Source organism: Amblyomma mixtum, chromosome 9 (genome assembly GCF_055824585.1).
Source record: "Amblyomma mixtum isolate Tamu chromosome 9, ASM5582458v1, whole genome shotgun sequence".
In the NCBI taxonomy this organism is placed as follows: domain Eukaryota; kingdom Metazoa; phylum Arthropoda; class Arachnida; order Ixodida; family Ixodidae; genus Amblyomma; species Amblyomma mixtum.
The window spans coordinates 29359851-29495521 of NC_143020.1; the positions used below are offsets into that span (position 1 = coordinate 29359851).

A 135671-nucleotide genomic window follows, 5' to 3' on the forward strand; every position below is an offset into this window, starting at 1 on the left:
ATTCATCGATTTGGTCATCATGGCTGGATGTAGACGCGTAGGCGTGCACCACCTTCAAATTGTAACTCTTATTAAGCCTAATTACAATTGCTGCCACCCTCTCGTTCATACTACAGGGCTCTTCTATGTTGCCAGCTATATCCTGATTTGCGAGGAATCCCACACGTAGTTCTCATCTGTCCGCCAATGCACGATAGCACAGCACATGCCCTTCCGTTAGTACTGTATACGTCTCATCTGTCCTAACTTCACTAAGTACCATGACACCCCCATTTAATACCCGGTACTTCCTTGAACAGCACTGCATGGCTAGCCTCACTCGAAAAGGTTCTAGGGTTAAACCTTGCGCGTTCAGTTTCTAATGGCAGCCTGTCCGGCGCCAGAGACTCTTAGCACCAATTAGTTTGTTCATAGAAGGTTGCAGCTAAGTACTACACTAGGGTGGACAAATTCTGCTCTAGTGAGCGAGTGGGTTTTTGGTTCTGGTCGCCGAGATCAGGCTGCATCCCCGGCCTGGTTATGCAATTCTGTCGACACGCGGAGTTATTTTTTTAAAACCCGGTGGAGAATTGTCCAGAACAGAGGTTCGAAGCCCGGTACTTTTGCAGGTGAGGCGGATGCTCTTCCTCAACGCCTTCGCTGCAGCAGCTTAAACAATTTCAGAGTTAAAGGTTAGTCTGGAAGCGCCTTCATCGTTTAGGTTGCATTGGAAACAGTGGTGCGAGGTCATGTCATCGCCTACTTCTAACTTTAGATTCAAGATATGAATTTTGCCCCGTGCTACTGCTTCCTAGCTAGACTGAATCGTCGTTCCAGGTTTGATCAGCGGCGCAGCAGTAGCGACTCACAAGGTGCATCTACGAATAGGAGCAGAGACGACAACAACGCTAGACGGTGACGTTGGATGCCAGCGCTCCTTTCACTGCCCGTTTTGTGAAGAACTGTTTCCAGACGCTGCACTTATACTCTTGCTTTTATTTCCATTTCCTGCCCAAATACGCAGCACGCACCATTCAGAACTGCACCGTGCGAGTGCTCCGGCTCTAAGAGCTGTTTACAGCGAGATTCGAGTCAGGAATGCGCCGTTGATGACAGCTGCATTTGCGCTGTATTGTGTGCAGACAGGCGCTCTTTCTTTTCTTGGCGTGAAACGGAAGCTGCGCTATCGCGGACGCGCCATGTGCTCAATTTTAAATCAGTGAATTCGCAAGTAAATTTTAGGACTGTGTGCGCCTAATTGTTACTCTAAAGCAACCCAACGTCTACTGCCGGCCACATTCACGTTGCCCAAGTGGCGCGGTCAACTGATGTGGCACCAGCGCGTCTTGATCACTGTATGGTCCGTCTGCAGTTTAAGGAAGTGTGGATTGCAAATTACTGCTGGAAAAACTCTAGTACTGCAGTCACTGGCTAAATTTGTGAATTCGATATACACAATCGGCGACATAGGACGCATGAATTCTTTGAGCCCAGTAGGCTTACTCTTTGTGAAGTGTGCCGGCATCAACTAAGATTTCACTCTAACAAGTTCTTACCCCTGGCTAGTGTAACCTGCGAACGTGTCGAGTGCAGCAGTCACTTTTGTCGCTGATTCGTCGAAGGGATAAGGCAGAGCGACGGCCAGTTATTGAAGGCCAAAATAGGGCAAAAAGAACCCGAAACACGGACAGGACGACGCAGACAAGCGCGTATCGTAAACTTACGCCAACCCTTCTAACTTTTGTAAGTGCCAGCTCTTTAAGTTGGCAAATAGGAGTGAAGTTTTTGCACTCCAGCTGATCTGTCAGCGTCTTGCGGACTGATCGCCCACCGACCCAGTTTGTCGGCTTCGCTGGCTTGAAGCTCTTTCACACTATAGAGATAACCACCCAACAATACTGTTGGTGTAATTGACCCTCAGATGCGACCCCGGAGGTTTCTCATCACTGTAGGGACCGGTGTTTTGACTAAGGGCGCTCTGCGCAGCCCTCAGATCGTCTACATTGCAGCCTATATGTTACTAATTTTTGAAAGACGGACTCGGCGACAAGTCAAAATGCATCTAGATGGCATTGCATCTAGATGGCATTCTATGCACGTGAGAATGTCCAAACAGCTTATAAGCCAGTATTCAAGGTCAATATTACTTGTTAAACTCTACGCCTTTGACAGACTTCTGTCAGAAGGCACCTCCTTTCACCACGGAAACAAACGGGGTCGCTCATTAGTATTTAAAATTTTGTGTTTCCGTAGCTTTCAGTTCCGTAGCTTTGAAAATAAATGATAGCAGGCATAGCGGTGGTCACAGGACACCTGCACACTTCCTATGCATGGCAACAGGCAGCTACTTTTGTGAGCACTAAAGAGATTGTCATACCTGCATACTTTTCTCTCCCGACTAAATATAGTATTAATAGATCTATACGCGTTACAGCATTCTGTGTTTCACGATATGCGTTGCGATCCGATATTTCATGAGGTAAACCTTCGCGACAATTCCCGGTCTCATCTGCATCATTATCCTAGAAGACAATCGATGTTATCTTGTTTCCCGATTTGTGATTGGAGTTTTTACCGTTGTTGCTTTTTCGGATACTGAAATATGGCTGTGGTGCGTATACTTAGAAATTGTTCAACATGCATCTCTAGATAGAACTCTTGACATTTTTACCTTTTCGTCATGAAGCCAGAACCACCACAAGTTCCGCCTGGACGTTCGCACTTTTTTCCTACCATGCGTACGCAGCGAAGTTCTGAGGAAGAATTCGCATTTAGCGGAAATCTCGAAGAATATGAAGCAAGATAATACGTGGCAAAAACAACTGATAGGACACCAGAACGTTCATGCCATGCTGGTGTTTTTGCACTACACATTGCGCCCGAAGTTTAAAATGTGAGAATAAGATACTGAATGCATTGACCCCTTCAAGTGTTAGGCTCCTATGCTCCTACTTCGAAGGAACGCTTACATCATGCGGAATTCATCTTACACCGCGTAAAAGCATTCTCAACAAATCTGATACCGAAACAATGGCGCTCTTACTTACCCAACGTTGCGATCACTAAGAAGAAAATTGCGCAGCGCGTTGTTCCAAACGCAAGCGGAAGGGTCTGGATCTTTTCGCTTCACTTACTAATGTCTGGGCACATTTTTAAATTCCTAATCATATATTTAAGAAGAAATTTGCAGGTACCTGCCAAAGAAGCACAAAGCCCAAGCTACTTGAATCGTGGAGACAAAGTCCGTGCGGATGTTTGGGAATATATATTTAATGGAGCAAGGGACCATTGTCCGCAGGCCACAAAAATGAGTCGCGGAAGATGACTAGTCAGGTTCTCATCTTTTCGTAGACAGCCGTGGCCGGTCGAGCAGTGCGCATATTGTTGAAAAGCAACATGACACTTAGTGAGTATCAAAAAACCTCCAACATCTCAAATCACACAATTGGCCGGCGCAGTTGCATCCATATCTGATCTTTGCCTAGAGATAAGAAAATGTAAAACAGTGCAAACCTGTCACCCTCAGAAAGGCAAATGTATTATCCGCAGGAACATGTCGTCCTGTGGAAGCGTAGAAAAAACGAAAATCATGAGGCTGCATTGCACACTGTACGCAAATTATTATTCTTCCTTGAGAAGTATGACCTCAAGGCAGTAGTCGTGACCATTTAAAGTTTGTCGACTGTCAAAATACCCAGAATACATAATTTTTCATTTGTGTGTATGTGTGTGTATGCAGGCAGAGTTTTATGAGGGAGTAGGAAGATCTTTACTTGTGCTTAAAAGAGAATTTAGAACAAGATTCGAGGACCTGCACGTGCATTAAAATGAATACAGCTAGAAAGAAATAAAAAAAATTAATAGCAGAAACACTGTAACAAAATTTCCAGAACTTCAAGTGGTTAGCCACTGTCGCAGATAAGCAAGTAATTGTGATTCTGAAATGTCGCAGTCACATAATGTACACATGTGTGAGCAACATTTCACACGAAAAAAATATTTTGAAAGCTGACCCCGACAACCTCAGGCCGATCAGTCCATCGAAGGCGCAGAGGCAAAAGGACCGAGAAAATAGATGAAAGGCTCGTTAAATATAATTCGCCAATCCCATTGGTAGGACATGCTCAAGATGATGAAGCAAAATAGTCAAAAAGGTGCGCTAAACAATTCTGTGTGTATCACTAGTTAAGGCATGCATCCACACGTTTAGCTATTTTTTTAAACGGCGCGCTGGGTATGCTAGCTCCGTTAATGCATCAGTCACCACGTCAACAGCGCTCAGATAAAATCCTGGGATGTAGGAGCTCCACCGAGTGGAAACGTTCGTAAGGGTGCACGGGCGCTTTTAGACTTCTGAACAAATCTGATATTCTTCACTAATTGTGGCTACAAGATGTATAAGCTCTACGACCCTTACAGTAAATGACAGCTGCATGCCTTACTCGTGCCGATTCTGTGACTTCAACGACCGCTGACTTTTCAGAGTGACTTCACTTTTTGTTACACTTGTTTCTCGTTATTTTTTTTATCTCCTCACCCTTTTCTCCCCTGCAGGGTAGCAAAGCGATTTTTCTTCCAGTTAACCTCCCTGCATTTCCTCTTATTCGTCCTCCTCCTTCCACGCGTGCAGATACGGCTTTGGTTTACGGCAACATAATTTGTGAAATAACTTATTTATCTTAGTTCAGCTGCTTAACGCCATTCGGTCCCGATGGTGGTTCGCTAAAATGGATTTTCTAAACGCGTACAAAGTTTATGTCTTGTAGGCAAGTACAGGTTGCGCGGTCATGATTTATAAACAGATTGACAACAGCACTACGGAAGGAGGACAGAAGGAACACGAAAAACACTGGACAGCAACTGTCCTGTGTTTTTCGTGTTCCTTCTGCCCTCGTTCCGTAGCGTTGTTGTGAATTTGTTTATTAAGCATGAACCAACTAGCCCACACCAGAATCCTCTTAGGCCATGATTTCCTGCTGTGTTGAGATCTGTCACCTCAGTAGCCGTTTATAAATAATTAATTAATAACAAGTCAGCCTGACTGTGCGCTTCCCTACAAAATATGTGACGCCCACTGGCGTCGAGTTTCTGTGCGGGCAGGTTTGCTGAATTTTGGCTGCTTTGGTGGATCAGTACTTCATTTCTTTTTGAATATGTAAAAAAAAACGCGCTGCTAGTACCATGAGAATGTTACAAATATAAACCACTGAAAGAGTGCAAATCTGTTGCATGCGTCATGATAGATAAATCAGGGAACTATATTTTCTGTTATACCCAAATTTTACTGTTTCTTAAGAGAAGTTATCGCTAGATATTCATGAAAAAAATTTTAATTGTCACTGTAAGACTGCGAGCACCGCAAAAAGAACCGGTCTGTTTTTAGGAGTGGGTAAGTAGACAGCAGTAAGGCAGCTGAGGCATGGGAAACTGTTAAGCAGCCGGCAAAAGTGTACACCCGACAGCATAAGCGCGACGGTCTTACGTTGCTCCCGCTTGCGGAAGGCAGGACAAGGGTGCAATTTGGAGAGATGGAAATCACTCTTGGCTTTCAAAATTTATTTATAGTCTATAGCGCGCAGTTGAAAATTATTGTTCAAAGAGGGACACACTCATAATCCACATATAATGCACCGGCGCACGGGATGCCGGAAAACGTTTGAGGTAGACGGGTCAGACGACTAGCAGTTCGGGGTACGGGTCTGATGTCGTAAGCCGCTCAGCTGCTTATGTCTTTACCCACGTAGAATGGAGTGTGCGCCTCCAAATACTAAACAAAAATAAATAGCCCGCCAAAACCATCTACGGCATCGAAAGTGCAAAATTAGGGCAGGTATATGTTGAAAGTTTGGGCGACATAAATGTAAATAAAAAGGTAGGGGGGTGAGGTCCCCTGTCTCAATCGCCGCCCGCCAAAAAAAGGCTGAGCGGCGCTTACACCTAGAATGATTACACCTAGAATACAAATTTCAACATCTAGTTTAGGGTTAGTAGCTTTCTTACTTCGATGATGGATATAGTGCAGTAAGCTGTGTCGAAAAAAAAATCCTCATAGTATGAGGTGTCCTGTTATGTAAACGAATTATATAAAATATTATGTATATTTGTATTAGGAGCGGACTATGCCTACTAGCGTGATGACTATTGAAATAAGGGACTATGGCTATATAATTAAAAAACAATTGCGTGACATCCCAGCAATATCATCTGGAGAAAAATTATGCTATTTCTATTGTCTTTAGTTCGGATTCTTAAAAGGTGTGTGACTGGTCTGAGCGCTTGTGCTGACCAAGATAACTGCGAAAAAATGCAACCTGGACATTGTGCAGGTTCCTTACTCTAACCACAATTTTAACCTGGATGACCAGAATTTCAAGCTGCAACAGGGAACTCGAAACGACTCTAAAAAAGAGTTATTTAGGCAGGCGTATCGAGTATTATATTTGCCTACGCTCATCAATATTAATATTGTTCGTATGTGCAATATTGCCCTTTCCGTTCCCCTGCATTTATGCATTGCTGTTCTCCTGTTGCCTTTTTTTTTGGAGGGGGTTAGAAGTATTGCCTGCGTTATATGGCATCATCGAGGCTATATGATTTGCTTACTTTTAACTTTTTTATCGCCGGAGAAAGTTGGGGGATGGATCGTTAACCAGAGGGAGGCTGCTAACCACCTTTTGTGAACTTGTGCTGATGTGTCTGCAATAGTTTGCCAGCTCCTCTTTGTTCGGGCCTACATGCTTCCTAATCATTTATCTTTTCTAACTCGTAGCAACCTTCTAGGGCTTTAACAACAATTGTGAATTCAAAATCTAAACACTCAGGAACGGAAACAATGAGCGATTTCCAACAATTCGTATTGAACGCAAAAAAGTTAAAACCTACAAATATTAGCAGTCGTCTAGCTTTCTTGTGAACGGCGGCTGAGCCTTCAAAATCGACGCATTAACTACTGATGAACTTGATCACAAGCTTGACGTTTTTATTTGGTCGCCATGCACTCTTTCGCAAACTGTTCCTTCATCAATAGCTCCACCGCTCTGAGTCATAGCTTGCCTGTATTTGCGGTTCTCGTGCGTCATTCATTTTTGTTGTAGTGGATTGCCTTCAGTGTCCAACATTATTCAGCTTTACAGTACGCAAAGTTGGCCTAGCACATGGCGTTCCCAACATGTTCAAGATGACTGAACATGGAAGTAAAATCTGAACATTTTTGAGACATGCACCACTGATATTTTATTGTTCAGTTTCGAAAGAGCACCACATAATGGCGCCTTTGTCTCCTGATGATAATGATGTGAGCTTTTGTTTGTTCTTCAAGACCACAGCCTCCCTGTACAGCAGTAGCATCTGAAAATACGTGTACACATTCGGCTGAGCGAACATGGGGGCAGTAAGGTGACGTTTCGAGACAAACAAGAGGAGAACCGTTTTAACTCGACAGCGTTAAGGTCCCCGTGTCGCAGAAAAGCCGGTGTCGTCGTCGGCGGTGTTTACCCAGAGGGAAGAATCCCAGATGCATTAATTAATAAAACCGAGTTGGAAATTGGTCGAGTTGAAGAATCGAACCAGGGCCTCCGGAGTGCGAGGCGAGTACGCTAACCACTCCGCCACGTCAGGGGGGGGGGGGGGGGGGCGCTAGCGTCGGTGACGGGAGCGGTCGCATACCGCGTCGGCTCCGTGACAAATCGCAATCAATTGCGATACACCAACTTTTTCCCCTGCAAGCCTGGTATTATCGTCTATAGGAACCTCAGCGGCACCCGTCTACACCACGTTTGTTAAGGTGGGGCCAATTTTCGACCACTTTTCGGTCATTTGAAGCTTTCGTCACGCCGCGGTGGTGCTAAGCCTAACGGCGCCGGGGCCTGCGATGGCCCCGGTTGGGGATCCCTCGGCTCTGGCGGCTGCAAATCAAGTCACCGGATACGACCCGCAGTCCTTGCAGATCGTAACAATGGATACCCATCAATCCGAGGATACGACTGAAGGCGAAGATCCTCTACCAACGGAGGACGACTACCTACAAGATATGATCCGCGTCTGGCGCGGAAAGAAGAACGCGGCAGCGGCATCGAGGGACGCTGGTGCTGGTGCCACCCAGCAACAGGCACCGGCTAGCTCTGCGAATACGCAGGGCGGGAGTGCGCTGAACGCAGCCTCGAAGAGCTCCAAGCAACTCCGGTGGCGGCCGCAGAACACGCCGCGCATTGAAAAAGATGACATCGTTGTTGTGCTGAAACCAAGAATCACGGTCGACCTCAAGGCAACGTTTGGTCCTGGACAAGCCGGCGCTGCAGTCCGCAGCATCCTCGGGGACGACGCAAATGCTGGACTTGCAGTGTGGCCCGTTTGGGACCAAAACGTCCTTGTATGTGCACTGAAATCAGTCGACGCCGCGGAGAAGCTACTCCGGGATATTGTGCTGCCGGTAGGGGAACGCGAGCTACCGTTCCGGGGACACCCTAAACTCTCCGGTGCGTTCTGTCGAGGCGTAGTGACTGTTTCGCCAGACGAAACGTCTGAAAGCGTTAAAAGAAAACTCAGTGCGGAACAAAATGTCGTGTCTGTGCGCAAGCTAGGGGGAACCCCGGTTGCGGTGATCACCTTCGCGGGGACCAAGGTGCCACGGACGGTGTTGTACAGCTACGAACGGCTCCCTGTTCGCCTGTACAAGAAAACAGTGCCAGCATGCCACCGCTGTGGCACAGTGGGCCATCGGGCCGATGCGTGCCCGCGACCGCAGCCGGGACGCTGCAAACGCTGTGGAGTCCAGGTTCCCGATGCCACTCCTGACGGCCTGGCGGAACATGACTGTGTTCCGAGCTGCCTCATCTGCGGAGGCGGCCACCCTACCGGAGCTCCTGGCTGTGCTGGGCGGTTCCGGAAAGCCATCAAACCGAGCTCCCCATCCGGATCGAAACCGAAGACAAAGACGGGGCCCAAGCAGGCTCCTCCGCCCAAGGCCAAGAAAGCGCCAGCCGATCAGGAAATCAAGGCCAAACACGGCACATCGAAACATGTCAAGTCCGCGACCCAGGCGGTGCCCCCGGTCCTCAACGCCAGGGACTTCCCGCCCTTGGCACCCGTCCAATCACAGGTGAGCAGTTGGAGTAGGGCAGTCTCTGGGCCCCCTACCCGTCCCTCCCCTACCCGTCCCTCCCCTACCGAAACCGCCCTACAGCAGCAGGTAGAGGAGCTCAGGCGCCAGAACCAAATTCTAGCGCGCAAAATTCAGGAATTAGAGGCCAAACAGGCCGGGTCATCCGAACCAATGCAAGAAGCTGAGCCAGATGACGAGGATGACGGATCATCCGTAACATCTTGCCTCACTAGCGTCTCGCGGCAGAGCGGGGACACGGTAGTTGGATCAGCTGGTCGCGTCGCCGGCCTAGAGGCACTGCAGCGCCAAACCGAGCAACTGGAGGAGCAAGTGGCGGCCCTCCCGAATCAAATCATGTCAGCAGTCCGCGAGTCCTTCCAGGACATGTTCAAGGCAGCTTTAACGCAAGCACTTCCCGACCTTATGGCCCAGGTCACTGACTCGGTCCTTAAAGCCGTGCAGCCCTGGGTCAGCACCCAAATTCAGATCGCCACTAGCTCCGATTCCCCTCACCTCAAACGTAAGACAGCCTCCCGCCAGGCAGCGAAGGAACACGGTTCAGGCTCGGCAGCTGTTGGGTCGGTGCGGCCTCTCGCTGGGGTTGCGCTGGCTCCCGGCCAGAGCTAGACCGCTCCCCCGTAATTAAATAGAACAACATGGCTAGTACATCTAATAGGAAAGATAAAAACCTTGAAAAATTCCAAATCATTCAATGGAACTGCAGGGGTTTCAGGGCTTGGAAAAAACGGCCACACCTCCAGCTCTACCTACAGTCCCTAGGTGACATGCCGGCACTCGTTGCCCTGCAGGAGCCCGGCATAGACGCTAAATTATCAGGCTACAGCACCTTTCAGGGGGGCCCCTCTACGTGCATCCTGGTGAATAAGGCTTACACCGGGCTTCAGGTCGACTTAGACTTGAGTACCAAGCAAGAATATACAATGGTCCGGGTACTGCCTCTCAGACGCCGCGACCCGTCAATACATATCCTCAACATATACTGCCCTCCGCATAAGCCGCGCGTAACTTTTAATGAAATCTTCCTTCGCGCGATAAAAATGGCAGCCAAAGAGCCTCTAGTGATCGTTGGAGACTTCAATGCTCCCAGCCTTCATTGGGGCTACCACTTCGAACAGGCAAGAGGACGTAAGCTGGCGGAGCCCATCTCCACCCTCAGCCTCACGTTGCTCACGGACCCGGCGTATCCCACCCGAGTGGGGAATTCGGTAACCCGCGACACGTGTCCAGACCTTTCTCTCGTCAAAAATGCTAGAGCGGCTGCTTGGGAGAACTTAGAGATTCTCTAGGCAGCGATCACCTCCTTCTCCGGATTACACTCATGGCGAAGGCAGCGCGCAAAAAATGGGGTCAGGCCAAGCTGACCGATTGGCACAAATTCCGAAATCACACTATCCCTCCCGTACTATTTTCCGGCGGCTACGCGGAGTGGGCTAACCACATATACAACATTCAGAAACAACACGTCACAACACTACAAACCACCGAAGAGATCCCCGCAGTGGACACCCACCTCCTGCATTTGTGGGAGGCGCGCCGGAGCTTAACTAAACGGTGGAAAAAGCAGAAAACTAATCGCAAATTACGCGACCGCATAGTCAAACTCACAGAGCAAGCTGCAGCGTATGCTGCCGAACTCTCAGATTCAAATTGGATAGCACGCTGCGACGCCGCAGCTCATCAGATGAGCTCGAAGGGAACGTGGCGTCTCTTTCGCAGTCTAATCGACCCCTCTCAAACGAGAGGGGAGACGCAAAAGCAGCTCCGGCGGGCTCTGCAAGGGTATCAAGGTACGACGGCGCAACTTGCGGACACTCTGTGCGACAGATATCTTTGTCGTACGGAGGACCCGCCTGGGCCTGAGTACATGTACTCTGGCAGGCCTAATGAAACACTTGATGCCCCTTTTGAGTTGCACGACCTTAAGGCGGCCTTAGCAAAAATGCGCCGGGGTACGGCTCCGGGACGGGATAACATAACAGTGAACCTGTTGGCGAACCTACCGGACTCAGCCTACCTCCATTTATTAGAATACATCAACCAGATCTGGGACGGGCGTCCACTCCCTCCCGAGTGGAAAACGTCACTTGTGACGTTTATCCCTAAAACAGGTAAGGCCGTGAATACGGACAACCTGAGGCCCATATCACTGACCTCATGTGCGGGCAAGCTTATGGAGACGATGGTTCGGGATCGCCTCTCTCCATACCTGGAGAGTAAGGGCTTCTTTGCAGTTACCATGTTCGGGTTTCGCCCCCACATGTCTGCACAGGATGTCCTTCTCCAGCTGCACAGGGATGTAATACGACCCACAACTATGCAACACAATGACAAAGCCATCCTCGCCCTTGATCTGAAAGGAGCTTTCGACAATGTTAAACACGGAAGCATCCTGGCCAACTAGAGTTCTACCGATTGTGGGGCTAGAGCCTACGCGTATGTAAGAGATTTCTTGACTAATCGCCAGGCCTTTCTTCGGATTGAGGGCGAGGATTACGGCCCTTACATGATGGGAACACGGGGTACCCCTCAGGGAGCGGTGTTATCACCGCTCCTGTTCAACATAGCTATGATGCACCTCCCAAGCCAACTGGCCCGGGTGGAAGGCATTCAACACGCGTTGTATGCAGATGACATTACAATTTGGACCACTGAGGGGAGCCTTGGGGACATGGAGGCCCGCCTTCAGCAGGCCGCTTCCATAGTCGATGCGTATGCCATTGACTGTGGGCTCCAATGTGCTCCAGCGAAATCAGAGCTTTTGCATGTCAGAGCGAACCCAAAGGATAGGACAGCAATTCACATCTCTCTGTCAGGAGGTCCTATTAGAGAGGTGGAGGAGCTCCGTATTCTGGGCCTTTTCATTCACCACAGACTCAGACCGGACTCCACCATTCTGAAACTCAAGAGAGTAGGCGAACAGGTAGGGCGCATGATCCGCCGCGTTTCCAACAAGCGGGGCGGTCTGCGGGGCAGGGACGCGCTTCGGCTCGTCTATGCCTTCGTGAATAGCCGGATCCTCTACGCCGTGCCATATCTCCGCACTACTAAGCAAGACGAGGCGCGAATAGACGCCGTCATCCGCAAGGCAACTAAGCGAGCCCTGGATCTCCCGGTGGCTACCTCTAATGCCAAACTCAAGGCATTGGGGGTGCTAAACTCCTACCAGGAGCTGCGGGAGGCCCACCTCGTGAACCAATACACGCGGCTCATGCAGACGGCCCCTGGGCGCCGCCTGCTAAACCGCTTACACATCCAACACGACTGCACTCCAGAGGAGGCGGAGCGTATCCCAGTACTGTGGCGCCATATGCTCTGGGTCTCCCCGGTCCCCCGTAACATGGACACCGACATGCACGTAAACAGGCGACAAGCGCGGGCTCGGGCTCTTGAGAGACAACACGGCTCGCGACCCGGTGTATATTATGTAGACGTAGCAGGCCCATCGCCCACGGGATTTTACACGGCCGCTGTCGTTCACCAGGAAATGCACGTTGATGGACTCTCTTTTCGAGCCCCGAATTCAATGCGAGCCGAGGAAGTAGCGATAGCGCTTGCTGCCGCCCACGCCAATTCGAGAATCATCATTACGGACTCCCGAAAAGCATGTGATCATTACTTGGCAGGGGAGATCTCCCCCTTAGCTGCCTGCATTCTAAGACGGACTGCCACTGATCCAACACCCAAAAGAATCATTTGGGCTCCTGGCCACCAGGGCTTACGAGGTAATGAGGCCGCTGACGCGGCTGCCCGAGCGCTTACTCACCGGGCTCCTCATCCCAGCTCTTCTGGCTCGGAGACTAACCAGCCGCTGCTGCGATTCAAGGAAATTATAACGCATTATAGCGACATCCACCGCCTTTTCCCGGCCCCTGCAAAGGGGCTGAGTAAGACGGAGGAGCGAACTTTAAGGCGCCTGCAGACAGGTACTCTACTCTGTCCTGCAATCTTAAAGCATTACGATCCTAACACGGATGGGCGATGCCCACACTGTGGGGAGACCTGTGATATCTTCCACATGGTGTGGGCATGTACTCAAAATCCCCACCTCCCCCCTTCCCCTACCCCTTCCAGAGAGGCATGGGAGACTGCCCTTCTCAGCTGCTCCTCGCTTGAGTCCCAAAGGGCTCTGGTGAAACGGGCTAGAGACGGGGCATTGTCATGCGGTGTCCCGGACTAGGGACGCCGACCATGTTGCGTGGCCACTCTGTGGCTCCCAAACTCTATTTCAGAAATTAAAAGTTTTCACCACCACCACCACCACGCCAGCTCGTTGGTTTGGAATTAACAAAAGCGCGTCTAGTGAATGCGGCTGTTGTCTTAGAAGGGTGCTTTAGAGACATGTACTGTGATGTTCATTCCTTTCTGGTGTACATCCAGATATATGAGAGAGGCGTATTTCCTTTCCTTAAAACCAATTTTTGTTTCATTTTCCTTAAGGTCCTCACGGCGCTGTTCGGGAGTCCACCTGTGGGAACATGAGAGGACAGTACTAAAAAATGAAAGACGCTGCCTGCCAGAGCATATTGCGACTCATAAATGCAAAACATGGTAAATAAATTGGTAAATTCGTTTTTGAGAAAAGGAAATGGCGCAGTATCTATCTCACATATCTCGGCGGGCACCTAAACCGCGCCTGAAGGGAAGGGAGGAAGGTAGGAGTGAAAGAAGAAACAAATGAAGAGGTGCCGTAGTGGAGGTCCCCGGAATAATTTCGACCACCTGGGGATCTTTAACGTGCACTGACATCGCACAGCACACGGGCGCCATGGTTCAGACTGGGAGACATTCAGGAAGGACACCAAACTAGCTACATGGGAACAAATAACCAGCTATGAAAATTGGGCGGCTTCCATTCTCGACCTTAAAGAAAAGCTCACAAAGTCCCTCGCCACCACGGAGGACACCCAACTGTTGACAACCACCTCCTACACCTTTGGGAAGCAAGACGTAGTCTTATAAAACGATGGAGAAAACAAAGACACAATCGGAAACTAAGACTACGAATAGCCAAGCTTACTATTCAGGCAGACCAATACGCATGGGACCTCGCTAGCACCGATTGGCTAACGAAGTGCGAATCTCAGAAAGGCCGCCTAGACACCAAGGCTACGTGGAACCTTCTGCGATGCCTAATTGAACCTCCAAAAGCGAAGAGTGAACAACACAGAAATTTGCATCGAGCCCTCCACACCTTCAAAGGCACGGATTACGAACTCGAGGATGAACTCACACGTCGCTATATCTGCACCGCGAGAGACCCACAACCTTACAATAAGTAGTACCGTGGGGAACCGAACGAAGACGTAGACAGAGACTTCACTTCACAGGAAATCATTGCAGCACTAGCAGATATGCGCCGAGGCACAGCCCCGGGACAAGACAAAATCCCGGTCGGACTTGTGGCCGACCTCGGCACGGAGGCTCTGCAGCAACTCACGGATTACATAAACGACTGTTGGCATCCTGGCACCATCCCACAAGGATGGAAAACAACCAATATGCACTTTATCCCCAAACCCGGCAAGAAAACCAGCATCGAAAACCTGCGCCCCATATCCCTCACATCGTGCGCAGGCAAACTCATGGAAAAGGCAGTCCACGCGCGTCTCTGCAATTATCTTGAGGACAATGAGCTACTGCCATACACGATGTTTGGATTCAGGGCACACTTATCCACCCATGATGTGCTTCTGCAACTCAAACGCGAAGCCATTGATCCCGCACGCAGAAACAGTGACCGAGCCCTTTTAACTCTCGACCTCAAAGGAGCGTTTGACAACGTTAAGCACCCACGATCCTAAACAACCTCCACCGCACGGACTGTGGCCAGCGAGTTTACTCATACATCTGCAATTTCGTTACGAACGGAACCGTAAACATCAGCACCGGCACGAAACAGACAACGCAAGTGAAGATGGGCACGAGAGGCACTCCGTAAGGGGCAATACTATCCCCACTTCTCTTCAACATTGCACTCCTAAATCTCCCACCCCTTCTCAGTCAGGTACAGGGCATACGCCACGCCCTGTACGCTGACGATATAACCATCTGGACAACCACGGGAAGTATGGAAATGATTGAAGAAGAACCACAAACAGCGGCAACAATAGTTCAAAAATTATGCACGGGCGGGTGGACTAACCTACTCTCCCGAAAAATCTGAACTCATAGTCTCCCGTTAACGCAATAATCCGGACACCATCAACATCCGCATTGACAACTCGTCCATCAAGGAAGCTCAGGCCCTCAAGATACTAGGTCTGTACTGAAATAACAACGGCAACAACCCCCTAACCCTCTAAAAACTACGGCTCGTGAGCGAGCAAGTCGCCATGATGATCGCCATTATAACAACGCGGAAATCAGGGATGCGAGAAGGAGATCCCCTGCGACTGGTGCAGGCTTTCGTCGTAAGCCGCGTCGTCTACGCAGCACCCTACCTCCGCCTAATGAAGCGTCACATCAGGAACCTAGACGTCATAATCAGAACATCCTACAAGAAGGCACTGGCCTCCCTCTTGCGACATCGACGAACCGGCTCTTGCGACCGGGAGTTCACAACACGATAGACGAGCTAATACAGGTGCACCCCATGGCGCAGGTAGTACGACTCTCCACTAGTCGGACTGGTCGACAAGTCCTCACTGATTTAAACATCAATTGCCCCCGACAGCTAGACTCTAAAAACGACATTCCAGCCTCATAGAGAGGACTATTGAAGGCAGCTCCACTACCCAGGAATATGCACCCCGATTTTCACCAGGCGAGACGACAAGCACGAGCCGAAGCTTTGAAAAGGCACTACGGCGAGTGCTAGGGCGTGTTCTGTGTTGATGCTGCGGGTCCCGAGCAGGCAGTGACGGCCGTAGCGGAAGTGCACCAAAACAAAACAATCGACGGACTAGTACTAGCTAGCCACGACATACTAGCCGTGGAAGAAGTGGCGATTGCTTTAGCTGCAACACACACTAACTCAGAATATGTTCTTGCAGATTCACAAACAGCGTATCGAAATTACCTCAGGGGTAGGATCACACCACTAGCACCTAAAATCCTGCAAGACAGCTACACCTGAGGCTACCAACCAACGCACAAACACTTAATATGGGTACCAGGTCACCAGAGCATCCCAGGGAACGAGAGCACACATGCCTCAACCCGAGTATTTCTTCCCCGGGCACCAGCACGGATGCCGTGGAACCTTCTACCCCACTACTAACTTACAACGACATACTTCAGCACTTAAGATTATCCCGTCGGGTATACCCTCCGACGGCTAAGACACTGAACAAAGGCGAGGAACTACAGCTCCGAAAGCTACAGACCAATACTTACAACAACCCACGAAGACTACACGCAATAGACCCGGAGTCATTTGACTCACATTGCAACTTCTGCGGGGAGAAGGCGGACCTGTACCATATGGTATGGGCATGCCAACGAAATCAGGCGGTCACTGTCAATAACCAGCCAACGCAGGAGGGGTGGGAGGCAGCTCTGACCAGCTCGGACGAAACGAGTCAGAAAGAACTCGTCGAAAGAGCGCGGACAGCAGCCTACACCAATAGGGCTCCGTACTGAGAGCTCCACCCACCGCTACAACCTCCTAAACAATTTCATTAAAATATTTTAACCACCACCTCGATCCTGGCACATGCAAAAACAAAACTTAGGAGAGAAATATTAGAAGCCTTTCATATTACTAACACTGGTGACAAATGCATTAGCACTGCTTCTCTAGTAGTGCTGGAGAAAGAGATAATATTATTAGATGGACACGTGTGAATTCCTTTTCTTGCTTGCCTTACCTTGGTTTTCTTAGTACTTTTCTGTTGGCGAAGCCTTCGATTCATGTTTTTTTTTAAATCAGCCTTTCTCCACAGCCTGAGTCGCTTTGGAACGTCAAACCGCACAAACCAACGAACCGTTTTTGCCTTGTTACTGGCCTTTCGGTTTCTAGTGGTTCTTTACTTTATTGACACTGCTTTTGCTACGATGAGCAAATTTTAGGCGTTGACAACTATATTGTTTTTATTTACTTTCATAATGCTTTTGCTAAGAGTTCTTTTTAAGCTATATTCATCGTTCACCTCATGCATTCAATTATTCCTTTTGTCTTTGTCATGTTCTTTGCTTTTATATGACTATGGTAACGAAGGATATCAATTTTACTCGTATTGCTATCGGGTGGCACACTTGGCGGCGGGATGCTGACATGATCAGTGCGTTTATTTGCCTTATGTTTGCCCTGCGCGTGTATAAATGCATCTGCCATCGACGAAAATAAACTAGTTGGAAGTTGCGCTCCTTACATATCGTCTGTGTTCCTTATGAAATAATAATCAAGCAAAACTTTGATTATTACTTCGAACAATATATACGTATGCATCTGACCCTCTTTGCAAGAAAAATTTGCTTTGTTATTATACACATAAAAACAGCAGCTGCGCAACGAACCAAAAAAAAATTATAATGGTGGTAGAAAACTATTTGCTCATGTTTGCTTCATAACATTTGCTACCATGAGTCTTTACAGATTGATTTTGTGATGCTGCTAAGACGCAAGTTTTCGCGCGCAACAGTAGGTACGAAGTTTCACTTTATTATTTCCCTTACTTAATAAAATTTTGGGTTGCAATGAATATAGCTGTCCTATTCACCACTGTTCTTTATGGGGGTACCACAACCAAAACTCTTAGATGTAGCAAATCGCCGCTCATGAACACCCGGACTCTTGACCAACATGCACTGCTACCAATCCTGTACCGGGAGGTCCCACTACCTTATTCTGGATGTTGTTTGTTCCCAAGACATCATGCTACTAGAACCACATTTCACGCATTGGACGAAAGCATTGTTAACAGAAAGAAATTTCGTACCTCTATATTTACCGAACCTGAATTCGCTAGAATTGTTCAACTGATTTATTGCATCGCCTGTTATGTGGCTATTGTTTTTATTCTATTTTTTTGTTCAATGTTATTGTATTTATTCACTCCCCTTTATAATGCTTCACCCCTGAGGGTATAGATATTATATGCAAATAAATAAATAAGCATGGACTCGAGGAGAGACCACACACGCAAAGAAGCCAGAACTTGTTGCCTTAACACCCTGTCCCCCCCCCCCTCATTCCACTCACAACTGATAAGCAAACCTCTTCACCTCCAAATTTACGATTGCGTCTGTAGGCTTTCGCCACCAGGAAGTGCGTAGTCACAATGGCAGTCATCATTCCCCTGGAGCCTCCTCCAAAAGCCAGCTCTGACGCCATTCTTTACCACCTCACTAAACTAACAGCATCTAAGTGTGAACGGCCACCAGAACGCTGTCTCTTACTTGCCAATGAGCATGCTCTCAGGTCGTATCTGCGGACAGCAGAACACTTAGCAGCATTCCTACTCCCACCTGTACGTTTTTCTCGACTGAGGTCCGCTGACCAAGGAATTGAAACAAACTCATCCACGCGTTCAACAAGCACTATGAAGGGCCAAGCCCCACACTCGGCCTACTTTGATGAACCAGTGACCCGGACATGGGAAGCTTAATGTTTTCTCTCTCTCTCTCTTGGGCAGACAAACAAATCTCCAAATAAAGGTCTCCCCTCTTTCTACCATTTTTGGCTGGAGTTCACTAAATAATGCTGCCATTGGCGTTTTGCTGTAAGCACCCGAACTAGTTAACGCAGCAACCCGTGCTGCAGCTCTAATGGAATTTGTGACTTTTATCAACTTGGCACTTTTTTGGCGACTGAAAGATCCTTGCCGAAATACCAAAAGAGAAAATAGCCGGCTGTGACGTTCAGAAGCTGGGCAGAAACATTATCACCTAATGTTTATACGGGACAGTCGTTTTCTCGAGGTAGTTAGCGTGTGCAGTTCCTGACCACTGGCTGAATACCGTCACAAGGCCAAGGCGGCGTTCATTGGCTATAATGAGGGCAACTTTTATCCAGGTAATCCAGATGCACCTTTTCAATACGACAGTAGCGAAGTCCTGTGGAGTTATTTTAATTATTTTATCAGCAAAGAAGACTGGTGAATGCAGATTATATATATCCCAAATACGAAGTCCTACCTTTGCCGGCAGCAGTGCTGCCGTTCATTTCTACAGATGCAACACTGTGGAAGTGTGCCTTTTAGGAACAATAGACGACAGTATGTAAAGTACGCATACACTGTCCCCGCAGGGGAATCTGATTCATGCAGACGTTGGTGAGTTGCGACACCACGGGTTCATGAGCATCCGCAGGGACATCCCCGCAGGGGGATGATGGTGAGCAGTGCACCACCACGGACCCGAGCACCCGCGCTTGGCCGTGCGCGGCATCGCCGTGTCCGGGGAAAACACCATTACTAGATTACTTTTTCAGTTTGCAAACTACAACACCGCGGATGTCGCGCTTGCCTGTACCGCCGAGCGGGGGCGCTCTCGTCGCTGTTTGACTGCCTTCTCGGCAAGGGTAGCCACGCTGACCACATCAGCGAAGAATATAGCGAAGCGTTTTTGTGTCAGGCGTTTCTTTGTTGGGTTAAACTGTGCTGCAAGTTGATCGCTGCTCCTCTGTGTCCTTGCCAGATTTATATCAGTGCGTTTCGAGCGACGCAGCTCGCGCGGCGTTCGCTCCGGCTGCAACTCAACACAGAAGCGCGACAGCGTCGGTGCACCCGAGCTATGCGTCCGTGAGTCGGTGCGGCCTAGCTGTAGACCTGTGTGCTGCTAAACCAAGAAAAGACCAGCGTTCTACGTAATGTGCGACCGCAATTCACACTGACCATCGCCAAGGCGACAAACATTTTCTTGAAAGTGCTGGAAGAGCTAGCGAAGCGCAGCCTTGCTCGCTTGGGTTGCGCTGAGCACGTGTCGGCATTCACTTGTCAGATACTGAACATTGTTATTGCTATATGAATTCACTTTCTCTCTACATATGTGAATCACCGTGTAGAGAGCAAGGAGAAGGGGGCTGTTGCAAACAAGAAAGCAAGTCTCTTGTAAGTAGCTCCTATTAAGATCTATATGTTTTTTACCTATATGAGTTTAATAAACCGCTTTCAATCTGATCTGTGCTATTACCCTCATTTTTCGCGTTTTATGACCTGAATAACGTTGATGTTTCACAGTGGTATTGCTGCATCTCCATTTAAAAATCACGTATGCACCGTTGACTGTCTTGCTTCAAACCGATGGAACTTGGCCTTAGGTTTCGATATTTTCGGAAACATGCGACTCATCTACCGTTGCGTGGCTCGCCGTAGCAAAGAGTCGTTTAGTTTGTAGGGAAGTAAATGAAACAAAAAAGCTATACCCGACCAAGATCCAGACGTCTCATCGAAATAGCTAATGATTCAGACATCCCGATTGTACCTCTGCCGCCCAGGTCCATTCGTGCAGCCTTAATGCACCTGTACTTGCACATTAAAGGGGTAGAGACATCAAATTCCAAGGTTGTACAAAAGACTGCCATACGTTTCCTTTGTATGTGAGGACCATAAGAGCGAAGTATTAAATTTAAGGGAGGTCTAGAACATATTTTAATTTAATTTTAAAGTTTGTGAAAATGCTCACTCTTGTAGTCTGAGCAATCGCTAGTGCATCAATGTGACGTAGGAACAGAGAAGCAAACACAAGCAAGTATTTCCTACGTCATTGCACAGTTTTCTGACGTACGGGACCAAGTTTTGCGGTTTCGCGGCCTAGCAACCTTGGTTACGATTGCTCACGAGTCTTTTTTTTTCTGCACGCTCGCGAGTGCGACGGTGCTTTACGCCCGGCGTTGCCGCAGGCGATGTCGTTGCCGAAAGATCCACTTTTGCACAGGCATATTGCCGGTGCCCTAATCTAGGAAGCATTCTCTGGTATCATGGATGTTATGTATTTTCTTGTGCGAATGTGAAGTACGCCGATCATGCCGGCCGGCCAGCCTGGATCCCGTCTGCCGGCGTCATAAAAACGAGCCAAAGTGTGTTATTGACGTATATAATAAACCCTGGGATAAGAAATGTGAAAAATGAGTCATTTTTGAGGATCGCTGACCAATACTGAGCTGCTGGCAAAGGTAACGACTGTGATACGAGCAAACTTCTTGCCACAACCGCCTTGCAGCTGCCGCTGGCCCGACGGGGTCCGCTTCGCCTGGCGCCCGCTCGCTTCGCTGCTGAAGGCGTCGCGGAGATTTACCATACTATTATTTTATTGTGAGATGATGCTGTTGACAGTAAAGCGATGTGTAGAGTAGGCCGTTTATTATAGCGCAGGCGACTTCCGAAGCGCCGGCCGCTGCGGCTTCGATGCGGAAGAGGCTATAGGCCTAGCGACGACCACGGCAACCAGGCAGCAGCAGAGCTCGTCGCCCGGAGCGCCCGCGAGCGATGCCGTTGCCGAAAGCTCGAAACATAAGCATGCGTGCTTTGTCGCTGCTCGAGCAGTCTTTATGAGGGACTGCTGTACGGCGGCGAAGTGCGACACCGGTTGCGGGCGGAGCTTGGGTAGAGCGGCGCAGCGATGCTCACCGCTCCGTGTCCCTGCATGCAGTAGGGCGGCAGTTCGCAAGCGACGATCAGTGCGGCGCGTCGGCCAAGTGGCCATACGGCTTGATGAATGTTGCTGCGCGTGCATTATTTGTCTAAATAATGATTGCACTTCGCGCTCTGAGCTCGCTACTTGTTTTTGGTCGGCGAATGTTTTCGCTCGGCCATCGATATGCCCAAGGCACGTCGGCCAACGGGTCTCGTTTTGGTCGGCGGCGTTGTCACACTAGGACGACGCTTGGTCGTTGGGGCGTCGTCGTCGTCGTCGGTGCAGTGTGACTGGTTAGTCGGGGAACGACCAGGTTGGCCGACGCGACCGTCGGCGTCGCTGTCGCGTCGACCTCATGGTCCCGTCGGCCTAGTGTGAACGCGCCTGAACTGCGCGCTGGTCCCAGGCTGCCCTAGTCGTCGCTAGGCCTACGTGGTCTCGCTTCCGCAGTTGACGGCGCTTTGGAAGTCGACTGTGCTATAATAAAAGGCCTACTCTTCACATCGCTTTAGTGCGAACTCGTCCCATAATAGAAGATAAGTTCGATTTCCACGACGCCTTCATCAACGGAGCTAGCAGACGAGCAGCGCGCACGAAGAAGCAGCGTCGAGCTGTCGGGATGGGACAACGTCGGCGTGAGGTCGGCGCTGTTGTCGGCAGAGTGTGACACACGGGTCGGCCGACGGCTGCTATCTCGGCGACGCGACGGCGATGCGCTCGTCAGGCGACGACCGGTGCTCGGTCGGCGTCTGCGCAGTGTGACAGACGCGCCGACGGCACGAAAATCGCTGCCGCCGACCATCGCCAGACTGAAATCGGCCGATCGCCGGCGTAGTGTGAACGCGCCTTTACCATTTGAAGTTGCCTACACGCTCGGCGTTCGCTGGCACAATCTGAGCTGCGTCGGGCCTGACGCCTGCCTCCTCTTCGGAATCGCTGGCCAGCGGATCAAAAATCAAGTGGTTGTCGGGGTTCGAACCGCGGCGTCTTCTTCCTCGTCTGCGTCATCCCGCGATTCCTCGTAATCGGTGTCTTCGCCGAAATAAAACTCTTCTTTCCGACTCGGAGCTGTTCGACTTGCCCTCCGTCCGGCTCTCCGTGTTTACGCGCACCACGTGCGTGTCAAGCAGACGACACGCCTACACGACGTCACGGCTTTCCGGGCCCACGTGACAACGCATTGTCTGGTTTTTGACGTCATGAAAGAGCCTGGCAAAACCTGGCAACTACGAACCGAAACCGAAACTGCTAGGTACGAATAATACGATTATTAATTATATAATGCGAGTTCATGCTTCTAAGATGGTGTTCCATGCTCACTGAATCGTTACGCATTATTTACAACCCAGAGATACAACACAAAAATTTGGTGTCTCTACCCCTTTAAGAATAATATTTGTGCACTATCTTGGCAATATCTCTGTTAAACAGGCATTAGCGGCGTAAAGTGGCGTGAAACACGGCGCGCTCGTCTGATAGCGATAGATCGTGTGACGAGAGACCGGCCGGAGCGGGCTAACAGTGTCGAAAGCGCCACCTCACGAGAGGGAGCCGAATGGGGCCTCGTTTGGCCGCCGAACTGCAGCGGAGTTTGCAAACAGACCAGGTAATCTAGTAACGTTGGGGTAAAAGGGGATCCTGGTGGTTGAGCCGATGCCGAGCGTTTGGACCTTTAAGGCTCCTGGGCGGAGGCAACGCACCACTTTGGCCCCAGCTTCCTGCAGACGGCACCTCCGGCCAGCCCCGACCGGGGAAGTCGGCAGTCGCCTTTACCTCTCCTCTCCTCCCCTCCATCTTTCACTTTCCTATCTCTTTCTTACACTCTCCTGTCACCTCCTCCCTTCTTGGTTTTTCCTTTTCTCCTGGCGGCTAGGGTTAACCTTGTGTGGCGAGCTACCCTGGGTTAGATCATATTTGGTTACAGCAGTGGTGTGCAGCTTGCGTGGGCAGGGCTTCGTTTTCAAGTTCCTGTCCCGTCCCCTTGTTGGACTCCATGGTGGGTGGCTGGCACCATGGCCGCAGAACATATTTTTTTATGGCTTCATCCCTGCTTTCAAATGATATTTTTTTATGGCTTCATGCCATAAAACGCCTGCTTTCAAATGCCTGCTTTCAAATGATCGCCCTCTGAAAACGGTGCGGACCGATGTAACATCTCAGTTCTTCAACAAAAAGAAGTCAACTTTCCGGAAGTACCACATCGTTCAAAGTAAAGAAAAATAAAGAGCAGCCAGACAAATATCCCCGTTCCTTGTTTCAAGAGTTCTTACCTATTCCTTGGGCCCTCAGTACAAAATTCCGAAATTGGCTAGTGGTGCCCTCCTGATCGAACTACTCGACATATCTCAGATATCAAAGCTTGCAAACATTGAAACCTTTGGCCATATTCCTGTTTCTGTCACACCACACATAAAATTAAACACAGTACGTGGTGTCATCTCGGACAACGACTTTCTGCACCTAACAGAAGAAGAAATGATTGAAGGACTGTCTCCTCAAAATGTAACCGGTTTCCATAGAATTACAATCCGCAAAGACAACAAATAAATCTCGACAAAACACCTTGTCCTGACATTTGCCTCCTGCATTCTGCCCGAGTCAATCGACGCTGTGCAAACTGCGACGGCGACCACGCCGCTTACTCAAGATCCTGTCCTGCCTGGAAAAGAGAGAAAAATTGGATGTGGCTTAGCTTGGTTAAGCCTGGTAAATGCGAAGCAATACGTGGTTCTCCTGCCGTTCTTCTCGTTCTTCTGTCTCCGTAGCTCGCTGATGCTTTCTCTTTGCAACCTGCCGAAGCGTAGAGGCTGGAGGCGGCATCTCATGGGCTTGACGAGAAGAGCGCAGTAAGGCCGCAGCCGTGGCTATGCGCCGCGCAAGGCAACGGCACGAGATGGCGCCCCGTTTTTAAGCAGATGGTATGACGTCACATAGCGCACAGCGCCCCTGGTGAGAGGAGTGGCAGTCAGGCCACGGTCGTGGCTATGCGCCGCGCAAGGCGACGGTGTGAGATGGGGCCCCGTTTTTACACAGATGGTATGACGTCACATAGCGCGCAGCGCCCCTGGTGAGAGGAGCGGGAGTCAGGCCGTGACTATGCGCCGCGCAAGGCGACGGCGTGAGATGGGGCCCCGTTTTTACACAGATGGTTTGACGTCCCGTAGCGAGGTCACGCGAAAGGTCAAGCGTGGCTATGCGGCCACGGCACGGCACGGGATGAGGTGGTAGCGAAAGTAGTATTGCTTCGCAATAAAAAGAAATAATTGCAATTAAGACAATAGAAAATATCCCATTTAAAGAGGCGAGAAGGCGTTATGCAACGTCACAAGGCACGTCACCTTCACACCTCCCCCAAACTTCACCGCTGCGGTGCGTGGGCGCGGCGCACCACAGCGGTCTCAGGCACCTGCCCAGCTCACACACAGTGATGCTGAGGCAGGGCCATCCGCGCCTCGGGCAGATGCAGCGAGAGCTGCTATGCCACTCCCGAAAAAGGGCGTGCCGGCCACCAAGTCGGCAGCCCGCAAGGCTTCCCCCATTCGGGAGAAGCCCGCAACCCCTCTTCCCGCGGGTTCTCCTCGGAACTCTACCGCTTCCACTGAGGCGATGGACACAACTCGGAGCTCACCTCCGCCGCTTCGGAGGCGGAGCTCTCTTGATCGCAAAAAAGAAAAAAACCTTAATAACAGGCCCTGAACAAGGACAGACCTAAGGTCTCAGTACATTCTCCCCCGAAATCATCATGGCGTTCCTTATCCACTGGAACTGCCGTGGAATTCTAAATAACTATAGTGATGCCACAGATATCTTAAATTCTCTATCTCCTGTAGCACTGTGTCTGCAGGAGACCAACTTGGGACCTTGTCATAAAAATGTTTTTAAAAGGTATAAAGTCTTTCGCCGTGACCGTGAACAGGCAAACAGGCTCTCTGGAGGTGTTGCTGTTGTAGTTCAGAGTGGTGTTGCAACCCATGAAATAAAGCTCCAGACGAATTATGAATCCGTTGCAGTCACCGTGATTAGCTTTAAACAATTACCATATGCACAGTGTATCTTCAACCACACCTCACAGTAACACTCCATGACCTAGAAGCACTTTTTAATCAGTTACCAAAGCCATATGTGGTAATCGGTGATTTTAATGTGCACTCTCCGTTTTGGGGTAGTGAGCAGACAGACACTAGAGGTCGGGTTTTAGAAGATTTTATCCTATGCAACAACGTTTGCCTGCTCAATACGGGCAAACCCACATATTGCACTCCATCGTCAGGAAAGATAAGTTGTATAGACTTGTCTTTTAGCTCTCCATCGATTTTTACCGATTTTAAGTGGGTTGTTCTTAATAACGCGTACGGAAGTGATTACTTTCCAGTTTTAATTAACGTTTCATCACCACCACCAATTATTCCAACTAAACCACGCCGTTGGAAGCTAGACTTAGCAGACTGGCCAGTATTTCAGGAAGAGGCCTGTCTGGAGAAAATATTTTGTGATAAACTTAGCGTTGACGATTTAGATGAAATTTTTACAACATGTATCATCGCGGCTGCACGTCTAGCTATTCCACAGTCATCAGGAGTAGTGCGCAAAAACCACAAAGTTTGGTACAGCCAATATTGCAGAGAAGCAAAAAAAAACGAAATAAAGCCTGGAGAACTTTGCGAAAATACCCCACACACGACAACCTCATAAATTTTAAAAAGACGAGAGCAATAGCACGGTACATTCGTCGCAATGCTGAAAAAACATCCTGGAGAAACTACTTATCATCTATAAATAGTTCACTTACATCGAAATAAATGTGGGAACAAGACCGCAAACTATATGGAAGCTTTTCAACATTCACAATTTCTTTTTTACTATCACCGGATACACAAACAGGTATTGAGGAACAGGTAGACATACTAGGAGAACATTTCTGTACAATTTCTAGTTCCTCACATTACACACAGTCGTTCTTAAAATATAAAAATACAGCCGAAAAGCAGACTACCGACAAGTGGCGGCACAAATGAACATTACAATAATTTAATTACACTAGAGGAAATCCATAGAGTACTGTCAGCCGGCAAAAAGACAGCGCCAGGCCCAGATGAAATCCGTTAAGAAATGCTTGCTCACCTCTCTGGAAATGCTGTAGAAGCTCTTCTAAAATTCTTTATTAATATATGGCAGTCTGGAAAAATGCCGCAGGCATGGAAAAAGGCCGTGCTTGTGCCATTCCTCAAATCTTGGAAGCCGCCAACCTAGGCGGGTAGTTACAGACCAATAGCACTTACAAGTTGTCTGGCTAAAAGTTTTGAAAGTGTGCTAAATATTAGGTTAATGTTCATCCTTGAATCGCGCCAACTTCTTGATATCCACCAATGTGAATTTAAAAAGCATTTTTCACAAATGACCATCTCGTCCGTCTTGAAAACACAGTCCGCGAAGCATTCATACACAAACAGCACTGCCTGGCAGTATTTTTTTACTTGGAAAAGGCTTATGACACTACCTGGAGGTTTGGGATTCTTCGTGACCTCGCAGATCTAGATATCCGTGGCAGGATGCTGAACTCTTTAAAAGACTTCCTTTCTGACCGTTCATTTCGTGTGCGTCTAGGTTGCACACTTTCAAAAAAATTCATCCAAGAAAATGGCGTACCACACTGAGTACCACACTCTTTATTGTAAAAATGAACTCAATATCTCAAATGATCCCAAAGTCCATCATGTACTCCGTATATGTTGACGACCTCCAAATTTCATGCACATCTTCCAGCTTATCAACATGCGAAAGACAGATACAGCTTACACTAAACAAACTAGCAACTTGGGCAGACCAAAATGGATTTAAGTTCTCTCCGAAAAAAACAGTTGCCGTCCTGTTCTAACTGAAAAGAGACGTGCAAATTGATCCCACCCTGCACTTGAATGAAACTGTTCTACAAGTAAAACAAGAGGGCAAATTTCTAGGCATAACTTTTGACAGAAAGCTCACATTCTTACCCCACATAAACACCCTCAAAAAGAAAGATTCCCGATCACTAAATATACTGAAGGTACTCTCATGGAAACACTGGGGGTCCGATACGTTATGTCTTTTACAGATCTACTGGTCCATAGTACGGTCCACTTTGGACTATGGATGCATTGTGTATGGGTCTGCAAGGACATCATACCTCAAAAAACTCGATCCTGTACAAAACCTAGGTGTTCTTCTATCAACTGGTGCATACAGAACATCCCCCATAAACGGTCTATATGTAGAAACAAATGAACCATCTCTTGCAAACAGAGGAGCGATGCTTACATGTGCATATGTACTGAAAATAAGATCCTTACCAAAACACCTTTGTTACCCCATAGTTACCAAGTGCACATCTAAAGGACTGTTCAATAATAAACCATAATGAATGAGACCTTTTTTATTACGCTTTGAAGATGCATGTGATGAACTAGGAATACCAGATGATCTACCTGAAATCGCCCCGAGACACAATCTACTCCCGGCATGGTAATGCCTTCTCGCTGCGTGCGACATCACGCTAACAGAGTTTCATAAAAAACAAACACCACACGGACACTTACTACAAGAATACCTTACTTTGAAAGAGAAATATTCAAGCTACATGGAGTTTTACACGGACAGCTCCAAAACATCAACACACTTTGGAAGTGCAGTAGTACAAGGCAAATGGGAAAAAATAGTAAGATTGCCAAGTTAGGTATCAATTTTTACTGCCGAATTTTATGCAGTGTGCATGGCTGTGGAGAAAATAGTAGAGGAGAACATAGAAAACATTATAATATACACCGACTCTCTGAGCTTACTCACAGAGCTGCAGTAAAGAAACGCAGTTGAACCCTTACTAGGCAGCATCATACATAACATAGAAAAAGTCACAACACAAGGACATATGATAATTCGGTACCTCAAAGCAGCTTGAAATGATGCCTAAACGTAATAAGGAGAAAGGTAAAATATATGAGCTATAGCTTTATTATCATAGTCATTAAATTCCAATAATATCTGGTTTATTTTTAATTAATTTCTATTTTTGCTCTCCTTAGTGGTTCGTATATCCTTTATTACGGAGCTGTGCAAAACTGTGCGGGGTCACCGGTAAATTATGACAGGTACCCTGTTGAAATTAGATCAGTACCAGACTTCCTTATCAGTAGTACATAACAAAGAGGGAGCAGTTAGATGAGTTTCTTGAAAATACAAAGTGGCCAAGGGAAAGGGAGCCTCAGGGTGCTTAGCCATTGTTTCGAGATGAGTTGTTTTCGTCTAGGCGGTATTGGCTAAGCATGCGCGCAAAGATGGTTTCTAATAGACTTGTCTTCGTAAATTAGCTGGCTTAGTTCCGCACAGAAGTACATGGAGTACGATGACAATACAGTTTTCCTGGTAGGCGTGCAACGCGGTCGCGAGTAACTAAAACTCGGAGCTCAATCTTTGCTTAGCTATCGTAACTAAGACTGCCTCAGCGTTACATAATAACACGCTACATTTACTCAACCGTGAATAAATCTAGGTAGCAACTTAATCCACAATCCGCTGCTGGTCTCCTACCTGCTTTACCACCATTTCAGGAAGACGAAAATTTGTGCAGCGTTAGCACTTAATGCGATTTTTCCCGCATATTCGCTGTAGCGTTCGTCGCCAAATAGCGAACGATAATGAAACAACGTCGTGCATGAAGTCGTTGCCGCGCTTCTCGCACTTCCTCGTCAACAGGTGCGCTGACCGGGCGCCACAAGATGGCGCCAAACGGCTTCCAACGCCGCTACATACATACAGTCGAGACTACTTATATCAAGCCTGACGGGCACGAAGAGCGTCTTTATTTTATCGAAAGTTCGCGGTAAGTTGACTTTCACTATTATAGCAAAAACAGTGACAAGAGTGGGGTTTATTCCATTAATACGTCCGTTGTGCACGTCTGGTTGTTCAAAGGAGGCCCTATCAAGCCGCATTCTAAGCTGCCTAACGCTGCATATGCTATTGGTTGAGACCCTTGCTTCGGGCAACCAGCTTTAGGGACGTGATAATACCGATAGCGATTAAGGCGTTCACGGCAACTAGTAGTAGGCTGAAATTGTTGTGTTCAATCAGCGACAAAGCTTTAAGGTTGCCGCGGTGAACCGACCCCAGCGCATGAGCGCGCCGAACGTAGACAGTGCGCCAGCATTGTGTAAAACGCTCGAGCTGCGCACTGAGCTCCAAATAACCCAGCCGCCGTTAATAGGTTCTTGAAGCAATAGCTCTGAGCGCTGGTAGAGCTGCATAAACCAAAAAGCTTTCCCCCGTCGGCACGCGCGCACGCACGGATTTGCCCTTTAGCCAGGGTGGGCGCGCTTTGCGGCAGGTAACTGCAATTTCAATGCAACCTTTTTTCTTGCTTTTTGGCGCTCGACAATTTCTTTGAGGGAGATCCCGGGAGCTTTGAGACACTCTTCGGTCTGAGCGCTGGTGGGAGGGCACCTTCACGGCGCCTCGTCGTTCGTTATTAACAAGTTGTGCGGCCACGGTTTGTTTTTGCTCAGACGGACTGTGTTAACTATAATAAACTTTTTTGACCGGCACACCGCCCTCGTTCGTAGTAAGCGAGCGTTAATTTTACCTCCGGTCGTTATATGTGGGAGCTACTGTAATTGCTGATCAGGAAAGGCTTGGAACAACAACTTAGTATTGCCTCAGTGGACACCTGAACCGTGCATTTTTTTTTATTTGAAAACAGAAATGAATACAGCAAACTATGTACAATGGTACTGGACCCATAGCCAAGGCTAGTGTCGGGTCCAACACAATGATAAATTGCAAAAATGCGGCAGGTGGAGAGAACACTTCTCACATAAATAATTTCAAAATATTAAAAACACAACATACATAGCTAATATATACACTTGTTATCATGCATACATTCTTTGTGCGCAGTAACCTTAAATGTTAACAAATTTTGCAGTCATTTTGCAGGCAGAATTTACAGCTCAACCGGCGGAAACTTACAGATTCAGTAAAAATATTTTAAGAGATTGTGAAAAATTAATTTTTATTTTAACATTTTAACATTGGGAGAAGGGATGAAAAGTGAGCGGAGGAAAACATAAATAATCGGCGTACTAGAGGGCACGAGATTGCTTTCTACTGTAAGAATTCACTGTAAGAAGCTGGTTCTGAACTAGCGCGTCAGTCTGTTATTGTTGGAAAAATTACGAAAAATATAAATTTCCCAGCTGAAGCCTAGAACGGGGTTAGCGTGTCTGGCTAACGGAATCATACGTGGCTGTTTATCGTATTCTCTCTGCTTATGGGTGTGGTAAATGCAACCGTGCTTTCACGAAGAAAAAAAAAATCAGTTTCAGTTTTGGAAGCAGCCATCATAGTTTTGAATATAGAGGCGATGGTTGATATTAATGAAGGATTGTTTGAACGGCTATAGGCGCTAAAAGCATTCCTGCATTCCTGCATATGGTAACAAGTCGCATATGATACCGTTAGCCGGACACGCTAACCACGGTTTAGGCGCGAAACGCATCGCGGCGTTCGTGGAGACACCGGCGTTCGTGGAGAGCGTTCGGGCGAGGCAGAGGGATGGCAACGCTTGGAAGTTTCGACCAGTTCGTCGAGGACGGAGACTAGGACTTTAGGTCCTACGTGGAAAGGTTGGAGCATTTCCTGAAGGCCTCCAAGGTGAGCGACGACCTCAAGGTCGAGATGTTTAGAACGGCGATAGGCAAGAAGGCTTACAAGACGCTGAAGACTTTACTAGAGCCTAAAAAGCCGCAGGACAAGACTTATGCGGAAACCCATAGAAGTGCTGCGAAGTCATTTCGCACCCAAGCCCATGGTCATCGCAGAACGATTCAAATTTAATCGGCGGCGCCAGCAACAGGGAGAGTCCATAGCAGCATATGCAGTGGAGTTGAGGCGATTGGCAGCTTCATGCGAATTCGGGGAATTCCTCGATGAGGCTCTGCGAGACCGCTTTGTAGTGGGCCTCTGCGACAGCGCAACGCAAGCAGAGTTACTGAAGAGAAGCAAGTTGACATTTTCGGATGCCTTCGACGTTGCGAAAAGCATCGAGCTAGCGCGGAAGGAAAGTCGGGAATTTCTACCGACGGGGACGCAAGGTACAGTCGACGCCGTACGTCATAAGGCAGACGGTGGGAAACGCCCGCAGCAGTGTTCATCCGATGTAGAACTAGCAAGGGACCGAGTGTCTGAATCGTCGGACTGTTTCCAGTGTGACCCGAATGCGGAACAATGGGAGGGCCTGCTGACCAGCAGCGAGCTCACGGCCCAAAGGGCACTGGTGCAGCACGCCTGCGAAGCAGCAAGACTCAGCGGTGCCCTGGAATAGGGGCGCCGACCTTGTGAAGAGGCCGAAGACATGAAGACATCGGCCCACCGCTAAAACCTGATTTTTGGAGCATTAAATGTTTTTCACTCACTCACTCCAGTGTGGCTCAGCGCATGAAGCATCGAACTGCAAATTTCGCAGGTATCGCTGTCGTGCCTGCAAGCGTATAAGGACTCTTGGCGAAAATGTGCAAGGTCAAATTCGGTAGCTGAGGAGGAGGTGGATTGTGACCAAGTGTTGTTGTACAATGTCTATCCTTGTGCAGAACGCCCAGGGCATTATGAAATCTGCCTTAAGATAGCCAAGAAGAATGTTAACATGCAAATAGACACGGGTGCATCGGTTTCCATTGTGCCAGAAGCGCTTTACAGGAAATTCTGGCGCAGTCTACCTCAAGAGCCTTGCCACATAAACCTGAGGACATACGGTGGATCGCCACTAACAGTCACATAGAAGTTGACGGTTCCAGTCGAACATAATGTTCAATGCAAGGAACTTCCGCTCATTGTTGTTAAAACCCACAACAATAGCGGCACTGCGTTGCTAGGACGTGACTGGCTGGAGGCTCTTAACCTACACTGGTCAAGTGTGCATGGTGTTTGTTCAGACAAAGTTTCGGCGCTACTTGAGAAGTACGCACAGGTGTTCGAGCCCAATCTGGGGCTGATCAAATGTAGTCCAGTCAGGCTGGTTTTGAAGGAGGAGAGCAACCCGATATTTTGCAAGGCGCGACAGGTGCCATTTTCTTTGGCGGAAACCCTGTCACTTGAATTGCAGTCTCTTGTAAACAGGGGAGTGAGGTCCCTGTACAGAAAAGCGACTGGGCGACGCCCTTAGTTGTGCCTTAGGCGAACAACAAAGTCAGAGTGTGTGGGGACTTCATGGTTACATTGAATCCGTGCCTAGGAACTGACCATTATCTGCTTCCCATGATGAAACATTTGATTGCAAAGTTGTCAGGATGCAAGTATTTCACAGTGCTTGATTTGTCGACAGCGTATCAGCAGCTGGAACTGCATCCGGAGGCACAATCAATGGTGGTTCTCAATACACACCTGGGGCTATTCAAGTACACGCGCTTGCCGTATGGCATCACAAGTGCACTTGCTGTTTTCCAGTCTGTCACGGATGACGTGTTAAAAGGGCTTGAGCGGGTAAGCTGCTACTTGGATGATGTAATTATCGCGGGTTCAACATTTAACGAATGTTTTCATCGAGTAAAAAGGGTGTTGGCACGTTTCTAGAGTTTCTTTGGCACGTTTTCTTTTGCATGCGATTGCAAAAGGAAAAGTGCAAATTGTTTCAGACGTCTGTATGTTACCTAGGCCACATTCTGGACAACAAGGGCGTTCGGCCATCAGATGAAAAGGTGAAAGCAATGAAAGAGGCACCAAGTCCATAGGATGCGGCACAGTTGCGAGCTTACCTGGGCTTGATTAACTTTTACGGGAAGTTTGTACCGAAAATGTCAGCTAAGCTTAAGCCGCTGTACAATGCTTTAAAAAAATAAAAGGGATTTCAGTGGTCACAGGAAGCTGAGCAAGCATTTCAAGAAAGTAAGAGCTGGTTAACACAAAGCAATGTGCTAACATACTACGACCAAAAAAGGCCGACAGGACTAATGTGCGACCCTTCGGTTTACGGCGTAGGAGCCATTCTTTTTCATAAGATTGGAAGCGACGAAAGACCAATTGCCTATGCTTCCAGAACGTTAAGTAACGCAGAGCAGGGGTATGCTCACATCGAAAAAGAGGCATTGGCTGTTGTTTCTGGGCTGAAAAAGTTCCACAAATAGCTGTTCGGGCATCGCTTTAAGATTTACTCCGACCATCAGCCATTGGTAGGCTTGCTCGCTCATGGTAAGCCGGTACCAGTGATGACAGCAGCCCGCATGCAACGCTGGGCTTTACTGCTTGCAGCCTACGATTATCGTTGGGTTTACCGCAAAAGTCAAGAGGTTGGAAATGCTAACGGTTTTTACGGTTACCACTTGCAAATCGCAACGATGTCTGGGTTTATGCACATTTCTTTTCAGTTGTTGACGAAGTGCCGTTGTCTGCTGTTGAAGTTCAGAAGTGCACTCGAACTGACAGAGTATTGTTGAAAGTGCTATGCTATACGGTTGGCCGCCCCATGTCATAGACGGCGACCTAATACCTTATTTCATTCGGCGACATGACCTATCTGTAGATCAGCAGTGTGTAACATGGGGAAATCGAGTGATTATACCTCGTGGGTTGCGCAAACAGGTGTTGCATCTTGTGCACGAAGGACACCCCGGGATGACGCTGATGAAAATGCTCGCCCGTAACTTTGTGTAGTGGCCTCAGCTCACGGAGGACATTGAGCAGATTGTTAAAAGCTGTGGCACGTGTGACACAAAATGCTCCGCCACGTATTCCACTTCTAACTTGGGGTTGGCCAACTCGCAGATGGCAAAGAATTCATCTGGACTTTGCTTTTACAGATAACCAATGGCTCATAGTCCTAGTGGATGTGCATTCCAAATGGACAGAAGTGTTGGTGATGTCATCCACCTCTACCGAGAAGACCATTGAAAAGCTGCGGAGTGTCTTTGCGTCCTACGGCCTGCCGGAAGACGTAGTTACGGACAATTGTCCACAGTTCTGTGCCAAGAATTTCGCAAACTTTCTCCGCAGGAATGGGGTGCGGCATACCAGGACGCCACCGTACCACCCCGCATCAAATGGAAGCGCTGAGCGGTACGTGCGGGACCTTTTGCGACAGGTTCTCGACGAGAGAAGAACAGGGATAAAAAAAAAAAAACCTTGCAACATCGGGTTGACCAATTTCTGTTCACGTACCGAAACACACCAACCGCAACCACGGGGCTGACACCCGCGGAATTGTTTCTGTCATGGAAGCCGCGCACACGCCTGACCTTTCTCCAACCGAACTTGGAAAAGCGTGTGAACGACAGGTTCAACCAAACGAAAGAGAAGGCCAACGAGAGAGGGCGGTCATGGAGATCATTTGAGGAAGGCGACCATGCGCTCGTGCAAGAACTACATCTTGAGGAATCGAAGTGGCTGCGGGGCGTTGTAGAACAGCGGTGCAGTGCATCCACCTACAATGTTAGAATAGGGCAGCAACAGAGGTTTGTGCATACCGACAATCTACGTCCATGTTCGTTTCAAAGTGTTGAATCCAGCCACTGTGTATCCTTCTGTGCCTAGTTCAATGTCTGATTCTGTACCGGAAGGGTCATCAGCTAAGATCCCTTCCTTGGATACGTCTGAGCCACAGGATTCATCAGCACCACAGTCTGCCCAAGCATCTACGTTGCCAGGAAAGAACGTCAATTCGCGTGCAAGGTCCACGCTGCCTGCACCACCGCTCCGGGAGCATGCGCCACCTCCGAACACGCCACCTCTTCTGCGCAGTGCTCGTTCTCGAAAGCCTTCTGATCGTTATACCCCATAGAGCTTGTGTAAAACAGTTAGGGGGAAAGGGAATGAAGTGTCGTGTGATTGCATTGTGCGCGACTGGAATGTAGTGTCACGTAATCGACTGTGACATGGGTGGTGATGCAATGCTTAGAGGGGGAGCGTTGCTCTGTTGTTAAGAAGGCAGCGAGAAGATCGCTCGAGTTTGTGTCTCTTACTCTGTACGGCCCAGCATGCCGAATAAACATGTTGCTTAGTCGTTCTGCCTCCGCTTCGCTCGCCGCGGCTACAACAAGTGTTAGTATGCTCTCGACGCTCTGCTCTTAGAATACGTATTGACCGAGTTTGCAATATAAAAAATATAAAATAAAATAATAAACTTGTCTTCCCGAGCACCATCCACAATATCAGCAGCCGTTTTAGAGTCGCAGGTTAGAAAACAAAATATTAGTTACAGAATAACTCAATTCCTAAATTCGACCTGCTGCACTAGCTACTGTCCTTGCAAACACACAGAGGCCACGTGTTCTACAGGAAGTGAAGATTGTGGGCTGCCCCATAGTGCGAGTAAATAGTTGCGAATACTTGAGGATGTACAGCTTTTACTTCAATCTTCTATGTAGTTGCTTGCAAGACACTAAATTCTTATGCTCATTATTGAAACAAATTTTTGAACCACTCACAGATGTAAAATAAAAAAACATGAAGTCATAAAGAAACTTTATGCCTGCCGTAGCACACCTTATTGTGCTTTGGAAAACCTATTGTTTGAACTTAGGGGCAGCGCCTGCAGTCTCTGTGATGAAATGCGCACGCATGGAACAGATAGTTTTCATTCTATTGCGTGAACAAATTGCAACCGCATCTCTTAAACTAAAAACGCGGTTTTCGTTGGAAAGGTAACAAGGGCGGACAGCCACTGGTGAGATTTGAGGAATTACGAACGGAAAAAACTTGAATTTGCATACTAATAATTTAGCCTATTGCCCAAGGCGCCAACAAAACGATGCGCTTAAAATTACATCTGAATTTTCTATACGAGAAACTTACCTCCCAGGAAGCAGTTTTTTTTAACACCTGTTTATGATGTTACAGATCCTGACGAGCGTGAACAGACACTGCATTGTCTGTGTATAGGAAGATTTTATTTTTTAACAAATCGCCAGCATAACTGAGTCAGCCATTTTCGAAGCACCGTGTTATGTGACGGAACCAATGAGGTAAGTTCTTTATCTTTCTTGTATTAGCTGTCCCAGCATGTGTCCCTAGAAAGAAATGCGAAATATTTATTCCCCGGTCAAATAGATCCCCCTAATTATGAGCAATAATTCGAAAATACAAAGCAGAAAAAAATTATTTACAACCAAGCCACACTTTCAAATTTGAGAAGGTTGCAATATGATGAAAGCTTTGACATGTTTGCAATACTTCTTTCGTAAGTTATTTATGCGAAATTTTTTCTCTAGACTTGATAACATAGTTTTCGAAACTTTACAGGCAGACGAATATCAGGTGGGAACACCAACGCAATCAAGTTTACTGCTGGAAAGGTGCCGCTTTTAAAAAAAAACAAATCTACACCAACAGCCAAGAAAAGAGACAACAGGTTGAAAACATGTCCCCACTCTGCAATCCTCTGCGATAGTTAGGTGCAGCGTGCAAAGCAAAATTGGGGATGAAAAGAAGCCATTTTTCTGCGCTTAAAGGGGAATTGCTGGCCACTCACGAAAATTAAATTAACATCGACCAAAGTCACAGAATTAAGGCTAAAAATGTTTCCCAGATAAGGCAACATCTCCTGTCCAGTGTGAAGCTTAATAATCAACAAGCGGTTGCGGGGAGACGTCTTCAAACAGGCGTCTACCTGAACCCAACATTGATTAAACTTATTATCCCGGACATAGAGGACGACATATGTAAGAAATGTGGAGCGAGAGGGACCCTCGACCATATTTTTTGGGAGTGCACACAGTCCCCAGGCAGGGCGAATAAAATGGATAGTAGAGACGCCTGGGAGAACTTTTTGCGTTGCTCGGACCCTGCGCACCAGCTCCTCCCCGTCTGACTGGCTGAAGAGGCCGACGGGATTCAAGAAATACAGGCCAGCATCTGACGCGGAGGCCCTGACAACCCCAATCCTTCCTGGTCCTCATCTCTCGACTGAGACGGAGAGCCGGAGGGTAGGATGAGGTCGTCTTCTTCTGTTGGACAATAAGGTCTTTCACTCACTTACTACCACATAGGCATTTGGGTGCTATATTTTGCGCAACGTTTCGTTATAAAATCATATAGCATTCTAAACTGCTAGGTAGTATGGGCAGGTGTTTAGGATATTACAGTCTGAAAACAAAATTCATTAAACCGAATTCATTCATTAACGATTTCGGGTAAAGCAACGTACACGGAACACGGAGGCAGGAGGTTAGTATTCTTCTGGCTGCATGTGGTTGTCGTTTATTTTCAGGAGTTATCATTGCGGCAGAAAGATGATTACACTAATGAATGCCCTTTCTTCAAAAAAATCTCAACGCGTTCCTTGGGGTTGGTGGCTGTTGGCTCCATTCATACAAATAGATTCGAAAGAATTTAAACGAAAATAAAATATGGTTTTGAGGAAAGGAAATGGCGCAGTAACTGTGTTCTGCATTTCGCTGGACACCCGATCCATGCCGTTAGGAAAGGGAGGAAAGTGAGTATGAAAGGAGAAAGAGAAAAACAGGTGCCGCAGTGGAGGTCTCCGGAATAATTTCGACCACCTAAGGATCTTTAACGCGCACTGACATGGCACAGCATACGGGCGCCCCTTTGCGTTTCACCTGCATCGAAGTGCGACCGCCGCTGTCGGGTTCGAAAGCAGGTACTCCGGCTCAGTAGACGAGCGCCCTAGCCACTGAGTGACCACGGCGAGGAAGCAATTTAAGTCAAAAAGCATTTTGACGACATTTTTAAGTCTGTTCCAAATGTCCTATAAAATTACGCAGTTTCCACTCGTTAAGGCAGCAACGCACCCCGGGAAACAAAACTCGCTGGGGATTCGAGACCAACACGGAAGCGACGGACATTGTGCAAAATCAACGTGGTTGAAGGGAAAAATCCTTATAGCTTCTATCCTCTGAAGGCTCACGTAACTAACCTGACGACGATTCTGACGCCGGATGAAAGGCCTAACGTACGGTGTGGATTCCAAGGGACGGCAGGTGTAGCAGATGGCGCAGAAAGTTTGATTGGCGGATGAGATGAAGTTTGCGGGGCAAATGGTGGACGCAGCTAGCTAAGGACAGGGTTAATTGGAGAGACATGGCAGAGGCATTTACCTGCAGTGGGCATAGTCAGGCTTCTGATGTTGGTGATGTTGCCAACTGGACTGCACCCAAACGGAACTGATACCCATTTAATAGAAGGGGTCCGTGTGAGCCTTCGAAGAATCTAAATTGAGGGTCGCGTAGAGGAGAATGGTGATGGAGCGTAGCGTTTGATGTGCTGCTTCGACTTCTTAGACATATCATTCGGAAGCCCCGGCGCCTGAACAGCACGCTTACTGAGGGAAGGGTGGGAGGACGCTTGCGCTGTGAATGTTTTGTTTTTGCCCCCATTAAAGATCACGGAGGAACAGACGCGTAACGCTTGGAAAACGAGTGCGCTTAGTGGTTGGTTTGGTTGGTTTATGGGGTTTAACGTCCCAAAGCGACTAAGGCTATGAGAGACGCCGTAGTGGAGGGCTCCGGAAATTTCGACCACCTGGGGTTCTTTAACGTGCACTGACATCGCACAGTACGCGGGCCTCGAATTTCTCCTCCAAAGAAATTCAGCCGCCGCGGCCGGGATCGAACCCGCGTCTTTCGGGCCAGCAGCCGAGCACCATAGCCACTGAGCCACCGCGGCGGCCGAGTGCGCTTAGTGTCGCTGAAATGTGCACCTAAGATATATCTTGATACCTTGAATGAACGCTAACGCAGGGCTGTTGGGCAAAACCAGCAGGGCCGCTGAACGTCTCTTAGCAAGCGGAGGAACAGGCACCACTGTGGCAGCGAACGCCATGGCGATGGATTCGTCTAAGAATGTTATATGCAATTCGTGAAATGCACCTAATGCTTTGTACCATGCGTTATCGGTGACACAGGCTAGCAATATTTCTCGCCTGGCCACCAGTGTATGCATTACATATACATGGTGTCCCACCTAACTTGGACCAACATTTATAAAAAAACTAAGTGTTCTTCAGGTTGAAATCGCATGAATGTTGTTAGGGTTTATCTAAAGTTACAGTACCATTTTCTAGCGCGTTCTATTTGAGTAATTAGTGGAGATAAAAAAAATAACTTTTTATGTATAGCTTGAAACATTCAGGCGTCAATAAAAAAGTTGTGGAGCTCCACAAATATTGACAAAACCAGGCCCTTGCAACGAGATCGACTTGGCGTGGCTGTTTTTATTCGGGAAAAACGAAAGCCCGCGGAGTTTAAAAATACCACGTGACAGCGCGCATCCGGGCGCACGCGCCTGGATGCGCCGCGATTACAGCGCTCTCACCCGTGCTTTGTAAAAAAACATCACTCGCTTTCTTGGTTCTTGGTTCCTTATCTTGGTTGCAAGATAAGCGCCAGTGGGTACGCGCGGCAGTTGAAAACAAGCGCGGCTCCCGTTTCTGTGGCGTTAATTGCGCTCTCACGTTAGCAGAATGCATGCAGAGGAACGATGGCAATCTCATGAGTTCAAATTTGGGAGCAAGATCCCAACAAGCAAAGACGCATATAACAAGCCTGATAACGTCGTGTGAATTACGCTAAAAAACAGGAGCCGCGTTTTCCTTCAACTGCATCCCGAACCCACTGGCGCTTATCTTGGAACCAAGCGCAACGTGAAGCTCCGTCTTGGGCAGCACGAAAGGCGCGAAGCGAGTGATTTTTTTTAGAAAGCACGGATCAGAGCGCTGTAATCGCGGTTCATCGGGGCGGACGGAGCGTGCTGTCACATGCTATCTTTTAAACTTCGTGGGCTTTCGTTTTTCCCGAATAAAAATGGCCACGCCAAGTCGATCTCGTTGCAAGTGCCTACTTTGGTCAATATTTGTGGAGCTCCACAACTTTCCTATTGACGCCTGAATGTTTCAACCTATATTTAAAGAGTTTTTTTTATCTCGACTAATTATTCAGATAGAATGAGCGCAAAAAATGATACTTTAACCTTAGTTAAACCGTAACATTATCCACGCGATTTCAATTCTGAAGAACGCTTAGTTTTTTTTTTCTTGGTGCAAGCTTGCTGCGACACCTTGTATAAGTAGCCCTGATGACTGGTTAGGTGTATCATAGGGTTTTTTATTCGCTACGGTGAGATTCTTAAATTTCATGATCGGCATGCAAACTGCCAGCCAGCGTTGTTCGTACGGGTAAGTAAATAAAACTTATATAAAATTTGGCTGCTGGTTAATGGTGCACATGTGCTCAAGGATTCAATGCAAAATAGGACTTTCAATCACAAAGGAGTAAAGGTCCTCAAGGCAGCCAAATGGCCTCTTGGCAGCTTTGAAGTCATCTTACCATATTTCAGTGAGAAAAATCGAGGACTTCGAGCAGCCTCTAGTTCCCTGAAAGAGGCAAGAAATGTGAAGGGGTAAGTTCTTCAGGCAACATTACCGGAAATCGGCATAGTGAAGTAGGAAGCCCACCGAGGAAATGCACTTTCGTAGTGACGCGGCTACATGCAAAGTCGGACATTAAAAACTGTTTCAAGAGTAAGAATCTTCACTAGGTTTTCCTAACATTACTACGTAGATCTGGCAGGTACAGTCAGGCCGGAATGAAACGCGAACACTCATATGTCATGCATTTCTGCTTTGCAGCGAGATATTCCTTTACAACCTATTTTCGCTTATGCATTTCAGTAGGCCTTTTACCCAGACACATGAATCAGGCTAGTTGTACGCTTCAGTTGAAAGTAGGCAGGTAAAATATTTTGTTTTCTTGACATGCTCTGTTCGCGTTTCATTCCGGCCTGACTGTACATAACGGCCCGGCCAAGGAAGAATCACGTACGAGGTCTGTTAAAAAAGTATCCGACTTTATTTTTTTTTTTGCAAACACCTGATGGATATGAAACAAGCGCGCTTGCACCAGCTGACCTTGAACATTCGTGCGCATGTACGAATATTTTCCGGCCTGCCGATAGCGTCAGTCGCTGGGACGCAGCGTTTGAGTGAGGCAGTGCGCAGCGCTCTCGTCGGTTTTTTATTACAAGGGAAATGACGGAGCGACAGGAGCAGAGCTACTGCACCAAATGTTGCCAGAAACGGGATGACAACCAAGCGGAAACTGTTCGGAATATTTAGTGCGGCTTTCGGTGAAGATGCTATGAGCAGCACACAAATTATACAGTGGTACAATTGGTTTAAAGATGGCCGCACATCTGCGGAGACCGAGCCACGCTCCGGTGGGCCATCATCATGCAGAAATGACCAGGTCATTGCCGAAGTGAACGCTGCGGTGATGCGGGACCGTCGTGTGACTATCCGAGAAATTGTGGAAGAGGTGGACATCAGCAATTTTTCTGCAAATTCCATTATCCCCGAAGATTTGGCCATGGAGAGAGTTGCGGCGATATTCGTGCCGAAGCTGCTTGGCGGAGCAAAAGCAGCTTCGTGTTGAAGTCTCGCAGGACATGCTAGATTCCACAAACAGTAACCCCGACTTCATAAACACCATAATCACTAGTGACGAGTCTTGGGTGTACGGGTACGACCCGAAAACCAAATTCCAGTTGTCACAGTGGAAGCATTTTATGCCACCGAGACCAAAGAAGGCCCGCCAAGTGCGCAGCAATGTCAAAGTGATGCTGACAGCTTTCTTTGACTTCCTCTGTGTGGCACACCACGAGAACGCACCCTACAGGGTCAAACAATGATCAAAGAGTACTATAGGGACGTCTTCCGTCGCCTACGTGGTGCTGTGAGGCGCGAAAGACCGGAGATGAGGTCAACAGGAAATTGCCGCATCCATCACGACAATGCTCCTGCACATTCCTCGCAATCGATTCAGATTTTTTGGCGAAAAACCAGACTCCTGTAGTTCAACAGACTCCTTACTCTCCTGATATGGGCCCCTGCGACTTCTGACTGTTTCCCAAGGTCAAGAGGACATTGAAAGGAGCGCGATTTCAGACAAGAGAGGACATTATGGCTGCAACGGCAGCTGAGCTTAACTCCATTCCGAAAAAGGCCTTTTCAGAATACTTCCAACAACGGCAGCACCGCTGGGTGAAGTGTGTGGAGTCCCAAGGAGACTACTTTGAAGGTGATTAGGTTTCCAACGCTCCAGTTATGCCAGTTTTTTTTCTTCGGCCAAAGGTCGGATACTTTTCTAACAGATCTCGTATACGAATCGGAGTCTAGTCACACTATCTTTCCTTACAACGTTAAAACGGGGAAGGCACTTAAGCAGCTGTTAAAACAGAAGAAATGCCTAGGCATGCTTTCCGGTGGCATTATTTCTGTAAAAAAAAACTGCTACCTACACTGTATTTGGTGACAAGTTTAGTTACGCTTTTTTATCGGCATTTGCAAACAAAGAGGTCCTCTTAAAAAGTGTTGGGTATATACAATGTCGCGCCTGTAGTAACCACGAGGTGATTTAGCAGTGAATTGTGCTATGTACGCAGCGGTTTTGACCTATCTTCGAGGACAAGTGACGATATGACCTATCTTTGAGGAAAAATGACGATATTGGAAAAGAAATGTTCGTGACGAACGACCCTCCAAGAACACCCTTACTGTTCGAGATGGCACAGCTCTTAATTGTAAAGATCCACTGGCCTGAAAAGCGCAGTAATCTCTTTGTTTATGATTAGGAATTGCCACGTATACATCGTATACAAATATGAGGGCATCGTATACGTATACAAATTTGGGGGCAATTTACGCAGTTGGTATTGAAAACTTTGATGGTTTGATTTATGTTTTTTAACATTCTAAAGTGGCTCAGGGTATGAGAGACGCGGTCATGAAGGGCTCCGGAAATTTCGTGCCTGACATCGCACAGTACACGGGCCTCTAGAATTTTGCCTCTATAGAAATTCAACCGCCGCGGCCGGGATCGGACCCGCGTCTTTCGGGTCAGCAGCCGTGCACCATAACCACTGAACCACCGCGGCATGTTGCCCTATGTTTTTTCTACAAATTGCAGCACAGCTTCTGTATTTCGTGCAGCTGCCACCCTCTGAAGGAGATTCAAAAGAATACAGGAGGTGCTTTGTCAGATACTTTCTGGCTATATATTTTTATATACTTAGAGAATTAAATGCATAAATGGCCGCAGCTACCTTAGAGGGAAGCTGAAACGGTTTTTTGAGAATTCGAGGTTATTCAAGGATTCGAATCTATAAAGCTTCTAGACAAACCATGCAAAGTATTTTTGCACTAGCATTTAAAATGGTGACATAATTGTGGATTAAAACCACGACGATGTTTAGGCTTCTCCTCACTACGTTGGAGGAGCGCGAGGAAACTCGGCAGTGACGTCATTGTTGCCGAAATTTCATTGTCCGCTGCTTACGTTTGCATGCTGCTTTGCGTCGTCAGATGGCGCCAAACAATGCATCGTGAGCTTTACCTTCGATGGCGTCCGTTTTCAGTCCATGGAATAACCGTTTATTCGCTGGAAACACTGTGGCGTCATACGTGACGTCATTATCGGGGACTCTGCGAGTCGCTGTGCACTTCAGAGAAGCCTGAACGCCGACCAAGATTTCATTCGGCGATTACGCCACCATTTGAAATGCTAGAGCAAAACTATTTCGCAGGCTTTACCTGCACATTTCGCACGTTCCGCAGCCTTAAACTCATCGAATTCTAAAACCGCTTCAGTTGGCCTTTAATGCCCGCACTGACCACACACTAAAGAATCGCGAGTACTCTTGCCGAATAAGCAATTCAAAATATTGTTTGTTTTTTTTTACGAACAGTAAACGATTGAAATAGCCTGCGTGCTCAAATCATTACTGCCCCTCCCACATACATTCTCACCGCTTTGCTAAAGGCACCTGGTATTATGACTGAAATATTTCGTGTCCTGGTGCATTTCGTTGTTTTTCTTACTTATTCTGGGAAGTGGCTCTATTAGTGAAATTGTGCCGCATATTGAACTGTTCTGAGTGTGTGTCTGTATAAGTGTCGTCTTTCCATAGCAGTTACTTTCAGTTTTTAGCTTGGGATCCCATACTGCATGCGTTTTCTAAGTACTTTGCAAATTGCATCATTTCCGTATTGAGCCATATACTATATGTTTGATGCTCTATATGATAGTTCCCCCTACAAGAATGCCCAGGTGCAGATGCTTCAGGTATTGTGTAAAATAGAAGAATATACTAAAAAAAAACGCACGACTGAATTATAATTTAACTCTTCAGTGCAGTGTTTGGCCGTATACCATTGTAGGCCAAAAGCCGCAGCAGCACTAGTGTCAGCACTACTAAGTTTTATGATTTAGCTTGCAGGCTAGGTCGCCAATCCTAATTTTCGATGCTTCGAAAATGCCATTTGTCTTTTACTTACTTCCGCAGCGCTTGATGCAGACTCTGTAGGAGCCGAACCTATTTGGGCTCCCTCCACAGCCGAAGTACCAGAAAGGTAAGCACTGGCCGGTGTAATAATTGTAGTAGAAAAGTAGTGAGCGGTAACCCCACTGACAAGGGTGTCCGTGACTCGGAGCCACAAAACACTCCCGAGGTTTTGGTGGCGTTGGTCGACCTGTGGAGAAACACATGAGAATTCAATTTACAACTCTCCTACCTGTACCTTATTCGGCGTGCATGTGTATTCATGTTGGTAGCGTACAAAGATTTGCCAATTTGACAAATACTCACTCATCCTAATAGCTCCATGAGATAAGTATCGTTCGGCAAATATTAAGTATAGCTTAATAGTTATTACGTGTTACCTTTCAGATAATTAAGAAATACCTCCATCGCTGCGCCGTCTACACACTCGAGCTATATATTAGTTTTCAGGTGGACTGGAAAACGCTGCACCTCTATGACTATAAATCTTGTGTCGTTTGCGGCCATTTCATTATCATTGAGGGACAGCACACAATTTGGTTATTATGCATAATTGGGAGCCGCTTTACTGCTGCTTAGACCTCGCGTAGCTTCAACATTAGTATGTGACCAATTAACGTGAGAATAACAGAAAGGCTTGCGCCTCTGTTTTTCTTTTTTTGCCAATTTGCCATCATCAACGCGCTCTTACAGTTTTCTTTGAACTGTGATACGTCTCATAGGAATGTTGAGTTTCCAAATACCTAACAAAAGAACTTCTGAACTAGAGCATGACACCGTGGTCTCGGAAGAAAATAGGCTCTATTGGGATGCTCAGTTCTTAAAGAATAGATTGTTGACTTAAGCTGCAATGTCTAAACAACCAGAGAGTAAAATTCAAGAAAATGCCATGAAACTTTAAGCGCCTGAGTTGCGCAGGAACAGGGGTAAGAGTTTAGGGGCAATCGATTTCGCGATGCTCAGTTTAGGGGCGGGAAATCGCGGTACAACTGTGGCATTCGAAATGGTGCTTTTCATCATCATCATCATCATCATCAGCCTGACTACGCCCACTGCAGGGCAAAGGCCCCTGCCATGTCTCTCCAATTAACCCTGTCCTTCGCCAGCCGCGGCCACCATATTCCCGCAAATTTCAGAGTCAAAGTCAAAGTGTTTATTTAGACAACTCAATGGTACAGTTGCCTTAATCTCATCCTCCCACCTAATTTTCTGCCATCCCCTGCTACGTTTGCCTTCTCTTTGAATCCACTCCGTTACCCTTAAGGAGCAGCGGTTATCTTGCCTTCGCATTACATGCCCTGCCCAAGCCCACTTCTTGCTCTTGATTTCGACTGGGAAACACATCTAAACAAACCCCTCAGCGAAAACAAATAACCGAAGAATCAGAGCGGCACACGGCACGGGGAATAGAAAAATGCGATAACACAGGCCCTCTCCTCGAGCATTTACACGCATATGTTTGGCGCACAGGTCGCCTCTTCTACTATCCAGTTTTCTGTCGTAAGAACTGTCATTGACGACTGCATCGCGTCGTTCTATGCCATGAAAGCACCAGACACAAGTCGGCTAACTGCCTCGCTTACACTGAGCGGCCGACCACACAGAGTTCATTCGCAAGATGAAATGCTGTGTAGATGCCATGGACACCAATGGTATCTATCGGCAGGATAATGGAGATTTTTTTATTGCACCGTCGTACAATGGAATCACTGATGGCCATGCAGTTGCCTTTTATAATGTCCCTAATGGAACTGCCATAACTAAATCAACGCGCTGTCTTTTATTGAAGCTCGGTGTACAGCCTGAGACCATATAGCCTGGTTCGAGTATACAACGCGTTCTTCTACGACTGAGTAACAAAAGGAGAACGTGAAAATAAGCCCTGATTTCAATATTTTAACACTGCTGTATCATTTCTATTAGTTCCCGATGAAGAAAAATATGCTATTATATTCCGCAGTTAATAGCTTTGAAATCATTACAAGAACATCACTTAAGCAATAAGTTCTATTAGGGGTAAATGTTAGACCACTTACGTCCCATACATGTCTCCTGGCACTCCCTAATAGTAGGAAAGTTATTTCCGGAGTATGTGCACCCAGTATCCTTGTGACACTGGTGTGTACTCGGATCGTAGTAGTAAACAGGGTGGACATTGCCGCCACAGGAAGACACCGCACGTGGACCCATGCACACATCGACTGAAATTCGAAAGATAAAAAGACCACAATTTATTTGCTTTAGTTTTTGCGCTTCAACGTTCCAAAGCGACTCGGGGTACGAGGGAAGCAGCAGTGTAGAGCTGCGAATAATTTAATCAGCTGAGTTAGTTTAATGTTAACTGGCATCACAGAGTACACGGGCCTCTAGCATTTCGCCCCAACAAACATTTTACAAATTCTACGTACACAGTGCGTATTTTTGTTTTTTAATCCTTCGCCATGAAGACAGTTTTAGTTGGCGTAATAAAGACATAAAAATCACAGAAAACTCGCGTCAAATTATTGTAGTTATATATTGAGGGTTAATAAGCTCCCAGTCATCGCTCTATTCCTAAATGCTGGGCACCGTATCAAGCCATCACAGATGTACTGTCTTTCCCAAAAGTAACCGGGCAATAGTAGTTTGTTTCTTGGCAGAGTAGCGAAACAGTTATGGCAGCCCTTAAGGTGTGAATCTGTATAAAGTTGGGTTAATCCTTGTCCTAACGTTTTAGCAGCTTTCGGCCTTTAGGGGTGTCGTAAAGGCTCCATTATACGGTTCAGAAGCCAAAACCAGCTTCTTGGTTACTTTTGGCAAAGGGAGCACATATTACAATAAAAGGAACCGAAGTCCATGAAAACATTACAGAAACACTGTGGATTTGATAGGAGGGAAAAATCATGGAACAACTTTGCTAGCAAGGCATCAATATAATGGGTTTTATGTCCGAGAGCAATTCGAACAAAATAGAATGAGCAGTATATGCACGAACGTTTACAGGCATAGAAATCCCATTCGAAGGAAGCATATTTACAGGTTAACTACTGAGGAAGACGAAGAACTGCACATTGCAGAGCCCTTGAAGGAATGTGTAATCTAGAATGAGGTATTCTTTGAGGGGTAAATTAGAAGCTTATCCTTTCCATGTGAAATATCGCATAACAATTATTTGCAGCTAATAGCTGGCTCTTCGGCTGCCACAACCGCAATATATCCGCAAACTCACAAACTACGCGTTGTGTTACCATGCGGATAGAGCACAGGTGGTCTATCAACGGATGCGTCACGCTTGTGGTTCCTATATCTTTCTTAGATGGAGGCGAGACGCAAGAGGCGCCCGTGTGCTGTGCGATGTCAGTGCACGTTGAAGAATCCCAGGTGGTTGAAATTATTCCAGCGAGTAAGTAGAAAACCAGCTGAAAGGACGCGTTGACAAGGAGGTGAAGTACACAGGACAACGCTGGAGAAGCGTTGTCCTGTGTACTTCTGCTCCTTGTCAACGCGTCCTTTCAGCTCGTTTTCTACTTACCATGCACCAACTGGTCAAGAAAGCTATGCTTCTTCAATACTTATTCCGGATACCTCCACTACGCGTCCTCCACTCTCTTTTTCACTCCTACCTTCCTCCCTTCCCTTACGGCGCGGTTCAGGTGTCCCGTGATATATATGAGGGAGATACTGCGGCATTTCCTTTCCTCAAAAAACAATTTACCAATTTTACAAATACAGGACATGTAGAGTTCTACCAGGCCGAAATAATTTGGTTTGCTTGCGTTGATAAAATGGGAATAGATGAAACTAAAATTTATGTTCCTAACTTCATTGTTTTAAGAGTTAATTTATAATTTGCGATTCTTTGAGTATGGGAGTCTATATTCAATTATCTGCGCTGATCGATTTGCGAATGAGCATGTGAGCCTTAACCACACCATTTTTGTCTTATACCAAGAATGAGAACTTAAAGCACTAGTCACTCGCCGCGGTGGCTCAGGGGTAAAGCGCTAACCTTAGCACCGAATATATGTTGATGTTTTTAAATAGCATGAAAACAGGTTTACGTAGTTTTATAATCACCAAGTGAACAAGGGAGGGAAAGCCTCATAGTTCTTGCCTTTTGGTTTCGACAACTGAACTTGTCTTCTTCCGGGAAAAGCGTTCATCATCAACGGAGTTTAAATAAGGTCATCCCACTGAGGAGGAAGGCCCGGTGAAATTTCCGGAGCCCTTCACTACGGCGTCTCTCATAGCCTTAGTCGCTTTGGGACGTTAAACCCCATAAACCAAACCAACCCAAACCTTAGCACCGCAATGAGTGTTTAATGCCACCAACGAAATCTTTTTGAAAGCAATTGCATGGTGAGCTTGCAGTTGTAAAATGTAAGTAGGACAAGGAACTGGTTTCTGGGCAGCCTAGCACCAGGGGTAGTTTTGATTCTCGGCGGGTAGGGTGAAGAGTTTGTTTCACTTCAAGGAAGTTTCAACGCTAGCAATGCATATTGAGCAAACAAGCTGTGCCCAGAAGTGTGCTGCTTGCGCTTTCTACTTTAAACGAAAGCTGTGTGTTATTTTATTGCGAACGCAATACTGCTCGCAGTTTGAGCCCTTCAGCGTCGTCCCGGCAGTGTAATCACGTTTGACCTTTAGCATGACCTCCGCTATGACGTCACGCCAGACGGAGAGAGAGAGAACCCCAACTCGTCTCGTCGCGGTCGTCCCAGCGTAAACACGGTGCGGCGAGCAGCAGCTGCGCGCCGCTGCCTCAAGGAGGCGCTCGCTGTGATGACGTCACGCCAGAGGGAGGGAGAGAGAGTCCCAACTCGTCTCGTCGCGGTCGTCCCAGCGTGACCACGGTGCGCCGAGCAGCAGCTGGGCGCCGCTGCCGCGAGGAGGCGCTGGCTATGCTGACGTCACGCCATCATCATCAGCCTGACTACACCCACTGCAGGGTAAAGGCCTCTCCAATGTCTCTCCAATTAACCGTGTCCTTTGCCAGTTGCCGCCACTGTATCCCCGCAAACTTCTTAATCTCATCCGCCCACCTAACATTCTGCCGTCCCCTGCTACGTTTGCTTTCTCTTGGAATCCATGGAATCCATGAATTACATGCCCTGCCCAAGCCCATTTCTTCCTCTTGACTTCAACTAAGATGTCATTAACCCGCGTTTGTTCCCTCACTCACTCCGCCCTCTTCCAGTCTCTTAACGTTACACCTATCATTTTCCTTTCCATAGCTCTCTGCGTTGTTCTTAACTTAAGCTGAACCCTCTTTGTTAGCCTCCACGTTTCTGCGCCATAGGTGAGTACCGGTAAGATACAGCTGTTGTATACTTTTGTCTTCAGGGATATTGGTAAGCGACCATTGATGATCTGAGAGAACCTGCCATATGCGCTCCACCCCATTCTTATTCTTCTAGTTATTTCCCTTTCACTATCCGGATCTGCGGTCACTACCTGCCCTAAGTAGACATACTCTCTTGCTACTTCCACCACCTCGCTACCAATTGCGAACTGCTGTTCCCTCGCTAGGCTGTTGCACATTACTTTAGTTTTCTGCATGTTAAATTTTAGCCCCATCGTTCGGCTATGCCTGTTTAACTCATTGATCATGCTGTGCAGTTCTTGTACTTGAGTGGCTTGGCAAGGCAATGTCATCAGCGAATCGCAAATTACTTAGGTATTCTCCATTAACACTTATCCCCAACTCTTACCATTTCAGGCCCCGGAATACCTCCTGTAAGCAGGGAGGTGAAGAGCATTGGCGAGATCGTGTCTGCCTGCCGGACGCCTTTCCGTATTAGATATTTATTGCTGACTTTATGGAGAACTATAGCAGCTGTACAATCGTTATAAATATCTTCCAATATTTTCACATAGCACTCTTCCACACCCTGATTCCGCAATGCCTGCATGTCAGCTGAGGTTTGCACTGAGTAAAATGCTTTCTCGTAATCAATGAAGGCTATATATAGGGGTTGGTTATATTGTGCGCATTTCTCTATCACCTGATTGATAGTGTGAATGTGATCTATTGTCGAGTACCCTTTACGAAAGCCTGCCTTGTCATTTGGTTGACTAAAATCCAAGGTTGTCCTGACTCTATTAGCGATTACCTTAGTAAATACCTTGTAGGCAACGGACAATAAGCTGATCGGTCTGTAATTCTTCAAGTCCTTGACGTCTCCTTTCTTATGAATTAAGATAATGTTAGCGTTCTTCGAAGCTTCTGGTACTCTCGAGGTCACAAGGCATAGCGTATACAGGGTGGCTAGTTTTTGTAGCACAATCTCTCCTCCGTCCTTCAACAAATCTGCTGTTACGTGATCGTCACCAGCTGCTTTCCCTCTTTGCATTGGTCCTAAGGCTTTCTTTACTTCCTCCTTCGTTAATGGCGGTATGTCCCATTGCTGTGCTCGACTGCCTCCCTCAAGGCAGTCGAGCACAGTAACTTGATGATTAAGTTCGCTACTGTATAGATTTGTGTAGAACTCTTCGGCTAATTCAACTATCTTATCCATATTGCTAATGGCATTGCCCTGTTTGTCTTTTAGCGCATACATCCGGTTTTTACCTATGCCCAGTTTTCTCCTCACTGATTTTAGGCTACCTCCGTTTCTGAGAGCATGCTCAATTCTCTCCATGTTAAACTTTTTTATGTCGGCTACCTTGTCACGCCATGCCAGACGGAGATATCTCGGGCTCCGACCCGGCTCGTCGCAGTCGTCCCGGCGTAACTACGCTGTGCGTTTCAGTCAGGCCATGTCATGCGACATGCACAAGGCAAGGCTGCAACGATTCTCTCAAGCTAGGAAACGACGGCGGGCTGAAGAAACGGATGAAGTTGCTTTCGCAATTTGCGGGCTTAACCAAGCTGAGCCTCTGCCATTTTTTTCGTCTATTCTTTCACAAGTTTAAAACTATTATAGTTTGCGGTGAAGGTTAAAGAAATGGTAATACGGTTTCAAGCTTAGAGCTTCTTTTGTGCAAGTTACGCTGCTTATTTATAACCATTCAATCAGCATCCTGCCAGCTGATAAGCATTTTTGAAGATTAACGCAACAAAATGGTGCCGCCGCTTCTATGGGCGCACTGATAAGGATGTTTTCTCTGTTATGAAGACCATTTCCGTTGTTCTTTCCTAAATACCAAATCTATAGGTATCCGACCATGGGATTGTCAGCGTTCTATTGGTTGATGAAATCAGCCTACATTCAGGACGTAGTCTTCATTGACTGAGAAGACTCACTGCGGCCCAATTATTAAGTTCATTCGAAATGTATGCTTTTTTCTTCTGAGGAAAAGCTGTCGCATTGTTATATGAGTAAGAGTTCATGTAATCTCATAGAGCATTCCGCTAGAATTGTTCTAAGGCGCGAAGATTGTTAGTAAAAATTTGATTTGCTGCTGTTAGTTTTTACTGCACCATTTCCTTAGCAACCGTAAGGCCCATTGCATTATTGTGTTCATATTTCAATAGTTATCAGGGAGATGCGCTTTGTGTTTACTCATATTTTCGCCCCTTGCTGCCGAACAATTTTCTTTTGCTTTAAGTCATATTTTACTTGTAGCTAGGAATGACGACCGGGCGCTCTTCACTTTTTGCATTTCTTTTTTCGGAGTTTTTTTTCGAATGTTTTTAGTTTTCTTTTACTGCCTTTGTTCAGACTGTCAGTATGGGGCATTATTTTAAGATTTTCGCATACGTGGTTGAAAGTGATGCGACATTTTTCTTTCAGTTTCATTCAGCTGTAAGTGTAGCACCATCCGTTCCTCGTCTGTCTTCATCCTGACTTTTGTTACGTGTTTGTTAAGAATGACTGAAAAATTGGCCTTACAGCATACTTTCTTGAATGAAGACAAGTATGGCAGTTTTTAACGAGAGGCATTGCGTCGATGTGCATGTCTCTGCTCTTTTTGCCTGTGTTACTACAATTAAGTACATAACTCTCTCTCTCTGTCTCTCTCTCTCTCTCTCTCTCTCTCTATATATATATATATATATATATATATATATATATATATATATATATATATATATATATATATATATATATATATATATATATATATATATATATATATATATATATATATATATAAGGGATAACAAAATCTTCAAGGCAACTGATTAAAAATATAGTAAGTTGGGGAAGTCACGTTGAAAAACTTAACAGATTTATTCAACGTTTCGACCAGGGACTGGTCTTTTTTAAGAATGATCATACAGTGCATGGAAGGGTCTTCTTATAGCAGTGAACATGGCACACACAGGGCTTGAAAAAGAAAAATTAGAAAAAATCAAAGGGGAAAGAGGAAGACAGCCGAGACACGAAACCCAAACGTCAAGGTGCGCCAGCAAAGGCGCCGACTCCGGACGTTCCCCCTCCGCCGCCGCCAGCAGCGGAGCGCCGCTACGACCTGCGTAGCAGGTCATACTCGGACGTTACCCGCCACGGTGCTGCGAATTGACGCCATTGTGTGCTCCCAGGTGAACTTTCCAGCTCTGAACTTTCTAGAACGTTTTTAAAGGGTCGCAAAATTGTTGAAAAAAGAATAAGATATCAGCACCACGTTAGCACTTTAACTTCTTACAAGAGACATAATGTTGTACCAAAGGGTTTAAGGATATATGTGAAACCAGCCGTGTCAGAACTGTCACCAAGCCACGTGGCAAAATGGAGGGAGATTTTGAATGACGCATCTATTGGGCTTTTGACTGTCGTGATTGAACATGATGAATCTTGCCTTAATCGTTTGCTGCAACAAGAAAAAGAATTTTTTGAATGTAATTTTCTGACAGACAACGAGATGCGCACTTTGGAAGACTTCAAAGCCGAAAAAAGTGGCCTATTATTTGCCAAAAAACAAAACAAACTCAGCCGCGACGGTATTGCTGTTCCTACCGAGAGTCGAGAAATAATAAAAATAGCCGAAGATCCTGCTAACAGTGAACATAGTTCTGATGGTGAACAAGCATGGAAAGGTGTCTCTATAGTTAATCTATCAGATTCAGACCTATCCAACGAAGAGCGGAGCATCCTATCGAAAGGCCTGAGCTTTTGCCCTGCCAGCGGAAACTTAAATGAGCTCCAGTTTTACAAAGACTTAGATAATTTTGCCCGTCGCCTTAGGCTCTTAGAGTACTATGATAATAAGTCTCAAAACAAAGACGCTGGGCCATCTCTTCCATCAACTATGCACTGGACTCCACCTCCACAGCGCGAAAAATGTCTCGATCTCTACATAAAGGCCGTGCACAGTGATATACTGTCCGAATATAAAAGGCGCTCATATTGCCAAAAAAATCTTTCACACAAGGAACAAATTGCCTTGAAGTCTCTCGCCACACGGTCCGACATAATTATAAAGCCCGCAGACAAAGGTGGTGCAATTGTCGTCATGAATACCACAGACTACAAGAATGAGGCAGAGCGGCAGCTGAGCAACAAATCTTTTTACAAACCTGTAGCTTCCGACCCAACTTCACATTTCAAACATCTGGTCCAAACCACTCTAGAAGACCTCGTAAATGAGAACAAAATAACTGATAAAATCGCCAAGTCTTTGCTTCCGTTGTCTCCTATCCCCGGTAGGTTCTATCTTCTGCCAAAAATACATAAGGAAAATAATCCAGGACGACCAATTATTTCCGGAATAGGAACCGCGTCAGAAAAAATTTCCAGTTTTGTCGACAGCTTAATCAGAGACATACGACCAACTTTTCCTTCGTTTGTCAAAGACACAACTCATTTTCTTTCTGACATAATTGATCTGTTCATTCCAGAAAACAGCATACTCGTTACCCTCGATGTCGCGTCCCTATACACCAACATACCCCACTCGGATGGGATCAGGGCGGTCGCTAAAGCTTACAGAGGTTCAGAGCTGGAAAGACCAGTGGATGGCACGACCCTCGAAACACTTCTGCATTTGGTTCTGGAAATGAATAACTTTGAATTTGATGGCGACCGCTATGTGCAAATTAGTGGCACATCAATGGGGACAAAAGTTGGTCCTAATTATGCCAATATATTTATGGACATTCTGGAAACTGAATACCTAGAGAGCTGTCTCTTAAGACCCCTTTTTTATAGAAGGTTTATAGATGACATATTTCTTATATGGTGCCATGGTGAAGAAGAGCTACTCAAATTCATCGCTAACTTTAATAATGCTCACAGAAGCATCTCTTTTTCCCACACCTACTCAACCACTACGATCAGCTTTCTGGATGTCAAACTTCAGATCTCGCAAAACAAGCTTGTCACCTCCGTGTTTAGGAAGCCAACGGACAGGCACCAATACTTGCATTTTAAAAGTAGCCACGTAAATCATTGCAAGAAAGGAATACTATATAGCCAGGCTCTCAGATTTAAACGCATTTGCTCCCGTGAAGAGGACTTCGCTTCTAACTGTGAGACACTCCGCAAGGATTTGGTCCGGCAGCGCTACCCGAAGCCTATCATCGACGATGCCTTGGAAAAAGCTGCAGTACAAGACCTCCGTACAATGCTAAATAACACCAAGACTGCGCAGACGAACTACCCAACTAATCTGATATTAACATACTCTCCAACAGCACCGAATGTTAACGCTATTCTCAGAAAGCATCACAACATTCTCCTGCAGAGCGACAAAATGAAGCGCTTGCTTCCCGAACCACCCCGTGTCGTATATCGGAGGGCAAGAAATATCAAAGATGCCGTAACCTCCTCGAAACTAGACAACGGTGAAGTCTCAGGGTGCACACCTTGCAATAAACCGCGCTGTAAACTTTGTCCAATGATGAATAAGGTCACAGAAGCTCGCAGCACAGCGTCGTCTTTCTCATTCAAAATTCGAGGAGATTTCAACTGTGACACCAGCAACATAGTCTACCTCCTCGAGTGCGGTGTGTGCCGTGCTCAGTATATCGGGCAAACTGAAACTCCTTTCCGATTGAGAATAAATAACCACAGAGCACACATAAGATCACTGCCAGATCTGCCTCTTTCAAGACACCTAACGACAAAAGGCCATTCATTTGGAAACTTCAAGGCCACCATACTCCAATCTGGCTTCCAGACACATTACGACAGGGAAGCCTGTGAATCCTATCTAATATTTAAGTTTAACACCTTGTCTGCTGGAATTAATGAAAGCCCTGGCAAACTCTCCTGCCTTTCTGGCTAAATCTTCCTGCAATGTTTTGTTTGTTTGTTTTTCTTTTCCTTGTGAACTCTTTTGCATCGAAAATATTGTTTCTTAAATCTACTATGATGACAGTTGCATAACGATTTGTTATGTATTTAACACTTTCATTTCTAGTCGAGGTACTGAAATTATTTTTGTTGTGGTTAAGCACGAATTCTGTGACGCTCGTCTCTCATGTGTATTCACCGCATTATTATCATTTTGTTGGTGCTGATCACGGCGTTTGGGTAAACTTTGTTTCTTGGGACAATTTTTCACACTATTGAACTCTATTATTTTGGGCGCCTGTATTATCTCGCGTGCCATTTGTATTTATTCTAATATTGTTGTTGTTTTATTCCTAAACGGTGTTTCCTGTAATGAAATTTGCCTTTTTGGTACACTTTCTAACACTCTGGCGCTGCCTTTAACTTAATTTGTGGGCTTTTACGCATTTCCCCACATATCCTCTGCTAAAGAATGCTACAAAAGTGACACAATTTTGTGTATATTCTGTGTATTCATGTCGCCTCTGCGTGTGTGTGTTTTTGTTCTTTTCGGCCATCGCAGTGCCATTTTCTGTCTTTATTTATACTTTTTTTTCCCACTCCTCTAAAGAAGGAGCCTATCCATGTGGTTCTCACGTGCGACCCTCATGTGGTTTTGTTTCCTTCGGCCATCGCAGTGCCAATTTTTGTCTTTTTTGTCTTTACTTATTCTTTTTTCTACTCCTGTAAAGAAGGAGCTTTCCATATGGTCTTCATATGCAACCTCATCTGGTTTTGGGGGTCCGCGTGCCACCCGTGGAGACACTTAGCTCAACCGCAACCTGTGCGTTCTCGTGCTTTCTTCTGGAGTCGCGCGGGGCCACACAGAGGTGGCTAGAGGCGATACTTACGCACACAATTGGCAGGCACTTGCCTTCTTTTGTTAACCACCCCTACGCTTTTTTTTTTCCCCTTAACTAGTCGCGTGCCCGCCCAGGCCCACCACCCTCTTTCACCTCTTTCACGGCGGCGCCTTTGCTGCGCACCTTGACGTTTCGGTTTCGTGTCTCGGCTGTCTTCCTCTTTCCCCTTTGATTTCTTTCTCATTTTTTTTTCAAGCCCTGCATGTGCCATGTTCACTGCTATAAGAAGACCCTTCCATGCACTGTATGATCATTCTCGAAAAAGACCAGTCCCTGGTCGAAACGTTGAATAAATCTGTTAAATTTTTCAATGTGACTTCCCCAACTTAATATATATATATATATATATATATATATATATATATATATATATATATATATATATATATATACATACATATATATATATATATATATATATATATATATATATATATATATATATATACATATATATATATATATATATATATATATATATATATATCGTAAGAAAGAGAGTTGGAGTTTGCTGCCTCAGCGGCTGGCGCTGCCGATGGACAGGAAGAAGACAGAAGACGAAGCTGACGAAGCTCGGGTGCGCGCTTGAGACAACAACACCAACAATTTCTTCTCGAAACACAGCGACTCCCATGCCAATGTAAATTTTATTTATTTATTTTTCTATTTGTTTTCATTTTTCTGATTATCAAACAGTTCATGTATTATTATTATTATTACATTTTTATTTTATTTTATTTTATTTCATTTCATTTTTTTTCTGTCTCTCTTTCAGTCAATACAAAATTGAACCATTCCATATGATGTATTCAAATTTGCACATAAAGCCGTCGTCCCATCTTCGATCTCCCAGCTAACAGGACCCCTTTCGTTGCGTCGTCCAATCTGTCAGCCTATACCCTATTAATACTCCTTTTCCTCTAAAGCTCCTAATCATTCCAACAGTTCACCGCCTGTGTCTTGGCCACTCCCCCGTAGTGGGTATGTGCCATTCTACTTGAGGCCAACCAACCAACCAACCAACGCCGGCCTGCTGAGCAGCACTGCTGGGACAAGGACTGTGGCCGTTCATACTAACTGTGCGAGTTTCCACATTACACTTGGTGGAGGTGCTGCTTGTTCTCCCCGTGGATCTACGCCACGATGCCCAGGCTACCAGGCTCTACCACGACGTCCGGCACCGGAACAGATGACAGGGTGGGCAGGTTGGACCCCCCTGCCTCGTATAGACGATGCGCTGGATTGCCTGCGGGGAGCGGAGTACTTTTCTTCGTTGAATCTGCGCTCTGGGTACTGGCACGTGCCGATAGTCGACGTCGATCGCCCAAAAACAGCTTTCATCACGCCTGATGGCCTGTAGGAATTTAACGTGATGTCCTTCGGTCTGTGCAACGCGCCTACCACTTTTGAGCGTATGATGGACAACATCCTCCGTGGCCTTAAATGGCAGGCATGCCTCTGCTACTTGGACGACGCTGTCATCTTCTCCCAGAATTTTCCGTCTTATCTTCTTCGCCTGGAGAGTGTTCTTCGCCGTCTCAGTGACGCTGGCCTGTAGCTAAACGTGAAAAAGTGTCGCTTCGGCGCTCGACAACTGACTATCCTAGGCCACGTCGTGTCCAAGGATAGTGTACTCCCGGACCCTGCCAAACTCCGCGCAGTTGCTGATTTCCCGAAGCCCACATCCCTGAAAGAACACAGAAGCTTTCTTGGCCTTTGCTCCTACTTTCGCCGTTTCATCAAGAATTTTGCTGCTGTTATCGCCCCGCTGACGCAACTTCTCGCTGGTAGCCACGACTTGTCGACTTGGTCCCCTGCATGCGACGAAGCTTTTGCAACGCTGCGCCAGCTCCTCACCTCTCCTCCGATCTTGCGCCATTTCGACCTTCCGCGCCTACAGAGCTGACACAGACGCCAGCGGCACTGGTCTCGGTGCCGTTCTAGCTCAGCGGAAACCTGGTTTCAATGAGTACGTCGTTGCTTATGCCAGCCGTGCGCTCACATAAGCGGAGACTCATTATTCCGTCACAGAAAAAGAATGTTTGGCGATTATTTGGGCGACCTCAAAATTTCGTCCTTACTTGTACGGGCGCCCGTTCGATGTCGTTACCGATCACCGTGCCCTTTGCTGGCTGTCGTCACTCAAAGATCCATCTGGCCGCCTCACTCGTTGGGCTCTGCGTTTACAAGATTACGGCATTCGGGTCATTTATCGTTCCGGTCGTAAACACTCCGACGCCGACGCTCTCTCGCGCTCCCCTGCGACCTCTGAGCCTGACCCACCATCTATTTCCGGCCTCACACCTTCTCTTGACACTACTGATATGGCTTCTGAGCAGCGCAACGATCCTTGGATTACTTCTCTTCTGGATTTCCTAGCCAACCGCTCAGCGTGCCTCCCTTCTAGAGCGCTCCGTCGCCAAGCCCATCACTTTGTCGTGCGTGACCAGCCGCTGTACCGTCGGAACTACCTCCCCGATGGTCGCAAATGGCTGCTCGTGATTTCAAGGCATCTCCGCTCCGCCATTTGTGCCAGTTATCATGATGACCGGCATTGCGCTCATGCCGGTCTGCTGAAAACTTTTACCCGCCTACGCCTTCGGTATTATTGGCGGGGCATGTACCGTTTCGTCCTCCAGTACGTACGCTCTTGCCTGGAATATCAGCGTCGCAAGAACCCACCACCGCACTCACCTGCTGCTCTACAACCTTTACCGTGTCCCGCCCGGCCATTCGACCGTGTTGGAATTGACCTCTATGGCCCTCTTCCGATCACTGCCGCAGGGCACCGCTAGATCATCGTCGCCATTGATCATCTCACGCGCTATGCCGAAACTGCCTCGTTGCCAGCTGCGACGGCCTCTGACGTAGCCGGTATCATACTTCAGAACCTCATTCTTCGTCACGGTGCGCCTCAGGAATTGCTCAGTGACCGGGGTGGCGTCTTCTTGTCCGGCGTCGTGGAGGCCCTCCTTCGGGATTGTCATATAGTTCACCGCACGACGTCTTCGTACCATCCGCAGACGAACGGCATGACAGAGCGCATTAACCGGACCCTCGGCGACATGATGGCAAAGTACATTTCTGCCGATCACTCAGACTGGGTCCGCGTTCTACCTTTCATTACATACGCCTAGAACTCGGCAACGCAAACCACTACTGGTTTTTCAACGTATTTTCTTCTGTTCGGACGCGAGCCTTCCTCCATCATGGACACCACACTCCCTTACCGCCCCGATTCGTCCGACTTTACAACCGTCTCGCAGGCCGCTGCGCATGCCGAATAATGCTGTCAACTCGCCCGTTCCTTTACTTCTCACGACCAGCACCGTGAGAGCAGCTCCCACGCCGCTTCTCCCGGTCTGGTGCCGCCTTATCTTCCGGACTCCTTGGTTTGGCTTTGGGTGCTCTCCTCCAGCCCTAGACAGTCTACAAAACTGCTGAGCAAATACCAGGGCCCCTATCGCGTTGTTCAGCAGACATCGCCGTGGAGCCCATCACGCCTTCGTCTGACCATCGCCACCGCGGCCGTGAAATTGTGCACTTAGACCGCCTGAAGCCTAACTACGACCCAGCTCTCGTCTCGTGCCCTTAGGCCGCCAGGATGGCGCCTTTTCACCCGGGGGGTATTGTGAGAAAGAGAGTTGGGGTTTCCTGCCTCAGCGGCTAGCGCTGCCGAAGGAGAGGAAGAAGACAGAAGACGAAGCTGACGAAGCTCGGGTGCGCGCTTGAGAACGCCGGCCTGCTGAGCAGCACCGCTGGGACAAGGATTGTGGCCGTCCACACTAACTGTGCGAGTTTCCACATTACACTATATATATGCTGCGACAGCATTCCAGCATGAACGAAATTTTCGAGGCGCGATCAGGTGTAGTAAAAACGTTTATTCTTGTTAGAAGGAATATATTCAATTTTCGGCCGTGCAACAGCCTTCGACTTTTCCACGGCAGGAACGTCTACGATTGGTTTCAAACATTTTCTACATTTCTTACTGCATTTATATTTCTAAACATGCACATTTGCAAACTTTTCCGGTTTGCGAACCTTAGGAGACTCCAAGCCGAAATCTGCATCTAAACTTACGCGACGCATGTACCTACCAATCTTGGGCTCGTTTTTAGAACACCTTTCCGGTAAAACTAAAACAACACAATGAAGGTGAGAGAATAGAAAAAAACGCATGGACTCACCACTACGACAGTTTCCGTCGCAAGCCAACTTGCTATCGAACGGGCCATCCTTGTTGCATGTCTCAATGCATTTTTTGTTAAATGGGTTGAACTGCCATCTCAGTGTGCGGCATCCTCTTGTAGTAATGATTGTTTGGTCTGAGATGCATCTCGGATCTGAAATGCGGCCAGTGTGAAGGCATAACGGCAAACTTGTTTCTACCTTTTGCCTTTAAAAGGAAGAGTCTTCCTATGGCTGAGTTTATCGAAGTGTCGTTTGTCACACACATAATTAACAGTGAGCACCACTTTTGCTTGACTAGGAAAAGAATATATGTTAAACCAACAGCAGGTTGTGCGACATCTCATGTGAGGCCTCTTGACGCTTCATTGCCTTAAATATCAGGTACCTTGCACTAACTTATTGATACTCAACGTTTTTTCAAAATCTTTGAGACCCGTGTATTGTGCACTTATGCACAAGAGATTTTCGAGCTATAATCAGAAACGCGCACTTGTAAGAACGTAAGCGAGTACTGTCAAAGTGACAAAGGTGAAATCGTTCGCATCCTAAATAAGGGCCTGCCGCAATTTTTTTGTGAAATAGAGGGAGGAGACGCAGATAAAACGGACCGCAAGCGCGGAAATTTGGAGGTGAACTGCATCGGCACGGGTTATCAGGAGAAGAAACATGGGCGAGATACAGGTGCCGTAGAAACGCGTTGCGTTACCTTTCACTTTTGCTTTTAATGCGCGTTATCATAAAAGCCAGAACACTCTTTTCTGACCCAATTTCAAGGAACTGTTAAGCTCTGAGTGTAAAGTATAATAGATTATCGATCGTGTTAGCTGAACATCTGCACAGAAGACATATGCAATACCACATTGACGCTGCAAGGTTAGTGGCTCCAACGTACGGTCAATGCGCTAAGCTGTGGGGTTGGTCAAACTAGACCACGCTGCATTGAAAACGGAACCGTTTCGTTGCGATCGTAGGCACAGTGAACCGTAGGCATTTAAGCCGCCCTATTTCAATCTTACCTGAGAAGCATAGCGCATATGATGAACCGCGAAACGAAGGGTGGTATCACAGAAATCATGTGTTTAGAAACTCGGTACAGCGTCTATTTATCACAAAAACCTGTTCCCTGAATGGAATTATGGAATGAGTGTATAAAAAGGTACTTCCGCACCATAGGTCGCTTCATTGTGATTGGATCGGCATTTTTCTTTTTTTGCCGAGAATATGCGTACGGACCTTGCAGTAATAGAAAGAAAAAAGTAGCATAATTTATAGGGCAAGAAGAATACATGGACCAGCCAATATTTATCAAAAGCCTCCAAAATGCTGAGGTGAGAACTTGTGCGGATTCCTTTGGCTGAAGATTGTTGAGGCAGCGGCTATGTTTGGGCTGGAGCTAGCAAAACCTCGCCTCTCGCAGGAATCAGTGACAATAAGCGCTTCATGAATCTCTGAGAGCTTCTTTCCCGTAGCAATCACTCTGTAGATTCTATGTCAGGGAAATTACAGGAACATGAAAAGAAAAAGGAAGTCATGATAAAATGGGTGCTAAGAAAGTGAGCCGAACCAATTAGCTATTACCATCTCATCTGAATTATCGTTTCGAAGTGATCCAAGTGCAATTATTTACGCACAAAATGCATCATTAGACGGTGATGAAACGGCAATTAAAAAAAAAACGACCAATTGTGATTTTAGCAGGCTCTTTTCCTTTCTGAGCATGGTTTTAAGGGCAAACGCACACAGAAAAAAAAAACTTTGTTCCAAGACTATGAGTATGAAACATGAAAGACCAGCCCTTGTATTCTATTAGCGTTAATTTCATCAAATTCACAATCTGTAGCTCCTAACCTTCGACGTACACCTAAGAGATCCGTGTCGGACTATAATTATCACATCGTACACAATGTATGATTAGGCTATCAACGCCTCTCTTGAGAGTTTTTGGTTCCTAATAGTGCATAGCGCTTATTTTCATCCATCTGCCGGTGCTTTGGGCGTGTGCTAATATTTTAATCTCACATCAATTTATTTCACCTTCGCTGCCGATCTCCCTATGTAATAACGGGATTGTGTAATAACGGGATAGTTGCGTTCATGCATTGCTTCAACTTCACTTCACCTGCCCTAACTTAACCTTTCGAGCTCACCTTTGCTAATATGGTCATGAGCGGGAACTGGCCACTTACATTCTGTGCCTGATAAAAGAACTCGCCAACTTACCTTCTTTTAACAATTATTTTTTGGGAAGGGCACAATATCCTTGAAAGTAACCTGAGAAATTCTGCTAACCTGACCTTATGACAATGACAGCGGCGTTATTTAAAGAATAATGCGTTAATTGCAATGCCCTCAAGTTTCGGAGCTTTCCTACAAAGCCTTAATTATGATTTCTATTCGCTGAATCAACGCTACCTTCCGGTTGTATTGGAGTCGCTATAAAGTGAATAATGTTAAATGGTCATTGAGTCTCTCATTAATGGGTATCTTTATTGAGTGATCCAGATTTCTCACAAAGAGAGCATGCAACAGTTTAAGCGTTTTCTTCGAACGCTGACTTCTTCTGATATGCACCAAAAGGTATAAATAAAGGACGTTTTACACCTGGGGAGTCTGGTGTTTGGCTTATCACGCTAATATTTATATATTTATTGCATAATGCTTGCCTGGATCGCGTGGTGTTGAAGCCTGGGGACAAATACTTAAAGAACTCAAGTAATAGGCAGGCATGCATGTACTTATATAGACGCTTGTAAATGTCAAGGCAGCAGTGTACCACTAGCCGCAAGATGCAAAATCTCCGAAATTTACAGAGATGCCAACGTGAGAAACGCGAGAATAATACAGCAGAAATAATAATCCGTAGCTAGATGACGGTGGACAACTGCGGAAGAAAGCCATTCAGAGACGAAGATTTAACATCATCATCGGGTTAAGAATTCCAGTCGTCTAATTGGACTCATGTTGAGTTCAAGCCTTCGGAGAGGTCTGAAAGGGTACGTCATCGTTAGTCCTAATTACCAGCCACCTGGTCAAAAGAAGGTCAATAAACTTAAAGCGGGTACACGTTTCGCGGTTTCTATTAGAAGGGGCAGGCTAGACTCCCTTCGAAATTTAGACGTACTATCGAGGCGGCGATTCAAAATTTATCAGAAAGCCTCATATTGGAGGCCTAGTAGTTTCGTTAACAAATTCTATGTGCATGGAAGCCAGCACATTACTTTGCATTCTACGGATGATCGCAAATAAGATGTAGATACAGCAATTTGTTGGCAGGTGAGGCGAACATAATCGTGACTATTAGGAAACAAAGTGTTGCAAATCCTTTAGTGGCTACAATACATGTGTGCCTAATTTTAGATAGACGACATAATTATCATATGTGCTTGTGTTTGCAACCAACCTTGAGGGCCTTCTCTCAAATGTCGCGTCTGCAAATCAATGCTCCTTTCTACGTTGGCATTGCCATTGCCAGTAACGTTTTTCAAAATGTAGCTACATCTGCTATTTTTGGCACAACACGAAGGCAGCCAACAATAAAAAAAACTATGGAAAGTATATGGAAAGTTTTTTTTTTTATTTCGTGGTTCCTGAGCGACAGGAAATTGGTAGTAAAGCAGTTTTTACATGAAAGCAATGAATTATAAAGTACAAAAAGAACCACATATGCCAATAGGATCCGAAACCAACGACCTCTTTACGACGCGTATGGTACTGTGGCGACAGGTCTATGGCGGTGGCTTTCAAACTTTCTACTTTCGATGGCACTTACCTACCGTGTAATCTAACTTTGAAAATGTTTGCTGCCTGAGGCGGCATACTGAAGTCGTGGGTTTGGTTCCATTTGTGTTTTTCTACGTTGTATTCATTCAGCTTACAGTTCATAAGTTATTACTCTAAAAATTTTCAATTTATTAACGTCGCAAAAAGATGTTATGGTTTGTTTTCCTTAGTTTTGTGTGACGACTTCCTTAACACGCAGGTCAAAATGAGTTCCTCATTTCTCTATCCTTGTCTGCTTATAGCTAAACAAGGCCCTCGGTTCTGGAAGTCTTTATGCAATAAGTATAGGGTGCGCACACAGCTTCCTCCCTCACAGTTCGTTGATATTTCAAGTGGAACTTGCGGCATTGCATGACGCTCTAATTACGCCGCTTTGGGCGAGGAGGGCGTCAGTGAATACTCTGATTGTTAGGTTTCACTAAACAGAAATGTACTTCAACGTATAAGATTGGGCAGCCCCCTAGCGACGCACTGAGGTCGTGGGTTGGATCCGATTTGCAGCATCTGGTTGTTTTTCTTCTATCCTCACACCAATTTTTCTTTAAGTAAAAACTGATTACTAATTTCCAATAGATCTAGTCCAGAATATTATAGAAAACGTTCGTCTATGCTTTCCTTGGTTTCTATGACTGCTGGCGTCGTTCATACGTATGTGATAACCAGCCCGTGGTTTTCTACCTTTGCTTCATCATTAGGGACAACTGTCTTTTACATTTTCTAGCAAAATATTTAAATTACCTTATCGTTTTGACATGTAAGTACTACAATAACCTGTTTAGTGTCTCAATACAGGTTAATGAGTAAACTGACCGAACGAAATGGATCCATTTGAGTGTGGAAATGAACGAACTTTGTTATTTTATCTTACATGAGCGAGAAAGTACAGAGATATTCAGCGGCTAAAAGCAAATAGTCTTCGGTGACAGAAGAATGTGGTTCATATCATGAACAGGGTGGTTATTTTGCGATCACGGCCAGAATAAAAAATCTTTCGCCAAAATTTTTTGTCCTAAGACTTACTATTCAATTGCCAGGGCGAGGGATAGAGTAGGTCTTTCTATACTGAATCGATCTCTTTGAAATCTTCACGTTGCCGTTCACGTCTGTTCGCAGCAGTTTTTCTGGGCCAGGCGTAGTTAAATATGGATTTTAGAAGGTTACAGTAAACCTGGGTTTCGGAAGATATCCATCTTTTTCGAGAAATTTGCTAATGCCTAAAACTTTCTGCTGTGGACACAATTTTCAGAATCGAGTATAAGCAAACACAGCCTGAGGCGCGTGTAAACGAAAACTATGTGCATATACAGGCCTTTTTGGAAAGCATACGGAGGAAATAGAGCCAGGAGCCAGGGCCAGGAGGTTGTCTTGTGCCGAATAATATCATTTGAGCGTTTAATGAACTGCATTTAGAAGAATGATGCGCGAAGAATCGGTGGTCCTTTATCATACTCTGCATCGTCGCCGCCTAGGCCATAAAAAGACACGCTCTGTGTTTCCTGTAAGGCAGAGTATTCTTTTTTATATATATTTATCCATATTCTGCTCAACGTGTCATTTGCACAGCTTGGCTTTGCATGGACTTCACTCATCAAGATCAATTTTATCTTTTCCCACTATCAAGTACTCGTTATGCAGACTCTACCGTCATTAACGTATATCTGAGTGCGCAGCCATCTCTGCTAACTTATTCGCGACAACACGGCTATCACTGTCTCCCGCCGCATTGAATATAATTAGCATATTGGGAAGGCCGATGTGCTGCTCGCACGGTGTTCTTTCCATAACATATTTGTTCAGTTATCCAGTACAACAACTGCTGCTGAGCACGTAATAGTGCGATGTATGCACAGTAGGCTAAGACCTGTTCGCAACTCAACGGCCGCATCGGCATTTGCGAATCAAGTAGCCCGTTTGCCATAAGTAACCGAGGAACAGGTTTTTGCTTCTCAACCGTGTAAGGGAGCCTTTACAGCACCCCTAAAGGTCGAAAGATGTCAAAACGTGAGGGCAGGGGTTCACCTTACATTACACAGGTTCAGGGTTTAAAGGCTGCCATCCGTGTTTTTCTACGTGGCTAAGAAATAAACCGCCCTTGCCCGTTTTTTTTTTTGCAAAGATGGTAACTACTGCAGTGCAACTACTGCATTCATTAGCTTATACGAGCCTGGATTTGAAAACTGCCGCCGTGATATTTCTTCGCGCAGGTTCACTTCCTTACTGCCACTGACGGCACCCACGTACCTTTCCGCCTTGCAAGAGTGCCCTGATAATACGTGTCGTTTCGGCAACACCTGGAGTACTTGCGTACGCACACCCCTTCTATCAGCTAGTCATATTTTCTGCCCTCGCTACCTCGCTCTTTACACAGTGTTTATCACGACATCCGGACGCGTCCGGTTGCTCTACAAAAGTAGAAGCAGACGCACCGAGTTACGTGGACTGACAATGGTGCTGAGCACATGGAAGCTGTTTTGCAAACCATTTCTGTTGCACAATGTCTTTTGAAAGCGCAGTGAACACAAACACCAGTGAGCTTATATGACAGTAAAAAAACAATAAGCTGTCATTTAGCGCACTTCTGTTCAGGGGCAGGGTAAGCTGCTCAAAATTTTCATTAGTAAACAAAAAATATTGTTCTTGCTCAACTTAGTTTATGCGCAGAAGCAAATTAACGGCGAATAAATCCAGCAATGACTACAGTTGTATAGCGCCACCCTAAGAGAAAAAAAAGATATCAGCACCTATTGAACTCCTATTCAATTATCAACCTACAGAGCTCGACGAGTCGGTAAAATTCTGGGAGTTACCTTTTCTAACAATGTAACGTGGAATACTCATGTAGAGTACATTCGTTCAAAGGTCTTATCAGCTGTCGGTATACTTGCACAGTTTGACCACGTGCTTCCAGTAAGAGAAAAAATAATGCTTTATAACAGGTTAGTCCTTTCTAATTTTCAATATTGTACTATAGTTTTGCGGCACAACGGGTATAACAAATCTTCGTAAGTTACATTTGCTTCAGAAAAAAAGCTCTGCGATGCATTGCAATTGTATCGTTCACTTCTCCTAGCAGGAATATTTTTACGAACTTTGATATTCCAATATTTGCATTATTTTGTTATGGGCTTCTGCTATGTGACAAATCTCATTTGAAACACCCCGATCATCCCTTCATTTTGCTTGCGCAGCTTAAAAAAATTATTTTTTTTTAAACATTCCTTTCCGCATTCCCTTAAAGAGTTCGAAACGCTCTTGAGAATATGTCTGCGCTTACGTATTCACAATCTTATTGAGAGGATGTCACTTCCGACTTTACTTGTTTCAGTGTTACTCTCCAGCAATGTAGGCCTTGCTTTTCGTAATATCTTCTAGCTGAGTGGTTTAGCACACCAAAAAATTGCTAGAAGCAAAATCCAAACTCTGGCAGTTAACATGCGTGCCCCAAAGATTCCTATCAAGCTGACCGCAAGTCTGGCGAAAGGATTAAACAAGAGTCGAGAGTTTTTCCATCTCTTTATCTAAATAACCAGAAATATAAATGGTTTCGTTGAAGCCGCGTGTTTTAAATCTACCGCTTGGAAACTGCTGCTCTATTTGAATTGTTATACAGAGCAATTTTCTTACCTTTCGTTGATCGGCTTGCTGCAGTGCAAAGCCCTAAAACAAGGAAAAATGACAGTGCCGAGTACATTATCATGGTTTCTCCTCGAAGTGGAAGTAGGGTTGGGTAAATGTGTTGCCTCTTCGTTCACTTATAAGCCCACTGCGACGCCTCGCTTGCATATGGCTGTTGCAGAAAGAAAAGAATAGGTTTAGGCTTCACAAGTACATGAAAATCAAACGGCATTGTTCATTGTGTAGGACTCTGTGCGAAACCGTGTGGGGGTAACCAATAGCCTGCGAACAAGGCATCCTGGAAACCTTTGTCTACTGTCTGGCGCGGGTGAGCCTTCCTTCGAACGTGAAGATTTCTACATCTTAAGAACAAAGAATTCCGCCGAAACATGCTTCAAAGTCCTCGGAATTAAACGAAAATATGCAATGTATTTTGCGCCGGATTTACTGCTGGGGAGACTGTTGTTTCGAGAAATTATGATGTAGAAAACAGTTTAAGAAGGCACCATCAAAGTTATCAAGTGGTCACGAACCTGAACCACAAAAGTTCAATTGTAAAAATTCACAGAAGAAAACAATCGCTACAGTAGGGACGAGAAAGATTTTTTTTAAACAAAGCAGGCTGTTTTCGAGTCTTTTGTTGTCATGGTTCTCGCAGCAGCATGTCGCAGGAGTAAACATCTGCGCTTAGCTGTTTCATGCAGACAACGGTTTCTGGGCCTAAAAACAACAGGTCTAAGCTGTAAACGATGTGCGGTCCGCGAAGTAAGCGAACAATCGCCTACCCTAGAATATATGGTGAAGGTTGATATTGGGCATTGTGAATGAGCGGAGTATTGTGCGAATATCGCCACTTATTCTTCGCTCCAACGACAAAAGGAGCATGTCTAATGTTTTATTTTGCTAAATTTTTGGACAGCATTCGCCACTCTCAGAAAACACTGAAAACTCGCAGAAAAATTTAACGCTTTGCAAAGCGAGAGTCAACGGCAGTTGCTGAGGTGTTACGCTGTCTCCTCCTTTCATGGTAACCACTATGCGAGTGATTCTCGGGCAATAACTCTTCGGTTGCGCAATTCTTTACTGTCACCATACCCTACTCCCTCTACGGTAACACCCTCCGTGTGGTTAGCACGCAACATCTCTCATTTGGGCTGCAAGTGAAACAGTGCAAAATGGACGAGAGAGGAAGAGAGAACCACACGGATGAACGCTTACTAACAACTGAAAGTTGATTAAAAGGGATATGAATAATATACACTCATACCATAGTTAGGAGCGCATATGCTTCCCCAACATGATACAGAACGCGTTACTGATGCGAATTCAGATGCCGATTTTCACAACCATGTGTACGAACAGAAGGATTGCTTACACACGTGTCGCTTTTCTTGTGAATGTGAAATGCCCCGCGGATTTCTCCTGTCTACTGATATTTATTGCTACACAGATCTTTGATTTTATTAAAAAAGAAGGGTCCGTGCATTTTAATCGAAGAAGTGGAATTATTACCACAACAATCTCTGTAGTGTAAAGCAAGGTTGGAAGAAACGGTGCTTTAAAACATGCGTTGTGCTGGCGCAGTCGCGTGTTCAAGCATTTCCTGGTTTGCCCTACATAGTCAGGGCCGCAAGCGAAAGGAATGTCATAAACCACATGATCAGAATATCGTGCAAACTGCAACTCTTGTTTCATTTGACACATTTTATTACTGTTTTTCTTGGAGTAAAATACATGCATTAGACTCTTCAGTAAAACTGAAGTTCTGTACAGCTATAAAGACTAGTTAACGAGAGAAATCTTCGAGGCGTATCATATTCACAAGAAAAGCGGCGTACACGTGAACACTCCTTCTATTCTTATCCATGAGTGTGAAACTATGTATCGGGATTCCCATCCCTAACGCATTCTGTATCATGTCGGGGAAGCGCATGCGCTTCTGGTTGTAGACTTATTGTATATTCTCCCTTCCTTTTTCAAAATTTTTTAGCTGTTAATAAGAGCTCGCCCGTGTTGTCTACTCTTCGTCTTTCGTCTCTTTTGCGCTGTTCCACGTGCAGTGTTGTGCCAACTTGCTCAACTGTCAGCTTTACGGCCGAATGAGCTTTTTTTACGTATTATTGGACATATTTCTCCGTTCATGCGGCCTTTACTATCGGCATTGTAACCTGCAAAGTGACGTTGCACATGACACCATGACAACTCCGCAAGATCATTAGCAAGAATGAAAACCACAATGGCCTCACTCGTGCTGTCAAGCGTTTCCCATCTCACTAGGCAGACTCCTGTCCACTCGCTGTATCCGCAACGCTGGAAAGCCACCTTATATAATGGTTATGAAGGAACGGATAAAAAAGCTTCGGTTACATTGCATCACATACGCTTCCAGGCACAGTCGCTAGCTGTCGTTGAAATTCTTATTGCCTCCCTGTTAAAAGTTAGGTATTTTTCTTAAAGAAGCTAAGCTAAGGAGTTCATAAAAAAAAACACTTCATGCTTCAGAAATAATTGGCGGATAGAAAATAGCTGCGTGCCGCACTGACGACTAAGGACACTTGGTAGCTGTTTAAAAATGGGTTTATTTTAGTGGGTTTCTCATCTATCATATTTAAGTGAACGCTTCCTTTGGAAATTGCCAGACGTCCGCGGCTGCCAGAACTGCTGTAGATTTTAGAACGTCTAATTTTGCGTTGTTTTCCAGCGTCCTTTTTTAGGCACAGGAGTAAAGGGGACGTTTTCTGTCACTTGTTCGCAGTCAAAGTCCGCGCATCCGCGCAAGTCTGGGTAAACTATGACATATATTGCGTTCAGACATTCTACCAGGTTCAGGATGCGAATATAAAATAGCAGGCGTGGTTCGATGGCAAGAATTTCGTATTTCATGCGCTTTCTTCTTAGTAATACACAACTAACCTCAGCCATCAAATGCATCTCAGATTTGTAGAGCTAACGTTTCTAGCCGCTCCCTCGGGTTTATAAACTTAAGAAATGCTTTGAAGAATCAGTTATTGCTAAAGTCAGGAATAAAATTCTGGTGTTTGCCATTTTTGATGCAAAGAGTATTGCCCTGTTTTCAAACACAAAGCAAGTGCAGAAAACTTAGGTCCCTACGATATGTTCTGTGTAGGATACACGTATTTGGGGCGCAGTACTTACAGTCGTTTACAAAGCAGCTGTTATTGGTTGAGTTGAGGTTTAGTGGCGCCGGTGCTGGCGATGGTGCAACCATAATTCACGTGACCAGCTCTTGCATCTGCCTCGTGCTTCCTGACTAATTTTTTACTACGGCTACACTCACGTCTTGTCATGTGACCTCGCTAGCTCTTTTGTGCGATCGAGTGATCGGGGGTTGCAATCGGAGGGGGGAGCTGCGACATGTTTTCGCAGGTGTCATAAGAAATTAAAAAAAAAAGTACGGCAGAAACGCAGAAGCTTCACAGCGGGCGGTTACCTGGACACAACCACGCAGGCGCAGAAAAAGAACATACCTTGCCAATCACATTCGCAATTGCGCCACCCGCCCTGAACCATGTAGGCGGTTCCACCAAACTTCAGCTGTGAATGTTGCTGAAGCATAAACGCAGCATAAAAAGTTTTGGTGTAGGCGTTATCATTGCATTATACTGTAGTAAGAGGATGACATGTCATCATACTGACCAAAGGTGATGGTAACACGTAGGCCTGATATGCTGGGAGGGCTTTGGGGAGTATTTTCTTTACAGCTGATTGATTCAGGCTAGCCGTCACTGATCTAACGTTCAGCGGGCTCTTTACATTCTTCTCACTAATGGCAACGTAACAAATTGTTTAGAAGGTTCTTCTTTCAAACGAATGTGCTTATAAAAATCTCCAAAAGTAAGCAGCTATGTATATTTACTTTGCTGCTCTGTGGCACCGCTAAGGTGAACATTAAACAATAACTGCTGCCTATTTTACATTGTCTGTTCGTGCTTTAGAAATTTTTAAGTTCAGGGCTCCTCTAGTGTCTCCAGTTTGACTTGCTGCTTTAGCAGTCCGTAACTCTGCTTTTTTGCGCAATACCTACTGCTGTTGCAGCACTTGATACGGTAAAAAATAATTGATACAAACCACTTTACTATGGAATTAAGCAAATAAGGGAAGGGGAATGAGGAGCTCGTTATAAATATGAACATGGAGTGCATTGAAATAGAATCTCCTGCGCGTGGCGGGAGGAGATTGTAAATATCAGGCGAGTTAAATGAAATACAGTTTATTTATCTTCTCGCGGTTTATTCAGGTGAATGACGTCCTAAACATACCAAGTGTAGAGATGTACACTTTGCACATGACGCGAAAAAATATCCATGCAGAGATAGGGCTATATGTACAGCATACACACTTAACATCACGATCTTGCAGCTAGTGCATCTACATGTTGCCTATGGTCCTTTTGTCTTGTTTCTTGGAGGCGCACGAATAGCCACAGGGCAGCGGTGGTGCCGGAAACGCCAGCCATAAAGTAGAACAGTCCGTCATAGCTGCCAAGTTTATCTTTACAGTAACCTGCAAAATAATGCAGAAGAACCGACACTCGTGTGAGACAAGGATATCCAAAATTACGAGAGTTTATGCACGTGATCGGATTTGATAATTCAGTAGAAGTATGAAGTTTAGCCGCAGCGGTGGCTCAGTGGTTATCGCACATGGCTGCTAACCCGAAAGACGCGGGTTCGAAAGTTTAAAGGCCGATGTACTTTGCGATGTTGGTGCGTGTTAAAGAACACCAGGTGGACGAAATTTCGGGAGCCCCTTCACTACTGCATCCCTCATAGCCTGAGTCGCTTTGGGACGTTAAACCTTATAAAGCAAACCAAACCAAACTAAACCAGATGTGTAAAGTTTACTAATCAATTTAAAAAAAAACACATTGAAGAAAAGAAGCGAAGTAAAATCCACAAAGCTATATCTTAAAACTTGCACTATAATTAGTGCCAGTTGGGCGCTTATGCTACAGGGAGAGCACAATCATTGGCCAGGCCTAACGAATGCTTCGAATATGAATCTAGAGCAAGAACATCCAAAGGATGAAAAAAAGTGAAAAATTGGAGAAAAAAATTCCCCTTGAGGCAAAAGTTTCAAGACCAATAAATAATGGTTGTTGCATAATCCCAAGGCACCAAATTACAACACTAGGAACAAAAGCAAAACAAAGAGCTAAGAGATGCAATAACAAGGGTTCAACCATCTTCACCGAGCTGGAAGTAAATGACAGCCTGTCAGAGATTCAAACCGCGCTAAAGTAGCCTTCGTTGACAGATTTTTTCAGTAAAGGTTCATAAGCGCAAAAAAAAACAATCTAACAACATTTTAATGCGGTGCGCTGTTGAGCCCGTACAGAAGTCCCGGCAAGTGCAGTACGGTCACATGCTTCGCGCTTACAAATCTGTTGACGGAAAGCAAGCACCGCTTTTTGATGAGAGGACTGAGAACGAGACAGAAACCTGCGCTTGTCAGTCATTCTCGGTCACATCCTCAAAAATCTCTTTTTTTTCCTCCTTATATATCAAACAGCCCACATTATCGCTCTTCTGGCAGAAATGTGACATTACATATGACATTGCCGAATTGCAAGCCAGATTTGAAATTTTCATGCTTAGTCATCTGTACTAAAAGAACTAAATAATGTGCGTAGAAAAGGGACGTTCGCATTTTAGATGTCACCGACACTTGAGATATAGCCTGCTTGTCTACGCGTTTTTTATGATATATACGAAGACAAACGGCCATAATTAATAGCGTGGAAAAAAGTTGCTTAAGAAGCAATGCGTTTATTGCTGAAAGTATAGACAATCTGTGCGCGTTAATATTCCACAAACCTCATATAGTAGGCGGAAGACTGCTTCACCATTTCAGCGATTGATCGTTGACTAACGCTTCTATGAGTATGTCTTTGAACCTCTGCCGCAATTGTTTCCTATGAACTTTATTTACACAGGAAAATTTATCCACTCGGGCTTTCATTCGAGCATCACACTATTCATAGGCTCAGAAAATATCCCAACGGATTTTCACATGAAAATGTGCTTAAATATACGTTTAATAAAACTTGTAACAATAGTTAGAAAGTTCCTTTTATATAGCATCCAATTTCGATGTTGTCCACATTTTTAAGAAGCTTTTAACATGCCCCAACTGGGGCCATAAATTAGTAGCAATTGGGAGCAGTTAGTTAATCTGCACCCAAAACTCCTCACATCAGAGTTATGATTGATATATCGTGCCTCAATTACCTGAGTCTGGCCAATCTTTTTTTTTAATTTCCTATTGGATCGAAGCACTTGATCTTATGTTTCCTACTGAAGAAGCGTAGACGGTTAAGCAGTAAGAAATACTGACTCCTCCTATTTATAGCCGCAGACGCTTAGTTCTAGATTTCGCAGTAGTTTATTTTTTACAAAAACAAACATCAGGGCGTAATATGGCGCCTAAGCGTCGCATACTTACCAATCATTAGAGGTCTTTCGAGCAGTGCAAATGCAGCCACAAAGTTAGCGGCCCCCATGCACAGGCTGAAAGTCGACCGTGGGACGAGCTCTCCGCAGACGACAAAAATGTGTGTCACGGCGATTCCGTTGCAACAGCCGGAAATTGCCGAGAGGGTGGCTATAGCTGCAAACGATGAAACGTACGGAGTCGCAGTATGGGCGCAAGCATATGCAGCTAGGCACAAGAACATCATGGTGCTCTTCCTAAGAATGCCCTTGTCCGTAATCACTCCGGAGACGAATCTGGACAGCAGGTCGGGGGCCGTTATGAAGGAGACGAGCGAAACGGCGTCCCACTTTGGAATACCCCGCTCCAAAGCAAAGTCAACCACGACTGTCAGCAGCGTCGTGTTTAAGAACCATATTTGTCCAAGGGAGTAGGCAACGATGTAGAACCTCGGATTCTTTAAAAATGATAGCCAGCGAGCCAGTTTGCTTTCTGGAGATTTCCAATGCACGTCGCTCTCTGGATGAATGCTGGGTGTCCCGGGTGCTACATGACACGCGGACGCAGTTTTACATCCGCCATAACCTGACGACGAGGTCTCTGCGGCGTGTTCTCTAGTTCCTTCGTGATGGTGCCAGCAGCTGCCATTGCAGCTGTCGGCGACGTTATCTCCATGTAGCTTGTCTTCAGCGCCAGCGTCGCATATCATTTTGTTTGTAGAGTCCGCGAGACGCGGAGTTATTCCATTTGATATGGTTTTCTTCACATTTCGACCAACTTCGCGCAATGGTCCTCTCGTAAGAAAAGCAGCTGCCATTGAGTTAAGCATCAGTGCGCCGAAGACAAGTAGGCCGCCTCTGGTGCCGTAAGCGTCGAATAAACACTGCACTACTGGTGGGAAGATAATTCCTCCGACGACTGAACCACCGATGGTGATGCCCGACGCAAGCGCTTTGTTTGTGGACACGCTCTGGTTGACCGCCACGTAGCCCAGAGTCAGCAGCGACAGCCCGGAACCTGGACCAGAGAGAGCGAGTCGTTGAAATTTTGGCAGTGGATTATTTTCCTTATAGCAAGTAGAGTTTATGTCAACAAGGAAAAATTCTGACGAATTTTGTTTCAGTCGTGCTAGAGTGCGTGTGTAGAAGATAACAAACATAAGGAATCCAGTATTTCTAACTTTGATAGAAGGCATGAGGTAATCAAACACGTGTGTCGTATGCCAGAAGCGTTTGTGTAGGACAGACGGCATAGAATGTACTTTGTTTTACTCTCATATTTCAGAAGCAAGCAGATAATACATAAAACATTATTGATACCTACGAAAACAATTAACAGAGCAGGCTACAGCGGTCAGCAGTATAAGAAAAAAAAGTCACCGAAAATGATAAGTGTGCTAACAGAAGGTTGTTGTTGCCTTCTCTACATCGCACACTGGGGAGGTGAATTTAAGACGCGGGTGCTGTAATATGGCAGTAAAGCGAGGCTGTCGCTGGCAAGCATAGCATACTGCGCCAATATGGCTTATAGCGCCTCCTGGGTATTTTTCTCCCCTATAATACTGGAATTGCGCGTACTAAGAGCCACTCGCTCCAGTCAGCCTCACCGCCACATTCTGCTAGTGACGCGCGTACATGCCGACAGTAAAAGACAGAATAAAGCTCGAATAAGCAGCACATACGCAACGGCATCATCATTCCCCCTTCACAAGTGACATTAGGAACTTGCATATTATAAAATATTGTGCAAAGCACTCTTGCATATTCTTTACTATATATTTTTGTTGGCGGTCAAATTGCAGTCTCGTATGATTACGTTATTAACATTACTACTATGCTCAACCAGATAAGCAGCGATTGCAGTAAAAGATCATCAGAACAACCTCTGCAGAGGGGGTAAAGATACTACAACTAAGAAAACAATACTTCTATGCGAAGTTACTAAGTGAGGGTTCTTCTACACTAAGACATTTCTTCTTGCTTAGCGGACTGGAGATATTGTTGAGCAAAGATCTGAGCTGGGAATCTCAAGACACTTTCTTGGTTTTCTAGAATGCTTGCCTTTTATATATGATAGCGTGAGATTTTTTGCGAGTGTTTTTTCTTGCGACGGCGAGTAATGCGTCAATGTTGTATATAAAGATATGTTGCTTAAACCTGAGGTATTTTTATTCAGTTTATCGTGAGCTTTGTAGCACTGACAATTTACTTACTTTATTCTTGTTAAATGTCTAGGGTAAGATGGGGCTTAACTGGCTAAAGTGAGTACTGCAGCAATATAACTTACTGGTCTAACGTTCCCCAAAGTTCATGAGTTGACGCTGAGAAATTGGGCACCATGTAAGAAATATATGCAGCTGCTCTTCCTTATTCGTGATTCTGTTCGGTACCTAAGGCTGATTATTTATTATCGATTTCTTTCCACTCCTATTTATTATGGTTGCATATCTCTGTTTTCGAAAGATTACAAGTTAGGGTGTAGAAGAATTTCAAAATTTTAATTAGGAATCTCGTGAGAGTGGGCTCGATACATCAATTAATTTGTACCATTTTAACAGATGCATCCGTTTGCAATGCTTTGGAAAGTCCCTTGTGACAGACTGCCGTCGTGCCTCGTCCATTTTGTCACTTCAGTCGTCGTCCATTTTGAGTGAAAACGGCTGAATCTCACCGTAGAAGACACCGAGGGTGATGATGAGGAAGGGCACGCCATTTGCGAAGTAGCTGGCGCATATGGACAGCGACGCCAAGAGACAACCGGCGAGGAGCAACGATGATAATTTGAAATACTGAGCTAGAATTCCGGACACGGGACCTGGGGAGAAGCGGGAGAGAAAAAATCCCGAGCACAAGTATTCGCCAAAATGCGTAGAAAAAACAAAAAACAAAGCAGGAGTCGAAGTTTAGCTAAACGCAACGCTTTTTTTTTGGTAGCTCATCAAGCTTCGCAGTGGCTCTGACTTGACGTTTAGCACAAATGTCGAAACCTCAAAGCAGTCAGACTTACCTTTGACGAATTTATGCATAATATTTGAAATTTTTGTGTTGTCTTTATAGGCATTTTCAACGTCTTAGAGTTGGCAAAAAACTATGAAGGCGAAAGCCAGAAATAATGAGCCATTTATTTATGTCACATAATAGTCTTTCCACTTCTTTAACGCGTTCACCGTATTTTTCACGTTCATCTTCAACAAAACCAACTTTGAAATGGGATAGGTATTAACGGAGAAAAACAAAACAGAGGTGTAGTAATCAAGTGCAGAATGGTGGCTTCAGTGATAGAAAGGGCTTGTTAGCAAACCCATTGTGTGTGTCTTTTTTTGCGGGCTTAACATTCAAGGCCTTCATACAAGGGGGCATCAAAATGTTATGAGCCATTCAAGGCACCGCATAGCGACCCATTTCTTGCTTTTGCAACAATTTTTATCGCTGCACACTGATTCACAAGGACAAAGGACAAGTGTAAGGGGAATAGGCAGACTATCTTGGATAAGAGCCTGACCTCGAGCCTGCCGTCTCTCCTTTATCTCGACAAGACTTGCTTCTGCAGCGCTGTCTAAAGGCGGTAAGGTGCGGTTGGCGTGTTATACAGCAGTCCTGTAAGAACTCGGCCTCACAATGCTAATACGCTGTCGCTGCTGTATATTCATTTTATGCCTTAAGATAGCAGCTTGGTTCTCTGACTAAGCATACATGAATAAAACTCAGTCGTGGGCTGTGTCTGTCGCGGTGGCTAAGTAGTTCGGGTTCGAACTCGGTTGCAGCGGCCGTGTTTTGATGGAGGCGAAACGCAAAAGGCGCCCGTGTGCTGTCTTGAATTTTTCTACGGCATCGTTCTTGCTGTCTTCTTTCAATGCCTCTTTTATTTCTTCCCTTACGGCACGGTGCGGGTGTTCACGGAGATATCTGAAACAGTTACTGTACCATTTCCTTTCCTCAAGAACCAATTTTCATTTTCATTTCTGTTTTTCAAATAGCATCTTGATTGTTCCCGCGAAGCTAGGAAGAACAATAAAATTCCATGAATTCTTTGTTTTCTATACACGAAGTTATGGCAGCTGCTGTCACCACCCTCTTTTGATATTTCTTTCTGAAATAAGAAAAAATCAAGCGTACGTGAGCCGAGAACGAGGCCAGGACAAAGCTGGTTCCCGATGTATCACCAGTAGTTACCCAGTGGAACTTAAGATCGAACCCCTTACTTTCCGCGTGAGAGGTGGATGCTGAAACCGTTAGGCCACGGCTGCGGTACGATTTTTCAATTTATTGCCATTCGGTCCCATTTACCCCATCATTTGTGATTCGCTGATGGCATTGGCGCTGTTGTAGCTCTGGAGATGAACAGCAAAGCCCGATGAATGAGTTATGGAGGCAGAGCAGAAGAAGGGGTCTAAAATTAATAAGAAAAATCAGAGTAATGTTCAACAGTGGAGTAAGGAAAAAGAAGTTTACGTTTGGTAGCGAGGTGCTGGAAGTAGTAAGAGATTGCGTCTGCTTAGGACAGGTAGTGACCGCGGATCCAGATTATGAGAGTGAAATAATTGAAAAATTAAGAAAGATGTAAAGCGCATTTTGCATGCTCACTCAGATCATGAATGGCAGTTTACCAACATTCATAAAGCAAGTAGATAATAGCAGTATCTTACTGCTGCTCACCAATAGGCTAGAAACGTCGCGGCTAATAAAAAAGGTTCAACCGAAGCTATGGACACGCAGTGAGCTACGGAAAGGAAAATGATGCGTGTATCGTTCAGGCACAGGAAGAGGACAGAGTGGTTCAGGGAACAATTTCGAGTTAATGGCATCCTAATTGAGATCAAAATTACGAATGGCATTGGGTGCGGAGTCAAATGCGAAGTCAAGATAACCGATAGTACTTAAGAGTAACGGAATGAATAACAACAGAAGGCAAGCGTAACAGGAAGGGGCAGAAAGTTAGGTTAGTGGATGAGAATAAGTTTGCGGCCGTATGGTGGCGCAGCTGGCAAAGGACAAGAATAATTAGACATATAGGAGGGTCCTTTGCCCTGTAGTGGGCGCAGTCAGGCTGATGATGATGTTGATCATTGATTCGCGGCTGTACCTCGCCCTGGAGTACCTGCCAACTAGTGCATACAAATTCTTTATCGCCTGCCTGCTTAATTCCCTTGGTCTGCAGTTAGGCAGATTGACAAATTCAATATACACAAGCTTTGTGCAGAGTAACTATCTGTTGGTGCATACATCGAAGAGGTGCTGCCATATTAAGGCTTACAGGGCACTTCTTGATGTGAAGAGCATTTCCAGCTCTCCTAACTAAACCTGCACTGCAAGACAACTCATAAAGATGAAGTTCACTGAGGTGAAATTATAATTTCAACATTATTGCCTTTTATTTCCCGCATAACTGCGTTCGAACGTTTTTATCAAAAAACCCAAAGATTAAAGACATTTGTGTGGCATGAGTGTTTTCCATAGGATCTACCCTTCACTGAGGAAAGTCGTAATACGTTGCTTATGATCACTTGCATTGGCTTTCTGATATCGCAATCTGTAAGACTGTATATGAGTGTCCTCCCTCCTTCTGTGTTGCATTACTGAAAACCAAAATGCATCATTGCCCACGTCAAAAACAGGGTTCGACGGTTTCCTGTTAATTTCTCTACATCGATCTCTATGAAACAGGTGGAAATTGCTTGAAGTTCACATAATTGCAAACAGACTTAATGCGATTAACTGAGGATTTTTATACGGGTAGACGTACGCATCGTTCGTCGACCATGAATTACTGCCGCTATGAATGAATCACAGTTCAGCCAAGAACCTTCGAAAGAACGTTCGAAATATTTGGAAACCTTCTCGGAGACACAAACCGGCACCGGTGAGCAGATTCTAAGCGTAACATTCGACGTGCATCGAGCTGTTTATCAACTTCGCGTCTTCACCTGGTTATCGCGTTCAAACCTACTTTGTTACACATGAAGTTGAGGCAATACAGAATTTGCCCTTTGTGACAACAGCTGTTAGAGGGCCGCTCCTTGCTTCAGCAGTAGTAGCAGGCGTAGCCGGAGCGCGGTAACTGAGGGAAAGGAGGAGGAGGGCTAAAATACAAGATGGATTGTATGATGAGAGCGGAGGAAGGAGCGGCAGGAAGGTTAATTGTGTATACTCTGCAGCGTCGTTACCTGATGGCGATAGCAGAGAAATGCGAGCGATAACGGCGGTTCACAAAAAAGTGGCTTGGGGGGGGGGAGCAAAGACAACTTTAGTCCTCGAAACTCCACATTTGTCCGTAATTTTGCACACGGCACTCCTCCTTCCACAAATGCATGGCGTGTGCAGAATGAACGCACTTACTGCTGAGAAACAAACTAACAAGGGGGTGACCCGCGGTATAGCAGCGCGCGAAAATCGTGCGAGAAGACCTCAACTGCAATAGCACTCGATTTCTTGAATCGCAAGATGTCGTATGAGGTCAGTGGCAGCCCCGCCGCAAGGCTGTCTTGCGTCAGAAAAGGGCTTGTTGGAACAGAAGCGGACGGCAGGTGAGAAACCCCATAAACAAGTATTCCGTGCTTCAATATGTGAACTAGTGTGATTTTTACTAGTTAGTGGTAAGCAAGTATGCGCAGTTTTATTTCCTTCCCTTTTGTTTACGACTTTATGTAATAGTGTTGAAGTATCGGGGACACTTAGCCAAATGATGAGTGCCAGGCAGTCCATTCCTCGTAGGCGCTCTCCTCCAGCAACAAGGATGGTTTGGTTTATGGGGTTTAACGTCCCAAAGCGACTAAGGCTATGAGAGACGCCGTAGTGGAGGGCTCCGGAAATTTCGACCACCTGGGATTCTTTAACGTGCACTGACATCGCGCAGTACACGGGCCTCTAGAATTTCTCCTCCAAAGAAATTCCAGCCGCCGCGGCCGGGATCGAACCCACGTCTTTCGGGTCAGTAGCCGAGCACCATAGCCACTGAGCCACCGCGGCGGCTCCAGCAACAAGGAATGAAGTAAACCATGGTATTATATATTTCTTTTCAACAGGCCGCAATGCGCAGCTGCCAGTTGCGACAAATAAGCGCAGCCTATCCTCACCAAACTGAGACAAAAGAATGTTTTGTAGTTTTGAAGAACCGGGTGTCAGGTACACATGGTTGGGCCTTTCTTTTTGGTCCGCGCGGGTTCAATGTTTTGCAGGTTCCATACTGAAAAGATCACTCTGTATATGTGGAGACAGAGTTACATTTATTAAAGGCATCAATGCTCACTCGATGCGCACCAGTATCCTGTAAGATGTGCAATATTCACGATCACAGCTTTTCCATCTGAAATGGCTGTCGGTACTCTTGTAGAAAGCGCTATTTCATCGGCGCGTTTCCAAGGAGTTTTGTGCAGCCTTAGCGGTTCTGGCGTCCACACCATTGTAATTCTCATCTTGACTCTCCCAATCACTTGCGGGCCGGACACAATAGAACCTGGGTGAGCCTGGGCTACTAAACTCACCTATGATGGTAAGTGCAGGCCCAGAGTGAAGGGGCAGCATGAATGCCTTAGAGATATCGTTATTACTTCTCCGGTGAAGCAGAAGCTGGTACGCCAGAGATGCATTTTTTTGTGTGCGAGCTGTACGGCTGCAGTGCATATGCATTTTCGGAATTGCCATAAAGATACCTAGGCCATACTTCTCTACAGCTTCATAGTGCGGTTTACGAGCACGTAAGAACGGTCATTTAAGCAAACGACGGGCCCATAAGTGCCAGGATTATGGCACTTGCGCTTAGTCCCGAGAATATTGCGTCATCCAGGCGGCATCACTCTGCGCGAGATAAGCCGTAGTGCACGATTGCAGTTGCCGCTTGCTCAGCAGATGATACGGGACAGTGCATAGAAAGGTGCGAGCAAGAAAATTTCTCTAACAGCTAGGAACAGTTTTGATCGCTGGACACGGAATTTTCCGCTAAAAGCGGTTCAGCTGCCAGTCTTGATTCCCTCTACAGCATTATTTTTATTTATTTTTTTCATTTTAAACGTCTGCGACATCTCATTTTAATTTGATGGCTCAGTAGTTGCTGCGCTCGGCTGCTGACCCGAAAGATGTTGGTTCACTCCCTGCCGCGGCGGTCGAATTTCGATGGAGGCGAAATTTTGGGGGCCCGTGTACTGTGCGATGTCAGTGCACGTTAAAGAACCCCAGGGGGTCGAAATTTCCGGGGCTCTTCACTATGGCGTCGCGTCCCTCATATAGCCTGAGCCGCTTCAGGACGTTAAACCCTCATAATGCCTATATACCACGTTCTGCTCCTTGCCTCTGACGTCATGTCAGCTGTGACTAGGGTCTGCTCACTAAATTCCGCCGCGGAAGAGGTTCATATGATGTAAGAATAGATGCACAGCCTCCATTGACTCAGTACTCAAGTTAGTGCATAACTTTGTTAACAAGTACAGCAGTGAAATGCACCTTTATAGAGCAAGGTCAAAAACTTTTTTGGCCTACCTGCTGTGCTGCTGGGCACAGCTTACTGAATCTATCGCAGGTTATCTTCCTATAACCGTTTTCCGCTAAAAAAAAAAATCCAACGGCTGATGTGTTTCGAATTCTAATGAATATCGGGAAGTGTTTTCTGTCCCTAACCTGAGGTATTGATCGCCGGTTTCTTTTTGCATGGCTTCCCCAATTTCCGAGCCCTTACCAGCTTCCCTAATTGCCCTAAGTTGCGATCTAACATTCTGACCAATCAGCGGCTCCACTTTTGTTACTTTCATCTTTAACCTCAAATCTTTGTCTTTCAAATAAGGTACACAGTAAGAGACATTAAAACAAACTGAATCCGAATTTCGTTGGAATATTTCTCTTCGGTAATTCTCATCACTGAGAAAATTTCAAGTGTTGTCTTTACTTTTATGAATGCAAGAAATGCGCAACACAGCGTCATTTCACCTTGCTGTGTCCATTCTACAGGTGCCAGCTACGCCAGTATGCGCTTTATGTTCCATGCGAGAATACTATGCACACCTCCATGCCAGATGGAACGAGGGTACCAAGCTGCTCCGGCGCAGCTGGCATCACATAGCTGCGACTACGAGTGGCTATAACGACATCATAGACGCTGCTGGTGTGACGTCAGAGCGCACGCTGCCGCGGATTGCATGGCTTTACATCTGCTTGGGAGCAGGTTGCCAGCAGCGGCGCAGCGCTGCTTTGACGTCATATTCAGTACAGTACATACATAACCCTATATACATAATACAGTACAGCCTCCCTGATTTTTAATAATATAGCGCGAGCGTCGACCGAACTGCTGGTTAGCGCCTTATAGCGGCGATAAGCGTGCAACAAGGCGAGAGTTCGCGCACACGCACGATGGCAGAGCGTCATCTGCTACGCTGTTCCGAGCACGAGGACACACGCCCTGCCACAATATCAGTTCGCAAGATCCCGCGAACTCGTAGAGCGCATGCGCATGATTAATATGCGAGTCTGCATGAGACGTGTTTCTTTCTCTCTCTCTTTTTTGCCTATTACTGGAGACCTGCCTGGCGATGGAAAGTTACGATAAGAAAAAATAAAAGGAAAGAAAGTGTCACATATTAATCATGCGCATGCGCTCTACGACTCGGCAGGATCTTGCGAACTGATATTCTGGCAGGGCGTGTGTCCTCGTGCTCGGAACAGCGTAGCAGACGACGCTCTGCCTTCGTGCGCGTGCGCGAACTCTCGCCCTGTTGCACGCTTATCACCGTTATAAGGCGCTGACCAGCAGTTCGGTCGACGCTCGCGCTATATTGTTAAAAATCAGGGTGGCTGTACATAACGAAAAACGTAACTATATGTTAGAGCAAGCAGTGACGCATGTTTTGCACGGTGTATGTCGGTCTGCTATGAACCAGTCCTCCGCCGACTGTGAACGAGCTCCTGAACGCGAGCAGAACCATCATGAAGCATCACTCTTTTGTGAAACCAAAAAAAGAACGAGGCTGTACCTTCAAGCTCGTTGAAAACACTTACACCTCACATGATAGATGGTGCCAAGCCAAAGAAACTTATTCATTGTCTTTTTTTTTGGCTCCTTTTTCCTCGGAACGAGTGCACTGATGCTGCGGTGGAAAGCCGAACATAATGCGCTCTGTACCTGTATATATGAACGGCGGTGAAACGACAACGGCACAAGAAAAGGACAAGAGATGCGCATACTATCAAATGCTTGTTAGGAAGAAAGGAGGCATACTTATAATGCTCAGATGAAGCATACGACACCGCGCATTACCGCTCCGAACCCAAGCAGTGACAGGAAATCAGCATGAAAACAAGACAGTACACGTTATCGCAGAACCATTCTTAAACGCTGCGCTTAAAGTGCTGACTTCTGGTAAATGCTGTCCGAAACCAAAGAGGCGAATAGAAAATTTTGTTAGCCGGAGCAGTGTCGAGCATTTGTAGCAAAATCAACCAAAAACATCAAAAACCAAAAACAAAACCCAACAAAATCCACCACAAAAGAACATACAACATCCACTATTTAGAGCACCTAACTCTAGACATAAAAGGAAGGAATTTCTAGCGGTACATGCCTGCATAAAAACATTAAAGATAGGAAAGTTCATTTATTCAAAGGGCTACAGAGGCGCCGCTAACGCATGCTCTTCCCTACTTTTTAATCAAAAAGGCCTCAAGTGTTTCATTCGTCACCTGATAGCCACTCTTGCGTAGGATCCTCATGCTGCGAAGCTCTGGCTCACACTTGCATTCTTTACATTCGGGCAGCAATTCAACCCCACCTGTTCACTAGCGATTTCTAAAGCTCCCATCCCCTGTCGTAGATGCACCGACCCGTCTGGCCTATCTGGGCCCTTCCAAACCTCACTGCCACCTCGCACACCACGACGACGGCACAGCAAAGAAAATGCCTGCCATGTCTCTTTTCACACCGGGCTTTCTTCTTTTGTCCAATCCGCGAGCATCACCCGCTTAGCTCTCTGGTCACGGAGAATAGGACAGGCACTTTGTACGCGCTTGCGGCCTCCTTCAGTCCGTTCACCACTCGGTGCATATAGAGCACCACTTGCGGCCGTCTCGATCCCAGATTTCTATCGTTTTTTCTCATGCTTTTAACATTTTAATGATGTCCTGTAAGATTCCCCAAATGACAGAACATTTGACAGCCAGCCAGCCGTGTGCCGTTGTCGTTGCGCCGTCGTTAATTTCATCCGTCACAAGCTTGCCCCATAGGCCGTTATTCTGTATTTGTCCTATTAATGAAAAAAATATGAAATAAAAGCAGCGTTCTCAATGCTGCTAGCATTGTAATACATACGCTTCTGTATAAGCGCGTAAAAATGGACTCCGTGGACTTTCTGTTGCATTAAATGTGTGGAATTAGGTCTTGATATGTAGAGAGATTTTATTTTTTTTTACTTCTGATAGGCGACTAATGTTCTTTCATCTTTTCTATTCTCTTTCCTACGTCCGTTCCGCTTTGATAAGAAGGGTCATTGCTTTTTCATGCCAGCTTTGCAATAAATCTCATGTCCATTATCGGCGATCGTCTATTAGGCACTAAAGAAATGTTACTGGACATAGTGTAAAAAAAATTAATACTAAGCACTACTAGTGCATGTGTAGCCGCGGGGGCTCAGTGTTTTGGGCACTCGGCTGCTTACCCGAAAGATGGCGGCTCCATCCCGGCCACCGCAGTCGAATTTCGATGGAGGCTGAAATCTGGCGCCCCATGTACTGTGCGATGTCAGCGCACTTTAGAGAACCTCAAGTGGTCGAAATTTCTGGAGACTTTCACTACGGCGTCTCCCATAGGCTGAGTCGCTTTGGGACGTTAAACCCCCATAAATAATAAACTGAACTACTAGTGTATGAAGCAGAATAAAGGAGTAGGTAGCCTTAGCTTTAGGAGCTTAGTTCAGATATTGTGGGGGATTGGGACTAAAACGTGACACGTATGCTTTACATTATTTCAGAGCGTGTTGATATAACATGTACAACCGGCGGCAAAGTAAGTCGGGGCACGCGAGAGGAAACCAAAATCACACGAAACTGCATCGCCGCGTCCCGCCGCCTGAGGTTGCGAACTGAAAACTGGCGACCTGAAAAACGGGGGAACTGTAAAAAGCTCTATATTTTGGCGCACCCCGTGACTGAGTGTAATTATATGAAGCAAACGATTTATCCATACAAAACTCATCTGCACCTTACAAACGCGCTCAAAAAATCAAGTAGCGGCAGTGGCTGATATTATGATTACATTTAGCTCACCTGTGAGAAAATATCACCCTAGCAGGGGAAAGGCTTATGTAGTCATTTCCTCCTTGCGACGAATGCCACGGCCAAGCCTCAACACTTCTACGTGCTCCAACGGGACAACTTGGTCAACTGTATACAACTAGGGCAGCTATATAGGTGATAATCACTACCGATTTCATCCCAATATTTTTGAATGGTTCATCATCATTCTATTCATATTCGCCTGCAGCAGTAGCAGCCTCACTACGTCCATGGGTACGTCCATTGTTTTGCTTACCTAATGCCTTTTGTTTTTCAATGTGCTTGTTCATATTTGAACATCCCACTATATTTCTAACCCAAAACAAGAATGCTAACAAAGGAAGAAATCCGGTCTTCGGCACCCGTTTGTAGCCGAGACACGTCTGGTATGTTATCTAATCGGTACAAAGCGAGCAGCGCATGCTTTACTGAATAAAGAAAGCGGCCTCCAGCATCAAACGCTGCATCTAATAAGCTCGTACTCTGCAAGCGAGGAAAACGCAAGGCTGTGAAGATGAAAGGACGCGCATGCGCACCTGCGATATCTCGACCCCGCAACTGCAACGTCAGTCTGCGCGGCGACACAGTTTTATCTTACTTTGGCCTCCTTTAGCGCGCCCCGATTTATTTTGCCGCCGGTTATAATTGCTCCAATGTACTATCGGGGACAAAAGTGTTACACTCTACGCGGTGGGAGCCGGAGCAACGGAAAGCTGCGGCATTTTGGCGAGCTGAAACACTCAACACTGAAAGAACTAAGCCAAACGACATGCCTAGGTCACGCATTGGCTGTCTTGATCCCAGATGCAGCCTGTAGATGGCGTTGCACCGCAGTTTTTCGTTGCTCTGGCTCCCGCCGCGTGGAGTATACCACTTTTGTCTCCGATAGTATGTTGCGTAATGTTTAGGTATTTCGCTTTCCTTCTTCGGAAGCTAAGAAACATATTAATTCATTCTTAATGTCACGTGACCACATATATAGCAGCCGCTCTTATAGGCATGGAAATGAAATATTGACGCAGAGTTGGCGAAGCACTATAATCTTTTTCAATATGACTGCACTGAAGCTAACGGATGAACATAAAACACCCTCGCTAAATATTAATAATCGCTTATAGTGTAGACAGTAATGTCAAACTGCTAGGCTGCACTTCTTTTCAGACAGCAAGCGTGCCTTTACTAATAATTTAGTCTTGTGTTTTTTTTACCAGTTTAGCGGTTTTTTTTTAGCACAGAATATTGCTGATTTTGTTAAATCTTCACCGTATTGGACGGTAGAAGTTAAAATATACATCAGTGCAATGATTGTCTGAAGTTTTATTAAGCGCAGCTTCAGGCGTGCTTCACTTCGCATTGAACGACATGGACAGTTTTAAAAAGACCACAAGTTACGCCTTGAGAGTGCATACAATAAGATACGCAATGGTCAACTTTTGAAAATATAAACCAAGACTGGTGCTCAAGGGCGTCCGCAGAATTTTTTGCAGGGGGGGGGGCCCCGTTGGTGCCCCGGGGGGGGGGGGGGGGGGTATGTTCGTAGCAAAACGGCGCTATTTGCGGAGTAAATTTATTTATTTATATATAAATAAAAATTAAACAAAATGCACACATGAAAGAAAAATTACAAACAGCAAATTAAAGCGCGGCTAGGAGAGGTACATTGGAGTTTATCAACGAAGAAACAACTAAAATTAATAAAAAATGCAAAAAGATGCTATATCACTTCGTGGAGAAGAGTGCTCAGTCTTCCTGCATACGGGTTCTCGACTCACCCGGATTGATGACCAGCACACAGCACAATATGTTCGCAAACACGCAACTACAGTCACTCAGTCAGTCTTCCTTGAACAGCAACTGTAGGCGCCTCGGATTTTTCTGGGCGAATTGCGTTATTACACGTGTGATAAATTCACTTCTGTGCTTCATTACACGCTCTCGGTGCACACTCATCATACACATTGATTGGAAAAACTGTTGAACGCGTACGTTGAAAACAAAAGATGACTATATATAGAACGAAAACTTATTTACAAGATAAATGCACGCTCGCAGCTTCATACACCTCGCTCCATCTTGCTTGCGCATCCGCACAGTCGAGCAACCCCACACACACTGCTCGCCGCTCGTCGTTTTCTCGTCCGCTGTCTTGGTTGTTCTCAGCTTCGCTGACAACCGGCCACTAAAAACACCCAAGCACAAACACAGAGGCGCGCACACGTGCGAGGGCTTACTTGCCGCAGTATCCCCGAATGCGCACTTTGGGGGTGAAAGGAACGCCGCGCAACTTCCGAGGGGAAGGGACACTCGCCACTCCGGTCGGAAAATTTGTTTTTGTGTTTTTATGGGGTTCAGAGCCCCAAAACGACTCAGGCTATGAGGGATGGAGTAGTACAGAGTTCCGGGTAATGTCGACCACCTGGGTCTCTTTACCATGCACTGACACGCACAGTACATGGGCGCTGTTGTGATTTGAGGCCCAGCCAGAGGTGACAGGCGAGCCAGGCAGGCGCCATCGGGCTGCGTTGACCAAAGGCGCTGGTTTTCACAGAAGACGCAAAGAACGCTGGTGTGGGGGCGCCTCGGGAGACTGCGTCGCCGTGAACAAAAGCAGCTAATCCCCTTTGCCGGAGATTCTGAAAGCGGCGCTTCTATCGAACTGCGCTACACGTGGATCGGAGGAGACAGCGAGCGGCGGCGGCGCCAACTCATCGCCCGCTTGCCCCTGAGCAGCCCGACAAAGCGGGGGTGGACACGGCTGATTTGTCCTTCCCTCCTTAAGAATTCATCGGTGACCGGCGTAACGACATAGGCGAAAACAAGATGCCCCGTGCACTGTCTGCCTCCGTGTCGCTATCTCTCTAGAGATCAAAGAAACAGACACCCATCTCAAGGCGGCTCGAAACACATGCTCGCCGGTGCCGCTGTATGTCTGGAACAGGTCGCCCTTCAGTAGAGCTAACGATGGCGTGGTTTGAAAACGGCGGAACGACGCACGCCCGGACGCGGCATTTCGCAGATGTGACCATGCGGGGCTGCTTTTACCCTTTTGACTGAGCGCACCACCGCCCCTGGTGTGCGGCCATCACTCACGGTTCGAGTGAGTGATTTTCCAGGGGGGTGCAACCGCCCCCCCTTGCCCCCCCCTCCGGACGCCTATGCAGGTGCTAGTATTCATATAACATGTTGCTTCCAAGAACTGCCCTAAGTTGACCAAATCCTATTGTGATGAGGGAGCGCTTTGGCGGCTCTGGTCCCCGAGACATGAACACCCCCGAGGCCGCACGCAAGTAAATTGGGGGCGCTCGAAAGAACCTTAGTATTCAAAAAGCGGTCAAGAGGAAACTATGGATTGGCGAAAATAACATGCCAGCTTTAATAGACATGATGGCAATGCCTTCATCAATATCAAAAAGATAGTTCGATAATATCGATAAGTAGCCGAATAATGCCGCACAAATCAATACAGAAGCCAATGCAATCAGGATGGTAATGAAAGCGGCAGTCGCGCACAGCATTAGGATATCCCCCATTGCTGAAAGGGGAAGGAATAAAGGCTTTACTACGAGTGAAAAAGGGGAAAGCAATTGCTGGGGATCAGGTAACAGGAGATCTGTTAGGACATTGGCAACAGAAGATGGACATCGATGAGGTTCTGATAGGAAAACAAAGCCTCCTATATCGGCAATGCCTTACGACCTCGAGTGTACTGGAAGCTTTGAAGAACGCTAACTTCATTGTAATCCATAAGAAAGCCGATGTCAAGGATTTCGAAGAAACGCACCGATCAGCTTACTCTCCGTTGCCTGTGTGGTGTTTACTAAGGTAATATCAAATATAGTAAGGATAACTTTACACTTCTACCAACCAAATGACCAGGCAGGCTTTCGTAAAGGCTTCGACAATAGACCACATGCACACTATCAATAAGGTAATAGAGAAATACCCAGAGTATAACCAACCCCTATATAATAGTTTACGAGACAGCATTTGACTCAGCCTAAACTTCAGCTGTCATGCAGGCATTGCGGAATAAAGGTGTAGTTGAGCCTTTTTTTTTAAATATACAAGAAATATCTCTAACGCTTCCACATCTTCCATATTCCCGTATAAAATAAGCAATAAAATTGCATTAAGAAACGGTGTCAGGCCCTCGAACGCGGTCTCACCTATCTATTCACCGCCTGTTTACGTGAGGTACTCAGGGGATAAGACCTAAAGAAGAATACCTTGATAACGTGGGATTCGCTGATGACACTTCCTTGCGAATTCACTCAAGGGAAGAACTGAAAAGCGAGGTGAATTAAATGAACAGGCAGACCAGAACGATGTGTTTAAAAAGTTATATGCAGAAAACCAAACTAATGTTCGACAGTCCCAGAAGGAATAGCAGTTCAGAATTGGTAGGGATGAACTGGAAGTTGTAAGGAAATACGTCTCCTTTGAACAGGTAATGACCACAGTTGCGGGCATGGAGAGTGCATTAAATAGAGGAATAAAGGACGGCCGTGAAGGGGAGGGGGAGTTCTCAGATTATGAATGGCAGTTTACCAATATTCATCAAGAGAAAAGTGCACAAAACCTGCATCTTACCGATACTCACCTATGGGACGGAAACGTGGAGGCCAACGAAAAGTTCAACTTTTATTGCGGACAATGCAGCGAGTTGTGGAAAGGAAAATGACAGATGTAACGTTAAGAAGCAGGAAGATGGTGAAGCGGGTCAGAGATGAAGCCCGGGCTAATGGCACCGTAGTCGAAAGAAAGAAGACATAGTCGTGGCCAGCACATATAGCATAGGGAAGATAACTGATGCTCGTCAAGAGTAACAGGCGGGATTCTAAGAGAAGGGACGTGTAGACGCGGGAGGCAGAGGGTTAGTTGAGCGGATGAGATGATTAAGTTTGCGGGGTTAAGGCGACCGCAGTTGGCACAGGGCAGGGTTAATTGTAGAGATGCAGGAGATGACTTTGTCCTGCAGTGGGCATAGCCAGGCTAATGCTGGTGATGATGATGGCGACGTTGTTAGTAATTCGCACGAGGGAATAACGTAAGAAACGGCAAAGAAGCTCCCCTTCCTTTCGTTAAGATGTCTTCATAGCTGTATGAGAACGACCCTTACGCTTTGCTTTGTGACCATGTCCGAACTCTAATTGACACACCAGCTGTTTCACCTAAGCTGTTGCGCAATTAAAAAAAGAAGACTTTTTGAGCTAGAAGAGTTTTTTCAGCACAGAATTGTCAGCACTGCCGCGAATCATTATCCACTCTGTACTCGCTAACTATTTGGCTGGTGGGCTAATATTGAATAGTCAACTTTTAACTCGCATAACCGTTACTCTCCTATGGGTTGAGAGGCGTGCAGATGACAATAAATAATATCCATATCTAGTTTTAGAATTTAGAAAGCGCATTTACTTTCGGAGCTACAGCTCAACAAATCTTTGCGTTCTGGACGTGCGTGCACTGGAGGGGTTACTTTGCCTGCAAGTTTTACGAAAGCGAGCGTGATTTGGCGCAATGTAGGCAAAACTTGTTCAGTAACAACGCCAAGGGTAACTGCTTTCATAGAATTCAAAAATCTGATATGGTGATTACATACGGTGGACTACAAGCATCTTACTAAATAATGAAACTAACATTAATAATTTAAATATGCTAGGTAATTTTAGCTAAGCGGCCATCTAGTATTGTCAAAGGAGCGCTGCGGCTGCCCATTTCCACGTCCAATGATGTACTGGAGAAAATAGGCCTGCATAACAGTTGGAGAGAACTTAGCTAACCGGTTAGAAAATCGCAAATCAAAAGGCTAACATCCGCACCCGCAGAAAGGAAATACCTAGACCTAGCGAAATGGGTAATCGTCCTAGATAACACAGCGAACTCTAGAACTGATCTGGCAAGGGAAATATGAGAGCATCTCGTTATCGCTCCCATACCCAGAAACATGCATCCCATCCACGACACAGGCAGAAGGAAAAGCAGGGTCGCACAGCTGGCTGCAAAGCTAGGCAAGATTCCATTCGGAACCGTGGCCTAGACTGATGCCCCAGTAGGCAAGCTAAGAGACACCGTCTCCGTAGCCGTCAGAGACACAGGCAGAACGTTAGGCGTTGTAAGAAACCTAGACTTAAAGCCGGTTGTGGTGGAGGAAGTTGTGATAGCGATCGCTCTAACTCAGCCAGGTACGAAATATGCAGTAAGCGACTGCAAAGCCGCAATTAGAAATTGCAGCAAGGAACGCATCCACGAAATGGCGGCTAAATATTTAAAAGACTTCATCCCAGCCCACAGTTTTCTAACAATCTGGACCCCAGCCCACTCTGTTCTGGTTGGAAACGAGGCCGCCCACAGGCTCGCCCGCTCCTCTTTACCCCGGGGGCCCGTGGACACCTCATACGAATTCAGCACTAAAGAGGAAACTAACACTTTTAATAGCATCACAGACACAAAAAGAGCAAAAGAATCTGTCCTCTTCCAGATAGATCGCTTAGCTCGGCTGAGATCTATGACTGAAGGAGACTTCAGGCTAGAAACTTCGCATCCCCTCTCTGGAGGAGCTGGACAGGAGGTGACACAAGGGAGGATGCGGAGGCCTGCGAGCTCTGCGGGCATACCTCTTCACTCGAACACATAATATGAAGATGCCCGAGGACATGGCAGAATTAATAATGCAGAGGAATAGGAGACCATACTCACAAGTGCCGACCTTAGCATACAACGATACGCTACCCGCCTGGCAGCAGAAGCTGCGCGACTATATCGTTGCTAGTCTTCCAGCTGCGACGCTGCCCCTCCCCGGACGCCTGCGTGCGGACCCGGAGGGGCACGGGTCTTCTTATGGCAGAGATAAAAGTTTCTTCGCCTCACCTCACCTAGTAGCACGTCTTAGCTGCATTCCAGGGCAATACGCCTTCGAAACGCTGTGCCGAACAAAGCGCTTTTAAGAAACTCAAAGGAGCTAATTTTTTAAAATTGCGAAGCGTCTAAGAGGAATTACCCGGTATATTTTGGTGATATAAGCTGGGTTGCTGTTAGCTATCTTCACATCTTTTACAACTCTCGTCAATTGTCTAACATACCCCTACCTCGCAAGACGACCGAATCACATTTAGTGGATGACGTACTGTGCGTAGAAATATCATGAACCCTGCTTAATGCATCTAACAAGGATAAGACTGTAAAACTATATTTGAGCACGTCTCTTCGTTACCCGGCCTAAAATCTCCAAGACGTATTCTTTTTAAAACTCTAACTTCAGCTTTACTAAAATGTCTGCTCAGCCCACTGTTGGAAAGCATATTTTCCAAAAGGTAACGGGACACTGAATGTGGACATTCACATTCACATTCAGAGAGAATCACACAAGCCCAAGCACTTCGAGAATATATTCGGAATCATATATCGCAGTCAGCTGGGCCCTATTTGACATGCTAGCTACACCTGACTCACTTTTCCGCCTATAGTTTCAAAGATTGACGAATACATATGGCAACAATGAACCGAGTGGCGCACATTGGCGGCCAACTCACCTCCCGCCAGGTTGAAGACAGTTGCCAAGGTAAGTGGCCAAGAAGCATCCTCTTTCGACACGCCGAAAGCGCTGGCTATGCCAACGTAAACAACGGCTCCTGATCGAACTATGGCAAGCGTGAATGCGTTGATACAGCAGCAAGCTGCAACCACAAGCCATCCTCTTCCACAGCAACGCATGGTGAAATTAGGCGGACAGCGAATGCTCTTTTCCGCCGACTCTGACTATGCATAGGCCATTCAACCGCAGGCGCTCTGCGACCCTTGGGGATAAAGAACGCAGTCCGAGGTCTGTATTTTTTTTTGTCGCGCTGGGAAAGAGGGCCGCTATCTCCTCTCCTTCTCCTGGCAAGGTCCATATCTATATACAAGGTGTACGGCCGTGAAAAGATATCGCTCTGTTTGCTCAAGCGCCCTGAGGGCGGCCATTCTCCTCCTCTAGGAAGGTTAGACGCGTGCTGTATAGGCCAGCCCAAGAATACCAGGCTAGGAGAGGTTATCGTAAATTGACGATTTGAAGATGCGTTTCGTAAGCGTGTTTCAAGGGCTATTGAATAAAAAAACATTACAAAGGCATTACAAAAAGCATTACAAAAGCGTGTTTTAAAGGCTTTTTTTCTTTTAAAAGGCATTACAAAAATGTTTTTCTAGCGCATTCAAAGAGCTGTTTCAGCTGTTATGTGCCAACGTGAATATAGGAAGCGTGAGTATGCCTGTGCTTGTTTTTAATAATCACCGGAAGGCGTTGTTAAGTGTTAATACTTCGTCAAAACCGCCCGTTCTGCCTGGTGCATGTACTTGAATCCTGGAGTGATGCGGCTTTGGCTGCGCGCGAGACAAAAACAATACTAGTTTTTCTTACAGACAGAGGTCTCACAAACACCTTTGGAAGGCTCTTTGTGTGCATGAGTGGGTGAGCTTTGTATACTTCATTTCATTTTTCAGCTTTTCTTTTCCTCCATCTTTCCCCTCGTCTTACACGCTTCCATCATGCTCATCTAGAGTTGCATGCCAGATTAATAAGCAGGCACACCTCTCCTGTATTCATTAAAAGCCCCCTCGCCTCTCTTCTCTTCCTTTGTTGGCATCTGAAATAGATATTTACGAGAGTATCATTAGAAGATAAGAGTCGCTTCAAGCTGCGGCAGCTCTAAACTTCGAGCAGCACTTCAGCTGATCTCAATAGGCTTCTGCACAAATGCACCCACAGTGCGCCGCCGCGGTGGCTCAGCGGTTATGGTGCTCGGCTGCTGACCCGAAAGACGCGGGTTCGATCCCGGCCGCGGCGGCTGGAATTTCTTTGGAGGAGAAATTCTAGAGGCCCGTGTACTGTGCGATGTCAGTGCACGTTAAAGAACCCCAGGTGGTCGAAATTTCCGGAGCCCTCCACTACGGCGTCTCTCATAGCCTCAGTCGCTTTGGGACGTTAAACCCCATAAACCAAACCAAACCAAACCACCCACAGTGAAAGAGGTTATGGCGATGTTCAAATTATCAACTCCTTTTTTGTTTCTTCCACGCACCCAGGGAGAGCCGAATGTCTAAAGATGTCTGCCCAACTCTATTTTCATTTGGACGCACTTCATGTTAATAGAACAAATGAATTAAAGGTCAATTTCTGCTGCTCAAAAGTTTATGGACGGATACAGTGACACACGCAGTTCGTTGGGGAGCCTAATTTATCAGACACTGAAAGAATCCAAAAACCGCGCACCACAATGTCGCTCACCTGCCCTCGACATACTATCTTTGGAAGCCTGGTGCACCATTCAAGGCAGCTACCCCCTTTCTTCTGTTCGCTTACTTACTCACGGGAATACCGTTATCCTATATAACAGTTGGAGCTTAGTTCAGTAAGCGGGTTATTTAAGGCGCGAGCCATACGTGTACGCTTTTGTGCCGAATCTCAACCAGAAAAAAAGAAAAACCCTTCTATCGTTTCATATTTGCCGCATTTCCAAAGGGCATGTTCAGTAAAATATTGCTGCCTAAAGTTCGCCCCACACCTTGAAACGCCCTGATTTGGTGCATCTCGTACTACCGTAACAGATTCAGTCATGATTCACAAATAGCCGACGATAGCTATTATCAAACGCCAAAGACAGCAAAAATTCCAGCGCCTGGCCGCATCAACTCAACAACCAATGTTCGGATACTGGTGATGCTGCAGAACACATTGTGATTAGGAAAAAACGTCCCCGAAGCTGCCATTCTTCTTCCCTGGACGCGGATTCACTCTCTCCCCCTAACCACTCCTCTCGGACCACTCGGTTTCGCCGGGACACCACGGCGCCGGCAGCTGCTCCGCACCACGTGATCAAACACGTGACCAGCCACGGTTCTGTCACGGTGGCCACGGCACTACCACGCTGAGGCGTGCGGCGCGCACACCAGCTGCGTGCTCTGACGTCACTCCGCGCATGCGCACAACTGACGAGGCGAGTGGCGTCTGCTCCGCCGCCGACGCAGCAGCGAGGCGCGCGGCGCACACACCAGCTACGGGCTACGACGTCACTCCGCACATGCGCGCAGCTGGCGGAGCGGTGGTGCCACGGCTAAGCGCGGAGCCGCGCTGACCTCGCGAAGCGGTCGGCGTAGTGCAGCTATCGCTACAAAGCCTGCTTTCGCTCAATATTCGATCCCGGCCGTGGCGGCCGAATTTTCATGGAGGCGAAATTCTAGATGGCCGGGTACTGTGCGATGTCCCTTCACGTTGAAGAACCTCAGGTGGTCGAAATTTCCTGAGGCCTTCACTATGGCGCCCTTCATAGCCAGAGTAGCTTGGGGACGCTAAGGCCTAATTAACCTAAAAAACCTAACTCTTTCTTAGCAATACTAAACCGCCTTTAGATTGGTTTGTGGTTCATGGGGGTTTAACGCCCCAAAGTGACTCAGGCCATGAGGGACGCTAGAGTAGAGTGCTCCGGAAATTCCGACCTTGTGGTGGTTATTAAATTGGTGGATGGAAGGCAAAATCTATTAAGCAAGGGAGTTAGGACCGTTCAAGGTATCAGGGCCACCGCAGAGACCTCAAATTACGCTAATGTGTCCAGGCCACGTAGGCCGATGGCACTGGCACCCCGGTTTACACAGCCAAGTTGCGTGAACTGACATCGCACAGTAGACGGGCCTCTAAATTTTCGCCTCCATCAAAATTTCACCGGCACGGCGGGTGGAACCCGCGGCTTTCGAGTCAGCAGCCAACTATTGGATTAGATTGGGAAATAATTATTATCAGTTTGAGTAAGAAGTTAAGTCTTGTTGGCGGTTAACGTCTCAAAGCGACTCAGGCTATGAGGAACTGCATAGTGATAGACCACGGAAATTTCTACTCCCTGGGGTATTTTAACGTGCACTGACATCGCACTGTACACTGGCCACTAGCATTTTGCCTCCATTGAAATTCGACTGCCGCGGAGAATCGAACGCGCGTATTTCGGGTGGTGGTGGTGGTGGTCAAAACGTTTATTAGGAAGGCACAGGAGGTATGAGACTAGACCAGCCCGTAAGGGACAGGTCCTTAGATGCACTAGGTAAAGCTCCCTAGCATGTGACCCCAGTGGCGGTCAGCCGGCCGGGCACGCATGACTAAGGCTTGTGGCAGTCGAATAGGATCACCTCCCAGTCGTCCCGGTTTGGGTTGGGGAGCGGGGAATTGCTGGGTTGGAGGCGAAGGCCCACACCATGTGATAGGTGTCCGATGGCATCGCTCTAGAGTGTGGGTAGCAGCCGCTGAAGGAGGGGTCAAAATAGTTTAGGGCTACTGGGCACAGCGATTTTTTGGTGAGGAGGTGGAGGAGGAGTCGCTAATCAGCTTTTTGAGGCCTTTTTATGGGCGTGGGTATAGGAGATCTTTAGAGTACATTAGAGACTATCTTTAGAGTACATTGTAATATTTTTGATGTTATAGACCGGAATAAAATCGGGTTCCTGATAGGGTGGGGAGTAGGAAACAGCCCGGTGAGAGAGCGCGCGGGCGGCTGCGTCGGCTACCTCGTTTCTTACCAACCCCTGTCAGAACCCGACGATTGGATTGGATTGGAAAACCTCTTATTATGGACTTGAATAATAAGTTTAGGCTTGTAGTGGTTTAACGTCCGAAAGCAACCTAGGCTATGATGGACGCCGTAGTGAAGGGCTGCTGAGATTTCCGCCATCTGGGGCGCTTTATCGTGCACTGGCATCGCACACTACCCGGGCCTCTAGAATTTCACCTTCATATAAATACAACCGGCGCGGTGAGTTTCGAACGCACGTCTTTCTGGTCTGCGACCGAGCGCCATAACCTCTGCGCCACCGCTGTGGGATTATTTGATCTTGCTAGGTGGCTGTCATTTAAGACTGGCGGCGACCTCTCGGGCACTTATTACGACCTGTACTTATGTTTACAGGTCGGAGCTGAGCAAGAGGGTCTCTCACGGGCCCGTCATACAGGCAATTGGCTACCCATCCAAACTGCGAATAAGAAAGTGTTAGGTCCCGTACTTCAGAGCACCGTAAGTGTAATTACTGAAGCGGTCATCATCTCTCTATACGAACGGCTCTCGGCCACACAAACTGGCAGACACATTCTGTCCACACTAGGAAAAACATAGGAACGACAAGGCACAACTGACCTTCCCAAACATACCTTACGCCAGCTTCTGGTCACTCCACCAACAGCTCAGAACATGCACCCAGATTTCCACGCTGAACGTTGCGCAGACAGTCAACTCGTTGGGTGAACGTTTTCCTAATGATACTTGTGTGTTATATGTAGATGCAGCAGATTACTCGGCTGACAAGATTGTAGCTGTGCTCACCACGGAACGTGGTACATTCATAACTGAGGTTTCTATACGCACTCAGCACACACATTCAGAAGAAACAGCCCTTCCTCTAGCTCTTGCGGGATCCTCGGCAGAAACCATTGTCAACGACTCAAAATTGGCGATACATAACTGCATGTTGGGAAGGTTCTCTCACAAGTAGCACGGATTCTGCAAAGTTATCAGTCCAAGCGCATTTGCGTGTTCTGAACGCCTGCTCACTCCTCCCTTGCTGGTAATGAGGCGGCTCAGAACGTACCTCGAGAACTCTCTCGCCGAGCCGGGTCGTGCAGCCCGTGCACTGCAGGCTTTCAAGTCTCAGATTACCCCCAGCAGATATAAGGCTCTCCAAACAACGGACCAAATCCTGATGTAATCTTCAAACTAACGCCTATCGAAATTCCCAATTGTATAGCTTCTATTCGGAAGGCCTCTACTCGACAAATGCTAAAATTGGGATAGCAAAGCCGATCTAAATCATAAGATCTTGAATTACCCGCAGTCCCTATCCGCGAATCAGCTCATTACCGACTCTAATCATTGGGAGGCTTTAATGCTCAGCCCCAACCCAGGGAAACAAATCAAGCTCCTACAGCTGGATGAAGACGCCGCCGTTGCCCAAGAGATAGCGGCCGTTGCTCAAGCGGGGAGCGGCTTCAGGTCGCTGCTTTGTATCCGCTGCAAATACAGTTTCAGCATCACCACCACGCGCCCGGGTGTGCGAACCTCTGACGCGATACAGGTGAAGAATATCTGGGACAGCCTCAGAAAGCGTGGTCTACGGTGGCTTTTCGGCCACGTCTGCTGCACTGCGGTTTGAATCTATCGTGGTATACATGGATTAGGACTGCGATGTCATGGAGAGTTTTAGTTTGGAGCTGCTTCCGCTCTAACTCCTATTGTTTGGTTAGGTTTTTATGCGGAGGTGGAAAGACTACCTTTTCTACCTTGCAATATTGAGTGGTCTCGCCATAGGTATTAAGCCCGTCTCTTGTCAATTCCGACGTCGGAGATAGAGAGAGAGAGAAAGGAATTTTATTGAGGGAAAGGTGGAGAGGTCGGCCGGTGGTAACATGGCCCTGGCCTGCTACTCCACACAGGGGAAAGGGAAAAGGAGGAAAAGGAAAGTGCGAATGAAGGCTGATGATGGTATAATACAATGAGATAGCATCCACGGCTCGGCCAATAGATCCTCGAGCTTTATGATGGGCTGACTCATTCCTCTTGTATCACGAGTGAGCCGGTACCCAGGATAAGTCCACGTCTTTCTTTCTTTCTGGCGATTGCTGAGAATTTCATTGGAGATGGGAGATATCCCTGCCCTTAGTGAAATTTCCTATGGCTGCTTTTGAATCGCTGACAATCACTTGCATTCGCGGATTTGGCAGCGAAAAGGCAGTTTTTGCTTCTTCGGCTACTTCTGAATAGTTTGTTCGTACACTCACGTTTACTACGAGCTGGCCTCCCTCGGTCACCGCGGCTATCGCATACGTTTTCTCGGGTGTGGTTAAGTGGCCGCGTTTAGATAGATTACGTCCGGTCGGCCCTTGAGTTTCTTGGCTAGGGCTGTGTGCTTTCGCCTTGCGTCTTCCTTTTTAGTGGACGCGGTACATGTTTCTCGGTAATGATTTCACCGTGATTGCTTTCCGGACGATGGACGGGATCTGGCGCGTGTGGGCTTTGAGCGGCTCCGCGTTTATTCCGACGCTTACTAGGATCTAACTACCCGCACAGCTGCGAGCGAGCCGGAGCTCTTGCGTTCTCTTATGGGCAGTTAGCTCCTGCAGCCTGTTGTGCAGGACGAGTTGCAGTAACTTGTCGGTTAATTATTTGACGGGTAGACCTAGGGCTGCCTTGCAGGCCTGCGTGATGAGTCATTCACTCTTAGTTTCTCGGCGTTGTATAACTTAAGATAGCGGCAGGGCTTGCACGTATCGGCATAGATTATTTTTTCAACCCCATCTTCTGTTTTTCATGCACTCGATCAGTCTAATGGTGGGGTATACCAAGACGTTTCGCTTTTCGATGGTTTTGGTGTTTTTTCGGTTCTCTTAGATGGTCAGTTCAAGGATCCAAATAGTATTGACTTGCCTAATGACTTTGCCTTGCGGTTGTACGTTTATGTTAGCCTGCGGGAGATGGAACTTCTGTCACTTCGGAATGTCTCTTTTAATTAGAAGCTCCGGTTTTGAATAAAAACATTCTAGTCCTACTGTTTTGATGTAGCCTTCTATTGTAGACACTGCCCTTTGTAGGCTTTCTTCTAAGTCCCCAGCGTTACCATTGTTGATCAAGAGGATTATATCGTCGGCATAGAAACTGTGTGTGAGAAAGGGATGGCCTCCTGTTCTTTCGGCAATTCTACGAGTGCCAGGTTAAAGAGGAACGGAGAGAGTGCCAAGTCTTGCGGGGTTCCCCTGCAGCACATGTGGATGGTATCCGAGATTGTCCAGCCGAGTGATATTTCTGCAGTACTTTTGTCCAGAAAAAAAAATATGATGTATTTGAAGGTTCTAGATTCTAGATTTAGCCTCGATAGTTTAATGAGATGGCCTCATGTGACACGTTGTCAAAAGCCTTGTATTAGTGTAATGCGAGTATAGCCCTCATGCTCTTGCTTTTGGGGATCATTTCTTCGCTAAGCGGGATCAGCACTTTCAGCGTAGACAGGTGGGATCTAACTCAAGCATCGACGGGGGCAGGAGGTTCTTATCATCTGCGTATCCCTAGGGTATATTTAGAAACAGGTGTTCCATGAGTTTCTTTAAATAAGATGTGATGGAGATGGGTCTTAGGTTATCGGAATTTATTTGCATGCCTGATTTTGGTATAAGGATCGCTCTGGCATGTTTTCATTCCTGGGGGACTTCACCCTCTTACTACTTGTTCATCAGGTCGGCTAGGGCCATCACTTATTTAATGTGACCTAGATTTGCCAGCATATCGCCGCGATTCTTTGTAGTGTTGTTCATTCTTGAATGCTGCCGGGACACCGCTTGTGGAGGCCAGTGATCAGGTCGCCCAGGAGGCGACCACGGCCACGTTTATTTGAGGCTGCCTGAGAAGAGGTAGCGACAGAGCAGCGGCCGCAGCGTCCGGCGAGGCCGAAGTCCAGAGCGTTCTCCTCTGCGCGAGCTGGCGTTCTCCTGCGCGTGCCCACCGCTTCGTCGTCTTCCGCGTGCCGAAGCGGTGGCGCTACAGAGGCCCCCACCCAGCACGAACGTCCGGTTTGTGCGAAAGGGACAGAAAACACGAGAGGAGAGGGTGGAACAAAAGAAAAATATAAACTGGGAACGAAAGGCCGGTAAGTTCAGGTCGGTAGTCCAGGAAGGCAGTCAGGCTGGAGAACAAAGCTCAGGCGGTTGAGCCTGGCTGCTTCGCAACGGGCGAGGGAGGCAGAAAGCGGAAGGTGAGGACAGGGGCAGCAGACATGAAAAGTAATCCAAGATACGTCCACGGGATTGCCGTGAACAAGTCTTGGGGGCAAGTGGTAGGGCTGACAGCGCGCTCGATGATGGCCTGAAGGTACACCAGCGTCCAGATGTGCAAGCGTGTTTAGTGCGTCGCCCCAGCGAGTGTGGTAGATGATGCCGCCTGTGGCAACAGCAGCGGTAGAAGCCGAGGCGATGGCGCAGGCGCTCGAGGCGGCGAAGAAACGGCAAGGCAGGCGTAGGCGGAGCGAGCAACGGGCGGCTGCCACCTGATTGGAAAGCCGGGGCTGCTTGGGTAGTGCCAGCGGTGGATGAAGGAGTAGGGCGCAAAGCCGGCACGTGAGCGTCAGAAGGAACGGGGTGCGCTGGTGCTGCTACGACAGGCGGTGTTGGAGGTGGCCCGCTGAGGCGCGTCCATGTCGCATGCATGCCACCTTCGGCGACTGTCTCGTTTGTCGCAGAGGCAGAGTCACATGCGGAGCCGCCAGATGCCCAGGGAGCCGTGGGAAGCATTGCGCGTTGCGCATTAGCAGCGACAGGATCCTGGTGTGGCGTGCATGCGTGCCCCGCGACAGGAAGGACAGACGGACTCACCGGGGAGAGGCATGAGGGGACAGGCGAACATGTGACGAGGAGCGGGGCTGCGGCGCAGGTCGGGTTACCTTCCGAAGAGGTGGGGCACGTGTCGAGAGAGACCTCTTCTGGTGGTGGTCCCAGGGCAGGCACCACCGCTGGCAAGCAGGGCTGGGCAGGAGCCGTGGGACGGGTGTTCGCACGTAGATGGGCGACTAGAGCCGAAGCTTGTAGTACCGTGTGGGATGCAGAGCGGGGAAAGTTTGCGCCGAAAAACTTGAAGAAGGCGTCCTTCAAGTCATCGTAAGGGTGTTCACCCGGTGGCGAAAGGTCGAGCTGGGAAAAGAGATCGTCGGGCAACTCCCTTTTCACGAGGAGGTACCGCCAGATCTGTGATCGGACGCCGTTCACGTGTAGCTGAGCGTCCACTTGCAGAAACCAAACTACAGGGCTGTGCGGGCGGAACGGCCACAGCTGCAGACGTGAAGGGACGAGAAGCTCGGGTGGCTGCCACTCGTCTTGAGCCAGGTCCTTGGCGAGAGGGCAGGAATTCGAGGGTGCGGTCGTTGTTGAAGCAACCGGGCCGGAGACGCTGGACTGGGGCGGAAGAGTACTGGCCAGTGACGGTTGCGGCGTGCTGTTTCTCGAGGATGCAGCCGAAGACGAGTGCGATGCTGGTGCGGGCGCAGGCGCTGGCGGTGGCGAAAGCGAGTCCGCCTCATCATGGAGCGGCAGCGGGTAGTATGATGCGTCGTAGTAGTCGAAGACGGCAGCGCGCAACTCGTCGTAGGGCCGGCATCCGGAGGCAGGGCAGGCGAGTCGGCAGAGGAGGTCAGGCGGTAGAATGTCGCAAAGGACTGCGTGTTTGAACGGCTGGATGGTAATGCCGTTCAAGTACATCGCAGCCTCCAGTTGGGCGAACCACCCGCCGACGTCTGCAGGCCGGAACGCTGGAAGCGGGGGGTTGAAATCCAGGTCTTGCCAGCCTGCCATGCTGGGACGCCGCTGGGTTAGAAGGCGCGGCTCTCCGCGTCACGATGTGGATGTGGAGGCCGGATGTGGAGGCCAGTGTTGAGGTCGCCCAGGAGGCGACCACGGCCACGTTTATTTGAGGCTGCCTGAGAAGAGGTAGCGACAGAGCAGCGGCCGCAGCGTCCGGCGAGGCCGAAGTCCAGAGCCTTCTCCTCTGCGCGAGCCGGCGTTCTCCCGCGCGTGCCCACCGCTTCGTCGTCTTCCGCGTGCCGAAGCGGTGGCGCTACACGCTTTATCACGTTGTTTGTGATGCAAGACCTGCCTAGACTTATCTCGTTGAATCGCATCCAGGCGGAGCCGATTCTATCTTGTTCCAGAATGTTCTAGTAACTTTCCAATCTTTATCTCGATAGTTCGGCATCAGCGTTTACGAGAGCACAGCCGACACGTGCGGGCCCGCTAGTTGCTACGCCATCGCAGAGCCATTCAGTTCTTTGTGGGTGCAAGTCAGCACAAATAAAGAGTTTCATTTGGAAGCCATCCTCGCTGTTTCCCTGCTCGCTGGACTGCAGTCACCACTACGTGACAATACTCCGTCGAGTCGCATGGCTGATGTCTTAATTTTTTGTACAGGTATACCAGTTGTACTTCTGCCGGGTTGAATTCCTGGTCTAATTCTGGGTTCGGCTCGCCAGTGCACCAGGGTAGTGGATAGGTGGATTGTGGGGTGTTTATATGCTTATATGCTTAGTGTTAGCCTCTATAATTGCTTGTTGTTTTGTCAGTTAGAATGAGCTGCATTTATTGTCTGTGCATTCTCATGGTGCAATGTAATTTGTTAAGCTGTTATGCTGCATGCCCTGTAACGGAGCGCGGACCTCGTCAAGCCAAGTATGGCTTTTTGTGTGCGTGTCCTCAGTACTCATAATACTTAAATAAACTTCAAACTTCAAACTTCCATCCTTGAGTTCTTCCTTTCAATCTTCTGTGCTGCCTTCATCTTGGAGCACAATTTGAGCCAGACCATTGCGTTCACCAATATCTATCAAGAGAAAAGTACAAAACAGCTGTGGCTTACCGGTACTCACCTACGGGACAGAAACGTGGAAGAACGAAAAGAGTTCAGCTCAAGTTAAGCACAACGCAGCGAGCTGTGGAAAGAAAAATAATAGATGTAACGTTAAGAGACCGGAGGCGGGCAGAGTAGATGAGGGAGCAAACGCGGGTTAATGACATCCTACTCGAAATCAAGAGGAAGAAGTGGCCTTGGGCAGGGCAGGGAATGAGAAGACAAGATAACCGCTGGTCCTTAAGGTAGAGAAGTCCAAGAGAAGGCAAGAGAACAGGGGGCGGCAGAAAGTTAGGCAGCAGGATGAGATTAAGAACTTTGCACGGGTATGGTGGCTGCAGCTGGCAAAGGACAGGGTTAATTGGAGAGACATGGGAGAGGCCTTTGCCATGCACTAGTTGTAGTCAGACTTATGGCGACGATAATAATTGCGTTGAGCCGTTTTGTTTGTGTACGGTCAAGTGTCGCAGTTGGAGCCAAGTGTGTCTCTTACCGAGATCTTCGTTCAAGCTGTCGCATATCTGTCCCCACTGCTCTCTCGAGCTCGAACGCGTAGTACGTTCATTTACATGGTTTTTGTACACAAAAGATGTATAAACATATGTGTATGTGTACTCTCGAGCTCGAACGCATACGTTCATTTACATGGTTTTTGTACACAAAGGATGTATAAACATATGTGTATGTGTATAGAAAGACAAAAAATACTATTTACAGAGCACCTACGTAGCCGCTGCGTGGCAAAAACATGAGAGAAAACATATTAGAACTAAAAGGCCGGTAAGGATATATAATGCATCAGGAGAGGAAACCAATCCGGTAAAAAGTCCAATTCTTTGTAAAGTCCGTTACCTGCAGGAACATTCGGCTAAAATGAATTTTTCGAACAAGGTGTTTAGGTTTAGGTTTATTGGGGTTTAGCGTGCCAAAGCCACTCAGGCTATGAGGGACGCCGTAGTGAAGGGCTCCGGAAATTTCGACCACCTGAGGATCTTTAACCTGCACTGACATCGCACAGCACACGTGCCTCTACAATTTCGCCGCCATCGAAATTCGGTCACCGCGGCCGGGAGCCACCCTATGAATATCTGCGAATGAGAGTACCTACAAACTTGCCTTTTATCTAATGTTTGTATAATTTATTTATTTATTTATTTCTTGTACACCTCAAATCCCCTGAATAGGGGTATTACATGAGGGGAAACAATACACAAAATGAATCTGAAATGAATGACATGGGGTTTAAAACAGAACATTTTCAATGGATTTTTTAAAATGGACGGGGCTGGTGTGCAGTGCGGCATCGGCAGGCAGGCCATTCCAGTCTACTGCAGTCTGGGAAGAGAAGGAATGAAGGTGCGCAGCGATGTGTGCGCGGGGGGGATAAACGGCTTTGCTGTGACTGGTGCGAGGAGACACGTGATGAGCTGGTTTTAGATCTGCAAGGGATGAATGATAAAACTTGTGGAAAAGGGTTAGTCGGCAGATTTTGCGTCGCAGCTCGAGGTCAGGCAGGTTAGTTCTTGACTTCATGGCAGTCACACTAGAATGATAAGAGGAGTATTTTTTGCAATCATTGCGCGAACAAATAAAAACCTTGCGCGTGCATTGAAAAAGAAAAAAAAACGCGGCCAAAGTTGAGTTTTTTTTTAAGAGTTTTGTTTCTGGAGCGAGATTCTCATGTTATGCCCAGCACAACATTGCGCGCTCTGAAAAAAGTGCAGGAAGGTGAAGGACTCGCATTAAGCGGCCCGAGATCTTTAGGCGTCCTCGTTCACACTATATGTCGTGAATTTTTTGCGACTGTGCCCCGAACTTAAACTTAAGTGGACTCCGTGCATGTGTGTGTAAGGCTATCTGTGCGTCACTTTCTTTGGAAAGAAAGGAGTCCCTGAGACAAAATTCTCTTTATTCTGTTTTATGGAGATTGGCCGCTTGGGGGCCATGTAGTACAGACGCCCCCCCCCCCCCCCATCAGCTCCGCACAAAGGGAGCGGAAATCGCCAATCGCCAACATCATCAACCAAAATTTCACCACCCACTGATCTGCGAATGTGAGCGCCGTACGCCATCAATTTTTGGCCTGACTCCGGCATTTTTCGGGCACCCACGGCCCTTTATTCTCTCTGTGACCTCTCCGCCTGAGCTAGGCCTACTCCAACTGGCGCCTCCGCCACCAACGGCATTATGCAGGTGGAGGTGCAGGGAGAGGTTCTTGACCCCCACGACTACGACCCAAGGGACTGGACGCACATTCTTAGTGTGCCTGCCCGCTCCAAGGACGTCCTTTCAACCACCCGACGGCAGGAGGCTGCAGCCTCTGCTACCGGTGCACCCAAGTATGCATGCCTTGACAAGTCGGCGCACCTGCAACCAACGCGCACAGCTGCGCAGCGTTCGTGGTGGTGGTGGTGGTGAAAAACATTTATAGTGCAATAAATTTTTTACAGAGAGGTGATTGGGGTAGGCCCTATTGGCCCTTTCCCCTCACAATACTAGGTGGAGCCCCTATTCCGGGGCAGCATTGGCAAGCAACGCCGCCCGCGTCCGGTGAACCAAGGCCGTTTGGGTCTTTAGGTCCTGACAGTCGAGCAGGGCCGCCTCCCAGTCCTCTCTGGTGGGGTTGGGGTTGGGGGGGATAGATGGGTTGGATTTACGCGCCCAAACCATGTGGAAGGTGTCAGCCACATCCCCACAGAACTGGCACGTGCCATCAAAGGATGCGTTGAAATGTTTAAGTACCGCCGGCCACAGTACAGTGTTAGTAAGAATTTTGATGAGGAGGCGCTCGTCAGCGCGATCCAGTCCCTTACAAGGGGCCGGGTAGCACCGGTGCTCCTCCTTGTAGTAATCGGTGATGTGTTTGAATGTAAGGGCCAGATTGTCTGATTGGGAGTAGGCTTCCAAGGACAAGGAGATAGCCCGGGGAGAGAGTGCGCGGGCGGCCTGATCGGCCTGTTCGTTTCCCTGTAGGCACTGGTGACCGGGGGCCCGAATCAGGTTGCGTGGAGCTGGATCTTCGCATCGGCAGCTATATTGCAATATGCGCCAGGCAAGCGGGAAAGCCCAGCCCAACTCATAGTTCCGACAGGCCCCTCGCGAGTCGGTGATGATGTGTTTCGACACCGCCAGACATTGAAACCAGCCTGCAAACAGCGGCGACGATAGTAGACCGCTACGCCCGCCGCTGCGGTCTTCAATGTTCCCCTCTAAAATCAGAATTTGTGCACCTCCGCCCCTCGCAGAAGTGCACAACTAAAATATCTCTCTCTCTTGAGAGTGGTCCCATACGCGAAAGTGATGAGATACGGGTACTCGGACTCTGCATTCACAAACACAGGCGGCCAGACACTACATTGGCCAAACTCCGTAAGGTGGGGGACCAGGTGGGCCGCATGGTCCGCCGGGTTTCCAACAAACGCGGAGGGTTACGAAGTGAGGATGCCTTGCGGCTTGCAAACGCCTTCGTAACTAGTCGAATTCTCTATTCGACTCCTTATCTCCACCTACGGAAACAAGAGGAGGACGCCCTTGAGGTCATCCTTCGCAAAACTGTTAAACGTGCCCTTGACCTCCCCATCACTACTTAAAACAGCCGGCTTATGGCTCTTGGGGTGGTGAATACTTTCCGGGAGCTCCGGGAGGCGCGCCTTACAAACCAGTACACGCGCTTGTCGCTAACGGAGTCGGGTCGCCGCCTTCTTGCTAGACTCCATATACAACACACCCCTCCAATGGAAGACAGGTTTCGCATCCCAGAACTGTGGAGACGTGCCCTCCACGTGCGGCCTCTTCCAGCAAACATGTCACATGAAGACCATAATGGTCGGCGCCTGGCACGAGCGGAAGCGCTAGCCCGATATTGTGGCAACAAAACAGGTGTATACTACGTGGACGCCTCTGGCCCTCACCACGGGGGATGGTACACGGCCGCGGTAGTTCACAACAGCAACACAGTTAACGGCCTAATTTTCGAAAGCCCGCAGTGCAACACAAGCAGAAGAGGTCGCGATTGCTCTCGCGGCCTCACATTCCAATTCAAAATACATAATCACCGACTCGCGACGCCTGTCGGAACGTCGAACAAGGCTGCACTCCCTTCCTAGCCTATCGAATATACCAAAATTGCATACGGGATACGGACCCCGCACACCGTTACCTCATAGGGGCCCCTGCTCATCAGCGGTTGGAAGGAAACGAGGCATCAGACGCAGCCGCGCGCGCGCTCTCTCACCGGGCTGTTTTCTCCTCCCCATCCGATCAGGAATCCGATTTTAATCCGGTCTATACATTCAAAGATATTACAACATATTATCAAAATTGTCATCGCCTTTACCCTAGCCCATGTAAAGGCCTGAAGAAGGCGGATGAGCGGCTCCTTCTCCACCTTCTCACAAATACGTTGCTGTGCCCGGCAGCGCTAAAACATTTTGACCCCTCCTTTAGCGGCAGCTGCCCACACTGTAGTGTAGTGTCTTCTGACACCTATCACATGGTGTGGGCCTGCCCCTCCAACCCCGCTATTCCCCCCATCCCCAACCCAACCCGGCAGGACTGGGAGGCGACCCTGCTCGGCTGCCACGACTTACAGGCCCAACAAGCCTTAGTCGGGCGCGCCCGGAGGCGGCAACCGCCACTGGGGTCCCATACTAGGGACCTCCACCTAGTGTTTGTAAGGATCGGTCCCATACGGGCTGATCCAAGCATACCTCCTGCTCATTCGTAATAAATGTTTTCACCACCACCACCACCACCACCACCAGCGTTCGCGGCAGCAGCCGCCGCTTCCTGCTGCAGAGTACAGGATCGATTTAAGATCAAAAGGCGGGCTGCAGCTGGACGTGCTTCCTCGCCGACAACTACGGGAAGCCATCCTCCAAGCGGCGTCCCAGCGTCAGGAGCCAACGCGTGCCCAAATCAGGGTACACCCAGTCAACAATACGTGCACTGTAGAGAGAGAGAACAACTTTATTTACACAGGAATTCGAGAGACGCCCCAGGGTCCCCGCACGACCCCACTAAACTCAAGTTTTTATGTTCCTAAGGCCCATAACTTTGGCAGCCCGGCCGGTGGCGACGGTCTGCACGGCCGGGTCCTCCGAGCGCAGCAGGGTCTCCCAGTACTCCCAGGTCTAGAGGTTCTCTAGGTCCCGCGGGGGAGGGTCCGCCGGGTAGAGTGAAAGGATGTGTAGGGAAGAGATGAAGAGTTCTGGGCATAGGGCGCATGCCGGATTGGGGAAGGAGGGATGATAGTGAGCTAGGGTAAGGGGTGACGGGAGAGAGTGTGTCTGTAGTCTGCGCCAGAGTGTTGCTTGTTTGTTATCTATGGAGGGGTGCGGCGGGGCGTGGAGCTGGCGTGAGGCTCTGTAGGCTTGCGTCAGCTCGCTCAATGAGTGCATGCGCTCCTTCGTGAATCCCCGATCCGAGGCCACCTGAGCCCAGTTTAAAGTACCTCGGGCTAAAAGGTCGACGGCCTCGTTTCCGGGATTCCCGGAGGGCGCAGGCACCCATATCAGCTCCACTTTGCGTGGTGGAGGTGCATCGGGCGAGTCCAGTATGCCAAAAGCAGGGACATGGAGTCGGCCTCGAGCAAAATTTATAATCGCAGTTTTAGAGTCACTTAAAATGTACCGGGCTTCCGTGCGGGTGATAGCAAGTGCAGTGGCGGCTTCCTCTGCAGCCTTTGGGGAGGTGTCTGGAGGGAGAGGTAGTGTGAATTGGGTGGATAAAGAGGAGTCCACCACAGCTGCTGTCGCTTCGACATCTGGGCAGGCAGCGTCCACCCTTACGGCGTCCGGCTCAGAGCCGTATGCTCGATGGAGTGCCTTCGCACGGGCTCTGCGTCGCTGCTTATGTTGGGACGGGTGCATATTCCTCAGGAGCGGCCTGATGAGGAGCTCCCGTTGAAGGGGTCGTGGGATGGCGAGAAGGGTTGGGTCGTTGGCCAGTATTCTGATTCCGAGCGAGTCCAGGATATACTGATCTGTGGAGGTTTGTGAGCCTGATGTATTGGGCCTGTCGGTGGGCCTCCACCAGTTCCCCGATAGTGCTGTGGAGGCCCAGGCCTAGTAATCTGTCTGTGGGTGTGTTGAGGGGAAGATGAAGTGCTACTTTGAATGCCTTGGGAATCAAAAAATCCAAAGCGTCTATGTCATGTTTGGATAGTTGTATGGGGTAGTGTACAGCACACGGCTGAGGACAAAGGCATGAATGAGGCGATATAGGTCGCGCTCCTTCATTCCTCTATGATGTCCCGAAACCCTGCGGATGAGGTGCGATATGGCGCCTACAACCTGCTTGAGTTTCTTGAGGGTGGTGATGTTTTTTTCATCGTTCTGGATGTGGAGGCGCAATACACGGAGTGTGCCAACCTAAGGTACCGGGTCACCATTCAGTTCAATGGCAATGGGGGAGCAGGGAAAGCGGTGGTTCTTAGGACGGATGAGGAGAAGTTCGGACTTCTCTGGGAAGCAAGACAGTCCGATGGTCCGTGCGTAATTTTGGGTGAGTGAGGCTGCTTCCTGTAAGGTGTTCTCTATGCCGCCGTCACTGCCGTGGGTGGTCCAGAGGGTGATATCGTCGGCATAAAGAGTTTGCTTCAGGTGGGGAATAGTTGCCAATTTCCGGGCGAGGTGGATGAGGGTAATATTAAAGAGAAAAGGGGAAAGGACGGACGCTTGAGGGGTGCCGATACTCTGAAGCGTGTAGGAGGGGGAAGACAAAGGGCCGAAGTGTATCTCAGCCGTGCGGTCAGTGAGGGATGCTTGAATGTACGCATACGTGCGCACAACCACATTCAATGGCGATAGGGCAGTCATGATCGCCTGACGTTCAATGCAATCAAAAGCCTTCGAAAGATCTAAAGCTAAGACTGCCTTGGTGTGACCTGGAAGAAGCGGGTCAAAAAGGTCGTTGTGAGTTGCAGCACGCCGTCCTGTGCGAATAGATGGGGGCGGAATCCCACCATGCTATGCGGGTAAAGATTGTGCTCTGCCATGTGACTTCTGAGTCTCGGTAACACATGCTCGAGGAGCTTACCGAGGCATGAGGTTAGCGAAATCGGGCAAAGGTTTTGAATGGTAAGTGGTTTGTTGGGTTTGGGTATGAATATTACCTTCGCGTGGCGCCACGAGTGCGGGAGGCTACCCTCCCTCCAGCACTGGTTGAAGTATTTCGTAATCTGGGTGATCGATCGGTCGTCCAGATTACGGAGCATGGAGTTTGTGATTTAGTCTACACCAGGTGCGGAGTTGGCGCGGAGGACCAGGAGGGCCGCTCTGACTTCCGTCTCCGTGATTTCGGTGTCGAGTGTGGGATTTGCTTGTCATGTGTAGTAGGGCAGTGGTGTGGGGGCACCTGGAGAGGTGTACATGGCTTGAAGTGTGTCTAGGAGGGTGTCGGGATCGTCCATGGGTTCAGCTGTAAGGCGTGTCAATTGGTGATGTGTTGCTTATTTGGTGCGTGCGGGGTCAATAAGGTGTCGGAGGAGTTGCCATGCGCGTTTGCTGGACAGGTTTCCGGCGATGCCGTCACATATCTGTCCCCAGTTAGACAGGAAGAGCTCCTCATAGTGCTGTTGAATTTGTGTCTGCAGCGTAGCCAGCCGCTTTTTAAGCGTCCTGTTGAGTTTGGTACCTTTCCAGCGTTCCAGGAGGCTGTGATTAGCCTCCCAGAGGTGGGCTACGTGCGTATCGAGGGTAGGGGTTTGGGTTGTAGTTTCAATGTGTCTCGTGTAGTGGTGAACGTCATGCTTGAGTGACTGCACCCATGCGTCGATGTCTGTGATGGGTGTGTGGTGAATACTTTGGGGTGGTGAATACTTTCCGGGAGCTCCAGGAGGCGCACCTTACAAACCAGTACACGCGCTTGTCGCTAACGGAGTCGGGTAGCCGCCTTCTTGCTCGACTCCATATCCAACACACCCTTCCAATGGAACACAGGTTTCACATCCCAGATCTCTGGAGACGTGCCCTCCACGTGCGACCTCTTCCAGCAAACATGTCACACGACGACCACAATGGTCGGCGCCTGGCACGAGCGGAAGCACTAGCCCGACATTATGGCAAGAAAACAGGTGTATACTACGTGGACGCCTCTGGTGCTCACCACGGGGGATGGTACACGGTCGCGGTGGTTCGCAACTGCAACACAGTTAACGGCCTCACCGTCCGAGCCAGAAGTTCAACACAAGCAGAAGAGGTCGCGATTGCTCTCGCGACCTCAGATTCCCATTCAAAATTCATAATCACCTACTCGCGAAGGGCCTGTCGGAACGTCGAACAATGCTGCGCTCCCTTCCTAGCCTATCGAATATACCAAAATTGCATGCGGGATACGGACCCCGCATACCGTTACCTTATATGGGCTCCTGCTCATCAGGGGTTGGCAGGAAACGAGGCAGCAGACGCAGCCGCCCGCGCGCTCTCTCACCGGGCTGTTTTCTTCTCCCCACCCGATCAGGAACCCGATTTTAATCCGGTGTATACATTCAAAGAAATTACAGCCTACTATCAAAACAGTCAACGCCTTTACCCAATCCCATGTAAAGGCCTCAAGAAGGCGGATGAGCGGCTCCTTCTCCGCCTTCTCACCAATACATCACTGTGCCCGTCAGCACTAAAGCATTTTGACCTCCCCTTTGACGGTAGCTGCCCGCACTGTAGTGCGGTGTCTTGTGACACCTATCATATGGTGTGGGCCTGCCCCTCCAACCCCGCTACTCCCCCCATCCCCAACCCTACCCGGGAGGACTGGAAGGCGACCCTGCTCAGCTCCCACGACTTACAGGCCCAACAAGCCTTAGTCGGGCGCGCCCGGACGGCGGCTACCGCCACTGGGGTCCCATACTAGGGACCTCCACCTAGTGTTTGTAAGGATCAGTCCCTTAAGGGCTGATCCAAACATACCTCCTGTCCCTTTTTAATATAAGTTTTCACCACCACCTCCGTTTCCAGCCAAACCCTCATGAGCAGGGGCCCATATAAGGTAGTGGTGTGCGGGTTCCGTATCCCGTATGTGATTTTGGCAGATTCGATAGGCTAGGAAAGGAGTGCAGCCTTGTTCGATGTTCCGACAGGCCCGTCGCGAGTCGATGATTATGTATTTTGAATCGGAATGTGAGGCCGCGAGAGCAATCGCGACCTTTTCTGCTTGTGTTGCCCGACATCTTAGTCGCGTGTAAGCTCCGAAACCAATGGAGCGGGAGCTTGGAAAGCAGACGGCAAAATGGGGCAATTGGTTTTTGAGGAAAGGAAATGGAGGACAATGTGTCTCACACATCTCCATGGGCACCTTAACCAGAGAGAAGGCGCATAACTGCCCTCTTGGAACGGTGGACACCTCAGTCGTTCTTTAAGGTATGCGGCGGTAGTGTCAGAGGTGTGCTGCAAGCGTTGGTATTGTGCCAGGAACGCCGCGCTGAAGCCATAGTTCGTTGGCGTCCATTGTGGTCATTTTACAGTGGCGTTGATAACGTTTTAGACCCCGATAATTTTAAGGAAGGGAAGTGCGCATAACTGGCTTCCCGGGTCAGCGCACGCCTGAATAGCGCTTATAGTTACGTAAGGTGATGAGAGAGAGTGTTGGGCTGCATGCGTTAGCGCTGACAAGAGTGAGCAAACTCTCGCGATTAACCGTTCGCGATTAAATGTTCGGTATTTTAATGTAAAGAGAAAAAATTTGCTGCGGCTTTGCTCTGGTTAAGCCTTAGTGATTGCGAAAGCAATAGCTCCCTGGATGCGCTTGGCTTTGCTGGTGGTTTTGCATGGCTTCGCCTTTTGTGCAACTAAAGGATTTACTCTGGACACAACATGGTTTCTGCTGTTTGTTTATTTCAATCAACACGCTTTGGTGGTCCGTAAAGTAGTGACTCTTAGTCTGAACGCTGGTAATTACATAGTCGTCATTATATCGCTCTGCACTACTCATAGACGATTCGCCGCCGCGGTGGCTCAGTGGCTATGGTGCTCGGCTGCTGGCCCGAAAGACGCGGGTTCGATCCCGGCCGCGGCGGCTGAATTTCTTTGGAGGAGAAATTCGAGGCCCGTGTACTGTGCGATGTCAGTGCACGTTAAAGAACCCCAGGTGGTCGAAATTTCCGGAGCCCTCCACTACGGCGTCTCTCATAGCCTTAGTCGCTTTGGGACGTTAAACCCCATAAACCAAACCAATCATAGACGATTCTTCGGCATTCAGAGAGTCCATGAAACTACTCTCGCTCACTGAACTTGTAGAAAGCCGCCGGGATCGCCATTCTGCGGCATATGCGCGTTGCTTAGCAAACCGCTCTTGCCTTTCTTCATCTGTCTCCTCGGCACGGCGCCGGCGTTTGCGCGCAGCTCGTCGCTGCAGCGACGCCTTGTACAACTCCTCAGACATGACTAAGCGGAGTTGTTGTTGTTGTTGTGACTGAGAGAAAGATGAAAAGGAAATTTCACGGGCCTGCTACTGGCTCGATCCGAGCCACCACCGCTGCCACGTGCAGACAGGAGAGTTAAAAGATCTGAGGAAAGAGAAAAAGGGAAGAAAAGACGCGCGTCGCAGCAACAACTGCGTCCGCCGGAGCGGACACTGCTCAAAAAAACAGATAAGCGGCCGAAGCCGCGCTCGCCGAAGCGACAACAGATACTCGCCTGCGGCGGCCCCGTTTATACTCTCCTAGCGAGCGCCCTCACGCGGCGGGCCGAGGCAACACCATCTAGAGTTTTAGAGGGTGTTGCTCCAACTCGTCTGTTCGGCCGTAGTCGTTCCTTCGCTCGGCGCGGTGGCTACCACGTGACGGCCTCCTCGGCCAATCTAGTGGTGTTGGTTGGGGCCCCTGCTCTCCTCTGGTCGTGACGTCACGCTGTCACGTGGTCGTGCGCCGCAGCTGCGCCGGAGGGAAGGAACGACCTCCACGGACGGCAGAAAAGTGCTAGCGTTATTGCTTTCGCAATAAAAGGAATTTCTTAATACTTATGCGGGAGAACATCCCGTTCCTTCTAGCCCGTAACGCCTCCCACAGCTCTGAGCACGCCGCCGATGCCCAGGGGATAGCGGCCGCTTCGAGTTGCTCCTCAATATCCACAGGAAATAAAGTTTCCCTACCACCACCACCACCACCTCGCGAAATACTTGTAGAGACCTCGTATTTGAGGCCCAGGCATTGGTGCTGGAAGTCGAGCATATATCCGTCTATTTCTCCGACCGCACAGCTTCCTTCATGACAATTAAGAACTGTTAGTGGAGTGTTTCTTGAAGAAGAAATATGTATGAAAAATAAGAAGTTGTCTGCAATTGTACATGTCTTGCTTGAATTGTTTGCCTAAATTTATCGAAAAGCTGAAAGAGCTGATGAGCTGCGTTGAAATTTTGCACTAGGAAGTGACGCAATCGTGAATTTTTTTTCTCTCTCTCCCTTTTGGTCACCCTTACATTTGGTAGTCATACAACACGCATATGCAACCCTAAGATGGTTTGTTGGTTTCATCATCATCATCATCATCAGCCTGACTACACCCACTGCAGGGCAAAGGCCTCTCCCATGTCTCTCCAATTAACCATGTCATTTGTCAGTTGCCGCCACTGTATCCCCGCAAACGTATTAATCTCATCCGCCCACCTAACGTTCTGCCGTCCCCTACTACGTTTGCTTTCTCTTGGAATCCACTCCGTTACCCTTAAGGACTAGCGGTTATCTTGCCTTCGCATTACATGCCCTCCCCAAGACTATTTCTTCCTCTTGATTTCAACTCAGATGTCATTAACCCGCGTTTGTTCCCTCACCCACTCCGCCCGCTTTCGATCTCTTAATGTTACACCTATCATTTTCCTTTCCATAGCTCGCTGCGTTGTTCTTAACTTAAGCTGAAACCTCTTTGTTAGCCTCCACGTTTCTGCCCCATAGGTGAGTACGGGTAGGATACAGCTGTTGTATACTTTTCTCTTCAGGGATATTGGTAAGCTACCATTCATGATCTGAGAGAACCTGCCATATGCGCTCCACCCCATTGTTTTTCTTCTAGTTATTTCCGTCTCATGATCCGGATCTGCGGTCACTACCTGCCCTAAGTAGACATATTCTCTTACTACTTCCAGCACCTCGCAACAAATGGCGAACTGCTGTTCCCTTGCTAGGCTGTTGAACATTACTTTGGTTTTCTGCGTGTTAATTCTTAGCCCCACCGTTCTGCTCTGCCTGTCTAACTGATTGATCATGCTTTGCAGTTCTTGTCCTGAGTGGCTTAGCAAGGCAATGTCATCAGCGAATCGTAAATTACTCAGGTATTCTCCATTAACTCTTATCCCCAACTGTTCCCATTCAAGTCCCCGGAATACCTCCTGTAAGCAGGCAGTGAAGAGCATTGGCGAGATCGTGTCTCCCTGCCTGACACCTTTCCGTACTGGAATTTTATTGCTGACTTTATGGAGAACTATAGTAGCTGTGCAATCGTTATAAATATCTTCCAATATTTTCACATAGCACTCTTCTACACCCTGATTCCGCAATGCCTGCATGACGGCTGAGGTTTACACTGAGTCAAATGCTTTCTCGTAATCAATGAAGGCTATATATAGGGGTTGGCTATATTCTGCGCATTTCTCTATGATTGATTGATTGTGTGAATGTGATCTATTGTCGAGTATCCTTTACGAAAGCCTGCCTGATCATTTGGTTGACTAAAGTCCAAGGTTGTCCTGACTCTATTAGCGATTACCTTAGTAAATACCTTGTAGGCAACGGACAATAAGCTGATTGGTCTGTAATTCTTCAAGTCCTTGACGTCTCCTTTATTATGAATGAAGATAATGTTAGCGTTCTTCCAAGCTTCTGGTACTCTAGAGGTCACAAGGCATCGCGTATACAGGGTGGCTAGTTTTTCTAGCCACCCTTTTGTTGGTTTAATGCTGTTTAAAGTCCCAAAGCTACTCAGGCTATGAGGGACGCCTTAGTGAGAGAGAGAGAAAAAGTTTATTTACACTTAGTGAAGGGCTCCGGAAATTTCGAATCTGGGGTTCTTGAACCTGCGCTGACATCGCACGGCACAGAGAGAGAGAGAAAAACTTTATTTTAAGAGGGATTCGGGGCTTGCCCCAGGGCCCCCGCACGACCCCACTGCACTCACAGCACACGGGCCTCTAGAACTTCGCCCCAACCGAAATTCGGACGCCGCGGCAGGGAGCCACCCTATGAATATCTGCGAATGAGAGCTCCTACAAACTTGACTTTTATCTCATGTTAGTACAATTTAGCATATATTTTTCGCAATCATTGAGATAACAAATAAAGACCTTGCGCATGCATTGAAAAAGAAGAAAAACCGTGGCCCAAAGATCAGTTTTTACTTAACAGTTTAGTTTTTGAAGAGACATTCTCCTGCATACCCGGCACACTACTGCGCGCTCTGAAAACGGGCAGGAACGCAAAGGACTGGTATCAAGTGATTTGACTTCCAGTGTGGGTCCTACCTGTGTCTTCGTTTGGTTTGGTTTGCTTTGTTTAGGGGGTTTAGGTGTGTCTGAGGGTTTTTATTCCAAACTCTCTTTGCTATAGCGCGCATTGTACGAGAAGGATTGTCAGCAGCATTTTAGCCATAAAGTTTACACTTACTAGCATGCGCGTCACGAAATGGTGATTAACGCACTGGCACGGCACTCCGAGTCCGAATTTTTTAGAATCATTACAATCCTTTTAGTGCGCAGCTTTTTGGCGCCCGTTTCTGCGTTTCGAGGTGTCACCGTTCTCCGTCGCCATCGCCGTTCTCTGTTGTAACCATTATTAAGGCGAAAGCCTTTAATGTCTCATCGTTGTAAGCAGCAGTTGTCGACAGAGAATGTCACGCTTTTCAGTTGGTCGAAACGGTCGTGACGTCACAGTGCGCCAATTTCAAACGGGGCCAATTGTACTTTGGCTAGTAACCATGCAACCAATTGAAGGGACCATATAGTGATGCTCCAAGTAAGTGGGACTGAGCTTAGTTAATTGCTTAATTACCCAATTAGCCTAATTAACTTCTCTAGTCAGGCCATATAAATAAATAAAACCTAGTAAGAAATTGGTACAGCTCGGGAATCGAACCCCGGTCTTCGGAGTGCGAGACGAGCATGCTATCCACTCAGCCATGCCAGCTCGATGGTTTGGAATGAACAAAGGCACGTCTAGTGAATACGGTGTCTTCGCTCACTGCCATCCTCCTCCCTTCCCTTCCTGCGAGGTTTAGGTGTCCACCGAGATATGAGAGAGAAATACATTTCCTTTCCTCAAAAACCAATTTATCGATGATGATGATGATGAAAACTTTATTTATAACAAGGGAGTTTTGGACACGTCGGTCCTTGGGCCCCCGCACGGCCCCACTGCACTCAAACGTTCATGTCCCGGAGGCTCATGACGCTGGCAGCCCGGCCGGTGGCGATGGCTTGCTTGGCCGGGTCCTCGGAGCGCAGTAGGGTCTCCCAAGCCTCCCATGAGGTAAGGTGCTCCAGGCCCCGCGGGGGAGGATCGGCCGGGCAGAGGAAAAGAATATGGTCGAGGGTGGCTTTGGGGTGGTGGCAGAGGGTACAGGAAGGGTTCGTGTGGACTGGGTGATATCGCGAGCGTATATAAGGGGAGGGCAAAGTGCGTCCAAAGTGTCTAGTGGTAATTGTCGAGGGAAGGATGAGGTGGGGGGTAGAGCCGACGCTCGGCTTTGTAGGCCTGCGTCATTTCACTGAATGAGTGCATGCGCTCCCGCGAGAACCCCAGGTCGGAGGCCGCCGGTGCCCGGTTGAGAGAAGCTCGGGCTAAAGCGTTGGCGGCCTCGTTTCCGGGATTCCCGGAGTGGGCAGGCACCCATATCAGCTCCACATGGCGGGGCGGGTGCGCGGCGAGGGAGTCCAGTATGCGAAATGCAGGGACGTGAACTCTCCCGCGAGCAAAATTTAGTATGGCAGTTTTGGAATCTGACAGTATATATCGCGCCTCCGTGCGGGTGATGGCCAGGGCAATGGCGGCCTCTTCGGCCTCCTCCGAAGTGGCAGTAGGGGTTATGTGAAGTGTGGCAATGGGTTGGAGGGAGGGGTTCGTGATGGCGACAACCGCGTCCTCGCCCGTGCATGCGGCATCCACCCAAACGGCATACGGTTCCGTGCCATAGTATTTGTGGAGTGCCCGAGCGCGAGCTCTGCGGCGGGGTTCCTGGTAGGTGGGATGCATGTTTTTGGGGGGAGGTTTAATAAATAAATCGCGGTGAATGAGGCGGGGTACCTGGAGCTGTGTGGGATCGGTAACTGGTAGGCGTATACCGAGGGTGTGTAGGATGTGTCTCCCGGTGGTGGTTCTTGCGAGACGTATGTGTTGTGTCTGTCGGTGGGCCTCAATAAGCTCCCCTATCGTATTGTGCAGGCCTAGTTGAAAGAGTTTTTCGGTTGAGGTATTTTGCGGTAGGTGTAATGCTGTCTTAAATGCTGTTCGAATCATGGCATCCAGGGTGGAGATTTCCCTAGCCTGGAGTTTCAGGTAGGGGAGCGTGAAGATAAAGCGGCTGAGGACGAAGGCATGAATGAGACGACATAGGTCATGCTCCTTCATGCCCCGGTGGTGTGCAGAAACGCGGCGGATTAGGTGTGATATCGACACAGTCGTCTGCTTGAGTTTCCGTATGGTGAGTGTGTTTTTCCCGTTGTTCTGGATGTGGAGGCCAAGTACCCGGAGAGTGTTTACCTCCGGGATGGGCCGGTTTTCCAGTGTCACGGTGATGGGGGCTGTGGGACAGTTTCGTGTTGTGGGGCGGATTATGAGGAGCTCCGACTTCTCCGGTGAGCAGGAGAGTCCGATACTCCGCGCATGCGTTTGGGTGAGGATAGCCGCGGACTGTAGGGTGTTCTCTATATCTCCATCACTGCCATGGGTGGTCCATAGCGTGATATCATCGGCATAGAGTGTATGCCGAAGGTGAGGGATGGTTTGTAGCTTGTGGGCAAGGGGAATGAGAGTGACATTGAAGAGGAAAGGGGAGAGGACGGACCCCTGTGGGGTTCCGACCCCACTAAGGGTGTATGGGGGAGATGTGGGGACCGAAGTGAATTTCGGCCGTGCGGTTAGTAAGGAATGTTTGAATATAGGTGTACATACGTTCACCTATGTTCAAGGGGGAGAGAGCCGCCATGATCGCTTGATGGTCCAGGCGATCAAAGGCCTTGGAGAGATCCAAGGCTAAGACAGCTTTTGTGTGACCCGGAATGAGGGGGTCGAAAATGTCCTGCGTGAGTTGGAGCATGGCGTCCTGTGCTGACAGATGGGGACGGAAGCCCACCACGCTGTGCGGGTAGAGGTCTTGCTCCGCCATGTGTTGGGTGAGTCGCGCGAGTGCGACGTGTTCGAAAAGCTTGCCTAGGCATGAGGTTAGTGAAATGGGACGGAGATTTGAGGGTGTAAGTGGTTTGTGGGGCTTTGGTATGAATATGATTTTGGCGTGACGCCATGATTGGGGAAGAGTGCCCTCCTGCCAGCATTTGTTGAAGTACTCCGTGAGCTGGGCGATCGATTGATCGTCCAAATTGCGGAGCATGGCATTAGAGATCCGGTCAACTCCTGGGGTGGAGTTAGAACGGAGAGTCAGGAGGGCCGCTCTGACTTCTGTCTCCGTGATCTCTGCGTCGAGGTTGGCATTCGGGGCGCCTGTATAGGGGGGCAGGGGGTTTGAGGTACCGGGAGTTGTATGTGTGTTTCTAAGTATATTAATGAGTGCGTCAGGAGAAAGGCCGGTCTTGTGTATAAGGCGTGTGACGTGGTGTTGTGTGGCTGTTTTGGATTGCGTGGGGTCAATTAGGTGACGGAGGAGTTGCCAGCTACGTTTGGAGGACAGATTGCCAGCCAAACTGTCGGAAATCTGACCCCAGTTTGATCGGCAGAGCTCCTCAGCGTGCTCAGTAATTTGTGTTTGCAGCGCGGCCAGCCGCTTTTTAAGGGTCCGATTGAGCTTTTGCCTGACATGTTTACGCAAAAGGCGTACTGGCGCTAAAAAACGAAGACAACACACACAACAGGACAGGACTGGCGCCAACTTCCAACTAGTTTATTCACAGAAAAAACCACTTAAGAACCACACTGCATGCAAAAAAATACAGACAAACCAGAAACAAGGGGTGACTTAACAAAGATGCACGTGCCAAACGGACCAAAGGAATGATTATAACGCTGCAAGAGACCCACTCAGAAACCTAATCTCTTCTTCTGACAATGACACTGATGGCTGGCTTATGCAGATATCGCCCCTCTGTTTGATGTAATAGGCTTCTATTATTTCACGCTCTAATCTGTCTTTTGATCTTGCAATGAATTTGGTGTTCTCAAAACCAGGACGGCATTTGCAGCTTTTGCAGTGAGTGGCCATGTGGCTGCCATAGCCATTTTTTACAGCAATCTTGTGCTGCCTCACTCTTTCATTGTAGCACTGACCTGTCTGGCCGATATATTCCTTGCCGCAGCTTAGAGGAACAACATACACAACATCAGCCGTGCATTCAGTGGCGCGAATTTGGTGTTTCTTTTTGCACTGCTTAACCTTTCTTACTCTGTTGAAAGTGCAAACGCGCGACAGCTTGCAGGGAGCAGAAAGCACCACGTTGATCTTATATCTGCTGGCCACTTTCTTCAGGTTGTGCGAAAGCCGATGAATATAGGGAATCACCACCGTCGGTTGTTTTTCTTTATCCTTGTTTTTTTGACCCTGTTCTCCCATCAACATCCGCTTGCGCTTCTTAACCAGGTCCTCACTAATGCTAGTTATGAGGTGTTCTGGGTACCCGGCTTGATGAAAGCGTTCAATTTGCGCATCGAAGCTCTGTGCCATCTCATGCTCACACGATTTATCCAAGGCTGCATTCAAGCATGTCGCAACGATTCCGCGCTTAATTAGCTTGGAATGTGCACTACTAAAAGGCAGTAGCTCTTTGCACGATCTCGGGTTGTAGGACCAACAAACATGGCGGTCCTGCTTAAATTGAAGTTTCAAATCAAGAAACTGCAGGCTATTGTTGTGGGGAACTTCATGCGTGAAACGGAGCCCTTTTGATTCACTGGTGAAAATGGTGACTATGTCTTCAAGGATGGCGCTTGGTTTTGAACCTACATGATCGGTTAGCACAATTAGGTAGTCATCCACGTATCTAAATACCCTAACAACGTTAGAGGTCAATAAAAGCCGGTCACTAACACGTTTGTCAACACACGCTAAATAAATGTCACTTAAAATAGGGGCAAGGGACGACCCAATACAAACACCATCACGCTGAATGTAAAACTGATCACTGAAAAAAACTGCAGTAGATGAAAGGTAAAATTCTAAAAGTGTTAAGAAATCATCACAGCTAATACCTGTCTCGTCCTGAAATGACAGTTCGCCTATGCATGCAATCTTCTCTTTGATACAAATCAACATTTCGGTATGCGGTATGGAATAGTACAGGTCGGTAACATCAATTGAAAAAGCAGACAGTGCTCCAGGCAACCCATTCCTTAGTTCTTGAACAACCTCATTGGAGCTGCGGATAAGAAAGGGGTCGTCTAGCGGAAGGGACTTTAAGTGTCGCTGAAGAAAACGGCCAACGCTGAAGAAACTGGTTAAGGATGCTGACAGAGAGTTCCTGGAGGTTTTCTTTACGGGCAAATCTCATAAGCCAGGGTGCCCCCTACGCACGATTGTTTCAGAGAAAGGATCCTGGCAGGTGTGCGTTGGCCGTTTTCTTCAGCGACACTTAAAGTCCCTTCCGCTAGACGACCCCTTTCTTATCCGCAGCTCCAATGAGGTTGTTCAAGAACTAAGGAATGGGTTGCCTGGAGCACTGTCTGCTTTTTCAATTGATGTTACCGACCTGTACTATTCCATACCGCATACCGAAATGTTGATTTGTATCAAAGAGAAGATTGCATGCATAGGCGAACTGTCATTTCAGGACGAGACAGGTATTAGCTGTGATGATTTCTTAACACTTTTAGAATTTTACCTTTCATCTACTGCAGTTTTTTTCAGTGATCAGTTTTACATTCAGCGTGATGGTGTTTGTATTGGGTCGTCCCTTGCCCCTATTTTAAGTGACATTTATTTAGCGTGTGTTGACAAACGTGTTAGTGACCGGCTTTTATTGACCTCTAACGTTGTTAGGGTATTTAGATACGTGGATGACTACCTAATTGTGCTAACCGATCATGTAGGTTCAAAACCAAGCGCCATCCTTGAAGACATAGTCACCATTTTCACCAGTGAATCAAAAGGGCTCCGTTTCACGCATGAAGTTCCCCACAACAATAGCCTGCAGTTTCTTGATTTGAAACTTCAATTTAAGCAGGACCGCCATGTTTGTTGGTCCTACAACCCGAGATCGTGCAAAGAGCTACTGCCTTTTAGTAGTGCACATTCCAAGCTAATTAAGCGCGGAATCGTTGCGACATGCTTGAATGCAGCCTTGGATAAATCGTGTGAGCATGAGATGGCACAGAGCTTCGATGCGCAAATTGAACGCTTTCATCAAGCCGGGTACCCAGAACACCTCATAACTAGCATTAGTGAGGACCTGGTTAAGAAGCGCAAGCGGATGTTGATGGGAGAACAGGGTCAAAAAAACAAGGATAAAGAAAAACAACCGACGGTGGTGATTCCCTATATTCATCGGCTTTCGCACAACCTGAAGAAAGTGGCCAGCAGATATAAGATCAACGTGGTGCTTTCTGCTCCCTGCAAGCTGTCGCGCGTTTGCACTTTCAACAGAGTAAGAAAGGTTAAGCAGTGCAAAAAGAAACACCAAATTCGCGCCACTGAATGCACGGCTGATGTTGTGTATGTTGTTCCTCTAAGCTGCGGCAAGGAATATATCGGCCAGACAGGTCAGTGCTACAATGAAAGAGTGAGGCAGCACAAGATTGCTGTAAAAAATGGCTATGGCAGCCACATGGCCACTCACTGCAAAAGCTGCAAATGCCGTCCTGGTTTTGAGAACACCAAATTCATTGCAAGATCAAAAGACAGATTAGAGCGTGAAATAATAGAAGCCTATTACATCAAACAGAGGGGCGATATCTGCATAAGCCAGCCATCAGTGTCATTGTCAGAAGAAGAGATTAGGTTTCTGAGTGGGTCTCTTGCAGCGTTATAATCATTCCTTTGGTCCGTTTGGCACGTGCATCTTTGTTAAGTCACCCCTTGTTTCTGGTTTGTCTGTATTTTTTTGCATGCAGTGTGGTTCTTAAGTGGTTTTTTCTGTGAATAAACTAGTTGGAAGTTGGCGCCAGTCCTGTCCTGTTGTGTGTGTTGTCTTCGTTTTTTAGCGCCAGTACGCCTTTTGCGTAAACATGTCAAGCTACAACCAACTAGCTCAAATCAAAGTATTGCTGGAGCTTTTGCCCTTTCCAGTGCTCTAGGATGCTATGGTGGGCCTCCCAAAGGTGGGCCAGGCGAGTGTCGAGGGTGGGCGTATCTGTTGTTGTGACAAGGGTTCGCGTGTGTGTGGAGACATCGTTCATGAGTGATGCCACCCACTGGTCGATGTCTATAATGGAAGCGTCAGGGAGGGCCGCCCGTGCGGAGCGTACAGCATCCCAGTTGGTGATTTTGTGTGTTAGGTGACGGGCCTGTCTTTGCTTGTACGGTACTGTAACGGAGAGGATGTAATGATCGCTTCCTAATGTATGACGCGTTGTGGCCCACGTAATACCAACAAGGTTGCGGCTCAGTGTCAAATCCGGGCTGGTGTCCGCGCTGACACTGTTACCAATCCTCGTGGGGGCGTTAAAGTTGTTGTGTATTGTGAGGCGGAGCTCTTGTACCAAGGACCAGAGACGCCGGCCTCGTCCAGTGGTGGTGCGGTAGCCCCAGTCAGTATGCTGACTGTTGAAGTCTCCTCCGATAATCAATGGATGCTTGCCTGCAAGACGGTGGAGATCTCGCAGTAGCGTTTCCAATGAAGCCATCGGGTGAGATGGTGGGTGGTATATATTGGCGACAAACATCGATGGTAGTGAGTGTGTATCTTGTATTATTTCTGTAATTACGCAGGGCGTCTCGGAGGTGATGTAATGGGTTTGGTGTGTAATGGAGCGATGTATGAGTGTGGACGCCCTGGGTGTATTCGTGGCGTCCGAGTGAACAGTTGTGTAGCTAGGAAGTGTGGCAGGGCTATGTGTGTCCTGAAGGAGACGGATGTGGGGCGTGGGAAGTGTGGGGAGGAGGAGTTGGAGGGGTGCGCGCTTGCCCCGGAAGCGGCGGCAGTTCCACTGAAGAATTGATAAGGATTTAGGAGGGAGCCCCGCCATACTGGAGCTTTGGTGGGGTGAGGGCAAGTGGGTTGGTTGGGGAGTTCTGTGGGGTAGGTGGGCTGGATTGATGCGGCGGATTGAGGTGTAGCGAGGGAAGGGCCTGCTCTATTGTTTGGAGGCGGGCGTCGTACTGTGCAAGGCTCATCTCTAGGGTGTGCACCATGCGCGTAAATGCCGCTTCAATTTGTTGCTCGAACCGCTGGGAGAGGTGGTCGATGAGGTGATGGAATTTTGCCTCTAGACGCGCGTCCATCTCAGCGAGTTTAGCATCCAGGCGGGCCTCGAGGGATGTCAGGTCGGTCTGGGTAACTGGTGTGGGCTCTGTTGTTCGTTTTTTCTTGGGTGGGGGTGAGGGTGGGGATTGGGAGACGGACTCTTCCACGTTTTCTGTTGTTGTTTGAGGTAGTGGAGTGTGCTGGGCGGGAGGGACGGTTGGTGTAAGCTGTGGAAGGACGGAGGTGGGGGTCTGGATAAGAGAGGTAAGACGACTCACCTCGTCTCGCAGGGCCTGGAGCTCCCGGTCACGGGGATCCACCTGTGTGGGCGGAGGGGCCGGGGGCTTGCTGGCATTGTTGACTCTGCCGGCCACTCTGTCCGCCCAGGAAAGTTGACGAGCCTGTTGGTCTTGGCGGCGGCGAGATGATGCACGCGACTTGCTGGACCGACGCACGTCGGTGCGGTCCGCGTCTCGGTCCGGTGTGCGGGAGATGTGCTGTTGCAGTGAGGCGGGTGGTGAGCGGCGTCCCCTGCCTTTGCATCCTCTAGTGCCGGTCATGTGGGCGCCTCCACATAGTATGCAGGCTGGGGTGCATGTCGGAGTGTCCTCTCGTGGGTGGGGGACGCCACACCTTGGACAGTTGTGTGTGCGCTGAAGGGTGCACACGTCCGAACGGTGTCCAGGTTGACGGCAGTTTGTACATGCGTCGAGGTGTCCTCTGTAGGGGGTGCAGTTGTTGAGGCCGCCTCCGTAGGAGATGGTTCTGGGCACCGGGCCCCCCCGGAAAGTAATGAGGATTGAACGGGTCTGTCCCATGCGGCGTGCATCAATGATGGGGGCCCTAGGGTTGCCCACGATGAGGTCTTCTAGAACCTGTGTCGGGGTTTCCTCCCAGTAGGCGTTGGTAATAACTCCCCTTACTGCACCATCCGGGGGGGCGATGTAGGCACTGACAGCGTAGGGTTGGTTTCGAATTTTGAGCTGTTGAATGGCGACCAGGCGAAGCGCGTCAGCTTGGTGAGGGGCGCTCATGGTGCATGTGTTGTTTATGGGGTGAATGCGCAACTGGGTGGCGTCTGGATCTTGGATGTCCTTGGCCGCAGCTATCAGGGCGAGGCGAAGCTGGCGCGGTTGAAGGTCGGTTAAAGAAAGGCCTCCGTTCGAGCGGAAGACAATCTTGTAATCGCCCGCAGGTAACGGTGGCTGGCGTTGCGACCTTTGCGCCGCGAGACGCGCCGCTCGCAGCTGGGACGCTTGGTGTATGGAATGTGGCGGTCGTGAGCCGGCGCTGGCGTTCGCCTTGTCCTGGATCTTCGGCGCATCTTTTTGGCGGGTGGGTAGATTCAGGATATGAGCCCAGTCCCTGGGATTGTAGTCCTTGGGGTTGATGGTCTCCCCGAGCACCTGGACCTCCATGCTCTCGCTGTGGGTGAGGTGGTAGGTGAACGCACGGTGGCGCGAGGCCTAGTGCGGCAGCTGGTCGGTTAGGGGTGGTTTGCGGCCCGTGGGCCCACGTAGGAGAGACCGTCGGCCACCAAAGTAGAGCTGATCGTAGTGCTCACCTTTATGAACGGTGTAGTGAAGAGGTGGGCACTGCGGGGCTCGTACTTCGAAGAAATCGCCGTGTTTGTACGGAGCCGATGCGTAGCGTGTTCGCACTCACCGGCCCCCTAGCGGTCAGTCCAATTTACCGACGAGCGAGGCGTAGAACCGAATGGGCGATGGCGTTCTAAGGACTCCCTGGCAGCGTTGCAAGACGCTCTCGCGTTCCACTCTTAGAGGCGAAGCTTAACATCTTAACCACACATCAGTGACCACACTTTAGGTCAAAAAAGTGCACCCCCCCCCCCCTGAATTTTGACGGGTGTCCACCGAGATATGTGAGACAGTTACTGCGTAATTTTCTTTCCTCAAATACTATTTTCATTTTCTTCATTACGGGCCATCTTCGTCTTTCTTCTTTCACTCCCACTTCCTCCGTTCCTCTACGGTGCGGTTCAGGTGTCCACCGAGATGACAGAGATTTACTGCGCCATTTCCTTTCCTCAAAAACCGTTGCGTTGAAACGGCAAGGCATCGCGCCGAACGGGTGGTGGCGTTCCGTGGACTCCCTGGCAGCGCTACAACACGCTGTCGCGTTCCACTCCTAAAGGCGAAGCTTAAGCTTAAGCTTAATTAGCAGTTAATTAGTATTCAGGCATTAATCAGTAATTAACCATTAATTAGTGTTTTGTCATCACTTGGTAATTAGTACTCAATTACATTTGACGCCACCAGTGCCACAGAAGCACTGAAAGTGGTGCGGAAAACGCTTTCGCCTCTACGCACTTTAGACAGTCAAAGTGCCCCCTGAATTTTGGACACCTTAGTCGTGCTTTAATCTGCGAAAGCAATGGAGCGGGAGCTTGGAAAGCGGAGGGCAAAATTGGTTAATTAAATTTTAAGAGGATTCTGGTGTGGGCTAGTTGGTTCATGCTTAATAAACAGATTCACAACAGCGCTACGGAACAAGGACACAAGGAAGACGAAAAACACAGGACGGGCGCTGACTACCAACTCTTTATTGCGTGAAAAACCAGCACAGATTTATACTATTTCCTGGACCACGTGATGCACTGTCAGCCACGGGACACAGCGAAGGAACGCTTCACACGTTTGGGGAGTCATCACACAGCTCGACAGAACTCATAAAACGTGCATGCACTATCAAAAAATATAGCATTACCAAGCTAATGATAAAGGGACTAACAGATACAAAGATGTGCATGGACCAGCTACAGCCAATGACAACTGCAGCTCAGATAGGCTGCCAGATTCCCCTCACTTGTGGAAAAATATACATCGGCCAGACCGGACGCTGCTTCAATGACAGAGCAAGAGAACACTTCCTGAATGTAAAAAACAAGTCTGGGAGCCACATGGCACTACATTGTAACCAACCCCGTCACGATTGTCGACCTATGTTTTCAGACACCAAGTTTCTGGCGACCGCAAGGAGTAGAGTAGAAAGGGAGATTATTGAAGGTTTTTTGATTGAAAAGGCTGGGGACGAGTGCATCAGCAGCTCATCTGTCTGTTTACAGGAGAAAGAAAGGTCCTTTCTTGAACGGACGCGATTCTTGCGTTTTAACTGCTAGACATCCTGACAAACGGTTTTTCCTGCATCTCACCTTATAGTGTTTTATTTTGCGTTGTTTTGTTTGTTGACCTTATGCGGAACTTTGCTCCTCTGTCTTTTAAAGACTTTTAGTTGTTTTACCGTCTTCATTGCTTGGCCGGTGGTGGTTCATGTTTTTGTTCTTTCTTTTAGTTTCCCCTTTTTAACGATTGTTACTTTTACCGTGTTATTTGTTGGTGTCGGTTTCTTGTTTTCGCTTTTAGCCTGCTGACTGTGCCTATTGCCTAGCAACTTTTACTTTTTTCATCGCCATTTTGCTCATGCTTTTCTCATGTTTTTACGCCTTCTCGCTCTCTTGAATGTTTTTTACGTAGCCCAAAGATTCCGCTTTGCTTTGAAGTACTCATTTTCTTGCCTATCTGAGCTGCAGTTGTCATTGGCTGTAGCTGGTCCATGCACATCTTTGTTTCTGTTAGTCCCTTTATCATTAGCTTGGTAATGCTATATTTTTTGATAGTGCATGCACGTGTTATGAGTTCTGTCGAGCTGTGTGATGACTCCCCAAACGTGTGAAGCGTTCCTTCGCTGTGTCCCGTGGCTGACAGTGCATCACGTGGTCCAGGAAATAGTATAAATCTGTGCTGGTTTTTCACGCAATAAAGAGTTGGTAGTGAGCGCCCGTCCTGTGTTTTTCGTGTTCCTTGTGTCCTTGTTCCGTAGCGCTGTTGTGAATCTGTTTATTAAATTTTAAGGAAAAGAAATTGCACTGTCTATCTCACACATCTATTTGGACACCTCAATGGAAAGACTCATGACTGCCTCAATCGTGCTTTAAGCTACACGGTGGTAGTGACAGATGAGCGCTGCATGCGTTGGCATTGACGATCTTGTGCCAGAAACGCGGCGCATCCTCCATGAAGAGCTGCGCCAGTGATTTCAACGTCCCGCCAATGATCCCGTATACAACGCATGCTCGCTTCAGGCTCCACTCCCTGAACTACAAGTGTCCTGGGCCAGACAGGCCTATCCTTGTCCACGCACTCGCCCCGACCAAGGTCGCGTCTCTGAACCTCCAACGCACAGGTTCTCCGGCCGCACCGAGGAAGAGCACTGTTCTGCGTCTCGGAGCTCCTACCACCTCCGAGCAACTTCCATGTTTCCTACACTCCACGTGAGGCTCTAATATGCTACCGTTGTGGTCGTCCTGGGCACATTTCCCATTACTGTCCGCGTCGCAACCAACCACCCCGCTTCTTAGCACAATCGTCGGCCCGGCCGTCCCTCGCTTTCCGTGGCCCCCAGTCCTGGAACCCTCCTCCTGACTGGCAGCCACGCCAAGACCGACTCTTCCGCCCCGATTCTCCAGTTTCCGACCGCAGCATCACACCGCCGCCCTCGCGACGTTCCCGTTTACCATCGCCTCGTCGTCGTTCTTCCCCACCACCGCCGGAAAACTAGCTCCTGCGGCCGATAGAGGTGAGGTCGCGGAACGGTCGTCATCAACAATTCCTCTGCCTGTCGTTATGTTGAAGAACAAAGTGACTTTGCGTGTTGCTGGCTTAAACACTCTTGAATTAGTGTACACCGGTGCCGCTGCGTTCGTGATGAGCCTTTCTTTCAAAAAGTACCTTGGACGCAAAGTAATTTTTGCATGAGACCAGAGTGCTAGTTTTCGTGGTGTTGTAGGTGAAACTGTGCGCCCAGTTGGCACCTGCTTTGTGTCAGTCGCCAGTGCTGGAGAGATATTTTGAGCAACATTTGTCGTATTACTCCATGCCACGCATGATGTCATATTAGGTATTGATTTGTTACGTGATTGCGATACCACTTTGGATTGCGGAGCTGGAGAAATTTCTCTCCAGAGCAATATGCTCTCTGCGTTTGTGCAGGATTCACCCGAGTGCAGTGGTGGTGCCTTTAGTGTCACGCAAGGTGTGCTTTTACCACCCATGGCAGCAATGTTCGTCCCTGCTCACTCTTCGGACAACCGCACGGGCACTTGCCACTTGCTTTTTGAGGCATATGTGCACAACGCCGCGAAACAGAATGTTCTGGTGCCCCGGGCCTTTGGTGCCGTAGTCGACGATTGCGCACAACTATGGACAGTGAATGCTTCGTCAGAGCCTGTTGTGATCCTATCAGGGCTTAAACTCGCTCGGTTTGGTGCTTATGGCATTCTTACTATCCGATCTGTGTCTGAGTGCGAGCCTTCCAATCGAGCAGCAGACGTTTCCGTCAATATCATGCACATTATCAGCAAGTCGCTTCCGTCGTCCGAACGGCTCGCTTTACAGACTGTTCTTGCTCAGTATGCATCGGAATTTTATCGTGCTTCCATTCGTCGGCGAAGCTGCGTTCTGTCCAGTATCTCTCGAAGAGGTCCGTAAGGGCCTCTACTGATTTGTCTTCTAAGCTGCCCAACATCTTTTAGGTAATGCGATCGTCCCGGCTGCCGAAGTGGTGTTCATTTGATTAAAATTAGCTCTGACCTTCGCTACGGTAAATACCTTATCCAAGTGTAAATATCCGACCCTGAATATCCATCTGGCGTGGATATATCCTTGGACGAGTATACGTACTAAATTTTAATGTAATCATGAGCTCTTCGTCGCTGCCCTGGAAAGCTTGCCCGATCCTTTGTAGGGTCTTGTGAGACTCTGTCTTAGTTTTCGTTGGATCGAGGAAATGCTTGAGTAGAAACCATGTGCTCTTGTTTCCGAGTTGCCCAATAAGGCGGTCGCAAGTCTGATGCCACCGCTCTCGACTAAGCTCCAACGCTTATGCCTCAATATCCGTTTCAAGTCGGGTTGGACGAATTTTTAAGGGCCAGTTATGCTTATTTTTACGCCACCGAACGCGTATACTTCGTTGTGTTTCCATCATGTGTACTAGCTTAGCGTCCGGTCTGGGACCGCTTTCCTCTTGTGTCACAGTTTTCGAGGTGTTGGCGGTGTCTTGAAGCAGACGCTCCGTCGCTGCTGTCAATCATCTACGCCCTCCGACCGTCTTTGTGAGGGGACATATCTGAAGAATTGTGCTTCACTTCTCTGTGACGCATTCTGTAATTCCTCGATGGGAAAGTGGCGCTTAGCACACAGTAATCGCTTTCTATGTTGATGCTGAGATTCTCTCAAGTCACGTAGGGAATATTTCTTGCAACGGTAAGGTCGGGGCACGTATCACAGGTTACACTGTTACCAATCCGCCTAGGTTAGTGAGCGTCGATAAAAATGACCGATGACACTTTGGAAATTCTAAAGTGTGCTTGGTGGCCAAGTGTGGCCAACCTACTGTCGCTTCCCCGAACCGCTCGGAGCCGAATCACTGGGCCGCTTCGGAGCGATGCGTCTCACTCAGTGGACTGCAACAAGACATCTGGCGAAGTAGCGGCGGTGCAGCTGCCACCGGCGACGCGCGCGTGCTCTTTCTACCGCTAGTGGGTGACGCCACAGTTGCTATGCACAGCTACGCCCACCACTGGCACGCCGGTTGCTAAGGCGGGGAGGAGGTTGTGCCGCTGCACGGAGGAGTGGCCAGAGTTGGCACGATTCTACGCATGTACGGACACCGCGAGGATGGACGGACACATTGAATCTACCAAAATTGCATACGGGATGCGGATCCCGCTCACCGTTACCTTATAAGGGCCCCTGCTCATCAGGGGTTGGCAGGAAACGAGGAAGCAGACGTAGCCGCCCGCGTGTTCTCTCACCGGGCTCTTTACTCCTCCACACATGATCAGGAACCCGATTTTAATTCGGCCTATACGTTCAAAGATATTACAACCCATTATCAAGATAGTAATCGCCTTTACCCTAGCCCATGTAAAGGCCGAAAGAAAGCGCATGAGCGGCTCCTTCTCCGCCTTCTCACCAATACATTGCTGTGCCCGGCAGCACTAAAACATTTTGACCCCTCCTTTAGCGGCAGCAGCCCGCTCTGTAGGGCGGTGTCTTCGGACACCTATCACATGGTGTGGGCCTGCCCCTCCAACCCGGCCGTTCCCGCCATCCCCAACCCAACCCGGGAGGATTGGGGGGCGAGCCTGTTCGGCTGCCACGACTTAAGGCGCAACAAGCCGTAGTCGGGCCCGCCCGGGCGGCGGCCACTGCCACTGGGGTCCCAAACTAGGGACCTCCACCTAGTGCTTCTAAGGAGCGGTTTTTACGGGCTGATCCAAATATACCTCCTGTCCGTTCTAACTAAATGTTTTAACCACCACCACTGAGCATGAGCTGTTAAAGGCTTTCGACTGAAGAAAAGGTGTGCCCTAGCGCCTGAGCAGTCTCTCAGAGTTGACTTCCCTTTCTACTGTTAGTTGAGTAGCCCTTTCTGCATGGGGCGCATTAAAGTCTCAGATAGTCAGCAGTATTCCATCTCGCACTGATGCGTGCGCCTTGTGGAGGAGGGTAGCTATTATCGTGCTGTTGTCTTTAGGTAGACTGCATACATTCAGAATGCAGAGGGGAGAGTGTGCGTGCGTGTTCTGTAAGATTTCTATAAAGGAATGAGAGACCTCCGACATTTTCAGATGTAGTTAGTTTCCTTTGAGATTGCGGTGTACAAAAGAGCGTGCTTTCGGGCTACGGCCGTGTATCTGTTTTTTTCAGCCAGCGTCCGCTCCGGTGGACGCGGTTGTTGCGACGCGCGTATTTGCTTTATCTCTTTTTCTCCCTCCTCTTATCTTTCAACTCTCTTCTATCTGCACGTGGCAGCGGTGGTGGCTCGGCTTGAGGCAGTTTGCAGGCTTGTGCACTTTTCCATTTCATCTTTCTCTCAGTCGCAACAAACCGACCAACGAAAGCTCGGCCGTCACTTCCTCATTGTGTGCTGTGTATCCCGTAAGCTTTACTTTACAGATTTACGGTCTACGGCATGCCAACCCCGCCTCAGCAAAATGGCATTCCAACTCGTTTTGATGCGAAAGCATTACTGGTACCATTATGGGAAAAGCCAACGGTGTGTTAGTGTGTGTGCTGGACCGTGCTACCGAAAATCAGAGCGACGGTACGAAAAAATTGGATGCGGCTTACCTAAGTTCAAGCCTGGATATCTCGAAGAGGATGGATGGAAACAACTTTATTACACAAAAGAAAAAAAATCTTCCAGGGCGGTCCTCTACTGGTCCAGGAGTCCACGGGCTTGTGCTTCACGTAAAGCCCGATCCACTAGCCATTTCTGGCCGGCGGGACGAGCGGTCCGTAAAGCAGCCTCCCAGGAAGAATGAGTGGGATTGGGGATGGGGGGGTACTGCCTTTGGGGAAGGACATTCCTAAAGGTAGTGGAAAAGTGTGGATCTGGGCACGCCACAGGTGGTACAATCAGGAGGAAAGGTGGGGTGAAAGCATGAGAGACGGTGGAGGGAAATAAAACAGCCTGTCTGTAATTGTCGGCCATGCGGCGCTGGA

At 47.8% G+C, this 135671-nt stretch overlaps 2 protein-coding genes and 1 pseudogene across 3 annotated transcripts; 1 reads left to right on the forward strand and 2 right to left on the reverse strand.

The window, feature by feature from the left end:
• The first annotated feature begins 31198 nt into the window (after positions 1-31198).
• LOC149328630 (uncharacterized) lies at positions 31199-34687 on the forward strand (annotated as a pseudogene).
• A 1816-nt stretch (positions 34688-36503) lies between these two features.
• Positions 36504-68755, reverse strand: LOC149328631 (inter-alpha-trypsin inhibitor-like). Of its 2 annotated transcripts, XM_089560927.1 has the most exons (6): positions 68583-68755; positions 61175-61330; positions 46960-47124; positions 44919-45113; positions 40915-40961; positions 36504-36639 (listed from the first exon to the last, which is right to left on the reverse strand). In XM_089560927.1, exons 1-5 carry the CDS (start codon positions 68653-68655, stop codon positions 40954-40956), a joined length of 597 nt encoding a protein of 198 aa, XP_089417053.1. In that variant the 5' UTR covers positions 68656-68755; the 3' UTR covers positions 36504-36639; positions 40915-40953. The 2 variants fall into 2 exon arrangements, with proteins under 2 accessions (XP_089417053.1, XP_089417054.1); XM_089560928.1 differs by lacking the exon at positions 46960-47124.
• Positions 68756-72788: 4033 nt separating this feature from the next.
• Positions 72789-95061, reverse strand: LOC149328632 (monocarboxylate transporter 12-like). The gene is made up of 4 exons (XM_089560929.1): positions 94807-95061; positions 77697-77840; positions 75039-76043; positions 72789-73097 (listed from the first exon to the last, which is right to left on the reverse strand). Exons 1-4 carry the CDS (start codon positions 94985-94987, stop codon positions 72940-72942), a joined length of 1488 nt encoding a protein of 495 aa, XP_089417055.1. The 5' UTR covers positions 94988-95061; the 3' UTR covers positions 72789-72939.
• Positions 95062-135671: the final 40610 nt, after the last annotated feature.

What these genes read in the sequence shown, in the direction of transcription:
- LOC149328631 (XM_089560927.1), bottom strand. Translation starts at nt 68,655, where the DNA reads ATGATAATGTACTCGGCACTGTCATTTTTCCTTGTTTTAGGGCTTTGC. An exon ending in AGCAAGCCGATCAACGAAAG is followed by an intron (nt 61,331 to 68,582) that starts GTAAGAAAATTG and finishes GCCGCATTTCAG; the next exon opens with ATCCGAGATGCATCTCAGAC. An exon ending in CCAGGAGACATGTATGGGAC is followed by an intron (nt 45,114 to 46,959) that starts GTAAGTGGTCTA and finishes GTTTCTCCACAG; the next exon opens with GTCGACCAACGCCACCAAAA.
- LOC149328632 (XM_089560929.1), bottom strand. Translation starts at nt 94,987, where the DNA reads ATGCGTTGCTGTGGAAGAGGATGGCTTGTGGTTGCAGCTTGCTGCTGT. An exon ending in CACCCTCGGTGTCTTCTACG is followed by an intron (nt 76,044 to 77,696) that starts GTGAGATTCAGC and finishes TCTCTGGTCCAG; the next exon opens with GTTCCGGGCTGTCGCTGCTG. An exon ending in CGAAAGACCTCTAATGATTG is followed by an intron (nt 73,098 to 75,038) that starts GTAAGTATGCGA and finishes ATTATTTTGCAG; the next exon opens with GTTACTGTAAAGATAAACTT.